This window comes from Leucopleurus acutus (assembly GCF_964270905.1).
Source record: "Leucopleurus acutus genome assembly, chromosome: 14".
NCBI classification, from domain to species: Eukaryota; Metazoa; Chordata; class Mammalia; order Artiodactyla; family Delphinidae; genus Leucopleurus; species Leucopleurus acutus.
This window is the reverse complement of record NC_139156.1, coordinates 27,724,424-27,868,602: the sequence shown is the minus strand read 5'-3', so window position 1 is coordinate 27,868,602 and position 144,179 is coordinate 27,724,424. Positions and strand designations below refer to the sequence as shown.

The window sequence follows — 144,179 nt, the reverse complement described above, 5'->3', positions numbered from 1 at the left end:
TTAGTCTCCATAGTTTCGCCTTTTCCAGAATGTCATATAGTTGGAAGCATACAGCATGTAACCTTTTCAGATTGGCTTCTTTTACTTAGTAATATGCATTTAAGGTTCCTCCATGCCTTTTTATGGCTTGATTGTGCATTTCTTTTTAAAGCTGAATAATATTCCATTGTCTGGATGTAACACAGTTATTTATCCATTCACCTATTGAAGAACATCTTGGTTGCTTCCAAGTTTTGGCAGTTATGAATAAAGCTGCTATAAACATTTGTATGCAGGTTTTTGTGTGGACATAGTTTTCAGTTCCTTTGGGTTGCTGGATCATATGGTAAGAGTATGTTTAGTTTTGTAAGAAACTGCCAATTTGTCTTTCAACGTAACTGTACCATTTTGCATCCCTACTAGTAATGAATGAGAGTTCCTGCTGCTCTACACCTTCACCAGCATTTGGTGTTGTCAGTGTCCCCAGGTAGCTGGAAGAAATGTAAAATGGTCACTGCTGGTAGAAATGTAAGATGATATAACCACTTCGGAAAAGTTTGTCAGTTTCTTAAAATGTTAAGCTGCACCTACCATGTGAACCAGTCATTCCATTTCTAAGTATTTACCCCAAATAAATGAAAGTACATGTGCACACAAAGACTTGTATTAAATGTTAACAGCAGCTTTCTTTGTAAAAACTAAGAACTGGAAACAATCCTTATGACCATCTACAGGTAAATGGGTAAACAAAATGTGGTATATTCATACAATGGAATACTACTCAGCAAAAAAAAGAGAAATGAACTGTTGATTAATGAACAACTTGGAAGAACCTCAAAAACATTATACTGAATAAAATAACACAGAGAGAAAGAGTACATCCTGTATATGATTCCATCTATTTAAAATTCTAGAAAATGAAAACTAATCTATAGTGATAGAAAGATCAGCGGTTGCTTATAAAATGTGATAGGAAGCTGGGGAGGGGTAGAAGTTGATAACACTGCCTTGTATAATTGAAATTTGCTAAGAGTAGAACTTAAGTGTACTCCCACACACAAAAAAGATGACTATGTGAGGTGATGGATGTGTTAATTAACGAATTCGAGGAAGCCTTTCATATGTATGTCAAATCATCAAGATGTACATTTTAAATATCTTACAATTTTATTTGTCAATTATACCTCAATATGGCTGAATTACAAAAAAAAGAAAAGAGAGAGAGACTAGGGAATGACAGATAAGGAAGGGATAACCATGACTAGTGGGAAACACACCAAAAAAATACCCTCACAGGGAGCCATCCAGGCTGGTGCTCAAAAAACCTGGGTAGCTAAACAATACAGGCAGTGGCTAGGCAAGAAGCCATTTAAAGCCATAGGTGAGGTGTCATTTCATCACTCTTCCTCTAGCACATTGGCAGAGGTATGATCACTTGAGTAAGGACAGCTTTGTGTATTGCTTGGTGCTTATTTTTTTAAAAATATGAAACATATTTCTTCAGAAGTCCAGAGCAAAATAAAACCCCAGAGGGTTTCTTGGAGGGCTGGCTTTTGGACAGGCTGATATGGTCATTAGATACCATGTTTCACTCTTGCAGGACTTAAGCTGAATAATCCCCATCGGTCACCTGGACTTGCCCTATAATTCACCAAACTAAGGCATTCTTCTCTGTCTCTCCAGACTGTCCTTTGGCAGATTGCTGTTGCTGACACAGAATAGCTTGCCTTTATTACTCCTTCCTTTATTTTGTTTCCTCTTTTTTCATAAAAATTGTGGTAAAAAGATACATAACATAAAATTTATCATCTTAACCATTTTAAGCGTACAGTTCAGAAATGTTAAGTAAATTCTCATCATTGTGAATTATTATTTCTTCTTGCCCCAAACCATCTCCTTTTCTGTACTCCACTTTCTCTTAACAGCATCCTAGTCATCCGATTCAAAATCTCAGAAACAACCTTTGCCTACTTTTCTTCCACTTACTAATTCCAATCAGTTCCATTTGTAACTTGTGTTGAAGGCTGTAAGTCAGCCTCCAAAATGTTTCTCATCAGTTCCTTCCTTTCCCACCTCTATCTCTATCTTAGTCTAAAGTAAAGCTTTATTCTTTTTTTTTTAACTTATTTATTTATGGCTGCGTCGGGTTTTGGTTGCTGCACGCGGGCTTTCTCTAGTTGCGGTGAGCAGGGGCTACTCTTCATTGCAGTGTGCGGGCTTCTCGTTGCGGTGGCTTCTCTTGTTGCGGAGCACGGGCTCTAGGCACGTGGGCTTCAGTAGTTGCGGCACACGGGCTCAGTAGCTGTGGCTCGTGAGCTCAGTAGTTGTGGCTCACAGGCTCTAGAGCGCAGGCTCAGTAGCTGTGGCGCTCGGGCTTAGTTGCTCCGCAGCATGTGGGATCTTCCCGGACCAGGGCTCGAACTGTGTCCCCTTCATTGGCAGGCAGATTCTTAACCACCGCGCCACCAGGGAAGCCCAAGCCTTATTACTTCTTTCCTGGGTAATTGCAAGAGTTTTATAAGTGATTCTCTTATCTCCAGGATCTCTCTGCTTTGATCCATTATTTACCAAATTTTTTTTTTTTTTTTTTTTTGCGGTACGCGGGCCTCTCCCTGTTGTGGCCTCTCCCGTTGCGGAGCACAGGCTCCGGACGCGCAGGCTCAGCGGCCATGGCTCATGGGCCTAGCCACTCCACGGCATGTGGGATCTTCCCGAACTGCGGCACGAACCTGTGTCCCCTGCATCAGCAGGCAGACTCTCAACCACTGCGCTACCAGAGAAGCCTACCAAATTAACATTTTTAATAAAAGTTTTTAATCATACGTATTCCTCTGTTCAGAAGAATCTTCCATGACTCCCCCTACAAAATAAAATATGGTGTCCTTAGCCTATTATACAAGGTTCTGCATGATGTGCCATAAATTATCTTTCCAGCATTATCACTAATAAGCTATGACTGCAGAGGACTGAGAAGAAGAAAAGGGTCTTTGTCAATGCACAAAGCAGAGAATGCATCTCCATCGAGGCCATTCCATAACACCAGTATGACACTGATTTCATCAGTGCTCTCGTTTTAAAGAATGTCTTTCCCATCTGCAAACAATGTTAAGTGTACAAGCCATTGTGAAATCATAGGCACTAAAAGTTAAACTTTTGTGTTTCTTGCATGCCTACATTATTTTTTTTTTGAAATAAAAAATTAATTTCCTCTGAAAATCATAGAACCAATGTATTGGAAAAAATCTTTGGATCTGTCTACTTTTCTTTACATCTGCTGCTAACATCATTGGCCAAGCCACCATCGTCTTCCACCTGGACCTCCACAGCAGTCTCCTAAATGGTTTTCCCTGCTTCTATTCTATCATTCTTCTAATGCATTCTTCACACAACAGCCAGAATACATTTTTCAATAATATAAACCATATCACAATACTCCCCTGCTTAAAACCTTCCTACGGCTTCCCATTTCTCTTAGAATCAAATCCAAATATCTTGAAGGCTCTTCCTGATTTAGTTTATTCTACCTGTTTGACCTTATCTCCAACTATTCTCCCCATCTTTGCTTACTATGCTTCAGCCTTACAGGTCTTCTTTTCGTTCCATAAACCTGCCCAACTTGTTCCTACCTCTGGACCTTTGCATCTACTGTTCCATTCACTGGACTGCTCCTCCGTGGATCCATGCGAGATGCCTCTTTCCTGTCTTTCATGTCTCATTTCATACATCCCCTCTGCAGAAAAGCCTTCCATCACCACCTGATCTAAAGTAGGTCTCTAGTCATTTCTTATTAATTATCTTGCTTTATAGCACGTATCATCTGAAATTGCTTTGTCATTTATTCATTATCCATCTCCCCCACCATCACCACCTCTGTAATGTAAGTCCTATGACAAGGAGTTCATTCCTACTTTTTGAGAGCTGTATCCCTTGTGCATAGAAGAGCATCTAGAACAACACAGCCACTCATTATATATGTGTTGAATGAATGAATGAACCACCTTCAAGCAGTTTGAAAAGAGAGCAGATTGTACTCTCTTTAAATATCTCCAGAGAAGATCTCACCATTTTTCTGAAAATGAATTCCAGCATCAATATCTTTTAGTTGTCAAAACAGTCTTCCTAATATCCAGACTAAATCCTTTCTAAAGCAATTGCTGTCTTTTCCCATTTGGTCCTCAATAGAATCATTAAATTGTCTTTTTATAGTCAGGAATAAATTTGTTATTAGGCCCTCTTAACACCAGTTTTACTCTTCACATTTTCTAACATTGTTCTTCTCTTTTGTCCTTGTCAAATTCTCTGTCTCAGGCTTCATCTGTGAGCCCAATATTGGACACAAACACTACTGCTTGAAATAATGCCTACATAAGAAAAACTCAACTTATAAGCACCTGCCTTAAAAAGAGCAGTCCTCATGTCACCCCCACCTCTTTCTTAATCTCTTTTCTGATAGGTTCTACATGTGTTTTTATAAGAGACTTTTGTGAAAATCCTTGGAGTTTTCAAGAATCTGTAAGTTCAAATGAGAAGTGAAATAGCTAAAGGACACAGATCCTAGAAAAGCTCCTAAACTTGACTGGCTCATCTGTGGTTTAGCTTAAACTCCACACAAAGCATGTTACAGGCACAAGGTCTAGGATTCCAACAACCCAGAAGAAGGTTGAATGGATAACAGTGAACGCACAGTTTAGTGAGAAGTTATTAAGACTAAAAGTGAGCTTTGGGGGTAAAGCTCTTCAAAGTTGAGATGGGGAAAAAGTAAACAGAACCGAGGAACCTTTAAACTAGATGATATTCAAGAATGTGGCATAGTTATTTACAGTAGCCAAGACATGGAAGCAAGCTAAATGTCCATCGACAGATAAATGGATAAAGAAGATGTAGTGTATATATATATATGTGTGTGTATACACACACACACACACACACACACACACACACAATAGAGTACTACTCAGCCATAAAAAAGAATGAAATAATGCCATTTGCAACAACATAAATGGACCTAGAGATTATCATACTGAGTGAAGTAAGTCAGAAAGAGAAAGATAAATATCACTTATTTGTGGAATCTAAAATATGACACAAATGAACTTATCTGCAAAACAGAAACAGACTCACAGACATAGAGAACAGACGTGTGGTTGCCAAGGGAGGGGGAGGGGAGTGATGGATTGAGAGTCTGGGATTAGCAGATGCAAACTATCATATAGAGAATGGATAAACAACAAGGTCCTATTCTATAGCACAGGGAACTATATTCAATATCCTGTGATAAACCATAATATAAAAGCATATGAAAAAGAATGCATAAATATGTATAACTAAATCACTTTGCTGTATATGTCAATAAAATAAATTTTTTAAAAAAGAAACCCACCTTTAGGAATTCCCTGGTGGTCCAGTGGTTAGGACACTGCACCTTCACTGCTGATCTCTGGTCATGGACCTAAGATTCTGCAAGTAGTGTGGCCAAAAAAAAAAGAGAAAAGAAACCCACCTTTAGAAACAGCACAGCGTAGCTGCAGAACACCCAAGACAAAAAGACTGTCTTAAAAGCAGACAGAAAGTCACTACTTTCAAAAGAAAGATTATTAGATTTACAGCTGACATTTCAGAAGGAACAATGGAAGCCAGAAAACAATAATATATTTATATGCTCAAATAAAATAATTATAAAGCTAGAATATATATTTAGTAAAGCTATCTTTCAAAAACAAGAATGAAACAAAAATATTTCAAACAAAAACTGAGTTTGCCAACACACTACAGGAATTCTAAAGGTTGTAATGCAGGTAGAAGGAAAATGATGTTTTTTGAGACCACAGATAAAATAATTAGCAAAGAAAGTGGTAAATACGTGGGTGACTCTAAAAAAACAATAACTAGATTAAATAATAATGACAATGTCTTATGGGGTTTAAATAAAACAAGACGGAATTAAAGTGCATGAAAATAATAGCATATAAATTGGAAGGAAGATAATTGGAGTCAAAGCTTTCTACAGTCTTTTTTTTTTTTTTTTTGCAGTACACGGGCCTCTCACTGTTGTGGCCTCTCCCGTTGCGGAGCACAGGCTCCGGACACACAGGCTCAGCGGCATGGCTCACGGGCCCAGCTGCTCCGCGGCATGTGGGATCTTCCCAGACCGGGGCACAAACCCATGTACCCTGCATCGGCAGGTGGACTCTCAACCACTGCACCACCACGGAAGCCCTTCTACAGTCTTTTATTGGCAGGTGTGGTTTACACTGATTACCTTGGGACTTTGAAAAGTTGAATATGGATAATAAAATTTCAAGGGTAAACACTAAAAGAACAGAGAAAGTGTATGATTTCTAAGTTACTACAGGGAAATAAGGAATGAAAAAATATTCAATCCCTTTAAAAGAGGCAAGAAAAGATAGAAAAAGATACATGTGGGGAAGGTGGAACAGATAAAAATCACATAGAAGGAAATTCAAATATGTCGGTAATCATAGTAAATGGATTAAACAATCCCAGTTAAAGCAAAGATAGATTGATTAAAAGTAAATTTATCTATATGAGTTTTTACAAGAGAGACATAAATCATAAGGACACAGAAAGTTTTGAAGTAAAAAGATGGAAAAAAATACCAGGCCAACAGTAACAACAACTATATTAATATCTGACAAATAAACTTTAAAGCAAAAAAGCATTACTTAAGATAAAGAAGATCAATTCATCAAGAAGTTTTAACAATTCTGAAGAACGTAATTCACAATTTAATCTAATGGACATACCTAGAAGATACCCAACATTACAAAGTATATATTCTCTAGAATTCAAAAATATGTAGAACTGAGTGACATAAATACACCACACATGTGACACAGCTAAAGCAGTACCTGAAAGGTAATTTATAACATTAAATGATTTTGAAAAGAAGATGATCACAATAGGGCTGCTGTGTGCCCCCAGCAGGGCAGTTGGCTTCCCCCAGAGCAAGTGATCCAAGAATGAGAACAAAATGTCATACAACTTAAGAAGTTACAGACCTTCAAGATGGCAGAGGAGTAAGACGTGGAGATCACCTTCCTCCCCACAAAGGCATCAGAAATACATCTACATGTGGAACAGCTCCTACAGAACACCTACTGAACGCTGGCAGAAGACCTCAGACCTCCCAAAAGGCAAGAAACTCCCCATGTACCTGGGTAGGGCAAAAGAAAAAAGGAAAAACAGAGACAAAAGATTAGGGACGGGACCTGCACCTCTGGGAGGGAGCTGTGAAGGAAGAAAAGTTTCCACACACTAGGAAGCCCCTTCACTGGCGGAGACGGTGGCTGGGCGGGGAGGGGGGAGGGAAGCTTCAGAGCCACGGAGGAGAGCGAAACAACAGGGGTGCAGAGGGCAAGTGGAGAGATTCCCTCACAGAGGATCGGTGCCGAGCACTCACCAGCCCGAGAGGCTTGTCTGCCCAGCCGCCGGGACGGGCAGGGGCTGGGAGCTGAGGCTCGGGCTTCGGAGGTCAGACCCCAGGGAGAGGACTGGGGTTTGCTGCGTGAACACAGCGTGAAGGGGGCTAGTGCGCCACAGCTAGCCGAGAGGGAGTCCGGGAAAAAGTCTGGAGCTGCCAAAGAGGCAAGAGACCACTGTTTCCGGGTGCGTGAGGAGAGGGAATTCAGAGCACCGCTTAAACGAGCTCCAGATATAGGCGCGAGCCATGGCTATCAGCGCAGACACCAGAGACGGGCATGAGACGCTAAGGCTGCTGCTGGAGCCACCAAGAAGCCTGTGTGCAAGCACAGGTCACTGCCCTCACCTCCCCTCCTGGGAGCCTGTGCAGCCCTCCACTGCCAGGGTCCCATGATCCAGGGACAACTTCCGCGGAAGAACACACGGCGCCTTAGGCTGGTGCAACGTCACGCCGGCGTCTGCCGCTGCAGACCCGCCGCGCACTCCGTGCCCCTCCCTCCCCCCCGGCCTGAGTGAGCCAGAGCCCCCGAATCAGCGGCTCCTTTAACCCTGTCCTGTCTGAGCGAAGAACAGACACCCCCAGGTGACCTACACGCAGAGGCAGGGCCAAATCCAAAGCTTTCTTGTGAACCCCAGGAGCTGTGCGAACAAAGACGAGAAAGGGAAATTTCTCCCAGCAGCCTCAGGGGCAGCGGATTAAAGCTCCACAATCAACTTGATGTACCCTGCATCTGTGGAATACCTGAATAGACAACGAATCATCCCAAAATTGAGATGGTGGACTCTGGGAGCAGCTGTAGACTTGGGGTTTGCTTCCTGCATCTAATTTGTTCCTGGCTTTAGGTTTATCTTCGTTTAGTATTTAGAGTTTATTATCGTTGGTAGATTGGTTTATTGATTTAGTTGCTCTCTTCCTCCTTTCTTTATATATATATATATATTTTTTTCCTTTTTCTCTTTTTGTGAGTGTGTATGTGTATGCTTCTTTGTGTGATTTTGTCTGTATAGCTTTGCTTTTACCATTTGTCCTAGGGTTCTGTCTATTAGGTTTTTTTTTAGTATAGTTTTTAGCGCTTGTTATCAGTGGTGGATTTGTTTTTTGGTTTTGTTGCTCTCTTCTTTCTTCTTTTGTCTTTTTTATTACTTTAAAATTTTTCTATTTTTAATAATTATTTTTTATTTTAGTATCTTTCTTTCTTTCTTCTCTCTCTCTCTCTCCTTCCTCCCTTCCTTCCTTCCTTCTTCCTTCCTTCCTTCCTTCCTTTCTTTCTTTCTTTCTTTCTTTTCTTTCTTTCTCCCTTTTCTTCTGAGCCATGTGGCTGACAGGGTCTTGGTGCTCCAGCCAGGTGTCAGGCCTGTGCCTCTGAGGTGGGAGAGCCGAGTTCAGGACATTGGTCCACCAGAGACCTCCTGGCTCCACATAATATCAAACGGCAAAAGCTCTCCCAAAGATCTTCATCTCAACGCTAAGACCCAGCTCCACTCAAAGACCAGCAAGCTACAGTGCTGGACACCCCATGCCAAACAACTAGCAAGACAAGAACACAACCCCACCCATTAGCAGAGAGGCTGCCTAAAATCATAATAAGGTCACAGACACCCCAAAACACACCACTAGACGTGGTCCTGCCCACCAGAAAGACAAGATCCAGCCTCATCCACCAGAACACAGGCACCAGTCCCCTCCACCAGGAAGCCTACACACCCACTGAAACAACCTTAGCCACTGGGGGCAGACACCATAAACAATGGGAACTACAAACCTGCAGCCTGCAAAAAGGAGACCCCAAACACAGTAAGTGAAGCAAAATGAGAAGACAGAGAAACACACAGCAGATGAAGGAGCAAGGTAAAAACCCACCAGACCAAACAAATGAAGAGGAAATAGGCAGTCTACCTGAAAACGAATTTAGAATAATGATAGTAAAGATGATCCAAAATCTTGGAAATAGAATGGAGAAAATACAAGAAACATTTAACAAGGACCTAGAAGAACTAAAAAGCAAACAAACAATGATGAACAACACAATAAATGAAATTTAAAATTCTCTAGAAGGAATCAATAGCAGAATAACTGAGGCAGAAGAACGGATAAGTGACCAGGAAGATAAAATAGTGGAAATAACTACTGCAGAGCAGAATAAAGAAAAAAGAATGAAAAGAATTGAGGACAGTCTTACAGACCTATGGGACAACATTAAATGCACCAACATTCAAATTATAGGGGTCCAAGAAGAAGAAGAGAAAAAGAAAGGGGGGCTTCCCTGGTGGCGCAGTAGTTGAGAGTCCACCTGCTGATGCAGGGCACGTGGGTTTGTGCCCCGGTCCAGGAGGATACCACATGCCGCGGAGCAGCTGGGCCCGTGAGCCATGGCCGCTGAGCCTGTGCGTCCAGAGCCTGTGCTCCACAATGGGAGAGGCCCGCGTACTGCAAAAAAAAAAAAAATGGACTGAGAAAATATTTGAAGAGATTATAGTTGAAAACTTCCCTAATATGGGAAAAGAAGTAGTCAGTCAAGTCCAGGTAGCGCAGAGAGTCCCATACAGGATAAATTCAAGGAGAAACACGGCAAGACACATATTAATCAAACTATCAAAAATTAAATACAAAGAAAAAATATTAAAAGCAGCAAGGGAAAAACAACAAATAACATAAAAGGGAATCCCGATAAGTAACAGCTGATCTTTCAGCAGAAGCTCTGCAAGCCAGAAGGGAGTGCCAGGACATATTTAAAGTGATGAAAGGGAAAAACCTACAACCAAGATTACTCTACCCAGAAAGGATCTCATTCAGACTCGACAGAGAAGTTAAAACCTTTGCAGACAAGCAAAAGCTAAGAGAATTCAGCACCACCAAACCAGCTTTACAACAAATACTAAAGGAACTTCACTACACAGGAAACACAAGAGAAGGAAAAGACCTACAATAACAAACCCAAAACAATCAAGAAAATGGTAACAGGAACATACATATCAATAACTACCTTAAATGTAAATGGATTAAATGCTCCAACCAAAAGACAGACTGGTTGGATGGATACAAAAACAAGACCCATACATATGCTGTCTACAAGAGACCCACTTCAGACCTAGGGACACATACAGACTGAAAGTGAGGGGATGGAAAAAGATATTCCATGCAAATGGAAATCAAAAGAAAGCTGGAGTAGCAATTCTCATATCAGACAAAATAGACTTAAAAATAAAGACTATTACAAGAGACAAAGAAGGACACTCACTACATAATGATCAAGGGATCAATCCAAGAAGAAGACATAACAATTGTAAATATTTATGCACCCAACATAGGAGCACCTCAATACATAAGGCAAATGCAAACAGCCATAAAAGGAGAAATCGACAGTAACACATTCATAGTAGGGGACTTTAACACCCCACTTTCACCAATGGACAGATCATCCAAAATGAAAATAAATAAGGAAACACAAGCTTTAAATGATACATTAAACAAGATGGACTTAATTGACATTTATAGGACATTCCATCCTATAAGACAAACGCACAGCCAACATCATTCTCAATGGTGAAAAACTGAAACCATTTCCTCTAAGATCAGGAACAACACAAGGTTTTCCACTCTCACCACTATTATTCAACATAGTTTTGGAAGTTTTAGCCACAGCAATCAGAGAAGAAAAAGAAATAAAAGGAATCCAATTCGGAAAAGAAGAAGTAAAGCTGTCACTGTTTACAGATGACATGATACTATACATAGAGAACCCTAAAGATGCTACCAGAAAACTACTAGAGCTAATCAATGAATTTGGTAAAGTAGCAGGATGCAAAATTAATGCACAGAAAGCTCTTGCATTCCTATACACTAATGATGAAAAATCTGAAAGAGAAATTAAGGAAACACTCCCATTTACCATTGTAACAAAAAGAATAAAATACCTAGGAATAAACCTACCTAAGGAGACAAAAGACCTGTATGCAGAAAACTGTAAGACACTGATGAAAGAAATTAAAGATGATACAGACAGAGAGATATACCATGTCTTGGATTGGAAGAATCAACATTGTGAAAATGACTATACTACCCAAAGCAAACTACAGATTCAATGCAATCCCTATCAAAATACCAATGACATTTTTCACAGAACTAGAACAAAATATTTCACAATTTGTATGGAAACACAAAAGACCCCAAATAGCCAAAGCCATCTTGAGAAAGAAATACAGAGCTGGAGGAATCAGACTCCTGGACTTCACACTATACTACAAAGCTACAGTAATCAAGGCAGTATGGTACTGGCACAAAAACAGAAATATAGATCAATGGAACAGGATAGAAGGCCCAGAGATAACCCCATGCATATATGGTCACTTTATTTTTGATAAAGGAGGCAAGAATATACAATGGAGAAATGACAGCCTCTTCAATAAATGGTGCTGGGAAAACTGGACAGCTACATGTAAAAGAATGAAATTAGAACACTCCCTAACACCATACACAAAAATAAACTGAAAATGGATTAAAGACCTAAATGTAAGGCCAGACACTATAAAACTCTTAAAGGAAAACATAGGCAGAACACTCTATGACATAAATCACAGCAAGATCCTTTTTGACCCACCTCCTAGAGAAATGGAAATAAAAACAAAAATAAACAAATGGGACCTAATGAAACTTAAAAGCTTTTGCACAGCAAAGGAAACCATAAACAAGACGAAAAGACAACCCTCAGAATGGGAGAAAATATTTGCAAATGAAGCAACTGACAAAGGATTAATTTCCAAAATTTACAAGCAGCTCATCCAGTTCAATATCAAAAAAAAAAACAAACAAACAAACAACCCAATCCAAAAGTGGGCAAACGATCTAAGTGGACATTTCTCCAAAGAAGATATACAGATTGCCAACAAACACATAAAAGAATGCTCAACATCACTAATCATTAGAGAAATGCAAATCAAAACTACAATGAGGTATCACCTCACACCAGTCAGAATGGCCATCATCAAAAAATCTACAAACAATAAATGCTGGAGAGGGTGTGGAGAAAAGGGAACCCTCTTGCACTGTTGGTGGGAATGTAAATTGATACAGTCCCTATGGAGAACAGTATAGAGGTTCCTTAAAAAACTAAAAATAGAACTACCATACGACCCAGCAATCTCACTACTGGGCATATACCCCAAGAAAACCATAATTCAAAAAGAGTCATGTACCACAATGTTCATTGCGGCTCTATTTACAATAGCCAGTACATGGGAGCAACCTAAGTGTCCATCAAGAGATGAATGGATGGAGAAGATGTGGCACATATATACAGTGGAATATTACTCAGCCATAAAAAGAAACGAAAGTGAGTTATTTGTAGTGAGGTGGATGGACCTAGAGTCTGTCATACAGAGTGAAGTAAGTCAGAAAGAGAAAAACAAATACCATGTGCTAACACATATATATGGAATCTAAAAAAAAAAAAAAAGGTTATGAAGAACCTAGGGGCAGGACAGGAATAAAGACTCAGACGTAGAGAATGGACTTGAGGACATGGGGAGGGGGAAGGGTAACCTGGGACGAAGTGAGAGTGGCATGGACTTATAAATACTACCAAATGTAAAACAGATAGCTAGTGGGAAGCAGCCCCATAGCACAGGGAGATCAGCTCGGTGCTTTGTGACCACCTAGAGGGGTGGGATAGGGAGGGTGGGAGGGAGGGAGACACAAGAGGGAAGAGATATGGGGATATATGTATATGTATAGCTGATTCACTTTGTTATAAAGCAGAAACTAACACACCATTGTAAAGCAATTATACTCCAATAAAGATGTTTAAAAGGCCCCACAAAACTTAAGAAGCAATGAAGACCCAACGCAGCCAAAAATAAATAATTAATTTTAAAAAATCTTATTTTATGGTAAAGCATTCAAAGTATTCCCTCCAATTTTATGAACAAGACTAAGGTTGCCACTATCATCACTTCTATTCGATATGGAACTAGAGGTCTTAGCTGACACAGAAAAACAAGAAACAGAAGGAAGAAACAGTCACTATTTTCAGATCATATGATGTGTTAACATAGAAAAGGCAAAAGAATATACCACAAAATATTAGAATTAAGGTGAATAATATTATGTTTCTGAATACAAAGCCAATGTAGAAAAATCAGTTGAATTTTTACATGTCAGCAACAATGTTAAAAAATGCAATTTAAAAAATGATCTCACAGTAGCATGAAAAATATGAAGTATTTAGGAATAAATTTAGCAAAATACATCTAAGACCTTGGAGGAGAATATTATTAAACTTCACTGAGTAACATTATAGAATAACTGAATAAATGGAGGGCTGTATCACAGTCATGGACTCAGTGCTGTGAAGATGCCAGTTCTCCCCAAATGAATCTGTAGATCTGATAAATTCCAATCAAAATCCTAAAAGTGTTTTGGGAAGAGGGGAAAATTGACAAGGTGATTCTGAAGAACTAGATGGGAGGACTTGCCATACAAAATATAAATAATTACTATAAATCCCTAATAATTAAAATGTATCTTACTAACGTAGAGATAAAAAATGTAGCCAATAAAATAAAATAGCCCAGAAACAGACCCATGAATAAATGAAAACTTGACCTACAAAAGAGCTGGTAAAAAGGAGCAGTGAAGAAAGGATAGCTTTTTCTGATAAATGGTACTTTGTTATCCATATGAAAAGTAACTAAATTGGACCCCTACCTTACAAAAATCAATTCTTAGTGAATTCAGAATCTAAATATAAAGGGCAAACTATAATATTTTTAGAACACAATATCAGAGATTATCTTTTTTTAATGATTAAAAGTTTTTATTTTATTGTTTTTTGGCTGTGTTGGGTCTTCGTTGTGGTGCGCAGGCTTTCTCTAGTTGTGGCGAACAGGGGCTAACCTTTGTTGTGGTGCGTGGGCTTCTCACTGTGGTGGCTTCTCTTGTTGCGGAGCATGGGCTCTAGAGCATGTGGGCTTCAGTAGATGCGGCACGTGGGCTCAGTAGTTGTGGCTCACAGGCTTAGTTGCTCCACGGCATGTGGGATCTTCCCGGATCAGGGACTGAACCCGTGTCCCCTGCATTGGCAGGCGGATTCTTAACCACTGTGCCACCAGGGAAGTCCCAGAGACTATCTTTATAACCTATGGGTAGGAAAGAATTCCTTAAACAAGACATAAAAGGTACAAGTTATTAATAATAACAACAACAACAACACTAAATTTCAGAGAATCTCAGATGCCAACAATTCTATGATGCACCACTACCTTAAGACAGGAAAAACATGCTAATTAAACTATAGGACAATGTTTTCTTACTAATTAGCATTTTTAATCTTATACTATTATAAACTTACTTAAACACAGATTTCATGTTCATGCATAAGGAAGAAAATTTGAGAGAAATAAGCTGATTAAAATATTCCTAAAATGTTTTCATACTCAGAGCCTGAATCTTACAAAGAGTTTTTGGCTTCATCCTTGACCTCCAACCCTATTGTCCGCACACTGCCATCAGGAACAAAGGTGATCAAAGCATTTCTTAAAGAGTATTCCATGTTATCAGTATATCTCCTATGGCTGCTGTAACAAATTACCACAAACATGGTGCTTAAAACAACATGCATTTATCCTCTTATATTTCTGGAGGCTAGAAGTCTGAAATCAGTTTCAACGGGCCAAAACCAAAGTGTGGTCAGGGCCATGTTCCCTCCAGAGGTTCTAGGGGAGAACACATTTCCTTGCCTTTTCCATCTTCTAGAGCTGTATTCCTTAGCTCGTGGCCTTTTCCTTCATCTTCAAAGCCAACAGCATAGCATTTTCAAATTTCTCTCTACTTCCATTGTCACATTGCCTTCTCCCTTCTGTCACTGCAGTCAAACCTCCCTCTGCCTCTCTCTTATAAAGACACTTGCTAATTTAGGGCCCACCCAGATAACCCAGGGTAATCTCACCATCTCAAAATCCTTAATTTAATCACATTTGCAAAGTAACCTTAGTTCCAGGTTAGGACCTGTATATCTTTGCTGGGGAGTGGGGGGAGCACTATTCAGCCTACCACAGATGCAAAAATGTGAAAAATGTGCATCTAAGAATTGACAAAATAAGATAAAATTGATAATATTAATATAGCTAATTTATGGAACACTTTAATATGACAGGTACTGTTCTATGAGCTTCACATATATTTACTTATTTGTTAAATTCAACACATATAAAAGACTATCTTTACCACCTAGGGTTAGGGAAGAAGTTCTTAAATAAGATATAAAAGGCACAAGCCATTAGTGATGATGATAATAGTAATATGAATAAATTACTATCAGTAATAATACTAAGTTTTATTAATTATAATTAAGAATTTCTATTAATCAAAAGCTACTATAAAGAAAGAGAAGTAAACATACCACAAAATTGGAGAAGGTATTGCTATGCATATAATTGAAAAAAGTTTAAAGTCCAATATATATAAAGAATTTATATATTTCATTAAAAGAGGAAAGACAAATAATCCAATAGAAAAAATAGGTGAAGACTTGAAAGTACACATCATAAAGAGCCCAGTAGAGTATAAAATGTTAGTTGGAATGTAAATTATTATAATTGTTTTAGAAAACAATTTAACATCATCTTGGAAAGTGAAAGATGCACTAACCCTATGATCATGGAATTCCACTTTAGGTATATATTCTAAAGAAACCGCTGTGCACGTGTACCAAAAGACATGTATAAGAACATTCACAGCACCACTGTTATGGACTAGCAAAAGATCTGACACAATCCAAATACTATCAACAGTAACATGGATAAATTATAAACTATTTATACAATTAAATACTCTATCACAGTGAAAATAAATTCATTACAGCTATGCATAGCTGCATGGATAATCTCAGGAATGTAATGTTAAGTGAAAAGAAAGCAAACTGCAGAAGAATATATACAGTATGATTTCACTAGTGTAAGTCCAAAAACACAAAACCAACATTGTTTAGGAATAAAACATGTGAATGGCAAAGGCATGCTAAAGAAAAAAATTCAAGATATTATTTATTTCTGAAGGGGGAGTAAAGGAGATGAGATTGGGATGAGGTATAAAGTATATTTCAAACATAATAGAATTATTCTATTACTTGTATTAAGCTACATAGGTGTGCAGTGTATCTTGTTTCTTTATTTTTAATGTATATTTATAAAATTTATTTTCAAATTAATTAATATCTAAAAGCAATTTTAAAAAGCTGATATAATAGTACATGTAAGACTTATACCTACTTTTCAAACACAAATGAAATAGTCATATATATTGAAAGAAAATCCCAAGGAGTTTCAAAAAGTAATGATTTATCCTAATCACAATGCAATAAAATTAAAGACTAACAATTTTTTTTTAATAAATTTATTTATTTATTTTTGGCTGCGTTGGGTGGCACAGTGGTTAAGAATCCGCCTGCCAATGCAGGGCACATGGGTTCGAGCCCTGGTCCAGGAAGATCCTACATGCTGTGGAGCAGCTAAGCCCGTGCACCACAACTACTGAGCCTGCGCTCTAGAGCCCGCGAGCCACAACTACTGAGCCCGTGTGCCACAACTACTGAAGCCCGTGCACCTAGAGCCCGTGCTCCGCAACAAGAGAAGCCACTGCAATGAGAAGCCCGCGCACCGCACTGAAGAGCAGCCCCCACTCGCCGCAACTGAAGAAAGCCCATGCGCAGCAACAAAGACCCAACACAGCCAAAAATAAATAATTAATTAATTAAAAAACAAATAAATAAATTTATTAAATAAATCCAATTAAAGTAGATGAAATTAGTAAAGATAAAAGCCAAAATGAAATAGAAAATAAATGATGGGAAGAAGCAACTCATAGAATAACAATCTGAATAACTGGTGATCAATAAAATGCAAATTAAAATGTGATACCATTTCACATTCACTAGATTGAAAAAATTAAAAATGTGAAAATAACCTTTATAGACTCTAAAGAATCTTCTATTCAATAAAAAAAAGAAAAAAATGTGAAAATACCAAATGTGGATAAAGATGTGAAGAAACAAGAAACCTCATATTGCTTAAGGGAATATAAATTTGTATAAATACTGTGGAAGAATTTTTGGCAGAATCTGGCAAAGTTGAAGAGCACTTTTTTGGGGTACCAACAATTACATTTATAGTTACATATTTTATAGAAACTCTGATACAGGAGTTCCAGGAGACATGAATATCTGTGACAGGAGTTCCAGGAGACATGAATATCTGTGTAAAAAATTCCTAAATATTCACCAGGAAAGAATGGATAAAAAAAATTTGGTACATTCATGAAAGAAATGTTACACGGTGGTTTAAATGAAGAAACTAGGTTAAAACTAAAGACGAGGAAAACAAGGAAGATACAGAACAATACATGGCATATAATTGTATTTGTATAAATTTTGAAAACATTCAAAACAATGCTATATGTTATTTAAGAATACATATGTATGTAAAGTATAAAACATGCATGGGAATTATAAGCACCAAATTCAGAATAATGATATGTGTGGGGAGAGAATGAAAGGAATAGAATTGGGAGGAAGAACGTTAGGGATTTCAAATACATCTCTAATCCTTTATTTCTTTTTAAAAAATTAAGCAAGTAAAAAAAGGTTTGGATTTGATGGAGGTAGGATGGATACATATATTTGTTATGTTTTAGTTCTGAATGATATATTTTATAATATTTTAAATACTTTTAAATGACTCAAGAATATGTAGAAAACCTGAAGAGACTGATATTTACAAAAGAAATGGAAAAGTTCTACTCCTCAAAACAACAGCATCTGATTCAGATAATTTTGTCTGAGTCCTAACAAATCTCAAAGAAATGATCATTTTTATGCTATATAATTTGTATCAGCACTTAGAAAAGGACGAAACTCCTCCAGTTTGTTCCAAAAATCTAGCATAATCCTGCTACCAACACCAAACTAGGATGGCATTTGGTATCTAAAAAAAAGGGGGGAGGGTAGGCCAAATTTACTTATGCTCACAGATGAAATATCTGAAATGACATGTTAGCAAATCAATCCAGCAATATATCTTGAGCAAGAAACGTTCATCCCAGGAATCCATGAATGATTCTGAATTAGGAACTATGTTAATATAATTCACTACATTAACATATTAAAGGAGGAAGCTCCATCAGCTCAACAGATACCAAGAAAACTGAATAAGGTCAAAACCCACCACAGATTTTTAAAAACTCAGCAGAAATATTAAGAAAATTTCTCAGTCTTACAAAGGATACTAATCTACAACAAAAATCATATTTAATGATGAAATACTAGCAGCATTTCCACGTAAATAGGATAAGCTAAGGATGACCACTGACAACCTTATATTCAAGTTTCAATGCAAGAACTAAGAAAAAGAATTGAGAAATATAAAAGGAAAACTAATTTGGTAATATCTATCAAAGAACTAAGTACGTATATACACATTTTTAGATGGCTATGAACACACAGTTTTCCCCATTCCCTATTGGAACCACCTCCCGTTAAAATGATGACAGAAAAGAAAAAAAATGATGACAGAGAAATAACATCCACATAAATAAAACTTAAGATGGTGAAAATAATGAGGGAGCCCATAAGCAAATGAAAGATTTCAACCAATATTTGGAAGTTAGAGAATGGATAAAGGAAGGGTAATGAATGAAGCCAGTAAGAGGAAGCTACTGCCCAGAGAACATGGTGAGTGATACAGCCGAGGGCACTAATCAGTTCCTCAGAATACCGGAGAAGCTTTTAGCTGGGAAATGCCAGGTACAACAGAGGGAATAAGTGGGATGTGATGCTTATTAATTAAAAGTCTATTTACACAACAGACAAGTCATCAACTCCACTCTCCCTCCATCAGCCAAGCATCTATCCCTCTGGCAAATAAATAAAAGAGTTCTCAAAGTAAAAATAATGGCACAATGAGAAAGGGCTCATTATGAAAAATGCAGGCTCTAGAATCACAGAACTTTCCAACATCTGATGTGTGGGATTTGACCACCTAAGTGAAAGGGTCCAAAGAGTTAAATATGAGATTATACAGCATCTGAATAAGAGTTCAAGGTTTGTTGGAGTCATGTGTAATAGGCTCAACTGTGATCCCTAAAAGATATTTTGAAGTCATAACCCCCAGTACCTCAGAATGTGACCCTATTTGGAAATAAGGTCATTGCCGATGTAGTTAGTTAAGATGAGGTCATACTGGGGTAGAGTGGGCTCTTAATCTAATGGCTGGTGTCCTTGTAAGAAGAGGAAAAGAGACACAGACACATAGGGAGAGCACCATAGGAGGACAGAGGCAGAGATTGGAGTGATGCGTCTACAAGCTATTACTGTATAGATTCCCTAAGTCATCTACTTTAGAAAGCATTTTGCTATCCCATGCTTCTCCTTTCTGCTCTCAGCATTCTTCTCCTTTTGAAAAAAGAATACACGGACTATTCAGGAGACACTGAGAAGTGCAATTTGACAGAGGTACTATTTCCTCTCTGTCATTCTCTCTGTCGTCTAAATTCCCAGGGAAGGAAACCTGACTGGCTCAGCTGGGGTGAGTACCAGCTTAGTTGTGATCACTGTGGTGGAGGTGGAGGAAGGCTGCCACGTGGTACAAAATCACTGCTGGAGGCCCTTCCGTTGGAAGTAAGGCAATCCATAAAATCAGTCACTATGACCTAGGTAGACAGTCCAAAAGGTTTCTACTAAAACTATTATTTATAATAATTCAATAAATATCCTTGTAGATATATCCTGATAAACATCATCTGATTACTTCCTTATGATAAATTCCTAAAGGGGGAATTATTGGGTCAAGTGTATTAATATGATTAAAGTTTTAAATTCATATTATCAAATTGCTTTCCAAAGCATTGGATTAATTCACACTCCTACCAGCAGTATATAAATGACCATTTGATAAAACACAATCCCTTTGTCAATACTAGGTCTCATTTTTTTTAACCTTTGACAATGTGATAAATGAAGGTGATGTCTCGTTTTTATCTGTATTTTCTCTTATAATCAAGAAAGCTCAATATTTTAATCTGCTTTTTGGATATTTTTACTTCTGTGTTTTTGAAGAATCTAATCATATGAATTAGCCAATTTTAAATAGGGCTTTTTTGTTTCATCCCAATGGCTCATTATAGCTCTTTACATATGTATGAAACTTACTTTTTAAGATCTATGTTGAAAATATTTCTATTTCTATTAGTATTTTTATTTTGCTTATAGAGTGGGTTTTTTTTTTTTTTGGATGCCTGGTTAAGTCTAAAAAGATGCTTTTACCTAAATATGAATTGTCTGCAGATCAACTTTAATAGTAGATTTTTTAAAAATACTATGGAGAAGAATAGATTAAATATTAACAAATGAATCTTGAATACTTAATGCGTATGAACATTTATGCAACATGAACATTTATGCAACAATTATGCAATCATAGCAGCCTCTGTTATATTAATAGCGATATAATTCCATCCTCTTTTATTCACTACAATAGTTCAGCCCTTGTCTCTTCTCACCTGGATTTCTGTAACTGGCCCTAAATTGTCTCTGCCTCTAGTCTCATCAAAGCCATCTTTCATCACTGCCCCCAAATAATCCCTCTGATATACACATTTTATATCACACATCCGCTTAACCCCCTTTGATTGGTTCCAGTTGCCTTCATGATAAAATCCAAACTCTTAGCACAAGGTCCTTCTTCATCTGCGTCCTACCGAATTTCTCTGGCCTTCCTTCTATCTTCATGTCACATTCAATCCAGCCACAATGGACTAATTACAGTTCTCCAAATGTACCCTCTTGCTTCACAGATCTGTAATACCTTCTGTTATTCCATCTACATGGAACCCTCAGTCACTATTGATTAACTCTTATTCACTGTTTTAAGACTCAACCAAGTCTTTGTACGCTCTAGGAAGCCTTTCAGCCTCTCTCCCCTGTTCCTTTAGGTAGACGGCCTCTATGCTTCCACAGCATTCCATGCCTCTCTCTCCCTTAAGCACTTTTGAGCATTTGCTAGTCTGTTTCTCCCGGAAGACTATAAATGTAGTAACAGCCTCCTCTCTCACCATAATGCAGGGTCTTACCCAAAGCAAATATGCCACTGTCAAAGTCTTAAACAGGGATTAAACAATATAGCAGAATGTCAGGACATTAATAGCAATCATTTTTAAAGGTGGTATCATTTAGAATATTCAGTACATTGCTTTTCTGCCCTGTGCCTTAATTTCTACATTTTTAGGTCTAAAAGAATACTATCAAGCAAACATCTTCAGAAGATAAACTAGGATAGAAGAAGATTAAGAAATCTGGCTATAAAATGCTTTGATATATTAGATGCTGGTATAAAATTCCAGGAAACGTAAGAGCATCTTATTTTCAAATATCTATAAATTGAAAGTTATTCAATAATGTAATACAGTTCATTTTTAGAGGAATAATGTAAATGTAGCTCATTTTTACATGGGACCCTTGATTTGAGGAAACTAACAGGAAACTCCCGACCTAGGATTTGGAGAAGATGGGAGGAGATTAAGAAGGTTATATAAACTTCAAAGTTGCTAAGAGACCAAGATCTGTTCTCACAATAAAAAAGAAATAATAATTATGTGACATGATAAAAGTGTTAACTAACACTACAATGGCAACCATATTGCAATGTATCAAATCAACACATTGTATACATTAAACTTACACAATGTTGTATGGCAATAATATTTCAATTGGAAAAAGATTATCAATAATTTAAGAACAAACACAAAAGTACTGTGGAAATCATAACTTTATGTATAATCCTTTGTACCTCAGACATTGAGATAAATCTATTCTCCAGTATCAAAGTGATTAAAACAGCAATACTTAACTCCAAATTGAAATAAATTTAAAAGTTTCCAATTCCTTTGCTAGACTGAAAACAACCCAAATATTCAGCAAAGTGCTGACAATTTATACACCTGATAATTTATACTATCACACTCTTAAAAGAAGAGAGAGATCTTTAGGCCCTAACATAGAAAGCAGTACAACATATTATTAAATGAGAAAAGCAACTTGCAAAATATAATCTATATAATCTCATTTTTGTGAAAAATGTTAATATACATATTTATATTCATATAGTTAAAAACCCAAAAGACTATCCAAAACTTAGTTGTTCTCCTGGAGTGGGGAGAAGAAGGTGGGTCATCAAGGGGACGTGAGCTCTCTACTTCATATATTTCTGTCATGTTTAAGTTTTCACAATGAGAAGACATTAACCTTATACAAAACAATGAGGGTATTAAATCTTTCCTTGGTGGGAAAAAATTCTGAGGGCATGGGAAAGTGCATCAAGAAACTTGTTTTAAACTGGCTCTCCCTTTTCACAGAAAAATCACCCAAGTCTGTTCTACCTCCTACAAGTTTTCCATCCCCTCAGAATTCCCTAGGCAAGTAAATGGAGAGAACCCTGTCCTCATCTCAGGGAAGAAGTCAAGATTGAAATTCATGAGTCATCATGCCTTGGTTTCCTAGGACTTGACTCTGGGTCTTAAATAGACTCTGCAGCTCCCTTTCTGAATGACAAAAGAGAGAAGGACCTGCAAAGGGTACAAAGTTTCAGTTATAAGATGAACAAATTCTAATGTACAGCATGTTGACTCTAATTAACAATACTGTATTGGACACTTGAAATTTGCTAAGAGAGTAGATCTTAAGTGTTCTCACCATACACACACACACACACACACACACACACACACACACACACACACACACACCCCGTTACCATGTGAGGTGATGAATGTATGAATTAACTTAATTGTGGTAATCATTTCACAATAGAGACATATATCAAACCGTCACACTGGACACCTTAAATATATACAATTTTCATTTGTTAATTACACCTCAAAGCTGAGGAGAAACAAAGAGTGAGTAAAGGACCTAAAGTTGTTTGTATGGGGGTCAAAACTGACTGAGTTCATCTCACACTTAGGAATCTCAAATAAAGATCTGGAAGATTCAAAATGGACAATAAGGTTAACGGTCAAAATATTCAAGTCAAGAGCCCTAAATCTTCTGGCCTGAATAATCCAGTAATGAATTAATCTAATAATTTTTTGTTTTCCAGTTCCCTTTGCCAGTGTAGATCTGGCCAGAGAGGGTTCTGAAGCAAGAGAAATAAAGATAAAAGGAAGGAAATGAAGACAGACCATTGTCTCTGGGGAGCCCTGAGGAAAGGTGATGCAGATGCTAAAGCAGATGTGACCATGTGGAAGTACGTTGGGGGCCCTTTGGGTTCCTGCACTGTGACTCAGGTGACCCTTCCTTCTTAGTAGAACAGAAGGGACAGCAGCTCCTAGATGTGAGAGCAAGAAACTTGGGCACCCTCCTGGCTTCACCATAGGGAGGTGGCTGCCTATTGAAATTTCATCCCTTCTTCGAAGCTGAAATTCTACCTTCTTCAGAAAACCTTCCCCAAATAAGCCTATATGATTTATAGTCAGTTTGTAGCAATTTAATATCTTACTAAATTACATTCTTGTATTATCACCTTACTAGGTTGTAAATGTCTCTAGGGCAGAAATCCTGTTTTGGTTTTAAAAAATGTCCACAATGTCTAGTGTAGGGTTGAGAATGTAATAGGTGTTCAACAAGTAAGCGTTCAATGGAAAAGTGGAAAGGAAGAAACCATCAGGCTCCCTAAAGTTTCCTAAGTTTCTTTCTAACTTAAAGAATACTGGAGATGGTTGGGCCATATCCCTGCATTCTCAGATTAGAGGGCTGAGGTTCACCCAGTACACGGTATGTTTTTCTCTGAAGAAAGCTACCCTGAATGCAAATTAAGCCTCAAAGCCCTACAAAGGACAACCGGGAAAGCACAGTCCCTTCTAAATCCCCTTGGGGACCAGGCTTTCCTCTCGGTGTGTCTGTGTCTGTGGTGAGTGTGCATGGGTGAGGGAGGCTGGGGGTGGGGGTGAGGGCAGAGGCGGGAGGGAGGAGAGAGACTCCATGCAGTGATTATGTGGAGGGGATTTGCTATGTCCCTTTCTTCCTCCCCCCACCTTCTTTCTTTGTCCTCTTTCTCCGTGTTCCTCTCTTTGTCCCCTTTTCCTCGTCCCCTTCTTCTGCATTTGTCTGGGAGGATCCTGGAGTGTTCTTTTGATCGACTCAATCTTTCTCTGGCACTTGAGTTCTGATTGGCTGAAGGACTTAGAGGGGGGAAAAAAACTTTAATTAAGTAGATAATCTCTTCTTTGGAAGTTTGGCAGCTCCATTTCACCTCCCCTTAACTCTGTTTGGGATCGCTTACACACCAAGGAAGTTGGGGCTTGAGGAGAATTCCACCCCACTACCACTGAGGAGAATACTTTCCCATCTTACCTCTCTGTCTCCCAAGTTTTTAGAATTTTCTATCCTTGTCACTCCAGAGGATTATGTTGCTTCCGAAGCCTTCTGTGTGCATCTTTCTTTTCACCTGTGTCCTCCAACTCAGCCACACCTGGTAAGTAACCTGGACTCTTACCTGGAACTGGGAATAGGTAAATGTATGTAATCTATTGGAGAGAGCTTATTTTCATTTCCAGAACTGTTGGAAGCCTTGGGATCTCTCCTAGGAAAAAAATTGTTCCGTGGAGTAGGGCTCTTCCTAAATTTATGGCCGGTTTTAGTAAATCTTTAGGACCCCAGGTAATAAAGGAATGGATGATCAGATGAGAGGAGGGGTTCTTACTTTTATAAGTTGCTGGACCACAAATATTCGAAGTCTTTTTTGGGGAAATGGACAGTACTCCTTTTTACCAAATCCTGATGTCCGCATTGTGGAGAAGAAGGTGGTGGTTCAAAGCAAGTTCTACCGTCTGCTGAATCTGATCTTTGAGGTGAAGGCTGGAGACAAAATTCAATTGGATCTTATTTTGCACTTTCTGACTTTAATTTTTTTCAGAATATTCTAAGTAACTGCCCATATTGACACTTCCTAGAGACTAAAAATTTGCTCGAGCTACCGAGTTGCTAGTGGGTTAATAAACGTGTTTGAAATAAACTGTTTTAGAAATCTAAACTTCTCTACAAATGTATTTAATTTATTCCATTTACACAAATTTCTAAATTGCTGAGAAAATGTGTGTGAAAGTGCTTTGTAAGCTATAAACCATTGTACAAATGATAGATGATATTATCATCATTTTCATTTAGCTCTTGGAAACCGTATAAGGGTCTATGTATGGAAATGTTAATAAGTAAGTATGCAATAACATACAGAAGTAAGACCTGGGAGATGCATGTTGCTAAGGTGTTTGGAATCTCTCTCCAATTAAGATATAAACTCAGTTTCTCTATCAGTTCTAATTTTGCCCATCTGTGTAACCAAGCTATAAATCCAATTGCTACATTAACTATTGAGAAAACAAGAATAGGAATTTCTTTGCTGAAATCAGCTTCCTATGCTAGTTAAGAATGTATTCTTATCTTTAGTGAGTATAGCCATCTTTATTAGAGAGTCGAACAGAAGTATGCCAAATTAATACAGTTTGCAAGTTAACGCCATGATTTGCAACATCGCCGATTATAAACTGAACCACCGAATAACTGGTCGGTTTTTAATTGGCATTTTAATTAAATATTTCATGTTAAAAAAAAATCTGTCTTCTCTCTCCTTCATGAGAACAAAAAGACAAAAGGGAGAGCAGGCTATTTCAGAGCATTTCTACTGACGTTCATGGTGTTCTTCAGCTGATTCAGTATCAGCAAAAGAGAAACACGAGACTCCTTTCCCCAGTCACCAGGGCAGTGTGAAGAATTGTTCTATAAAAAATACCTTTACTGTGTGTTCCTTCCCTGCTGGAGGGGGTCATGTTCATTTCATTCCGATACTGACACAGCCACACTGAAAGGTGGCTGGGTTGCTTGTCTGTCCAAATTCAAGTGTCTGGATTCAAAAGGAGACAAGAAAAAAAGAGATGTGAAAGAAAGTTCTAATTTAAAAACAGGGTTTAGGAACCCCTTCTCTCCTTGCCTGACTTTGAGGAGAAAATGTACAAATCTCCTGTATAATGCAATTAGATTTTAATTGCTTTTTCCCTATAAGCCCCAATTTGAATGAAACATTTATACTTTGCCAAGAGTCTGGTTTGGGTAGCATTTGAAAGTGATTTTTAAACTTCACATTAAATCTTGGTTATTCTTATAATGGAACTATCAGGGTTTTGCATAAGGTCATCCTCCCCTTTGTGCCATGCAGAGAAATTTGACCAACCGCAGCCTTTCAGAGTTTCTCTTAATACTTCATTATCAACCTTTTATGTGACGACCTCAAAAGCATTTAACAAATATAGAACCACAATTTCTGCTTGGCTGTTCAATTGTAGGCTTTCCTGAAATTACTGTCTAAAAGAGTCCATCAGCAGAAATTCCTGGGCTTGAAAAGGAGAGAATAAAGATGACATTCACCTACAACATGCAGTTTTACTAGGTATCTCAGTACAAGATAATTGGGTGGGAGTTGGTGGGGGGGAAGCATTCTCCACAGTTTCTTCTTGTTGGGATACTTCTGAGGATAATTTCCTTTAGTAACTTGAGAAAAATCTTTCCTTTGAATTTGTTTTTCTTAATCCTAATGGCTCCAACAAACAAAACAAACAACAACAACAACAACAAACGAGAGAGAGAATGGGAACGCATGAATGCATGATACAGTCAAGGAGATGGAGACAGTTGTAATGGTGGCCAGAGATAAACCAATTTGACTTTTCACTTCCAATATACTTTCTTATCTGGCATGAACAGGCCTAGAACATGTTTTTCCTTAACTCTTACCTTTATTTTACTCCCAATGATGTCTCACAATGATACTGGGTCTTGCTCAGTTCTATCCATTTCTCTCTCTCTCTGCTCCACTCAATCACCAAATCAGAAAGATGCACTGGGACATAGAGGTTAACGCTGGCTCTGTCCTCATTCTTTAACAGAGATCACTGCCTCTCCTTCTTTCCAAAGGAGTTAAATAGGGTCATTCTCTTTTCTGCAGTAGAGCAAGAATTTATCTGAAATCTCTGGGTTGTAAGGCAGCTTTTGATATACATAATTCCTTGGTTCTCTCCAGGTACATTTTTAGGGTAACCTTTCTATGGCTCTTGAAATTTCATCTGATAATCACACGCAGAACCCCTGATTAGCAAGCACTTCAATTACCATGTGTGTGTGGTTGGGGGGGGCGTTGAGTCCATGTTCTCACCAAGCATCATCTATAGTTTATTATTGTCTGCATATATGTGAAACTATTTTTCACATATATTATGAACAATAAAATACACACTCATTTAAAAATTATTGAATTCATGGTAATTTGTTTTTATATTAAGTTTTTGTTGAGTTCTTCCCACTGACAGATAAAAGAAGAACAGGTGAGAATCCACTAAACTTTGTCAGATTAAAAAGGGATTCTCATCCTCATAGAGGTTGGGAATCTGCAAAGTTGGGGAAATAAAAAGTAAGGTGTGTGAAATTGCTTTGAAATTAGGAAAATAATATGCCAGTATAAAAGATTCACATACCTAATCGCTTCCCTTCTCAATAAAAAAAAGTTTATAGTCCGTAAAAAAAGGCTTGGTATTCGTGGAGTAACTCGGAGGTGGATTAGGTTGGCAGCTGCACTGTAGGAAGTCCCTCTAAGGGCTTGAGACATGATCACTGAAATTTAATTCCCATTTTGTCATTGATTTCTCAATAGTGGAGCCCTGCATTTTTCCTTTCAGTGTCTCTATATCTCTTGCCATAGATAATAATATTAATACAATAATTATTATTATCATTTACAAAGGCTGTGAGGTCTGGGAGGAGACACTTCATTACAGCTTTTCTTACAAAACCAGTTTGTATAAACGATGAGGAGGACGCTCCGTGGTGCATCTTCATTTCTGTGTGCGTAGATGATAATATGACACAAAGAAAGATCTCCTTTTTGTGATATTATATAGAGAAAAATGGGAGTATTTTTTAAAAGGCTAGAAGAAAAGGAGTTTCATTCCAAATCCTCTCTCTTCCATGGAAAGGATTTACTTTTTTGTTTTTTCTTTTTCCCAGCTGGGACAATTGGTTTAATGCTGCTCTATACTGGGTAATGCTAATTCTCTCTGGACTATTAATAAAATCCCTTTTTCCTGGGCTCCATTTATTCTTTTCTTTTTTTTATCCAATTGATATGATCAAATTCTCTTAATCTGCTGGCTGATTTTATTATTATTATAAATCAGGACATTTGCAAAGGATTTTATTTGCTCACATTTGGGTGAAATGGTTTTTTGGCTAAAAGAGTCCAAAGATTCCACCAGAACTTTGCCATCTGCTCATCCTTAAAGACTTAGTTCAGGTAATCCCTCCTCCAGGAAGTCTTCCCAGGTTAAATTAGCTACCTCTGTTCTCTGCTCTCCTTTTTCACATTTTGTAGCTTAAAAGTAGAAAGTTGCCTGGTTTACTGAAGTTCTTACTGCTATATAGCTATAGACTCCTGAGAAAGGGTAAGTTATGATTAGCTTTGGCTCTGCCCCATATCCTGGGACACAATCTATACTCAGGAATAATAATATTGTGAACCAACATTTAGTGAGCGTTCACTGTGTAACTTGGCCAAAGACACACAGCTTGTCAGTAGTGAGACAGGAATTTGACTCTACACCACTTGCTACACTGAGCCACTGAACTATCCTGTGGCAGACAAGACTCTGGTTTGTTTCCTCTGCCCATGATTTGTAGCTCAGTAGCCAGAATACTGGACCATGCTCCTTCATTCTGTGGCCGGACTCCTTTCTCTGTCTGGAACTCCAATTCTTCTGGGAGTTTTTAATGATACTAACAGTTTTGTCTGACAAAGATGCAGAAGTCTGGCATTGAGAAACAAAAGCTTGTACCTGGCTAGTATTTTTATTTTTTAAGGTATTTCTTTTGTTAGCTTATTTAAATTGTCTCTTACATTTATTTACCCATAGAATTTATTTTTATTTCACTCCTTTCATCCCACCAAAAACTATCTGCAGTCTCTTTGATTTGGATTAGATGTGTGAAGTACTGGCTTTTGCCCTAAACCTCAAATTACTTGTTCTTTTCAACATAGTGGGTTTGTGTTTGTTTGGAGATCAGTTCAAAAACTTCTGTACTATCTGTACTGCCTCTGATGTTAAAAGTTTATGTATAGCATAAGGAAGCTAGCTCTGACTATATTTTCCTAAGAATAAAGACCTATATTTACAGCATCTGTTAGGATTTCCAGGAGTTCAAGAATTATTGTGGGTGTCCTTCATTTCATCATTTTTAATTTCATTTCATTTCCTAACAGCTTTTAAATAAACACTTGGAATCTTTAGAGCTCTTTCGCCTTTTGATTATCAAAGTAACTAGCCAATGGTAAAAACAAATTTCCCAATATCCCTAATTCAAGCACATGATGGGGAGATGTGTAGAATAAATGTATAGTGTTGATCTTCAAAAAAAAAAAAAACCCCAAACAGAAAGAAAACCTCTTCCCTATTTTCATCAGAAAGGCAGAAGAGAATTCATAGGGCTTAGAGAGAGAGGTCAGTACAATTTTTCTTAGGATAAACCCTCATTTTTCAGAAAGCAGATTTTTCTTCCTAGGTAAAAGATCATGCTGGGTTATCAGTTGGGGGAACTCTGAGCTTGGTTCACATAAATAACGTTTCCCACTGCCTCCCATTTGAAATATACCTACACTCGGAGGGCCTCTTGAAAGAAACTACCATCCACTTTGGACAGACTCTCTAGCCTTATTATAAGCCAAACTTTTATGGTTTGTTTTTCTCAATCTTTATTGTCGGCTCTTGTTATTGATCATATCATTTCACTGTATGCTTCTAAGGTCAGAGTTTTCTCCAGGCCAAGAGAAATCAGACCATAGGGGTATCATTTAAACTTACCTTTATCTGACCAGTTCAAACTCACTCTTCTTAATAGGATGTTTTTCCAACTTCAGCATCCTGCAGTACCAGCACAGTACGAGGCTATGTGCCAGTAGTTTCAATAAGACCCTGTAAGTGAGCCAATAGTTGAATCTTTCTATGCAACTCCATAGATGAAATTCTTATGTTTACTAGGTCAAGCTTAAAACATCCTGCATGAGGAAAAATTCCCCTTCATTCAAGACTGTAATTCTCTCTTGCTACCATAAATCACAGTCCTTTTGCTTTACTCAGGCTCTCCATATCAGACTTTGAAGGTTCCTTTCCATACTACCCAAGATAATAAATAGTGATAGTGCACCATTTTATCATGTCTGGCATTTCTTCATGTGAATCCAAGGCATCTGGTAGAGCCTAGACTGCATAGATGATTGGTTCTGTTTGGATTATTCACTCTGTTGTTTAACTTTATATTATGAACATTTTCATTTTCTTACAAAGCCGGGAACAGCATATATAATGAACCCCCATAGCTCAGCTTCAACAGTTATCAACTGCAAGCTCCTCTTGCTTCATCTATACTTTCTTGTAACATTGTCAACTGCATATATTTCTCTTTGTTTAAATCTTCCAAATACTACCATGGTTCAAAATAGGAAAAAGAATGATAGGAAAAGAAATCTTGTGTCTGAGAGATCTTGAGCCAGTAATTAGAGTGAATCTTGGGGAACATCATACAGATATGACTGCCCTTGGGGGAAAAATCAAGAAAACAAATGAGTAAAAAGAGAAAATTTATTCAAAAAATATTTGAATTTATTTCTATTTGAGCTGTGGCTGGTTAGCAAAGGCAACAGAAATTGATAAATGGGTCAGATTGAGGAAAGAAAATTTTACCATCCATTTGGATTTTGTTCCATTAAGTAATGAAAATGGTACCAAAGTGCCAACGCCTGTCAATTTTCCTGCCTTGAACTGGTCACCTAGTTGTGTTGTAGGATAATTTTTATAGTTACCATGCATACCTCCCTTCTTGATCCTGATATAAACTGATTGACTGATCCACCAATGCAACTGAGAACATGAATATTTTCTAAAGGCTGCACTACAGGGACCAACGTTACAAGATCATAAAACAAAACAAAATTCTTTGCCTTCATAACAATCCTGGAAGAGGTTCCTGCAATCCCAGGCTTTCTGGGAACAGTGGTTTGAGCTGTACCTTAGCAGCTTTCGCTTAGAGACCACAGAATGGAGAATGAGTACAGCTTATTCCCAGCTACAGTCCTCATTTACATGCTGAATGCTGAAGTGCTTTTTTGTATCTCAGTGTTTCTCAGCAGAGTTTGCTACAATACATAAAGAAGGAAGGAAATGAGGACAAGGAAAGAGAGCCTATCACTCTATAAAATATCCTGAAATACAAATGACTTTTCAGTTTCAAGGGAAAAGATTATCCCTTGAAAATCTGTGATTTGCTTGGGAAGAAACCTGAGATTGTTTTGCAGAGACCCATGATACACAGTTGTCTTTGGGCTATTATATTATCTTTGCCACTACTTAGTTGGCAAGGGCTAGATCTGAGATACTGTGGGATTTTAATATAAATATTAAGGACAACTGCTAAAACTGAGGCATCTGTTTAACTTTTCTTTCTTCCTTACTTTTTCTTTCTTCCTTCCTTCCTTCCTTCCTTCCTTTTCTCCTTGCCAAGTGGTTTACAAGACTTTTTTTTCCCTAATATTTTAGGGCATTGCATTATAATATAGAAAATTCACATTTATATAAAACAGTTTGAGAATTATTTATAGGGCTGAATTCCCCTTGAAAAAAGAGAGGGAGTTTAAATCCATGAAATAGATATGGGGATATGGCCAAAACTACACATTTGTTAATTTTTCCTTTTATACATATCTTGAAAAAAACCTTCACTTGGCCCCAATCTTCACTGCAACATTTCTTTCTCTCTTTCCTTTCATATCCGTACTCCTTCAATGAATCTATACTAGCTACTTTCATTTCATAACTGTTTACTCACTGTAATCTGGCCTCTGTTCTATTCAATCTACTGAAATACAAATTTTTAAGTAGGAGGAAACTTGCCTTTGAAATTCTGAATCCTTCTCTTCCCTTCAAGACTTCAGCTATCTTGTGCCTTCTACTTCCTAATCCCTCCCCATAACTAAAACAATTATTTCTACTTTACAGTGGATAAGAATTAGTCATGCTGGTCACTCTTAGAAAAAGCTGCATTTTAAACTTAACTCTAATTGTACAGTGAATTATTTCTAGCTTAAATATCCTCAGGTATTGTCAGCAAAGGTAGTGAAAGTGTTTGGACCAATGAGATATTATGTCACAGTCACTAGTAAAGCTCACCTTCTATATATGTAATTGTGTATGTACGTACGTTTCTGTGTGTGGGCTGGTGCGTGTGTGCTCTGTGGGACTGATGTTGTAGAGGCTAGAGTCACGATGAAGTTTGCTCAGAAAGAGCTGTCTCTGGGCTTTCCCTGGCCCAGTGCACCTCATGAGCTCTATGAGGTGAAAAACCTGGCCTTCAGACATTCATTCTAAGAGAAAGTTGTTTCACTGGGGCATCTTCTAGCAGCTCCCCTACTCTGGACCCTCCCCTTAACCTTTCCCCTGTACTCTCTCTGTGCCAAATCACCAGACGGAAATCTGTATCTACGTTCATTTACAACCACTTCTTCTTTTCCCTGGGCCATCACCCAAAGTTATTATAAACCGATGGTCTCTCCTGAAGTAGGCCAACTAGAGCTTCATGACCCAAACACTTTCTATGGACCTCAAAGGGCAGGGAGAAACCAAACCTGTTATTCAAAAACCTGTGGGGAAAGTGAAAGGAGGCAGAAGAAAGGAGGGGATGAGAGGGCATTGAGATGAAAGTCCTTGGCATTGAGAGGAAAACACCAAATTCTGGAGAATTATAATTATATTTAGAAGCTTTGCTTTTTAAAAACATGTGTGCAGAAGGGAAAAAGGGAAAGCCATATCAAAGCCATATCAACCACTGGGATTCAAATTTATCTGGGCACACTTGGGAAACTAGTGAGGCTGGCCTGCAAGGCTTTCTGCGTGAGACTGAGTTCTTTCCTGGGAGGGAACTCTCATACTGAGGGGAGAGGGAATCATGCGCACAAACTTAGCCCAGTAACAACGTCCTGGTCATGCAAAAGGAGAAGCAAGCCTGCAGATAGCATAGTGCTGGGTGCTCCCGGTCCTGTGCCATGGAACTATACAGAACCAGGCATGTGTCCTCACCAGGGCGGCTGCACCACTCACGGTACAAAGTGATGTGCTACAGACTGCCTCATGGGCTACCCTAGTTTGGAGAAAGCCCGCAAATAGGGAGAAATGGGTACAACTAATTGGATAATGGCTGCAACCGCTTGTCCACAATGAGACATAGCTAACAGAGAATGGGAACTTGTAATTTTCTAGAACTTCCTAAGGGGGTAAAATAAAGTAATTTCTTCAAATGGTATCAGGTGAAGAGAGCTTTAAAAATTTGAGTGTATGGATCTATGGATAACAAATGTTAGGTAAGAAAAGACAAACAAACAAAAGAAACTTGGAGACTTTCCAAGAGCTAAAAGAGAAGCTGTGGCATTCGTATTTGGGTTGATCTAAAGTCCCTCCCCTCCTGTCCCAGATCCCTGGGAAAATTTTTTGCTGGTGATCAGGTTGAGTATGGAATAGGCAATTCAGGAGGCCATATAGGCCACAAGAAAAGATATGTAATGTTGAAAGGTGTGGGTGTTTGTGCCCTAGATCAAAGAATTTTGAATTGTGGTTAGATTATGGCCAGATTACAGCCACTGAGGTGCTGCAAGTTTAGAAGGTCCCTAGAGCAGAGAAGCAATGGGGAAATGACAGAAAGTCCACAGGGCTCTCTCTGCTTTAGCGGTTACCCACAACCTCAAAACTACTAATGCATCTGTATGCGTGGATGGCTGCTTAACAAGTGTTGAAAAGATACTTAGTAATGAAGAGAATAGCAAGGACTTAAAAGGAAGGGGAAGGAACTTGTTAATGTTGATATTAGAGAAGTCGTGGCAAAAGGTAGTAAAGACAAGCAAAAGGACACAATTTGGCTAACCAGCCCAGATGGGAGCCAGTATCAGCAGAGGTTACTTTGAGTGAAACATTACTGTGAGAGGTCAGGATGACTGATGGAAAAAGAGAAAGAGAGAGAGAGATCTGATTGTTCTCTCAAATTCTTACTGTTGGTAAATTAACTTGGGAGAAGAATGAAATAGCATTAGAAGCTTGTAGGAAAAAGCATAGGCCAAAAAATGAGTAAAGACTCACTTTAAGGTTGAAGGCAAGAGTGTGGAGGTCGTCTGAGAATATAAAATCATAGTCATGGCTTAAAGACTTCCATGAGTGAAAGTAGTTAGCTTGTTTCTTAGAGGACAGAGGGCCCCTAGATAAAGATTCAGAATCCTTGTGAGCATATTCCATCCCCCCCAGATATTTTAGCCTTGGAATGCGGAAGGTGGGCATAAACAAGGCAGCTGTAATCACCAGGAAAACACCAATACCAAGAAAAAACGGCAGGGAAGGAATGAGATCCACGGTTTTAACACTCAGTGCAATCAGAGACTCAGCACCTCAAGGCAATGACCAGTGAGAGCTCTGGGAACTACCGAAACCAGAAGGTGCTCCATCCAGACACAACAGAAGAGAATGTCCACCTATTTGTTACTGTTGCAGTTGGAGCAGCCATTTTCCAGAAGATTGAGGCAATAATTTGAGTCTCCCAGGCCCTCAAATTATACCCAGGTATCAGATGCTTGTAGGCACCTCCCTGTTCTCCCACTGACCAGTGCTTCTCAAAGCGGACTCTCAGGATCATCTGCAATATAGCCGTCTCGGGAACGTGTACATGCAGATTCTGACCCACTCCCCCATCACCACCACCCAACAAGAGTCTCTGGAGCTGAGGGCCTTTCATGTTTAATAAACCCCAGAAGATTCTCACACGCTCTACAAATAATACATCTGGATTGTTTTTCAAATGCCTGTAATGAAGTCCCTTCTCCAAATCTCCGGCACTCCACATTATGTATACACGTATGTATGTTACATTCTCATTTTTACATAATTATAGATTTGCAGAAGCTTGCAAGAAATGTGCAGGGAAGTCCTATGCACCCTTTCCCCAGCCTCCCCCAGTGTTAACATCTTACAACTGTAGTACAATATCCATAAAGCTCATTCAGACTTCACCAGTTTTACATACTCCAAGGCTGCACTTCACTGTCCCAGACTAATGGAACACCTCTAAAAGAATGCTAAAGCAAGACAGATGGTAGGAGACAGGAGGTAGGGAAAGAATCCAGTCCTGTCCAGGCCAGGCACTATGGCCACCTGACAGTTAAAGGGGATTGGTGGAGTGTGGTTGTTGCTTACACCCTCCTCCACTGGGGAGATGCTGACACCAAAGTAACCCTCTTCAGGCATCTGGGGACAGGGGCAGGACTAGAGCTTCAGTCAGAGTCTTACTGAGAAATTATCCTGCTTATCTGGTCAGACCCTAGTCTCCATGTGTTTGCTTTTGAGCCACTGGAACTGTCAGCTTCCAAGGTAATAAAGAGTCTTCCCTAAAATCAGAAAGTTCACTGGTGCTTATTCTTCAGAGTCATTATAGGAGTGGAAGAGGTCCAGGGTAGGTGAATCAATAATGGCCAGGGTGTCAAGACTAAGCACACTGCTCTTGGGTGGGCAAAGGCACTTTTTGCATGAGGTCCCTGAAAGCCGATCCCAAGAAGGGTATGAACAGAACACTACAGAGTCTCTAGTTAATACTTTTTAAAATTGCTCATTTCCTCGCAAGGACGGCACCCTTTGAAAGGGCCACCTTTTGAAGGGGCTCCAGGCTGGGTCCACCACTTGGATCCAGTATATATAGGCAGATCAGGAAAATTGGTAAGGCTCAGGCCCCAGAGGTTTATCTAAATGAGTGACTATGGAGTCTTCTCAGGAGAGGATTCTCTCTAAAAGAAGGGAATTGAGGAGATCCAACTATAAAGCTTGTCACTGGAATTTGTTAGCAAGCCCCTCAGTTTCAGTTCAATGAAGGAGGTTGGAGGGTGACTAGGAGTCTCTTTCCCAGGGGTTGTTATAAGCAAAAACAAAAGAACTATTTTGCTAAAACCCTGTAAGAACTTATACACAAATGGCAGTTTTGATACTCAAGTGGAAAAGTAAAACTCTAAAAGGGGTTAAAAGACATTTGCCCCTACATTAAAAAAAATAGACTTTTTAAAGGAGAAGTTTTATGTTTATAGAAAACTAGAGCAGAAAGTACAGAGTTTCCATATATCCCCTCCCCTTCTCCCCTGCACAGATTCCCCCCATTATTAACATCTTGCATTAGTGTGGTACATTTGTTTGTCCCTACTTTTTTATGCGTTGAACCCAACGTGAGCAGCAACAGTACCCCCAAAATGTGCCCAGGGGATGTGGTGGTAGATAAAGCCGAGCCTGGCAGATATGGGTGCCTGGTAGGCATGAAGCAGAAGGAAGAGCTGGAGCAATGGAATAATAGAAAAGCAGCAGAGACAATGTGATAGTTAACTGAGATTTTTCTGACTGTGTGCAAAACATCCCTGAGACCTCCAGGAAATACTTATCAAGAACTTTTTGGGATCAGGAGTCCTGGATTAATATGTGGGAATATGAGCAAGAGATATATGGGTTACAGAAAAGCACAGCAGTAAGGGAGTACATGCTCCAGAACCAGACTGACTAGGTTCCAACCCTGTCTTTACCATTTAACTAGCTGTGTGACGCTGGCTAACCACTCTGTGTTTCAGTTTCTGTGTCTGTAAAATGGAATACATACTAGTTTCTACCTCATATAATTGTTGTAATAATTATGTGAGTTTAAAACATGTAAAGCAGTAAAAATAGTATTTTGTGTTCACAGAATAAACACTCAATAAGTAGTCCAGTACCTACCTCATGGGGTTGTTATAAAAATTGAAAACGATGTTACAGGTAAAGCACTCAGAGAGTTCCTTACATACTCGATAAACGTTAACTATTATTTTTGTGATAGAAATTAAATTTTATATGTTACCAGTATATACACTGGAAAACTAACCAAAGGAGAGGAAACAATTATAAAATTTTTATTTGGCAGTGTAAAAGCAAAACTAACTACAGTTATTTATGTAAATTGCTTACTACTTATGCCTAATTACTATGAAGCACAATAACAATTACATATAGCATTAAGCGTGTCAGATTGACTTTGCTAAAAGTTTTGATTATAACATCAACCTCTGTATACATCTGCTCAGTGTTCATTGTCTGTTGCTCTTGTGGAATAATCTTCTGTGAATGTAGCAGGCTCATCTGCTCACAATGCTAGAAAATTAGTGGGAACACAGGCTTGCCACAAACTTCGTTCTCATAGTCCCCCAAATCCTTTTTCAGTCCCTTTAATCCTAGAATTTTCTGTTGATTCTGATGACCCTCCGATTATTTTTTCAAAACCCTTTAATTTGCTTTTATAGAGTACTTGCTATGTTCAAGGAACTATATTAGGAGCTGGAAGGGATACAATGATAATCAAGGCAGGCTCCATTTATAGTTGATTATAAGGGAATAAAGGAAAACCTTTATGTGAGGCAGAAAAATGATGCTGTGAGTCTTGAAAAATTCTGACTGTGGCTTTTGAGCTAGATACTAATTTAAGAATAAGTAAGGTGTTTAACATATTTATAGAGATATAATTCATATATTATAAAATTTACCCTCTTAAAGTGTACAAATCAATGGGTTTTAGTATATTCACAAAATTGTGCAACCCTCACCACAATCAATTTTAGAATATTTTCATCACCCTAAAAAGAAACCCCTTATCCATTAGCAGTCATGTCCCATTCTTCCATCCCTCAGTCCCTGGCAACTGCTAATCTTCTTGCAGTTTCTATGGAATTGCTTGTTCTGGACACTTTGTATAAATGGAATCATATAATTTACGGCCTTTTGTGTCTGGCTTCTTTCACTTAGAATGATATTTTCAAGATTCTTCCATGTTGTAGCATTTGTCAGTACTTCATTACTTTTTACAGCTGAATAATATTCCATTGTATGAATAGACCACAATTTATTCATCTATTCATCATTTGATAGACATTTGGGTTGTTTTTACTTTTTGGCTATCATGAATAATGCTGCTATGAACACTCATGTACAAGTTTTTGTTGGACACATGTTTTTAATTCTCTTGAGTAAATACCTAGGAGTGGAATTGCTGGGTCATATGGTAACTCCTTGTTTAACCTTTTGAGGAACTGCCAGACTATTCTCCAAGTAGCCGCACCATTTTTTAATCCCACCAGCAATGTATGAAGGTTCTGATTTCTCCACATCCTTGACAACACTTGTTATAGTCTTTTTAATTTTAGTTTAGTGGGTGAGAATTCTTGTTGTGTTTTTTATTTGTATTTCCATGATGACTAACAATGTTGAGCATCTTATCATGTACTTAGTGGCCATTTGTATATCTTCTTTGGAGAAATGTCTATCCAGATCCTTTGTCTGTTTTCAAATTGGGTTATTTGCCTTTTTACTCTTTAGTTGTAAGTGCTCTTTATATGTTCTGGATACAAGTGTCTAACCAGATATATGACTTGTAAACATTTTCTCCTGTTCTGTGGGTTGTCGTTTTACTTTCCTGACTGTGTCTTTTGAAGCATAAAAGATTTTAATTTTGATTCAGTCCAATTTATCTGTTTTCTTTGGTTATGTGTACTTTTGGTATGTCTAAAAAAATATTGCCTGACTCCAGGTCATGAAAAATTACACCTGTATTTTCTTCTAAGAGTTTTATAGTTTTAGCTCTTACATTTAGGTCTATGATCCATTTTTAGTTAATTTTTATACGGTATGAGGTAGAGATCCAACCTCATTCTTTTGTATGTGGATATCCAGTTGTCTCAGCACTATTGGTTGAAAATACTAAGAATAGGTAAGATTTAACAGAACAGCATGAGCAAAGGTATAGAGGCATGAATGCATGGACTTCCACAAATAGCAACTGGTTCAGCTTGACTAGAGGACTGGACAAGTAGGGATATTTAATGGGAAATGAGGTTGGAAAGGTATGTAGGGTCAGATTATGGAGGGCCTTGAGTGTCCAGAGTTGGAAAACTACAGATTCTTGAGTAGGATGACATCGGAATCAGGCTTTCAGAAGATTGATCTAGCTACAGACTCTACACTGAATTAAATGGGATAAAAAATGTTATGTAGAGAAATCTTATTAGTGGAGCTTCTACAGTGGTCTAGGTCGGAGGCCACAACTAAGGCTGCGACAATGAGAGTCACCGAGGTAGCGAGAAAGAAAAGAGGGAACTGGTATGTGAAAAATATTATAAAGGTAGAATAGGGCTTCCCAGGTGGCACAGTGGTTGAGAGTCCGCCTGCCGATGCAGGGGACACGGGTTCATGCCCTGGTCCGGGAAGATCCCACATGCCGCGGAGCGGCTGGGTCCGTGAGCTATGGCCACTGAGCCTGCGCGTCCGGAGCCTGTGCTCCGCAACGGGAGAGGCCGCAGCAGTGAGAGGCCCACGTACCACAAAATAAAACAGGTAAAATACACACAGGTTGTAATAACTGATTGGATGTTGAGAATGGATTGAGAGAGACTGGGGAAAAAAAACTAGTAAAGTCAGGAGAAGTGGCTAGTTTGGCATGGAAGATGAGTTAACTTTTAAACATACTCTCCTCCATTGTTTACTGGCCATTTTTATTTCTTTTGGGATTTGTGTTGTTTGTGTCCTTTATTTTTTTTCAAGTTCTGTGTTTGTTTTGTTCTTCTTAATATGTAAGAGCTCTTCATGTGTCATATATTGTAAGCATTTCCCCCAGTTTGTCATTTGTCCTATACAAGTATTATCTCATCTGACCCTCTCAACAACTCTCTGAGGTTACCACACCATCCCCACATTAGTTATGGTTGAGGTGACTAAGCACAGACTAGTCTCTTCCCAGGGTCACATAGCTAGTAGTGGCAGAGCTGGGACACCGACCCTCTGAGGTTACCACACCATCCCCACATTAGTTATGGTTGAGGTGACTAAGCACAGACTAGTCTCTTCCCAGGGTCACATAGCTAGTAGTGGCAGAGCTGGGACACTGACCCTCTGGCTCTAGAACTTCCTCTCTCAGGTTTTCTGCCTCATAATAAGGCAAATTTAGTAATAGTTTCCTAGAAAATCATCTGTAGTTTTAAAAATTTTTAAAGAAAATAGGATATATTGAAATCTATTTGCTTCTTAATATATTTATTTATTTATTTTTGGCTGCATTGGGTCTTCATTGCTGTGCGCGGGCTTTCTCTAGTTGCGGCGAGCGGGAGCTACTCTTGGTTGCAGTGCACGGGCTTCTCATTGCGGGGGCTTCTCTTGTTGTGGAGCATGGGCTCTAGGCACGCAGGCTTCAGTAGTTGTGGCATGCAGGCTCAGTAGTTGTGGCTTGCGGGCTCTAGAGCGCAGGCTCAGTAGTTGTGACGCACGGGCTTAGTTGCTCCGTGGCATGTGGGATCTTCCCAGACCAGGGCTCGAACCTGTGTCCCCTGCACTGGCAGGCAGATTCTTAACCTCTGCACCACCAGGGAAGTCCCTTGAAACCTTTTATAGTATTTTCTTTGCATGAATCAACTTAATTGTATGTATTTGTGTTTCTCTTTTTCTTGGTGACTCTAGCTAGAGATTTGCTGTTTTATTATCTTTCAAAGACAGCTCTATAAAACTACTGTTTTTCTGTTTTCTAATTCTTTAACTTTTGCTTTTATCTTTTTGATTACGTTACCTATTTTTCTTAGGTTCACTGTGCTGATTTCAAAATTACACACAGTAAATTTTTTTTTAATTCTTAAAAATAAGGAGAGTTTTTCTCTCAATATAACAGTGATTTTCAACCAGCATGAGAGTGGGGAGGGAGGCTAATTATAATCTCCAGGAAGACTTTTTCACAGATAATCTACTATTTTCTTGTCTCTTGCACCAATTGCCCACCCCACCCCAACCTTTGAGGATTATACTGTTATTGAGAGTGCTTTCTAATAGCTGTGTGCTTCCCTTGTAAGAAAAAACACAAGTTTTAACCATATCCCATAAGTGTTCATATCATATTATCATTGTTAATATTTTGGAATAGGCATTGGAGTTATTTGAAAAGTGTGTGTTTTAATATTAAATAGTTAAAATTAAAAAAAAAAATAAACATACTGACCTCACAATTTGATACATTCCCAGGAGAGAAGTCTAGCATTCATTTGGAAATGTAGCTCTGGATCTCAAGATGGAAGTCAGGGTTGGAGGTAAAGATTTGGGAGATATTGCATAATCATGGTGGTAAGACCTTGGGCACGAATGAAGGATTCTCTCCTTTCCCCCATCTCTCTAGATTGCTGTTCCTTCTGAGTTTCCTCAGATGATACTTCTTCCTGCTCCCACCCCTAAATGTGAGTTCCTTTGTTCTTTCATTCAACAAATACTTATTAAATGCTTACTATCCTCAGGCACTGATAATAACTGGTGAACAAAACAGACCAAAAAAAAAAAACCTGCCTAATGAAGCTTTACAGTCTAGTGGAAGGAGAATATACAAATAAAGATGTAAAACCTAGTGTTCAGATGATGAAAAGTGCTGTGGAGAAAAATGAAGCAGAGAAAAGGGTGGGGGAAGTTTCAATTTTTAAATAGATGATCCAGGAAAACCTCAGGGAGAATGACACATTTGATTAAAAGGCCAGTGCAGGTGAAGCAACAAGCTGTGTGGCTATCTGAGTAAAATGCATTCCAGGCAGAAAAGACAGCAAGTGTAATGGCCCAGAGGCTGGAGAGTGCCTGGTGTGTTGGAGGAACAACAAGGGGACCAGCGTGGCTGGAGCAGAGTAAGTGAGGGGAGAGTAGTAGGAGATTAGGCCAGAGGCCTAACTGGGTGTCAGATTGTATAGGATCTTATAAACCACAATAAGAATTTGGCTATCACTCTACGTGAGATAAAAAACCACTAGAGGATTTTGAGCAGACAGTGGCAAAATTTGATTTATAGTTTAAGTGGATCACTTTTTAAAGGGACCAATCATTTTTGAGCATAGATTATGGGAGAATAAGGGTGGAAGCAAGGGGATCAGTTTGCAGGCCTTAATGATAATCTAGGCATGAGATAATGACAGCTTGGACCAGGGTGACAGCAGTGAAGGTATTGGGAACCTGTTAGAGTCTGGATATAATTTGAGCTGGAGCTGGCAGGAGTTGATGACAGACTGAATACAGGATGTGAGAGAAAGAAAGGTCAAAGATGACTCCAAGATTTTTGTCCGGCCAATGGAAGAAAGAACTGTCCATTCCTTAGATAGGGAAGACAGTGGGAGGAGCAGGTTTGAAATGGTGGCAGCGAAGATCAAGAGTTCAGTTTTGGATGTGTTAAGTTTGAGCTGCCTATTAAAGATTGAAGTGGAGATGTCAAGAATACAGTTGGAGGAATTCCCTGGTGGTCCAGTGGTTAGGACTCTGTGCTTCCACTGCAGGGAACCCTGGTTCAGTCCCTGCTCAGGGAACTGAGATCCTGCAAGCCGTGAGGTGCAGCATGGCCAAAAAAAAAAAATTAGGACTCAAACCCTAGTTCTTTAAAAAAAAGGAATATAGTTGGATATGCAAGTCTGGAGTTTAACAAAAGGTCTAAGAGTTGGGAGGGTCCAGAAAGACATAAACCCTTTGACTGACACCCAACCTGTGTAGTGTCATCAGCAATTGTACATATAGGAAATGGGAAGCTTGCACCTTCGTCTAGTAGTATGCTGCTTGGACCATGTTCTGTAGAGCTGTCTCTATCTTCCACTGTTTGTTAGCATCTTTCCTTTAATCATATTACTGTCCCTAGGTGGCACCCATACAAACGCTTAAATTCTTTCCTCTTTTGCTCTCCTCACATTACACATTCACTATGCTTTCTGTAATCCATATTCTATTTTACTCCTCAAAAGGACACCTTGCCATCATCTCATTAATCAAGAACAAGACCCTCCTCCTTTGGTGCGGAGTGCAAGGACATACTGGAGTCTTTTCTTCATACTGGATACAAGTAACCCCTGCCATGTGGTTCAAATATATCTGCAAATACCTCGGGGGTTAACAACCCAAGTCAACTTACGGGGAATATTATCCAAATAAGGCCTACAGTTGTGTCATATGGCAAGTGCTCAATTACATCTCATTCATTAATCAACTAGGCTATACCAGCATATCATACAAATCTCTACATACTGTAGGATCTTCGAGGAAAGAAGAATCTTCTAGCATCTCTGCTCATCACTCTCTGTGACTTCAACTCAGTGTCCTCTCAAAGGAAGTCTCTTGACCCAGGCTCACCGTTAAGCTTTCTCCTTTGGCTGCCACCCAGTCTTCATTTTGTTGCTTTGTTTTCTTTCCTGATACTGTCTGTCTGTCTTGTGGAATGGGAACTAGCCTCTGTCTGGCCTGGTAACGTATGAAAGTCTTCAAAAGTTATCCCTCACATAAAGACTGCCGTTCTGAGACACAGCAAGCTCAGGCTTCTTTATCTGAGGCACAGGAACTGGCTGACTTGTCTGACACTAGTCTTTAAGGATCAGAAATTTATCTCCAAACCCATAATGGCTTTGGCAATTATGAGTTCATTCACATCATTTTGAATTTATTTTTATGCTTTGCTGGTACTACTGTCCCCAAGAGAGTACTGCTTCTTTTTATTTACTGCTGCTTTAATTTTGCTTGCCAAGCATCAAAAAGTAGGCCTTGGTTTTGCTAGACTCTGTAGTCTTTTATGATTTTCTAAAAGTCTGTTACATTTCTTTCTGAACCTTTTCCATCTTCTCTCATATGGCAGCATCTCAGTTTATTGATACTGTTTGTCAAAAACTACCCGTATTTTAGGTGTTGTGTGTGTTCTGTATGATGCCAGTCAAGCTATTTTGGCCTCTGATGAGAAACTGAACTTTCTTAGCCTTTTTCATTTCCAACCCACTTTCTGTGATGGCTAGCATCTTACTGGCCTTTGGAAATGCAGGTTACACCAATTTTCATGGAATAATACATAACGATTCCCATGTTACTTTCTCCCATTATAATGGAAAAAGAAAGATAATAGGTAATATATTTGGATTAATTTTCAAATGCCTATACTGAAGTCCAATTGCCAAATCTCCGGCACTCTAGATTATGTATGTATGTATGTATGTATGTGTATATATATATATTTTTTTTTTTTTCTTTTTTTTTCGGTACGCGGGCCTCTCACTTTTGTGGCCTCTCCCGTTGCGGAGCACAGGCTCCGGACGCGCAGGCTCAGCAGCCATGGCTCACGGGCCTAGCCGCTCCGCGGCATGTGGGACCCTCCCAGACCGGGGCACGAACCCATGTCCCCTGCATCGGCAGGCAGACTCTCAACCGCTGCGCCACCAGGGAAGCCCCTGTATGTATATTTTTAATTTTTGTATAATTATAGATTTGCAGAAGGTTGCAAAGAAACATGCAGGGAAGTCCCACACACCCTTTCCCCAGCCTCCCCCAGTGTTAACATCTTACAGCTATAGTACAATATCCATGAAGCTTATTTAGACTTCAGTTTCACATACACTTATTTGTGTGTGTGTATGTATATATGTATGTATGTGTATAGCTCGATGCAATTTTGCCACATGTATAGCTTTGCAAAACCATACCACAGTCAAGACACTTTACCATAACCGCAAGACTGTCTGGTGTTATCACTTTATAGTGGTATCCATCCCCTATCCCTAACCCCTGGTAACCATTAATCTAGTCTTTAGCTCCATAATTACATATTTAACCATTGCTACATAAATGAAATCATGCAGTATGTATCCTTTTGAGATTGGCTTTGATCACTCAGTTTAATTTCCTTGAGGTTCATCCAAGTGTTTGTGTGTATCAACAGTTCATACCTTTTTGTTGCTGAGTAGCACTCCATGGTATGGATGTACCACAGTTTTTTTAACCAGTCACCCTTTGAAGGACATCTGGGTAGTTTCCAATTTTTGGTTATTCTGAATAAAGTTGCTATGAGCATCTGAATACAAGTTCCTGAGTAAAAATAAGTCTTCATTTCTCTGGGATAAATGCCCAACAGTGGAACTGCTAAGTAGTGTGGCAAGTCCATTTTTAGTTTTGAAAGGAACAGCCAAAATATTTTCCAGAGTCAGATTATTTATTTTTCAAATTTAATTATGACTCAATCCCTAGAAAGTTATTCCACTGTTTACCTCTTTCTGATTAGAGAACTATCCTTCTCAGAGTCCTGTGGAGTCAGATGGACCTGGATTCAGATCTTGCTTCAATCACTAATTAACTGGGTGAGCTTGAACAATATATTTAACTTTTTTGAGTCTCAGATTCCCTATTTGAAAACTAGGGATAACAATGCCCAAGATAGTAAGGATTTAACAACATCAACATGTAAAATACTGAGAGTAGAGTGTCTGGTAGACAGTAGCAAGTTAATGCTAGCTCTCTTCCCACTCCTTGGCAAAATAACGATCAAACATTACTCCCAACATTTTTGGTATTTGAAATTTTAAAAATCCAAGCAAACCATAATACTAGCTCCTTTTGTACATGTTCTTTTTTTTTAAAAAACTAAATTAAGTAGATTCCTTATGCAAAATTTTTCCTTGGAAAAACCACTTTCCCTTTCTTCCTCTCAATTACAGACTTGCTTTATTGTGCTTCACAGATCTTGTATTTTTTACAAATTGAAGGTTTATGACAACCCTGGACTGAGCAAATCTATTGGTGCCATTTTTCCAACTGCAGTTGCTCACTTAGTGTTTCTGTGTCACATTTTGGTAATTCTTGCAATATTTCAAACTTTTTCATTACTTTTATATTTGTCATGGTGATCTTTGATGTGGGAATTCCCTAGCAGTCCAGTGACTAGGACTCATTGCTTTCAATGCCATGGGTCTGGGTTCAATCCCTGGTCGGGGACCTAAGATCCTGCAAGCTGTGCAGCGTGGCCAAAAAAAAAAAATTTATGTTACTATTGTAATTATTTGGGGGCACCACAAACGATGCCCATATAAGATGGCAAACTTAATAAATGTGTGGGTTCTGACTGCTCCACCCACCAGCCATTCCCATCTCTCTCCCTCTCCTTGGGCCTCCCTATTCTCTGAGACACAACAATATTGGAATTAGGCCAATTAATAACCCCACCATGATCTCTAAGTGTTCAAATGAAAACAAGAGTCACTTACTTTCAATCAAAAGTGAGAAATTATTAAGCTTAGTGAGGAAAGCATGTCAAAAGCCAAGACAGGCCGGAAGCTAGCCCTCTTCCCCAAACAGTTAGCTGCATTGTGAATGCAAAGGAAAAGTTCTTGAAGGAAATTTAAAGTGCTACTCCAGCGAACACAAGAATGATAAGTGAAACAGCCTTATTGCTGATACGGAGAAAGTTTTAGTGGTCTGGATAGAAAATCAAACCAACCACAACGTTCCCTTAAGCCAAAGCCTAACCCAGAGCAAGGCCTTAACTCTCTTCAATTCTATGAAGCCTGAGAGAGGTGAGAAAACTGCAGAAAAGTTGGAAGCTAGCAGAGGTTGGTTCATGAGGCTTAAGGAAAGAAGCCATCTCCATAACATAAAAATGCAAGGGGAAACAGCAAATGCTGATATAAAAGCTGCAGCAAGTTATCCAGATTCCAGATCTAGCCAAGATAATTAATGAAGGAGGTGAAACATATTTTCAATGTAGATGAAACAGCCTTCTACTGGAAGAAGATGCCATCTTAGACTTTCATACCTAGAGAGGAGAAGTCAATGCCTGGCTTCAAAGCTTCAAAGGACAGGCTGACTCTCTTTTAGGGACTAAGTCAGCTAGTGACTTTAGATTGGAGCAAATGTTCATTTACCATTTTGAAAATCCTAGGGCCCTTAAGAATTATGCTAAATCTCCTCTGCCTGTGCTCTATAAATGGAATAACAAAGCCCGTATGACAGCACATCTGTTTACAACGTGGTTTACTGAATATTTTAAGCCCACTGTTGAGACCTACTGCTCAGGGAAAAAAAAAGATTCCTTTCAAAATATGACTGCTCATTGACAATGCACCTGGTTACCTGAGAGCTCTGATGGAGATGTTCAGCGAGATTAATGTTGTTTTCATGTCTGCTAACACAACATCCATTCTGCAGCCCATAAATCAAGGAGTAATTTTCACTTTCAAGTCTTATTATTTAAGAAATACATCTTATAAGGCTATAGTTGCCATAGATAGATTCCTCTGATGGATCTGTGCAAAGTTAATTGAGAACCTTCCGAAAAGGACTCACCATTCTACATTATTAAGAACATTCATGATTCATGGGAAGAGGTCAAAAGATCAACATTAACAGTGGTTTGGAAGAACTTGATTCCAATCTTCATGGCTGACTGTAGAGTTCAAGACTTCAGCAGAGGAAGTAACTGCAGATGTGGTGGAAAGAGCAAAAGAACTAGCATTAGAAGTGGAGGCTGAAGATGTGACTGAATTGCTGCAATCTCATGATAAAACTTGAATGGATGAGAAGTTGCTTCTTATGGATGAGCAAAGAAAGTGGTTTCTTGAGATGAAATCTACCCATAGTAAAGAGGCTGTAAGTATTGTTGATATGACAACAAAGGACTTAGACTATTACATAAATTAGTTGATAAAGCAGTGGCACTGTTTGAGAGGATCGGCTCCAGTTTTGAAGGAAGTTCTACTGCGGGCAAAATGCTATCAAACAGCATTGCCTACTACAGAGGAATCATTCATGAAAGGAAGAGCCAATCAATTCGGCAAAATTTACTCTTAGTTTAAGAAATCGCCACAGCCACCCCAACCTTCAGCAACCACCTCCCTGGTCAGTCAGCAGCATAACATCGATGCAAAACCCTCTGTCAGCAAAGAGATTACGACTCGCTGAAGGCTCAGGTGACGATTAACACTTTTAATAATAAAGTATTTTTAAATTAAGGCACTTACATTGTATTTTTTTAGACATGATGCTATTGCATACTTAACAGACTACAGTATAGTGTAAACATAACTTTTATATGCACTGGGAAACCAAAACATTCACGTGACTGGCTTTATTGTGATATTCACTTTACTGCAGTGGTCTGAAACCAAACCAGTAATATCTCTGAGGTGTGCCTGCATATTTGCTGAAGTAATTCTCACAACTCTTGGCAGCAGCAATGAATTGGTGTATCTCTATTATGTTCTGTGGTTTTTCTCTCTTCCAGGTCAGTGAACAATTTCCTGATGACTGGTCCAAAGGTAAGAAAAAAAATTCCTTCGATTTATTTGGATTTCACTCAGCTTCTTGACTGAAGACTACACATATCAATATCTTTTATTATATCTTTTATTATGCTGTATATATTATAGGCAGAAAAACTGTAGCACAGAAATGGTTACGGACACACCCCAAACCGCACAGCAAACTAGTGTCAGAGCCAGGACAAGAACTCAGGAATACTGACTCTGAATTTATGGCCAGAATTTCCAGAGCCAGAGAAGTTTTCTTTCGCAGTGTCAGGATACAGTCACCCATCCTCCTCAGCGCAGGGTGGGAGGCTGTCTTCCATCTTTCAAGTGCTGGCATTATACTACATGATGTCTAAGGACATTTCCAGCTTACAAAATGTTCTCTTCTAAGCTAGTAGTAGGGTGAAAATGGCTGAAAATCCATGAATTATGTAATTGAGGCTCATTTTGGAGTGACAGAATAGTATAATGAATAAAGGCAGTGAGGTCTAGAGTCTAATGAAACTGATTTTCATTCCTACTTCAGATATTTGCTGGTGGTGGGACCTTGGGCACACTGTTTTACATCACCTCTCTGAGGCTTAGGTTTCTACCTAAGTTTATTTGTGATGTTATTTGTGATGTTAAAAGCATATTTAAAGTGCTTACTCTGTCATGATTTTGGAGGGATGGGAGTGCACAGGAAAAGAGGTGCTTGGCCACTTTAGGGCAAATGCCTCCCAAGTTCAGTTGCTGTGAGTCTGAAGTTTGACCCCTGTGTCCCTGCAGGCTTACTTGATCTACTCCAGCAGCGTGGCAGCTGGTGCCCAGAGTGGTATTGAAGAATGCAAATACCAGTTTGCCTGGGACCGCTGGAACTGCCCTGAGAGAGCCCTGCAGCTGTCCAGCCATGGCGGCCTTCGCAGTGGTAAGGAAAGCCTCGGCCACAGCTCCCTGGACCCCCTGGCCACAGGTTAGAGCCCCACTCTCCAGGGATGGCCCCCTGCCTCCTCTACACCCTTGTTCCTCAGCTGGTCTCTGCTCTCAGGTCATCTCCCTCTCTAGCATCTTCTCTGTTCCTTCTCCAGCTCCTCTTTCCTACCTATAGAGCTTTTTTCCTTCTTCCCCAACACCCTCACTGCTCAACAAATGGACCTTGCCTCACCCCCAATCCTATACCACCCTCAGTCTCCCGGCTGGTTAAAGGCTTCCTCAAAATATAAATAAGGTAGGTAGGGGTCGTAAATCTTCATGCCTCTTAGCCCCTTCCTTCAGCAGGCTTAGCAGAGAGGTACAGGGCAAGTGGGAACTGACTTGGAGCCCAGATTCCCATGGAGAAGATAAAAAGCGGCCATGCAAGGAAGTGAAAGAGCTGCCAATCAGTGGTTCTTTCCAGAACTAGCACCTGCCTCTCAGACTTCAGTGTTCCAGGAGGAAGTGGGGATGGGTTCTTTACAACCTGACATTCAGATTCTCCCCCATTTCTTTCTTGGGCTCTTTCCCACCTAAATCTCACCCATATCAAATAATCTAGCCACTCAGTCATAAAATGTGTGACCTGAAAAGATGGGAAGGAAGAAGAGCAGGGCTGAGACCAGGGCTAGAGCAGACCCTGGAAGAGAGTAAGGTACATTATAAAGGTGAGGAAATAGAACGGAACAGGGAGAGGCGGGTATAACGATGGTATTAAAGGTATGTCTTTGGGCTGTAACTCCTCCCTCTAACTCACTCAATTTTTGGTTCCTGTCAGCTAATCGGGAGACAGCATTTGTACATGCTATCAGTTCTGCCGGGGTTATGTACACTCTGACTAGAAACTGCAGCCTTGGGGATTTTGACAACTGTGGCTGTGATGACTCCCGCAATGGGCAACTGGGTGAGTAGTGATCCTGAGGGTGGGTAGGGCAGCCCAATGAAGTTCACTTAAGTAGTGAAAAGCTTGGTGGGTACTTGGTGGGGTGAACAAGAGTTGTATTCTTCTAAATCTGAGGAAAATCAGGGCAAACCAGTTTGAGCCCAAACCCTACAGTGACAAACTAGGCTAAACGTAGCTGGGGACCCTTCTCTGGGTGGTTTCCTTAATTTAAACACAGTAATGATAAAGGAAGAACCCTGCCTTCAGAATCATTCCTATTACTGTCTCAAACATAGGGGGAATGCCCTTCCATGCTGCTTATCCCTGTCTCCTTTCCACTGTTTACCTCCACTATCCTTTCCAACCCTCTGCCCTGCAGCTCAACTGCCAACTGCTGTTCCGTATTATCTCAATTGCCCTTCTCTCTCCCCCTCAATGCTGTGCTTTCCTCACCTTTTTTGCACCATCATGTCCCTTCCAGACGTCAGTTGCTGGCGGAGGTCTGCATACTCTGCCCAAAGGCCAGGAACATAGTAACGGGGTGAGCAGGCACCTGCCTCACTTGGCAGCTACTTACGTCCTGGGACACGGGATTGGCTGAAGCTGGAAGTAGGAGCACAAAGGTGGCAAAAACAAATCTAGGGTGAAACTAATTTGGAGACAGGGCACTCGCCCCACCTGAACCCTTCCCCACCTCAGATCCCCCAAACCCACTTAGAACCAGCAGCCCAGGAGGCTCCAGGCCGTCCTTTCTTCCCACTGCCTTTTTTCCAGGGGGCCAAGGCTGGCTGTGGGGAGGCTGCAGCGACAACGTGGGCTTCGGAGAGGCAATATCCAAGCAGTTCGTCGATGCCCTGGAGACAGGACAGGATGCTCGGGCAGCCATGAACCTGCACAACAACGAGGCTGGCCGCAAGGTGAGTCCTGCAGCTCCGGGGGTCAGGCAGCTGGCTCCATCCACTACCAGCCCTAGGTGCGGACGGCTCTTCAATTCATCCATCAGATTGGGAAAATGCGGCATCGAGGCAGCTGGCACGTAGACTAGCTAGAATCCTCGCAATCGCCAGAGGGTGACACTCCCCAGGTGCTTAATCCCTGGCCCGCTCACTCCTAGCTCTCTTCCCAGGCGGTGAAGGGCACCATGAAACGCACGTGTAAGTGCCACGGCGTGTCTGGCAGCTGCACCACGCAGACCTGCTGGCTGCAGCTGCCTGAGTTCCGAGAGGTGGGCGCGCACCTGAAAGAGAAGTACCACGCAGCTCTCAAGGTGGACCTGCTGCAGGGTGCTGGCAACAGCGCGGCGGGCCGCGGCGCCATCGCAGACACCTTTCGCTCCATCTCCACGAGGGAGCTGGTGCACCTGGAGGACTCCCCAGACTACTGCCTGGAGAACAAAACGCTAGGACTGCTGGGCACCGAAGGCAGAGAGTGCCTGCGGCGCGGCCGGGCCCTGGGCCGCTGGGAGCGCCGAAGCTGCCGTCGGCTCTGCGGGGACTGTGGGCTAGCGGTGGAGGAGCGCCGCGCCGAGACCGTGTCCAGCTGCAACTGCAAGTTCCACTGGTGCTGCGCGGTCCGCTGCGAGCAGTGCCGCCGCCGGGTCACCAAGTACTTCTGCAGTCGCGCGGACCGGCCGCGGGGGGGCGCGGCGCACAAACCCGGGAGAAAACCCTAAGGGTCCCCTTCCCCACTCTCCTTTCCCAATTTGTCCTTGGCTTCTTTTAGAGACCCCAGCAGTAGAGGAATCTAGGGAATAGGGACCCCACACTACCAAGGCCAGGGATCCCGAGAGGGAGAGAGACGCTGCAATCTCTCCTGTGCTTGCCACTTCCCAACCTGTTTCCACAATTCCTCTGCTCTCTCCACGCGCTGTCTGCATCGTCTGCTCACCACTTAGGTCTGAGAAACCTCTGTTCTGAGATTCTGAGCTATTGATCTTCCTTGGAGTAGGAAGAGAATAGGCGTTCCTCCTCCCGGTCCCAGCTGCCCTAATGCCTGGCCTAGTCTGTGGAGAGCTTAGGAACTGGAAGAGCCCTTCCGAGATAGGCAGGGCCCAGGGAAAACACGGCTTTTTTCTTTCACCCGTCTTCCCCCCTCCCCCTATCCCCACCCCCTCCCCCTCAATTTTCTGCTGCCAGCTCTCTGCCATAGCCACATCTTCCTTCTGCAGAGGCCCTCCTGTGCTTCTGATTCCCTAACTGCTGGCATAGACTCCCCAGGAATCTCTTTCTCTCCCCCTTTTCCTTCCTTCCTTCCCTGAAGGGATACTGAGGAAACTGACCCAGGAAAAAGCATGTCTTTGGAGGTTGGTTCCTAGAGGCAGGGGTTGAAGATGGAGGAAATGGGAACCCTAGAATGCTGACTTGCTGAAAACCAAGGGTGCCACTCATCCTTGTGATACCATGTCTCTAATGGACTTTGCCAGTGGGGCAATGACCTTCCTAGACAATCACCCAAGGTGCTCCAGACACATACCCACGACATCTAGGAATGATGTAAGGGCAGACTGCCAGTCATTTCCTACCCTTTAAAGTAACCTCCTCCCTGCTCCTAACCTATAGCCTCCTAGCAACCAACTTTACCTCTTCTCTTTCCCCAAAGGATCTTATTCCCCTGAGCCAAGACTGAGATAAATAAAGCTAATTTCCCATTCAGACCCTGGTTTGCACCTCTGAAGACAGGTCATGAGGAAGGAGAAGCTGGGACTCTTCCTTTTCACTAACCTGGTTCTCAAACAGGCAGGATTCAGGCATTGGATACTTTCCTTCAATACATAAACTTCCTGTAATGAAACTGTTAATAGGAAGTTCAGCACCTTGAACCTTAATTTATTGCAGTCACTGTGACATGTGCCTTTTTTTCAGGTATTGAACTTATTCTTGGGGATATGGGGAAGAGCGTGTATAAGATATAACCTCTAGGTCCTCTCCTCCCTCCCACCTTGCCAGGATACTATCCTCCTGTGAGCCTCACTTCCCTGATGGCCTAAGTAGTTATCCTGGCCTGACAGAGGTTAATCTGCCAAGGATTAGTAAATCAGCCCCATAAATCTTCCACTAATACATTCTCTCAGTAGCTAAGACCTTGCTGCTGGTTGTGCTTGAGTCTTCTGGTTCTCTTCTCAGAAAGCAGTAGTACAAGAGGGACTTGGTGAAACAGGGCTCTGGGAAGGGAAGAACTAATCCCTGACAGACCCTCTGCAGCCCAAGGAGCTTGCCAGTCATCCCCCTTCCCCTAGGCTGGTCCTGGGTCATAGGCAGCAGGTAGCCCTGCAGCCCTTCCGGAGCAGAACTGGTCAAATGCTAGACACCTTCATCTCACCTCTTGTAGAGTAGGAGAAAGCACAGAGGAGGCGTGGCTCCAAGTGGGTAAAATGGGTGGAGGCTCTAAAGGCTGACCAGTGACAGTGGAAAGGCTCCCATATTCCAAATTGACACAATGGCCAGGTCAGACCTCAAATCCCTGGCCTCATCCCTACACATCTTCTGGTCCCACTAACACTTACTGAGGAGAGAGGTTCCCCTTCCCTCCTTACAGGGGACATGCTTCCCTTCAGGGTCTCCTAGTGCTTCATTTCCAGTTCCATCAGCAAAAGGCCTTTTGCTCCTTCCCTCAGCTTTGATCTGGGCCTCTTGAATCTCCCAACTCACCCTTCGTCCCTAATGAAGCAGCAGCATGTACTAACTTGGCTGTCTCACTTGGCAGAATTACTTGATAGTGTACAGTAAGAAAATCTGGCAAGGCAGCTAGAAAATATAAAAGTACAATGTTGTAAAGGAAAGCGACATTCTCCAGGAGGTCTCTCAGCATACAAGTAGGAGAACTATTGTGCTCCACATTTGATAACTCCAGGTCAGTACTTGAAACATGTCATGCTGCCAGAAAGTTCCTTCATACGTTGTTTTGTATTCCCAAATGGATATGATTGATACCACATTCATTTGCATCTATAAAGAAAACAATACTGAGCTACCTTAGATCTGGATTGCTTTTTTCCCCCCTCTTGTGTTATCTATTCATTTATTCATTCAATGAACACCAGACTGGAAATACAGTGGTGAACAACACACTGACCTTCTGCATTCATGGACTGTAGGTTCTCTCTTACAACCAATCACCAGTGCTGTGTTCCCCTTTATAAATGTGGACAACCAGACCGGTTGCTTGGGAAGACACCTTCGAGGTCAGCTAGTGAAACCTTCTGTTCTACAGATTTAAACTGATGCTGAGAAAGATGTGTGGCTTGTTCCACCAACTGGTAAGGTACCGTGGGGTGAGTCCTGGAACCCAGGCCCCTTCCCTCCTCTTGTGCGCTCTTTAGGAGTCCATCTGTCTCAGCCAGGGGACAGAAGCAGAGGGAGGTCCTGAGAAGTGACAAGAACGCTGGGTGGAGGGGACAAAACACTGTCTCCTTCCTGTCCCTAGCCTGTGAGCCTACACACAGGCAGGGCTTTCTTTTCTTGAAAAGAATCGCAGCCTCAACTGGCCTTAGCAGCAGGTTAGGGCAAAGACAGAGACAGGGTCGTGCTCAGCGCTGGCGTTGCTGGTGGTGGTGGGAGGGAAGGGCAGGCCAGGGCACTCGCCTATTGTGGGTCTGGATTGGATGCTTCCACTCATTCATTTCCTTTTAATTAACCCGCATTCCTGGAGGAGAAATATTTATGTTGGCTCCCATAGAGGCAATCCGCAGACTGGAAAGAAGGGGGAAGAAAGCCTGCCTTAGCAAAACAATATCTCTAAAGAGCTCAAGAAGAGAAAATAAGAGAACAAAATGCCATTAAAATAGCCTTCTACCCCCACGGAGTCAATGAAAACTTCATTTCACATGCTAATCCCCCACTCCGCCCCCTTCTCTTCTCATAACACCTTTCCCGAAAAGTGTTTGGGAAAAGTCTTCGCAGTCAGTACACAGCTCCCCGCAGCTCAGACTTCTCCTTGTGTTAGTTCAGGGCCCCAAGTGAGGCTCTCGCTCCAGCAGCGGCTTTTTTCTCCCCACCTTTAATTTAAACAAAGACTTCAGAGTTCATCAACCTCCCACTGAAATTCACAGCTGCTGAACAAACTAATCCCCTCTCCCGGCCTTTCTTCCCTTCAATGGGCTCTTGGCTTCAAAGACACTTTGGGAAAGGACTTTGCTGGGGCTCACACTGCTTCATCAATAGAAGTTAGTGCAAGTATTATCTGAAGAGCAAGTGGCTTTACAAACAAATACTGCCTAACAATCCTTTCCTCCCAAACACACACATCTAGCCCGCAGACATGATGCGATCTACAACAGGATTAGAGATCGTACCCCTGGCTTCACACCCAGCCCCTTTTGTGTAGCTGAGCTCAGCCCTGAAGTGGTGTGGGGAAAACCCTGGAGCTGAATGTCAGGCACGGATGGAGACACACACACACACACACACACAGCAGAGTGACCATAAATGCTGCAAGGAGAGCCTAATTCAGTGCCACCTCCTTTCTTCAACTCTCCTGACTTCCTATCTGTCCCCAAGCCTCTCCCCTGCCTTATTAGGGTATAGGGAACAAGAACAAAAAGGACAGATAAGAGCAAAATAGGACCTAGAGGAGATAATAATTGGGAGATGACAGAGGAAACCAAACTAAAGCAGCTTTATTGCACATAAAGTACATCAGTGCTTCAAATGCAGAGTCCAACGATGAAAGCGCAGCCAGAGAAGGCAGCCCTGAGAAGTGTGGGGCTGGGGGAAGAGGGCCTCCAAGCCTTGAAGAACAGTGCTAGAAGACTCTTTCATTAATATGGCTTCTAATCACAGAATGAGTGGTCTAGGCCTTGGGCCAGGGATCAGGCAGGCTGAGTCAGGGGCCACTCCACACAGGTAGTGGTCCCTCTGCTCCTATCCCATAGCCTAAGACAGCTCTCAGCAAAAGGTATCCCATCTACCCTCCACCTCACCTAGCCCACCCTTAACAATGCTGGCAGTTGAGACGTCCCTTCTTAAAAGGGTCTGAGTTCCTTCTCTTCGTTGTGCTCAGCACCCATCCCTCATGTGTATGACTTGTTCAAAGGGTGAACAGCAGTCAACTCTACCCCAGCCTCTGTGGCTCAGAGAAGTATGAACCTGGAAATATGAAGTCAGAGGCAAGGAAAAGGTAAAGTCAGGTTCATAACCCACAGAAGGGGAAAGACAAAAGACCCACAAGATGGGTACAGTCGAGGTAGACTTGGAAGTAACGATCCTGCTCACCCTCTCAGAAGCCACTTAGAATATCCCTGGGGGAGAAGACACACTGCACCAGGCCCTGTTGGAGTACAGTTTTAGGGAAAGTGAAGAACAGTCTGAGAGAGCCCTGAGCAGATCCCAGAGGGCCACGCATAAAGGGGTGGAGAGCAGGCACTCTGCCTGTTTGGAGCCAAGCCTACAGCATCATATACGTGGCAGCAAGGGAAGAGGGCTAGGAAAAACAAACGGAATCTGTTCCGAAATTCCCCTTTCCTGCAGGAAGGAGTTAAGTAAAGTAGAAGTGGCCTCCTGGCAAGAGGAGCTGCCTGGTCTAGATGTGTAGCTTATAAGCGATGGTGAGGACGGACTTCAGGACAGGCATGAAGCTGGAGACCTCGCTGAAGCTGCTGCAGATCACCACCTGAGCATGCACAGAGAGGCCCCGCTCAAAGCGTCCTGCGTCCACACATTGGGCAACCTCGTGGAGCCCAGCCAGGACAGGAGGCGAGAGCTGTGGAAGGATTAGCACGCAGTCAGTAAGCCCAACCCCGCCCCCACCCTGGAGGCATGGAAGGGAGAAGAGAGGACTTAAGTTCTAGAGCCCAGTCCAGGCAAGATGTCTATACTCTGTAAGGAACCCAGGGTCGTGAGGCCCATAGGAAGGGACACTGGACACCCTTTGGCCATGGGTGAAGGTGGAAGAGTGGGAGGCAGAGGAGCACCACTGCCTGTACTTACTGTCTCTTCGCAGAGCTTCTCATATAGACATTCTAGACGCTGGGCTGCTTCATCCAGCTTCCGTTTTGTCTTCTGCAGGGAGGGAAATGGATTCTGATTCCAGCTACTATGCCTAACACTACACAGAACCATAAAGAATCACGGTACCTTAGAGCTAGAATGGCTTAATGCTCTTTCATTTCACGGAGGACAAAAAGGAGACCTGAAGAGGCCAAGTGACTCGCTCAAGCTGACGCAGCCAGGAATGAATGGCAGGTCTCCTCACTCCTGGTCTCACCCTCCTTGCAGTACTCCCTGCGGCCTTTCCAAGCGCTAAGTCTCAGTGCTGTTTGGTCTTGCTGCCAAGGAGATAACCTCCATACCAGACAAGTCCTCCCCAACTCCACATGGACATCAAACAAGTATAAGACACAGGCAGCATGTCCAGGGACAGTAAGAAGAGTCACACAAGGAACTGGTCTACAGCTAAGGGGTCCTGGGACCAGCTAGGGTAGGAGGGGAGCATCATGGGGAAGGTTCAGACTCACTATGTCAGTGGCAGACAGGGAGCAGCGCTGCAGAAGCGCCTCAAAGCTGATATTCAAGGACTGATGTTCAGGGGGCAGCTCCTTCCTGTCCATCTTCGCAGGTGGCCGCTAAAGTTGCTGAGGAGGGAGCAGGGACACAGGAGAGAGAGGCAAGCTGTCCTGCTCATGGCTCCCCTCAGGACTAGTCCTCAGTGACTTGGGGGTCACACTGCTCCCACTAGAGCAGAGCAGAGCTGAGGAGGGGCATCCTCCCTTGTCTGCAGTAGAGACACTTGTTATCTGCCCCCCACCCCATCTCCTTCAGCTCACAGTCTGCCTCCAACTTGAGGAATGAAGCCATCTACCATGCTCCCTGCTTTTCTATACCCAAGAAAAGAAGGTTTCCAAGAGGAGGGAAACACATCATTCCTGTCACCTACAGGCTAAGTTCTCCTGGGGCTCCAGGGGGAGCATGACTCACACTGGGGACAGCAGGCTGTGAGGAAAGGACCCCTCGTGGCTCAGGGGTGAGGCACATAACTGGAGCAGTAATTGGTGCTGGGGGCATGAATGTCTCTGGCAACTAAAGAGAGAGAAAAGAAAGGCACATGAGTCTAAGCTGAAAGACTCCTTCGGCCCTACTTTGAGGGAGTGGCAGAAATTATGAATGAACGAGGGCACAGAATAGTGCGTGGGGAACCTGGAAGTGAGAAGATGGTGAATGTGTATAAGAAGGAAAGAGGAGGGAGCTGAGGGGAGAAGAGTGAGTGGGGAAAGCAGAACGGGAAGGACCAGGCTGCTTTCTGTACGGAACTAGAGTGTGGGACGTCGGTGAATGTATAAGGGGTTGAGTGGGGGGGAGATGTGTTGACCTCTTTCCTCTGGAGGTTTCCCCCGGGCACTGGAGCATTTTCCAAGGAATCTTGAGGTCCTGACTAGTATAAATATAGAGGTATTTTAGGGGCATGATCAAAAACACTGTAATTTTTGGTCTGAAGACCAGGAAAATTATTTTAGTTGGAGTCTGCCACACCTCCCTCCACAGACCAGCCACACTCTGAGTTGACATTCTCCAACCCCAGTTCATTGGCTTGAGGAAAGAGACTCCCAAGGTGGTAGTGGGGAGGGGAGGAGAGGGAGGCCATGGGAGAAGACTGACCTGGCTGAGGAGTCAAGATGCCAGTGGTTGGGAAGGTATCGGCGCATGGAGCACCTGGCCCTCCTGGAGGGTGTGCTGCAGAGAAGGTGACAGGAGGGGCTGGCAGCTGGGAGCTCATAGGGTTGAAGCCTGGTGCTCTCACAGGAAGCAGAGGGAGCCATCGAGGAGTCTCAGGCAGGGAGGCAGAACCAGCCTGCATAATGTCTGGGGGTGCCGTGGGTGGACCAGGAAGAGGCCATGTTCCAGGGAATCCCACGGGGTTAGGAGCTTGCACCCTTTGCCCTCCTGACAGCCGCGGCTGAGATAAAGCTGAAATGGGATAGAAACAGGTCATTTGCCACCAAATTTCAATTTGGGAGAGACTCAGAGCACATCAGAGAGGAATAAAGCAGCAATTAAAAAAAGATAATAATAATAAATAACTAATACATGTGTGTGGAGATCTACCATTCACAAAGTACTTTTAACTATATTCCTTATTTGACCCTCAGAACAATCCTGTGGGGTTGAAATGACCAACATAACAACCACTCTCAATTTTCAAAAGAAACAAAGTGGCTAGGTATATTGCCCCCAGGTACAAAGCCAGTAACTGACAGTACTGAGAATTCAGACTTCAAACTCTAAGCTCCTCTCACTAGATAGACATACTGCCTCCCAAATCCATTCTGGCCATGCCAGATGTTTTCCTCTGTGCTCTGCCTAGACAGGTCTCCACTCAGTCACTCACCAGGCCTTACCCCAGGGACCACAGGCAAAGACTGGGCTTCCTGGAACCCAGACGGCCTGTAGTCACTTGTATTCTGCATTCTGGAGCCCTGATAAGGGCTAGGACTGGAAGGTGTCAAGGGCATCACAAGTGATGACGGAGGTGTAAAAATCCTTGGCCTTGGAGATGGAGATGGAGATGGAACCTGATGGAAGAGAAAAAAGGGTCAGCACTTGGAAAGGAAAAGAAAGGTAAGTAACTGAAAACAGAAAAACAACAAAGAAAATGAAACAAAATACTAATTCTTAAAAAAAACCAACAAGGGCTTCCCTGGTGGCGCAGTGGTTGAGAGTCCACCTGCCGATGCAGGGGACACGGGTTCGTGCCCCAGTCTGGGAAGATCCCACATGCCGCGGAGCGGCTAGGCCCGTGAGCCATGGCCGCTGAGCCTGTGCATCCGGAGCCTGTGCTCCGCAACGGGAGAGGCCACAACAGTGGGAGGCCGGCGTACCACAAAAAATAAAAAAAATAAAAAAAAATCAACAAAACTGATAAACCTTTATAAAGACTGACAAAGATAAAGAGAGAAGACACAATTCATCAAGATCAAGGATGAAGCAGGGAACATTACAACAGACCCTGAAGCCATTAAAGAGATAATAAGGAATACTACAAATAACTTTACATTCATAAACTTGACAACTTAGAAAAAACGGACAAATTCCTCAAGAACCAAAACTCAGCCAAAATTAAATAGAAAACCTGAATATTTCTATAACTAATACAGGAATTAAATTTGTAATTAAAAAGCTCCCCCCCCCCCCCACCAAAAAAAGTCTCGAGGCCTAGATAGCTTCACTGGAGAATTTTACCAAACATTCAGAGAATTAACACAAAGTTTACATAACCTCTTCCAGAATATAGAAGAAGGAACATTTCCTAACTCACTTTATGAGGTCAGTACTACCCTGATACCAACACTACAAAATAAAACTACAGACCAATATTTCTCATAAACTTAGACACAAAAATCCTCAGCAAAATTTTAGCAAATCAAATCCAACAATGTATATAAAAATAATATACCACAACCAAATGAGATTTACCCCAGGTCATGCAATGTATATCATGATATATTTAAAAATCAATCAATGTAATCCACCATATCAACAGGTTAAAGAAGGAAAATCATTTGATCATATAAAATGATGCAGAAAAAACATCTGACAAAGTTCAACACTGATTCATGATTCAGTACCCCAGGAATAGACGGAAAAACTTCCTTAGCCTCATAAAGAGCATCTACAAAAAACCTAGAGCTACCGTCATATTTAGTGGTGAAAGACTGAATGTTTTCCCTCTAAGACTGGAAACAAGGTTAGGGTGTTCACACTCACCATTCTTATTTTAGTACTACAATAACGCAAGAGAAATTACAGGCATACAATTTGGAAAAAAAGAAATAAAACTGTCTCTATTCACAGATGACATAACTATCTACATAGAAATTCCCAAGGAATCCACAACACACTCCTAAAGCAAATAAATGAGTTCAGGAATCTCATTTATGAGCATTGAAAAGTCACGTGATACAAGATTAACACATAAAAACCAATTACATTTCTATACACTGACAATAAACAAGTGGAAACCAAAATTAAAAATGCAATACCATTTGATTTCAAATTGTTCAAGAGAAAATTAAATACTTATGTTTGAAATGAACAAAACATGTCAGGAGCTGTATGATGAAAATTATAAAGTGCTGATGGAGACAGTATTGGAGAGACATACCATGTTCATGTACGGGAAGACTCAATTATAGTAAAGATGTCAACTATCCCTACATTAATCTATAGTTTTAATGCAATTCCTGTCCATTTCTGCAAGTTTCTTTTTAGATATAGGCAAACTTACTCTAAAATTTATTTGAAAAGAACACGGTCCTAGAATATCCAAAGCAATTTTGAAACAGAAAAATAAAGTAGGAGGAATTACTATTCCCCATGTCAAGACTTACTGATATAGAGGTAGTAATCAAGACAGAGTGGTACTGGCAGAAGGACAGACACACAGATCAGTGGAACAGAACAGGGAACTGAGAAATAAGTCCATACGAATATGTCTGACTAATTTTTGACAAAGGAGCAAAATCAATTCAATGGAAGAGGAACAGCCTTTTCAATAAATGATTCTGGACATCCATTGGCAAAAAAAAAAGAAACCTGACCCAAACTTCACACTTGCACAAAAATTAACTCAAAGTGGAACATGGACTTAAATGTAAAACATAAAACTATGAAACTTCTAGAAAAAACACAGTAGTAAATTTGGGGGACCTTGGACTAGGCTAAGAGCTCTTAGACTTGACATGAAAAGCATGATCCAAAGAAGGAAAATTTCATAAACTGGCCCTTATAAAATTAAATTTTTTTGCTCTGTGAAGGACTCTGTTAAAAAGATGAAAAGTAAAATTCTTACATGGTTACCCACACCACACACACAAATGAATACATGTAAAACCAGTGAAATCTGAATCTGTGGATTATACTAATGTCAATATCTCAGTCTTGATATTGTATTGTGGTTGTGTGGGACACTGGCATGGGATGTGGTGGGCTTGGGATGTATGAGACTTCCCAATACATTTCATTGTATCTTCCTGTGAATCTGTAATTATAGAAAAGAGAGAGTGAGAGGAAAGGGAGAGGGGAGGGAGGGAGAGAGAGCCAGCAAGTAGGAAAGGAGGAGGAGGAGGAGGGAGGGGGAAGGTGAGGGAGGAAAGAAAATTAGGGTGGGAATTAAAGGTGGGACAGGATGAATCATCAGAACTTTTCTACCTGATACCTTTATCTACAATCTCCCTGGATTTTATTCCCCTCTAGTAGGCTCCTGGTCTCATAAATTAACAGCATCCTATCCATCTGGGCACTGTGGTCAGTCCCCCCATTTAGCACACTCCTCTTAACCATCACCAGTTTCTGTCAATTCTACCTACTAAATATCTCAAATCCAACCTCACTCTCTAGTTTCAGGTCTTTCATTCCCTCACTATCTCTTGCTATAGCTTCCTAACCACCTCTAGCCTTGCCCTTCCTAGACACATAGCTAGTCCTTCCCCTGCATAAGACCATTCAATAGCTCCTGCCTGCCTTCAGGGTCAAGTCTAAACTCTTTCTTTAATTAACTAATTAATGGCTGTGTCAGGTCTTCGTTGCTGCGCTGCCGGCTTTCTCTAGTTGCGGAGAGCCCGGGGGCTACTCTTCATTGCAGTGCATGGGCTTCTCACTGCAGTGGCTTCTCTTGTTGCAGAGCACGCGCTCTAGGTGCGTGGGCTTCAGCAGTTGTGGCACGTGGGCTCAGTAGTTGTGGCGCACGGGCTTAGTTGCTCTGTGGCATGTAGGATCTTCCCGGACCAGGGCTTGAACCCGTGTCACCTGCATTGGCAGGAGGATTCTTAACCACTGCGCCACCAGGGAAGTCCCTCAAGTCTAAACTCTTGAACACAGAATGCCAGGTCTCTCCTGATCTAACTACCACTTGTTACCCCAGCTTCATCTAACTCAGTCCACTGCCACAAACACCTGTTTTGTAGCCCCATTAAAATGTTAGTCATTCCTCAAATGGGCTCTGCTTACTTTCCCTTCACTGCCTTTGTAGATGCCATTCCCTCTGCCTGAAATAGCCTTCCTTACCTCTTCTTTTGCCTAAATAACTTTTAACCTTCAAGACTCAGATCAAACATCATACTCGTTCTGAAACATTCCCTGAACTTCCCCCATCCCCCAGTAAATTGCTTTCTTCTGTGTGATCTCATGGCTCTTTAATCTTTAATCATATCCCAATCATGGTATTTATGAATTTTACTGTAGTTAATTTTTACCTATCTTTCCTAGACTAGACTATGAGCTAATTAAGGGCGAGGATCATGGTTTGTGTACCTTTCTGTTCTACGTGCCTAGTAGTTGTTCAATAAATAGTTGTTAGAAAAAATAACTGAATCTACACTTTATGAAGACAGGAATTTTCATCATTTTTTTCACTAATATATTATAAATATATTATATTATATTATAAATATATTATAAAATCATGCCTGGCACTTGGTAGACACTTAACAGGTATTTTTGAATGAATGAACAAGCAAGATCTTACCTGGTGAGAAGACTGGAATCCCAGTCTGGGAGATGATGTCTCTTGAGAGTGGGGAGCAGCTCCCACAATAACCCGGGGAAAGGGGAAAGGGGGAGACTGCTGGCCCAAGACACCAGAACCCTGGGCATGAAAAAGCCAATCTCTCAGCTGCTGAATTGGTGGCTATAAAAGTTATAATCATGAAGAACTGTGTTAAGTGAAGTTAAAACAAGCAAACAACCCCTCTTACAAGCCTGACCTCATAGCATTCAAACTTCAGCCGACCCTCTACATTTCAGCCACCTTAGAGGACTCAAAAGGTCTCTAATTCCTGCCAAGCCTTCCTTCTCGCTGTTCTTTCTGTCTAGAATGCCTGACATCTTCTGGTAAGCTATTTCTCTTTGAAGGTCCAGCTCAAATGTTTTAACCACTGGGAAGCCTTCTTTGACTTCTCCAGACAAAGCCAGCCCCTTGCCTGTGAAGTCCCACAGTGCTTAGTATAAGCTTCTGTTATAGCAGGATAAATTATTGACATCTGACTTTCCCCCAAGAGACTGTGAACCTCCTGAGGGACTAGATCTTATTTATCCTGGGAGCCTCAGCATTTAGCATAGCGCCTGGAACATCGAAGTGCTCAGCCAGTGTTAGATGACTGAATGAAACGGTATGCTCTCTCCACATGCCCCCACTCACCTGAGCACTGTCACTGGGTAGGTAGCTCATGGCAGCGACCAGGCTGCCCTGGGCTGCCAGGAGGTTGGCATACTGAGCGATTCTGTAGGTTGTGGCAGGGCCTGGGCTCACCCCATCAGCACCCCGCAGTAGCTTCAAGCTCCTGTTAGGGACCATCACCTTCTCCATCAGGTCCTATAGGGACAAGGATAAGGGCAGTCAGCCCTCTTCAAAGCACATCCTGCTCTCCAAGCCCAGGCAGCTCAACCAAGGACTTCCCTGCTATGGGTATGAGGGCACCTGGCCATAGCCAGGTGCAGGTAGCAGGTGATGATATATGATATATAAGAGATATGACAGTCAGAGAAGGGCCACTTGGCTTCACTTCCCAAGCCGTTTGAGACTTACACTCTTATACATTTCTGCCACTTCTTTTTGGATTTTTTATCTTTTATGCTAATACATCATCAACTTCAGATTCTGTTATACTCTTATTTCATGTGTGACTTTGTCTCCGCATAAGTCTGTGACCCCCACCTTCTCTGGGTACCCACAGAGTATCTGGTACAATTTAGATACAGGACTTTTCACAGAAGCTAATAGAAGGCCCAAGCTCACAATTACTCAAATATCATGTAAACTTATACACCCAAACCTGAAGTGGGAAAAAATTATGACGGTTAATATCTAAGCAGCTGCTGCTCAGTCCCCCTTGACTGAGAAAGAAGGAAGATGATAGCTTACCCATGGAAAAGGTCCCAGACTTTAGGGGCCCTAATCTCTTCCCTAATACCCTGATTCCAGCCTGGTTAGTCAAAAGACTCACCTCTGATGTCCCTGCAATCTCCACTGCTCAGCCCCTCCTAAAGGCCTGATGTGGGGGACCAGGGCCCTGCAGAGAAGGGGTACCTGTAGAGCCATGGGGGATGAAGCCCGGGGGCATTTTGCCCAGCACTCCACCAGCCGCTCCACACTTCCTGAGCACACGTAACAGAGTCTGGCTTCAGAAGTTAGTGCCCTGCCACCCTCCTGCTCCATGTGAGTTCCCAGCATGTCTGTAGAGAGACAGAAACTTCTTAAATGGCACAGATTCCCTGTGCTCCTCCTCCTCCTGTTTGAAAACAGGTGGGGGACCATGAGCTATGGAACAAGTAGCCTCAGTGGCTTTAAGACAACAGTGAGGTTAATCCTGCTCTGCAGTGAAGGGCAAAGCTCTTGCACTGAGATGTGACAAGAAAAAGCAAAAGAGGACCATAAATGCCCTCTACGAAACGTAGAGGGATGCACTCTAGTCCCTGACAACATGGCTTGACCTCCCAGAGTTCAGGCCGCTCCTCTGTCTCCTCCCTCAGTATGGGAGTAGTCCCCGCTCGCTGCAACTAGAGAAAGCCCGTGCGCCGCAACAAAGACCCAACACAGCCACAAATAAATAAATAAAATAAATAAATTTATTTTAAGAAAAAGTCTACAAATAACAAATGCTGGAGAGGGTGTGGAGAAAAGGGAACCCTCCTACACTGTTGGTGGGAATGTAAGCTGGTGCAGCCACTGTGGAAAACAGTATGGAGGTTCCTCAAAAAACTAAAAATAGAGTTGCCATATGATCCAGCAATTGCACTCCTGGGCATATATCCAGACAAAACTATAATTCAAAAAGATGCATGCACCCCAACGTTCCTAGCAGCACTACTCACAATAGCCAAGACGTGGAAACAACCTAAATGTCCACCCACAGATGAATGGATAAAGAAGATGTGGTACATGGGCTTCCCTGGTGGCGCAGTGGTTGAGAGTCCGCCTGCCAATGCAGGGGACGCGGGTTCGTGCCCTGGTCCGGGAAGATCCCACATGCCGTGGAGCGGCTGGGCCCGTGAGCCATGGCCGCTGAGCCTGCGCGTCCAGAGCCTGTGCTCCGCAATGGGAGGGGCCACAACAGTGAGAGGCCCACGTACCGCAAAAAAAAAAAAAGAAGATGTGGTACAGATATACAGTGGAATACTACTCAGCCATAAAAAATGAAATAATGCCATTTGCAGTAACATGGATGGACCTAGAAATGATCATACTAAGTGAAGTCAGAAAGAGAAAGACAAATACCATATGATATCACTTATATGTGGAATCTAAAATATGACACAAATGAACTTATCTATCAATACAAAACAGAAACAGACTCACAGACATAGAGAACAGACTTGTGGTTGCCAAGGAGGAGGGGGTGGGGGAGGGATGGGGTGGGAGTTTGGGATTAGCTGATGCAAACTAGTACATATAGAATGGATAAACAACAAGGTCCTACTGTATAGCACGGGGAACTATATTCAGTATCCTGTAATAAACCATACTGGGGAAGAATATAAAAAAGAATGTATGTATATATGAATCACTTTGCTATACAGCAGAAATTAACACAACATTGTAAATCAACTATATTTCAATTAAAAAAAAAAGTTGGCCCTTAATGGGTAAAGCTAAAAGAATAACCAGGTATGGTTTGGGAAGTGCTCTACTTCATGGTTAAAACACAACTCTACCCCTAGCCTAAAAGCTTAGGTCTCTGTGTCTCACTCTGGTTTTAAATGAATGAGGAGTTTGAAGACTTCCACAGAAGCTGAGCACTTACTGAGAGCAAAGCTTAGGGCTAGGAAGGGGAAGATACCCTAAAGGCAGATCTTCTATGCTACCCTAGGTTAGGCTGGCTGTGCTCCTACCGCACCTGGATGCAAAAGGCCTGTTGTCTGTTACTGTTGAGGTCAACTCCCTTGGGCTGAGGGCTCTCACCCAGCCCCAAATCACTCTTCAACCATGTGGCCACCTGGAGGGAGAGACTTATGAGTACCACTCTTCCCAGCATGAGGTCAAATAAGCATTATGCTTTCTTCCCACCTCCCTACCCCACCAACTGGACTCGCTAAGATCCTTGAGGTATTTTCCTGGGAAAGAGACTACCTTCAGGAGGTAAAATGCTCGTATATGTATTAATGGAAGAGGTATTCTGAGACGGTTTCCACTGGCAGGATTCTCTTTTCTGCATCAAGCACGTTTCTGATGTGAAAGCAGCTTACCTTCTTCTGAAGTTCATCTTTATTGTGTCCTAATAGTTTTAGGAATTTCATTCTGGAGTCCTTCTCTAAGGTCACCTAAGGAGCCACAGAACATAGAAGTCTCCATTAAATGAATATGAAAGACGCTCTCCTGCACCAGCTGGACATCTGTGCCAGTGTACCCTCAAATGTAGTTCTTTGTACTACCACAAGTGCTCACTGAGGCCAACACCATCTCTCCCTATTTCTCCCCAGACTTGATTCCTGTTGGGGTGTGGGCAGATGTGTTAACAAACCCTTTCCCCCTTCTGCAATGAGAACTGGACCTTCAGTTGACTTCCTAGATCTATTGCCCTGGTAACCTGATAAGAGTAAAATGTCAGCTATGTTTCTAGGCAACACAGCTTATGACTGGTAAATTGCATCTGGACCAGAACTATGTAAACTATAAATAATTGATGTGGACACCATGCTACGGGCTTCCCTGATAGCAAGGACTCCTGTACTAAACAGATCCCTTGCAGGGACCCTAGAAGCTATGCTTTTGGAGTTTGTACAAGAGATATTAGCTCTTGTGGGCCTGGAGCTTCCAAGCCAGGGCAGCTAGCGCACCAGCCTGATGTATATCTCATCTTCTTGCACCTGGGGAGCTGAAGGAGCGAACTCTAAGCTGCCTCATGGACTGTAACAAGGACTCCCACAGAAGAGAACCACCTGATGCTCCCTGATGCTGCCCTGCTGACAAGCTGTGGTTCCTGTCCCCTATCCTTCTGAGGAGACTGATGCCAAGTGAGCCTTCAGGAGTCTTATGAGTCTAAACGGCTAGGTGAGAAGACTCCTAAGTGGAAGTTGCATGGATATAGTAAACGAAGTCAGCTTACCCACTCAGTGTTCCAGATACTAAGGGCCAAGGCTTCCTGAAGCCCTACCCTAATGGGTTAGCTGGCCTGGGCCCTTCATTTATCCCACACTGAACCATGAATTCTTACTATGATCTTTCTCATAGTCTCTCAGGGCCCCCTTCTTCTTCTATCTTCTTCTCCTGGAAATGTTCATCCATACTCAGCTTCAGGACCATCATCATGAACAGCTCTTGCATAGCTTTTAAATCAGACTCCCCTCTGTCCTATGGGCACCAATGCCTCCTTTGTTCAGCAGAGTAAATGCTGAACTCCCAATTATTCCCTCTACTCTTTCCCACCCCACCATTCCTGGAGCTACTACCTGTATCCTGCTTATAACAATAGCATTATTTCTTACTATTTTCTTCCCACATCTCTTTCTAGCTTCATTCTACGGTTGATGATCTTCCTCAGATACTTTTCTCCTCAGATTCCTGGTATCGACCTTCATAAAGTTCTAGTATAGGGCTTCCCTGGTGGCGCAGTGGTTGAGAGTCCGCCTGCCGATGCAGGGGACGCGGGTTCGTGCCCCGGTCCGGGAAGATCCCACATGCCGCGGAGTGGCTGGGCCCGTGAGCCATGGCCGCTGAGCCTGTGCGTCCGGAACCTGTGCTCCGCAACGGGAGAGGCCACAACAGTGAGAGGCCCGCGTACCGCAAAAACAAAACAAAGCAAAACGTTCTAGTATATCTGAAGCACAGACTCCAAGTTCTTCTCAGACCCCCCAGGACAGGCCCTGTCCTTCTTTTTGCATTCTACTCTATAATCCCAAAGATATGACTAATCCTCTCACTGCCTGTCCAGTTATTTCTTTCTTTCTTCAGCTCTCTCCTCTCACATGCTCACTTCCTTTGACACATAAAGCACTCATCATGGTGTCATAAGCAACCTGAAATTAAACTGACGCTGCAACTGAAACCATGCCTCCAGAGTAGAGTGGGACTTGAGCCCTGAGTCCCACCACAATGACTTGCCTTGGGTTACCTGAAACAACTCAAAGCCTTCCAGCTGATCCTCTTCCCTTCCTTTCCCTTTCTTTCTTCTCCATTCCCATCACCTTAACTGCCCTGTGGCATGGCACTGTGAAAGCCTTCATCTTGGCTCTGGTAAAGTAGCCAGGACATCAGCAACAGTAGGAAAAAGGCAAATGCTGCTTGTACTCCTCAATTCCTCTATAGCCATGAATGGTCTCTGAGCCTCGGGGAAAGGGTGAAGACTTTGTGCCCGGGGTGGGTGCCATGTAGGAAAAATCCCAGCGGTTAGGGCCTCTGTAATCTGGGCCACGTGGTGGTTGTTGACAGAGGCTGGGGTGCCCGGCTTTGGAGAAACACTTCTGAGCAGCCAGCCTTCAGGCTTCCTACTTTCAGGAACTGCCAGAGCATCTTTTCGCTTTGCAGTGATGCTTGCTGGATCTTGTTCTGACAGTAATTCAGGAGATTTCCTGATCCCAGGCCCTTCTGCAGCTCAGCTGACCGCATGAGGAATTCAGGCTCTGTGGTGACCTGACTGATGAAGACTAGGCGGAGGCAAGGCTGTGGCACCTGATGGGCAGGGGTGCTGGGGAGGCCAAAGGTAACCAGCTTCCCCCCAAACTGTTGGGGAAAAACAAGAAGGGTGAAGGCAAAAATTAACACCAAGTCAGGATCACAGGGAAGGCTATCTATTGGTCGACCCTAGGATAGGAAAGCAATAATAAGAGAACTCCCGGGGGTAGAATAGGATCAGGAATTCAGTAGTGAATGTGCCCCCACCCCAAAACCACTCCTGCACTTTCAGCACCATCAACTTAAAACTTCAGTACATGGTACTCATCTTTTCCTCACCTGTCCTGGTACCACCTTTCTCCCAGTCACCTGGACTAAACTCCTTGGAATTATCACAGTCTTTTTACCCACAATAGCTGAGCAACAACAAAGTCTTCCTTCCCTCTTCTTGTTCAATGTCTCCCACGCCCAGTGCTAGCACTGGTCTTTTCCTCCTCCATTCCAAGCCTTAGACTACAACCCTATCCCTGCTGCCATTCAGGAGCCTGTACTGGTTTCACAAGGCCCCAGAGAGAGCTTAAGCTCCTCTGCCTAGAGTGCACAAAATCTTTCAAAATCAGGGCCAGACCTGAGTCTCCGGCACCTCTCTCTCTGTTCATTCATGTGATCACTCCGCATCTCCAAAGTGCCCAGTTCATTCCTGCTTCTGTGCCTTCAACCACCACAACAACCCCACCTGAGAATCCTTCTCACCAAAGGAGGTACTTTATATAAAGCACCTGGAACAAAAGCAGAGCCCAGGAAAGTTCCTTTACTCCAGCAGTTCTTCACCTTGGCTGCACATTAAAACCACCTGGGGAGCTATCCAAAGTCACCAGGCTGTACCCCAGACAAAAAAATCAGAAGCTCTGGGGGTGGTACTGGGCATCAGTATTTTTTTTAAGTTCTTCAGGTTATTCCAACTGCAGCCATGCTTGACAACTACTGCTCTAGTCCCCAACCATTCACTACTACCCCCTCCTTAATGAATGTTCCCAGCCAGAATTCTTCTCCACTCTTACAGCACAAAATCTACATTACAGATTGTGCTAAACAGAACCATCTTAACTTTTGATTTGTATAATACTCGACAGTTTTACAAAGTGCTTACATATATTCTTATTTGAGTTTCATGTCAATTCACAAATAGAAGCTCAGCAGGTCCTACTATCCCTGTTTTACAGATAAGAACACTGAAGTCCTGAGTTAAGTGACTTGCCCAAGGTTACCCAGCTGGTAAGAGACAGAGCTATGATAAGAATTCAGGCCCCTTGACCTCAGAGTTCTTCACCTCTGATGGGGCTAAAGACGGGCACCATGGAGGAGGGTGGTATTTAAGCAAGCGACCTTGAAAGGCTGCAGTAGGATTCAGTGTTCAGGAGAGAAGCTGAAGGGTAAGGTACAGGTGGAGGCAGCAGAGTTGAGTTATTCATTGAACAGAAAGTAGACATATATAACTGGAGTAGAGCGAACACATGAGAATAAGGTGGGAATAAAAACTGGAACAGGACTTGGCCATTTTGGGGGAAGTGGAAGTTGGACAACATCGCCTGTTTTAGTGCCTTTTTTTTTTAGTTCAGCAGAGAATTCTCCAGGGCAGGTAACTTTGCGCTGGATCGAGATGAGCTGGTGCAGGCCCAAACGCTCACATAAGACGTGGTGCTCTGCCTCGGCCTCAACAGGTGGGTGCGTTTCAACTGGACAGACGAGGGGCTGAAGTGCGTGTTTTGCCAGATCTACTGGCACCTACATCCTAGGGGCATCCTGGTCCTGGAGCCCCAGCCTTGGTCATCCTACAGCATGAGAAAGGCTCTCATGGAAACAATCTACAAGAACTATCATCAAATTCAGCTGAAGCCAGAGCAGTTCACTTCCTACCTGACATCCCCAGAGGTGGGGTCCTCCAGCTAGGAGCTTGTGGCCACACCCCACAACACCTTCAAAGACTTCCAGTGTCCTGTCCTGTAACTGTTCCACAAGGCCCATCCCCCCAGCCACTAAGTGGCCTCCTGAACAGACAGTGTGAAGAAGCTGCCCGCTGCTACAAAGGACCTGGGGGAAGAGGAAAGTATCCCAAGGTCTTTTCTCTCTGGCTCCAAAGATAGTTTCCTCTCTTGGATCTGCAGAGAAAGCCTTTCCTGTGTTGCTGCCCCAGCCTCTTCCCTACACCTCTGGCACCTAAGCAGCAAGTCCGGCTGTGCTGGAGTCACCATCATCTTCCTCTCCCCCACTCCCCTGGGCTGGATGGCATGGAAGGTTTGCTGACCTCTGTTCTCCTGGGGCATGGGAGGTGGTGGGTATCAAGTTCTCTAGCCTCTTGCTCCTGTTGTCCCAAGGAGAGATTCCCATTTCTCCTCGGCCCTTGTCCTAGCTGTGTCTCAGTGGACCACAGATAGATGGACTGAGGGTTAAGAGGGGAATGTTGATGGGGAGGTCTGCAGGTACTGTGAAAAGCCTTCCCTCTGCTGTCCCCCACTGGGAGAGGTGGGGTTTGGGTTTGGAATGTGAGAACGGCACAATAAACTTGATGTTTAGGGCAGTGCTCCCACCCCCCCCCCCAAAAAAACTGGAGGTAAATGGGGCTGTGTACATTTGGCCTTGAGTCTATAAGGCAATGGCAGGGGGGTCAAAGGTTTTGAGCAGAGGAGGGAGAGGATGAAATCTACATTTTTTTTTTCTTTCCTGCTTTGTATTCATCCTGTTCTTTTTGTATTCTAACTATGCCTGGACTTACTACCAGTCCAGGTATGTAGATGTGGAGAAAAATCAGATGGAATCTCAAGCAGTTCTCCATAAATGAGAGTTCTAAAGCAATCAATTCCTTTTAGACAGGACTGGCACAGCAAGCAGGGTAAAGGGGTAGAGAGGGAAGCTACAGCAACTCTCTGCTTGAGCAGTAAAGTGGGACCTGATCTCAGACACAGGCAGTGAGAATAAACCTCTTACAGAACCCAGCTCCATGCTGGGCACACAGTAGGCTTCACACACACACACTACACTTACAGCAAATGAGACACCTGCTGGCCTTCTCATCCATTTGGGGTTTTTTTTCAGGGGAGATATCAATGATGCTTGGGCCACTTGCTCTGGCACCTGCAATGGTGGGAGATGCTGGACTTTGCTAAAGGAAGAAGAGATCTGAGGGCAAAAGGACACCTGCATCACCAGTGTGGAGTGGTGGCTTAGCCAGGAACTCTACCTACAAACTCCATTTTGGGAGGGATCCTTGAGACACCCAATTTGGCCCACAAAGGCAGGACTCTCATATTGCAGGGGACTGGTAGTGAGGATGGGACTCCCATGCAATAAGGCTCTTGGAAAGCCTACTGCATCCAATGTCTACAGTGGAGTGTGGCACAAAACGGATCTATAGGAGGCAGGGAGGAAAGACAGTTCATACTTCCAAAACAGTGAAGGGTCCTAGCATGGAGGTCCAATTTCCTCGAAATACCGCTGGGAACATCCAAGAGCAAGAGTCAAGGTAAAGGCCTCCTATATATTGGGCGGGAATTGACGTCCTTCCAGGAAGATGGGCACTGGAGCAAAGGTTCAGCCTTCCCAAACCCAGGGCTCTGGCCTCCCAAGTCTCCAATAGTCCCCACTTCTTCCCAGGCTTATGTCCTTCCCTCTCCCGCCAAACAGAGACAGTCCCTTCCCTCCAGCATTCTCCACCAAGCCCTTCAAACCTTGTCAGCCTGTCTCATCTGCTGGACCTCCCAGCTCCTACCCATCACAGAGTATAAACTGATCCAGCCGTCGAAGGAGGCAGCAGAGAACACTGGAGCGTCCCAAGGGCACCACTGCGCATCAGCGTGGGTAGCTTATACACCACCTAATATGAGGGAACACAAGCATTAAGGAAACCTTGACTTAGGTAAGGAAACCCAGAACACATAGGTGCGGCCGGGACTCCCCTACCATCCCAGCATGCCCACAGAAGGGCCAGCCTACCTCGCTGCTCTCCAGGTTCCAGCACAAGACCTGGTTGTCCTTGGCACTACTGAGCAGTAGCTCAGCGTCAGCCTGACTCCATGACACTGACAGGATCCCCCTAAAAAGGAAAGGAAAGAGGAACTAACGTTTGCTGAATGCCTACTGTGAGCAGGGTGCCTTATGTATCCTGGATAAATCTCATCCCCCCAAAATGAGCAGTCTGACTTCATTTTACAAATGAGGAAAATGAGGCTTTGGAGGAAATTAAGGAACTTTCAGCAGTCAAGCAGCCAGAACCCAAGTCAAATCCCAGAGCCTGTGCACTATGCACTATACCACTCTGCCTCCTGCAGGTCACTGAAGGATGGCCTGCTTCTCTTCCCTGATTGTAGGGTAGGAATTATGAATCAACATGAATCAGGCAAGCACCCATCCCTATGGATGCTTTTAGCCCAGAAGGGTAGTGAGGACCTAATGCTCAAAAGTCCCCAAGGGGCATGGCCCTTGAGTTAGAAAGAACAGACTATGGGGCTGTTTTCTCTGCTGTAGGCCGAAGAGCTACAGCTTCAGAGGCAGGCCTGTTCACAGAAAAGACAGGAGCCAAGGTTCCCTTATTAAGAACTCTTGAAGGAGGCAACCTAATCACCTAAAGAAATGAGTACTGTCCTCAGATCAGAGCTTGGGGACTCTCCCAGGGGGACTAAACATTGGCTCCAGTATTTCTCATGACCCTATCCCCACTCCCATCTCTGGAAGTTAGATGGAAACTCAGGCTCTTTTCCATAACCTCTGGGTCTAAAGGAACTCCTCTTGATTGGACCTGGAACTAGAACTGGGTAACTATGTGTTCACTGGGATAGCTTTGAAGCCAGGGAGAATGTCTGGTAGCCAAAGTGAAGCATGCATTGCCTTCTACCCAGGTCATTTATGCCCCCCCCCTCCAACAAGGATGTGGATAGGGTTTGAGATGCTGCCTGCTGTGACTCTCCAGCACCTTCAGGGGTGAGGAGGCAAAGCACAAGTCCCACAGATGAATTACTGGAAGACGATCATCTTCTGAACATAGCACCAACTGGGTGGCCATGTCTGGGTGCCAGGCCAGGCCTGAGCAGTGCATCTGTGAACAAAGCAGACCCCAATGGGCCATGTAACCTGACTCTTCTGGTTATGAACCTTTTTTGTCCAGCTGAAATGGGACCTCTCTGAGGGTAGGCTTTGTGTCTCTCCTATGTGACTGGGAACACCACAGCCATCGGGGAATGAGTGATGACCATAGCAAGGAGCACCAGAAGCCTCCAGATCAGCTCAGTTTAGCTTCCCTAAGCTTTCACTCTCAAATGGAAACCTGCTGAGGCTGAATTCACAGGTGTAACAGCCGAAAGCAGAACCCTCGCCTGGGGGAGAGCAGCTCCAACACTAGGCCTGAGAGAGACAGCAGAGCCCGAGCCTATATTCTGCCTGTATTCAACTCACCCTGTTGCTGTGATCACTGACTTTGATGATAGGCTCATTCTTCCTGAGATCCCACACGACTGCCTTGCCGCTGGGGTGAGCAGAAGGCAGAATGTGTTGAACCTGACGGTTCCAAGAGAGTGCCTTGATGTCTTCTGGGGGCTGCTGAGGCAGGATGTGTGGGGGGCAGGTTGAGGACAACCTGTCACCCCTGGACCAAGAGACAGCTGCTCTTCCACTGCTCCCAACCACCCAGAGAAAGGCCAAGAGTAGACATGGGGCTATCCAAACCAAGCCAGTCTCGGGAAGCTGGGAGGGGAGTTTTCCAGAGAGGATGCTTTAGGAAACTGGTGTAGAAGCTGAGAGGACAGATGCACTTGGGTTTTACTCCTATCCCAACGTGCTCCTGAGAGGATAGAGTCAAGATTTTAAAACAGCCCTCTCGTCTCTGACAAGAGAGGGAGAGGAAAAAGGTGAGGGAGGGAGGGAGGGAAATATAGACACCCAAGACCCCCAGAGAGAATGAGGCAGAGAGAAAAGCCATTGATACTTTTAGGACACAAGGTGCTATCAAATTCATACGGAACTTACCTCACGATACTGTAAGCATAAGAAACAAAAGCGAGGAAGAAAAAGATGGGCCCAGTTACAGACTGACAAGATAGGTACACTCAGAGACAGAGACACACGAGTCCCCCAGCCACATGGGAGAACCAGATACAAAGACAACGCTGATCCTCCCACAAAAAGGACAAGGGTGTATCTGGGTGTCCTACTCTTGCCCCTGGTCAGCTAAGCTCAGGGCCCAAGCTTGCCTAAGCTATACTACGATAAACAGTACGTTCACGCCTTCTCTCAATGTCTTTTACTCCCCTCACCCTTCTTCATTTGCCTTCCAGAAACCCCTGGGTCAGTTAATGACCACAAGCCACCCCCAACCCGTCCCCACCCGATTCCAACTCTCTATTATCTGGCTGGTAGGCAGCACGTTAGTCTGTGGAGCTTTAGTGCCCTCCAGTGGTGAAGACGGAAATCTCCTGTGGGCTGGCTGCTTCCATAATTCAACGCTCCCTGGGAAAATCAGGTGCACACTCTTAAGCAGCAGCACCAGAAGGCTCCTCACCTGTGACTTGGATCCTGGGGTCATTGGCACACTCAGGTTATTCAAATCCCAAATGAAGATTTCTGAATCATTGGCCCCTGAGGCCAGGAGGTTGCCCTGTATGAAGGAACAGGCCTTTGGAGACACGCCTTCCCAGGAAGAGATGAGAGCAGAAAAGGGGGAAGGAGACCCACATGCGGGGCTTCCAAAGCCACCCCCACAACAACCTGGGAAGGGCTCAGAGTTAGAGACCACAGGTCACAAGCAAACACTTCCCTTCAGATCTGTCAGCCGTGTCTGATTAACTGAAATGTGGTACCTGGAACGGATTAAAGTCAAGGGCTCTGACAGCCCCCGTGTGCTTCTGTATCTGGGTAATCACAGGCTCCTTTCCCGAAGACAGGATGTGGGTCACATTGTATAGAGTAAGCATGCCATCATCCCTGCCGCCTGCAATAACCCCGGAGCCTTCCAGAAGCCCGTTGCCAAAGCTCCCCCAGATCAGCTTGTGAAACCTACAAAGAGGAGGAACTGGCATCAGCACCAACTCAAGGTCCACGTCAGTAAGTAGAGAATGGGCATCTTTGCCAGCCTCTGACATTACGCAGGCATCCCCACCCTTGGTCAGGGCCTGCCTGTCTCCCTCATTTCCCAGACACAGAACAGAGGTCTCCTCTGCCTGGTCCTCCTGCCCTTTGGCTGAAAAAATATTCCATCTATGTTACACTAGAAGCCAGGAGGCCACTGCCACGGAGCTGGGGGAGGGGTGCTTTTTATGTTTTTGTTAACATTATTGGGTTTAATATAAACCCAGTGATAAACACTTCAAATAAATTACTTCTTAATCCTCCCAACTCAAATAACAACTAACACTTATTTTGATAACTTCCTACGTACTAGGCACTAGTACGTCTTAAGTGCTTTACATGTTTTAGCTGATCAACAACCCCGTGAGGTATTAACTCCATTTTCAATTGAGGCACAGAGAAGTTGTGAAACTTCTGGATATACAGTTAGTAATTTTACTCCCATTTGACATCTAGGAAGTGACAGAGTCAAGGTTCAAAGTTAGGCCCATCTTATGCCAAAGCCTGAGCTCTTAACCATCATAAAATATTGTCTTCTATTTAGAGCAAGATCCTTAGGCCAACAGTTGCTGTCCCCTCTTCCCTCTTAAACTGGAAGTGAGAAAAGATCTAAGGACTTTCCCATCCCATGCCTCTCCCATGTGTCTAGTCCACTGGAACTACCATGTGGATTCAGTGGGCCAGCCCTAGAGACACAGAGGCACAAAGAATAAATGCACCGTTTGGGGGACACTTTTCTGGCTTTCTGAGCATCTTTCAACAAGAAAGAGATGGACCCTGGGCTCCCTGCACACAAGTATGGGTCCCCTGCAAAGCCCCTAGGGAAGGCATGTGAAATCCCCAAAGGCTCACAGGTGGTCTGTCCTCCATTTCACTTGGCTATCCTACTAGACAAGGATATTTCTGCAGCCTTCCGAGAAGCCAGATTTCACATTGAATGATGTCGTAAGATCTCTAACTGAAATTAAATGTTCCCACACCCTGGGAACAATCAGCAAAGAAATTGAATGGGGTGACCAGGCAGGAACCTGTTTGGCCAGTCATTAGAGCAGAGCCAACCTGTCAAAAGTGAAGAGCTGAGCACTAGTTCAGACCAGGTCAGCATCTGAACAAAAACAGCAGAGCTGAACAAACGGTGGGTCTAAAGCTACTGTCAGAAAGGCTATATTTTCTAAGGTTGCACTGACCTTAAAAGGACAGAAGAATGTGTTCCATGCTGGCTCCAGAGGCTGCCATGTCATCCAGGGGCTAGAGCTCAGCATGGGCAGAGGGCAAGTCAATAGGTTAGCCAGAGAAGCCTCTAATAGGTCACACAGGAAGCAGAGGTAGGTATGGTCATGGAAACTCACATGGGAATGCAGTGACCGTGGTATGGTCAGAGCACATGACATATAAAATCAGAGTAAAAGGTAACTGAGACCACATGGGAGTCACCAAAGGGTCGGAGAAGAGGGCCCAGTTACTTTAGAGTGGCTGAAATGCAGAATACAGGGTGTGACAAAATGATTTTTCTTTGTGTAAGCATGCAGAAAGTACATTCCTATTGTTAACACTTCACTAGTAAGGGTGAAACTGGAGCCCGAATAGCTGTGATAGACAACACCTGGGAGAGGGGGAACACCTGGGACGAGTCAGGCAAGGAAGGAGACTTGATCAATCATCTCTGCTCTGCAAATGGACAGTCATATATGTGTGTGTGTGTGTGTGTGTGTGTGCGCGCGCGCGCGCGTGTGTGTGCGCGCGCGTGTGTGTAAACAAAGAGAGAGCACACAAGCATGTGAGCAAATGTGACAAAACATTAACAACTGATGAGTCTAAATGAAGGTATATGATTGTTCATTGTACTATTGTGCAACTTTTCTGTGTTTGAATATTTTAAAAATAAAAAGTTATAAAACAAAAAAGATGGCCTTTGGCCTGTAAATAGGAACTAAGAGATTTAAGTAGAAGGTATAGGGAGATGAGTTTGTATAGTAAGGTGGGAACTTTGAAAACATGAGAATACACATGGAATTCTCTGCTAAAGAGCTTCTCAGGATAATGATGGCAATGATGGAGACCATATGGTATCACAGAATGAGGGATGGCACCTAAAGAAAATACAGGTTCCCGATTCCCACCCAGACCTTGTGAAGCAGAATTTCCAGAGACAGGCCCTCAGAATCTACATTTCTAATAAGAGCCCCCCAGGTGATTCTAACAAGCTGCCAAGGTTAGGAACCTCTGTACTAGATACATCAGACTGCACACCAGGATAGAACAATGGGAAGAAGCTGAATGCATAAAGATGGAACCAGCCCCAACAATCAACTCATGGCTATGCTCCTGGCAAAAAGAGAAAAACAAGGCTGGAGAGAATAAACTGAGACCTGTGAGATCAGAACGTCGCACCAGCTAAGCTCATCTGAGGCCAAGCTTCAGCTACCTTATGATTAGGAATATGTGCTGTATAAATTCTTGCTCCCATGATTTCTGTACTTCTTTGTTTGGGATTTTGATTTTATTTGCTTAGTGAAGTTCCTTATGAAAAATCCCAACCTCATGTTAGTGGATTAAAGTGAATATGAGTTTGTCCACATCCTGGCCAAAATAACTGAGGAAATCCAAGTTTCCTTAAAAGTCAGAGAGATGAGGGCAGTGCTCCAAGCTGGAGAATAAAGACACTGGGGTGGAGCGATGGCTGTCTGAGAGGAGAACTACTTTTCTGAATGCCTAGTATGTACCAGGCTACTATATGCCAACTATGTTACTCAAATTTACAGTAGTGAAAACAGGGTCAGAGAAGTTAAATAATGTGTCTGATAGGACAGTAGATGGCAAAGCTGGGATTTGAACCAAAGTCTGTCCAACAACAAAGCCCATGCTCTCTCCTCTGTGATCTTAATGTCTCTAGAGAGAAGGCAAGTCTTAGAAACAAGAAAATTAGGAGTAGTACCAAAACGATCTTTTACTGCTTAGTGTTGTCCCTCACAAAGGCACCTAAAGAGGGGTCACAGTGCTCCCCAAATAGCTAGAACTGAGATAAAGGTATTGGAAGATAGATCACCTACTTTCTCCATGTTACTAGAGGATGGGTCAGACATAGGTTACAGTGGCCACTCAGAGATCTAGAACCTCAGTGTAGACAGAGGTAGAGTACAGCAAATCACCCACTGACCCCTGAACTCACTCAGCCACAGCAGCTACGTCCTCAACTCAAAAGTCAATACATAAACAATGTATTATTCTCCCAGATAGCTTTCTTCTTGAGTGAGATTCATCTAACAAACCAAACATCACTTGCTTCAGTGCACATGCTAATCCATATTGATTCTGATTGCATCCAGGGGCATTAATTCGCACACTCTCTTCACTCTATTTATAGCTTAAGGCTGTCCCTTATCCACACCCATACCAGTGTTTCAGAACATTTCTCTTTCAGTCAGGTATTTCTAAATAGATAATATTTCTCTGATACATCACGGGTTGAGGATAAGGGGATCTTCAGGATTCAAATGTGGTTGAGGCATGGGTCTGGTAAAAAGGGCAGGCAATGGAAGGGGGAAGACTTTGAAGAGTATGTTTAGTTAATAATAAAGAGATACAGAGAGGCATTTGTTTAAAAAAAAAGGAAAAAAGGAAGGAGACTAAACTAGAAAAAGGGAAGGAGAGATTGAAGATAAGACTTAAATTTGGAGTTCAGTAGATTCTTAGAAGTCATCTTGTACAACCTCTTCTTTACATATAAGTGAGGAAACCTAAGAGCACTGATGGAATTCAATTTGCCCAAAGTCACATAGTTTTAGCCAAGGTAGCAACCCAACACAACTGTGCTTTGCATTAAACCAAGCAGAAGATGATACAGAAAAGAGGAAAGCATAAAGCAAAGGATGGGTTGCCCTTCGTCTACCCTGATCATCTTGGTCAACTGTCTGTGATGCTGACTTTTGAGTAAGTGACCTAACCCAGGCTGGAACGGAAAGAAGTGGGTGTCTTAAACCCTGGAGGGTCCAAGATGATTTCTTCAGAAAGGCCCCAACCGAACTGTGTCAAAAGTAATCCCTTAGGTCTTTGAGAATAAGACTCAATCTTTAGACACAATTATAGAGGTGGAAAAAGGAAGCTAACTTCCTTTTTCCAAACAGGAAGCTAACTTCCTTTTTCCAAATAGGAACAAATAGGAAGCTATTTGTTTTGGTTATAGTCCCCAAATTCCTGCAGGGTAGAGCAGGGTGTGAGGTGATGCTTCATGATTCCTGAATACAGTACCAACATTTCAAAAAGTGTCCCTTCAACCAACTTGGCTGCCAAACAAACAGATTGTTACCCTTGAAAAGCTCTTAAGGCACTAAGACTAACTGAAGACTAACTATAACTAACTGAACTGGTGGACATGAATGCTCCGTTTGGTAATCCAGAAGGTTCTAATATCACTCATTTATTCCATAGATATTTTTTAACCACCTAATGACAGGCACTGTTCTAGAAGCTAAAGATACAGCAGTGAATAAAACAGACAAAAATCTCTGCATACATGGATCTCAGGATTCAGTTTCAAGGTTTCTTAAGCAATGACATTGCCTCTTTCTTAGGAACTCCTAGCCCTAAGGAGCCACTACTATGCTGAAGCTGCTGCTTGGCTGGTCAAAGAAAAGAGTCCTTGCGCTCACTGCCCCTTTTCTTATCTTCAGGAGTATAAACATTATTAAATTAGCTCACCCCTTTCAGCAGCCCTTTCTGAAATGCTTGCTTAGAGGCTAAGAATATCTCATCATTACTGGTAAACCCGCCAAGGCCTGCTCTTCAAAAGGTAAAGGTACTGGAAATACAAAGAAATGTTAAAAACTGCAAAATAAGGGATACTGTAACAAAGTGATATAGGAGCTCAAGAAAAGGAGAACAAAAACTAACTTTCATTATTAGGTTAAACCATGAAAAGAAAGAAGAGGGTACTTCTGTCTAAATATCTTAATCTAATCACTCAGATGGACCAAAAAATGCACAAGAAGATGGAGAGTTGCATTCTAGACCAGCAATCTCTAAAGTGGATGGGCAAGATAATCCTCTGGGCTGTAAGAAAAAGATTTATATTTTTAATATTAAAAAGTAGTACAGTAATGCATGTATATTATTTATACTAAATATATACTTGAGTACAGTGAATATTCACATTTTTCCTGATTGTACAAAAGTTTAGAGATCATTGATTCAGACTGTAAGCCTCATCTTTACACAACCTGTAAAAGAACAGTTGAATAATAGAAAGAAGGTAGGTTTTGGAGTAAGACAGGCCTAGACTTAAATCCTAGCTTCTCAGAGTTTTGGTTCTCTCCTATGTAAAATGGGAATAATGGTATTTTTTGGTTAGGCTCATTTTGAGGAATGAATAAGATACTATACAGAGCCCCTAGCATAGTGCCTGGAATGTATACATGTGCTTGGTGAATGCTAGTACCCAACCCTGTAAGCCTGCCAGAGCCATGAAATCCATGAGTGCCCAGTCGGTGCCTGACAGCAATGAGGAGAGGATCATTCTTTTGCCTCCCACTGGCAGACAAGGAAATACTGTGTAAGGCTGTTATGTTCACAAGAGCCAAGGGAGGAAGGAGCCAATTCCTCTGCGTTCAGAGACAGATCAGGTACTTTTGGGTCCAGGCTTCTGTGAGGCGTCTCTATCACATGATTCTGCATGATGCTGCTGCTGCTGACCACAAAGGTTGGAGTGGGTGTTTTCAAAATCCTCTTGCAAAATAAACCCAGAGTTAACTTCTCTCCTACTAAAAGACCATTCTCCCCTCACTTGTCTCCTCATGAGCCCTGAGAAGCACATACTACTCCCGGGATTCCCCATCAGGGTCTACATCAGGATCTGCCCTGCATACCCATCAAAAGTTCAGACATAGTACCTGCTGGAGGGAGAAAGGACTCCCTTGCATTTCAAGTCCAGAGAGGGGTCCCTGAAATCAACCTCAAAGATTTCCAATGTGCCATCTGTACTAAAGGAGGCATCTAGCTGCTGGGCAGATGTTCCTAGGCACAAGAAGTCAGGAAGAGGCAGCATATGAGCAACAATATATGCACGGATTTGGGGTATAAATGGTTAAGCAGTAGAGAAGAGGAGGAACAGGAGAGGACTGGATATACCCTTTTTCAAATGGTAGTTCCAAAGAAAACAAGAAAGTATGAGGTGCTTAGCCTTAAGCCAGAGTCCAAGGTTGCCCCCAGGTACCAGAAACTCCTAATATCCCTTTGCATATGCTGCTAGCCAACCCCAGATTTCCATGACTCTAAAGCTTTCTCTGAAGCACAATAAAGAGCCCTGGATACTACGTTTCCCTTCAACCTATGTACTCAGTGGATCCTTAGCCACAGTAGTGGCTAGCTGGGCTCCACACCAGGACAGCTGGCCGCTCAAGTTCCTTCAGCTTCATGGTCTGTCCTGTAGGTGGCAGAAAAGTGACCCTTTTCCTCAGCCTACTGAAAATAGAAACCAGCAAGCTTAAGGGCCAGATCAAGGGGAACACCTGTGGACATGAGAGCTTGTTTCTCTCTCACCACCAAAGAATGGGGCATTTTGGGGCAACACAGGGTAACAAATACATGACCGTCTGCAGATCTGTAATGACAGTTCATTTTCCCAGTTACTGAAATCTAATGCTTTAAACCCTAAAAGATATTCAAATACACTAGTTGCCACAGGCCCGAGGGTGATGATAACCATCAAACCAAATAATCTCTCAGTGACCCTATCCAATCCCTTGGTTTTAAACATCATCCATATGTCGATGACTCCCAAATTTATATCGGCAATACAAATCTCTCCTCTGAGCTACAAGTTCTTATATACAACTGCTAATCAAATATTTCTACTTGGATATAGTAAAGATACCTAAAAGTTAGTCTGTTTAAATTGGAATTCTCTATTCCACCATCTCTGTTCTTCCTTCAGTTTTCTTCATCTCAGCAAATGGTACCACCACCCAGACAACTGCTTAACCCCCAAACCTGAAAATCACCGTAGATCCCTCCTTCGCCCTTATTCCCTTCTAATCCATCATTAAGTCTTCCAAATTTTCCCTCCAAGATATACCTTAATCTGTCTATTTTTCTCCATCTTCACCACTGCTCTATTTGAAGATACTATCATCTATCACCTAGATTACTGGTTTTCTCCCTGCTACTCATCCCTGTCACCCAATTCATTCTCTGCATAGCAGCAGGAGTAAACTTTTTAATCAAAAATTGGATTTTGGCATTCCACACTTAAAATTTTTCAGTGGCTTCTATCACACTCAGAATAAAATGCGAACCCCTCTGATCCCTGCTCAAAGGCTCTAGCCTACCACTTCAACTTCATCTCTTCCTACTCTCCCCCTTACTTATTGTGCTACAGCTGCATTAGCCTTTTTTCATTTCCTGGCGTTTCCCCACTTTAGAGCTTTGTAAATTCTGTTTGCTATACTTCGATGGCTTTTTGTTTCGTTCTCTGCATGACTGGTTCCTTATCACATCTTTCAGGGCTCAGCTTCTTACCTCAATGAGGTCATCCACCCAATCAAAAACAGACTCCTTTTTTCCTTCTTAGCAATCTATAATTACATATTTATTTACATCTACATTGTCCACTAATAAGTAAACTCCATGAGAGCTAGCACTGTGTCTGCTTTGTTCTCCATGTCATAACTAGCGTCAGAACAATGTCTGGCACATAGTAAGTGCTCGATAATACTTTATGAATGAATGCAGACATCTATTTTAACTCGGTAGTTTCCAAACCAATTCTAACACATACTCAAGGTGCCATCCCAACAGGCTAAAGCTGCAGGGAAGTTAAAAAAAAAAAAAAGTTAACACTGAACTTGATGGAGTAAACTTGGGACCCACTGTGACCTGCTTGAGCAAGCCACAGCCAGGTTAATCTTGACCTACCAAAACAAAAGTTTTATTACTTAATAATATCAAATGCACTCTCCAGCTTGAAGAAAGTTTAAGGCTGCCAACTCAGCCGAGATTTCCCGGGGACCTCTAAACACTTGAGGAATATTCGGACAAGATTGTACATCATATACACGGTCACCAGTGCCACCTGCTGGTCAATACCATTTTCACGTTTCTGGAGAAAGGTCTCTTAAGCGGGAGCTGCAATTAGCCGTGTGCACTTGACATGCATATCTCATTTAATTCTCACAATGGTTCTGGGCGGTCAGTACTGATACTATCCGCATTTTACAGAGAAGAAAACTGGCTAGACCAAGCTGTGCACCCCAACAGCCTCCAGAGCCCAGTGCTTTTAACCATTATACCAGTCTAAACTAAACTCCATGAAGTGTTTAAACCCCAGCCTACAAATTGGGAAGATGGGCTTTTAATCCACTTTGTTCAAAGACATCTGTTCACAAAAAAGGTCCCCGCTGCGGTCAGAATGCCGGGGGCCGGGGGCGTTAAAAGTGGGAGAGCTATGACCACTCAACCAAGAGCTGGACACGCTCGTGCAGTGAAAGAGGACGCCAGCTACCCTTGGCCGTCCAGTCCCTCCGGAGGATGGTCGGCCTCCCCCGCGGCGCGCCGGCGTCAGCACTGACAGGCCTTCCCGCCCAGGCCAGACGCGGAGACCCGTTGCCGACACTGGGCCCAGGCCAGGTCAGGGCCCAGGGCTGATGGGGGAGGCGCCAAGGCAGCGCCGGAGAGAGGCCGTCTTCGGGCTGAGGCACCCAGGCGCGGCAGGGAGAACGAGCCGAGTGCGGCCGAGAGCAGGGCAGGCGTCGTAGGGTCCCCTGAGAGGCACACCGGCAGGAGCCCCGGGAGCGGGGCGGGCCGGAGTGCCAGCGGAGGGCGAGCGCGCCCCGGCACCCTCCCGAGAGAGGGGCGGCGCTCGGGGTCCCCGGCACGGCCTCCCCTCTCAGCGGCCCCGTACAGGCGGGGAAAACCAACCTGCGCGGAGAGCCCAGGCCAGGGGTCTGGCGCGGCGTAGCAGGAGCCGGAGCCGGAGCCGGAGCCGGAGCCGGTCTTCTCTCAGGGCTTCGGAGCTCAGCGGGGCGCTGCGGAAGGCGGCTGCGGAGGGCCAAAAGTAGTCCTGGCCGCAGGCCCCACCTCCCACACGCGCCGCCAGGCGCGGGGCCCAGCACCCCGCTGACCCACGGAGAACGTTCCCTAATAGGATTATAGCTTTTAATCGGGCCTCCCTCACCTGTCCTGTGATTGCGCAGTGGGTCAGATCCCGCGACCAGTAAGTTCTGGTCTATTCAATTTGAGTCAGGCTCCGCGGGCAGCCTCTGAAAAGGGAAAATAACTCATTATTTACTTATTGAAGCGGAGAAGACCCGGACCTAGCTCCAGGGGCTCTCAGTGGAATCCACTTAGTTGAAAAGGTAAAAAGCAATCTAGGCCATAAAGAGCGGTGAGTGACTTTCTGCAGCCCAGCAACAACTGGTGCCCCCAGCCGGTGGTTGAACTAATTAAAAGCTATAGATGGGCGGGGGGCAAGGTACCAGGGGCTTTCTGGAAGGTTTCAGGGACGAGACAGGTGTCATACGTTGGGGCTTCAAGAAGATAGGTGGACTCCCAGCGAGGAGGAAGGGGCCCAACCGGCTAATAGCGCCCTGGTGTTTCCCATACCATGAATGAAAGGGACTACAGCTGGGGGAGTGGGCTGGATTCAGATTGTGGAATACCAATTCAACTCTGCAGGTAATTGGGGGTTACTGAAAATTATGGGCAGATACGCAATAAGATTACATCAGACTAGCAATATGGATCACCATGCAGAGAGAACAGAGCTGGAGGCAGGGAATCAAATTAGACTAAGAGAACAATCCAGGTACCAGGTGATGAAAGCCTGGATTAACATAGTGGCAATGATTGTAAAAGAAAGCTGGACAGGCTCTTGTGACTGATAAAAAGTTGGAGGGGGAGTGATCATATATATTTTTTATATTGATTGAGGGAATTATGGCATTTCCAAATAAAATGTTCTGTAGGCAGCTGAAGATCTTAGACCTAAGTTATTTGATTTAAATTTTTAATTTAATGCATGAATTCTACCACCATATTCCAGCCTGATATACCCCCAAAGATGGTGAGCTGGTTATCTTATGACTTATGACGTGGCCCCAAGTCATTGTGACACAGCTCTAGATTTCCTTTTCACGTGGACATGGGAGTTTTGAACTCAGACCAGAAAAGAACTTAGGGCATTGGTGGTGCCTGCCCACTCTATGTACTAAGTATTTCTTGAACTTCTTAGCACAACAGTGGATGAGAAACAGGGTTGAAAACTGAACTTCAGGCAACACCTCGAAGTAGGGAATGAGGCCGAGGTGTCACTGGAGTGCTCTGAAAGAAATCTGAACCAAAGGCATAAGGTCACAGTTTCAAGTAGGACATGATTAAATCAAACAAAAAAAAAAGTAAAGTAAAAAAGTGCACCCTTCTCTCAACTCAGACACTTTGAAATTCTTTTCACCTCCTTTTACAAATGCCAGTCTTCTCTTCTAGGTAACTTTTTGAAGGCAATTATTTTCTTGTTCAACTTTATATCCCCAGGACCTATCAGTGTCTGATATATATTAGGCAGACAGACGTTTGTTAAATGATTATCAAATGCTCTAAAGGACAGAGAATGTAAACATAAAAAGCAGTGGAGGGGCTTCCCTGGTGGCGCAGTGGTTGGGAATCCGCCTGTCGATGCAGGGGACGCGGGTTTGTGCCCCGGTCCAGGGGGATCCCAGGTGCCGTGGAGCGGCTGGGCCCGTGAGCCATGGCCACTGGGCCTGCGCGTCCGGAGCCTGTGCTCCGCAACAGGAGAGGCCGCAGCAGTGAGAGGAACGCGTACCGCAAAAAAAAAAAAAAAAAAAAAAATCAGTGGAGACCTTCAAAGAGAGGCATTTCAGTAGAAGTACTCACTCCCTGATATCATAAAGGTCTTTCACTGCCTGAATACCACTAAAGGACCCCTTATCTAGCATGAATGGACTTGCTTCTACAGATCACGTTGAATGTATGCTTTTTTATGAGACAGGTTTTCAGGCAATATCATTGTAATTTAAGAAAATGTCCCTAAAGGGAAGAAAAGAACATAAATTGGTTCTCTTTTAAACAGATACATTGAAATAGACCCTCAGGGCCTCCCTGGTGGCCCAGTGGTTAAGAATCAGCCTGCCAATGCAAGGGACACAGGTTTCAGCCCTGGTCCAGGAAGATCTCACATGCTGCAGAGCAACTAAGCCTGTGTGCCATAACTACTGAGCCTGCGCTCTAGAGCCCACAAGCCACAACTACTGAGCCCACGTGCCACAACTACCGAAGGCTGCGTGCCTAGAGCCCATGCTCAGCAACAGAAGCCACCACAATGAGAAGCCCACGCACCGCAACAAAGAGCAGCCCCCACTCACCAGAACTAGAGAAAGCCCGCACAGCAACAAAGACCCAACAAGCCAAAAATAAATTAATTAATTAAAAAAAAACACTTCATGTAAAAAAAAAAGAAACAGACCCTCAGAAACATGGTTTTTCTCTTTCTAAGGCTATTATAGGAGCTTGGATGAATCATTAAGGTAGTGAAAGCCATGTATAGGTTCAGTAATAAGTCAATGGCTATCCTCTAATTAATAAACATAAGTAATGTCAATTTATCAATTTATAAGAGTCTAGGATTCAGAAGTTGCTTTGGAATAAATACATATTCTTTCTTTTTTTTAATTGAAGTATAGTTGATTTACAATGTTGTGTTTTTAATAAATACATACTTTTTTTTTTTTTTTTTTTTTTTTTGCGGTACGCGGGCCTCTCACTGCTGTGGCCTCTCCTGTTGCGGAGCACAGGCTCCGGACGCGCAGGCTCAGCGGCCCAGCCACTCCGCGGCATGTGGGATCCTCCCGGACCGGGGCACGAACCCGCGTCCCCAGCATTGGCAGGCGGACTCTCAACCACTGCGCCACCAGGGAAGCCCTAAATACATACTTTTTAAAAAATTAATTATTTTTGGCTGCGCTGGGTCTTCGTTGCTGCACGCGGGCTTTCTCTAGTTGCAGCGAGCGGGGGCTACTCTTCGTTGTGGTGTGCAGGCTTCTCATCACGGTGGCTTCTCTTGTTGCAGAGCACGGACTCTAGGTGCATGGGCTTCCGTAGTTGTGACACACAGTCTCAGTAGTTGTGGCTCACAGGCTCTAGAGTGCAGGCTCAGTAGTTGTGGCGCACAGGCTTAGTTGCTCCGTGGTATGTGGGATCTTCCCGGACAAGGGCTCAAACCCGTGTCCCGTGCATGCATTGGCAGGCAGATTCTTAACCACTGCGCCACCAAGGAAGTCCCCAATACATATTCTTATAAGAGATATAAGATTAGAGGCAATCATAGCCCTAGGCCAGTCCCAAAACACCTATTTATCCTATAATATACTTGAAACATGTTAGAGTATTGTTTTTTAGCTAACCACTTATTATTAAAAAGGTTTTTTATGGGAAATAAATCTTGTTCCAACTTGTGAAGTCAGGAACATATCTTCCTTCTTCCACAACCCTGTAGATGGGGAAAGGAGCTACCCTTACCACCTGCTGTACAAGTGGAACCCTCAACTACTTTTCCCAGTGAAATTAGCAAATCAACATTTTCTTGTGCTTAAGCAATGGCTATTCCTGGGGAAATGAGGCACAGATACCACAGTACTAAGTTTTATTAGCGATTTCATTAAGGTAAAATCTCTAGGATTGAGGGAGTCAGTTAGGGGGCACAAAGCCCACGAAGCCTCCTCAGATCTCATAGTGAACCACCGGCTCAGGTTCTTTGTTGGGATCGCCACCTCGTTCCAGGTACAGATTATTGTAAGGATACTGCTTTGGTCCCTAAGAAAAAAACACAGGTCAGCAAGAACAACATGTATCTATGTATCCAATACCTGGCTACACCCCACTCTGAGTGAAGAATCACACACAGTAAATGGGTACACGGTAGCCTTTTGGTCAGACCCAGCTGGGCTAGAACAGCAGGAACAGCCCTCCTCTTCCCCGCTCAGCCCAAGGCAGAGAGAAAGCCTAGATTGTAAGAGAAGTGGTGCCTACACTGTTTGTGTGTGTGTGAGTGAGAGAGAGAGAGAGAGGGAGGGAGAGGGAGAAAGGAGAAAGAGAGGGAGAAAGGGAGAGTGTGAGGGAGAGCTTTCTAAATGAGACGACGCATCCATCCATCCCACTCTCTCTCGGGGTCGAGACAGACTCAATCTCCTTTAAGTCACTCAGCCTCTAATGGTTCCACCACTAAAGTGGCCTAGCAAATGAGGCGTGCAGGAGCAACAGTGGGGGAAAGCACAGAGGAGACACGGCTCGGACGTGCTTTAGGGGCTGCTGGCTTTACCAACAAACAGCTGTCAGAGAGCACAGCTCAAGGGGAGGAGAAAAGGGTGATGTGCTTACAGAACTGAAAAATGGAAGAGCCACACTGTGTTTCTTGCTCTCCTGAAGTGAAGTTAGCGCTCACACCAGCCCTATGTGCACTCTCCAGCCTGGGGCCCCTGGGGGCTTGGTAGGAAGGCTTGTGTCAGTGCACACAGACACACACGCTACCGTTAGGACATTGATTATCTCAGCACAGGTAGCACTGTGCAGCCAACTGCAAACACGGCAGCCTCCTGCTTTCAGTTCCTTTCCTCACAATCTATCCTGTAGACTACTCCCAAATTAATCTTCCTAAAAACCTAGGCTTCATTATGGCATTCTTCTGTTCAGAAACCCAACATGGCTCCCTGCTGCCTAGAGGCAGACCAAATCATCCCTGTACCCGCAACCCTTAGCACCTTCTGTACCTGGTGCATGATAGGGGCTTCATAAATATTTACTGAATTAGTGCATTACTATACCATCAAGTCCAAATCCCTCAGCCATGCAACCTAACTGATCAAACTCACTTCACCATATTTTTTTTTAACACAGCTTCGACAACTGATTTCCCAGGACATCAGGATTACCTGGGACCTTGTTAAATATTGATTCTAGAACCCCATTCTGGAATTACTGAATTAGGCTCTCCAGGCAGTAGAGTTCAGGAATCTGAATTTTTAGTAGCTCTCCAGGTAACCAATGCAGCTGGTTATCTAGGAACTATTTATAAGCCTATTCCACTCCAGCTAACTCACTGTCCTCTTCCTTTATTCTATTTTCTCTTGCCCCAAATGTTCTCTTCAACTTCTCCCCACCATCTAAAATATATATATTTTAGCATCTAGCATAATCCTTCTCCTTAACAGCACCTGATACCCCCAGCATACACATTCACTACACACATATATATACAAAAACTGTGCCAAATTCCTATATATATGTTCCAATGTTGCTCATGTCATGTATCTAAATTTTCTTCTTATGCAAATTATATGTCCTTAAAGCTAGACAGTATATTTTCTTTCTTTTTTTAAATTTATTTACATAGAGTTGATTTACATTGTTTGTTAATTTCTGCTGTACAGCAAAGTGATTCAGTTATACATATATATACATTCTTGTTCATATTCTTTTCAATTATGGTTTATCACAGGATACTGAATATAGTTCCCTGTGCTGTACAGTAGGACCTTGTTGTTTATCCATTCTATTTATACTAGTTTGCATCTGCTAATCCCAAACTCCCAATCCATACCTCCCCTACCCCCCTTAGCAACCACAAGTCTGTTCTCTACAGACAGTATATTTTCTATATCCTTTACATTCTCTAAAATCTAACTGTCCATGCTTGCAGTAAACATTTAATTGCTTCCAGTACCCTACAGGAAGTGCCCTTCACACCGACAAAGGATAAGCTTTCAACTCGAGATTCCTTGACTCCACCTTAAAAGATCACTTGCTGAAATATTATTGTTAAGTACAGTTCCCAAAATGGCAACTCTAAAGACTAGCTGGCTTCTCCATTCTCATTCCTCACCTAGTCCTACAGTTTCTTCTCACTCAGACCGATCCAAGATGCAGGCAGGAGCAATGCTCTGGTACTTGTACCAGGCCAGTGGGTAAGACCCTCTATAGGCCTTACCAGGAAGTCAAGCTTGGTATTGGCTGGATCCCTACTCCAGAGACTTCATTCCCTCAGGAAACAAGGCTAAGTAAGTATGGCTGAGGGAGCACTTCTCAGATACTCACCACAGGCTGGTAGGTGGGGTAAGTCTCCCCCACCCAAAACATGAACAGCATGAAGGCCACGAAGCCGAAGAGGTGCTTACACATGAGATTCCAAGAAACAGGAGTGGGGGACGTGTCCACACGGTTCCTGATATACATGTCTAGGTCCCAGTGCATCTGAGACAAAAAGGCAGATCACTGTCACATACTGCTCTTCCTGCAAAAGGCATGCAGTCCAGAGTGATTAGAACCTCATAGAAGGCTTGAAAGGCATTCTACTGCAAAGGCATTCTACTGCCCTGGGCAATATTCTGAGAGCCACATCTGAGATACTGTGGCCCACAGGACTGGATGCTGGCTTATGTCTAGGTTCTGCTGACCAGAGACAGCTCAATCATAGAAGTTCACAACTCTTACAATACAGAGCTTTGACTCTTACAATACAGAGCTTTGATTACTCCCAGACATCCCATTCCACACATCACACAGGGAACATCAGATCTCAGATTGCTGGACCGCGCTTCCTTGGGCAGAAAAACTTTAGTGTTGCTTGGGCAGAAAAGTGCCATTTGAGCTACAGAAGACATAGGGAAAAGGAAGGAAGGTGAAATGGGATATGGTTCTCTCACCGGTTCACCCCAGTTCAATCGCAGCTCTGGGTGGTCCCAGTCATACCATGGATCCCTCTCCTGCTGTGAGCGGTCAGGGAGCTTTGGATAGTCGCCATACCTGAGAGACAGCAAGAACTTCTGGACAGGGCTCTGAGCAGCCTCACTCAGACAATTCACAGTCTCCTCATCTCAGAGATGAAAAACCAAGTGACAGAGATAACTGCCTTCCCTAAGGACAGGGGAACTGACCTTCAAATCAAGATCTCAATTTTTTTCCCTGAGGTGTACATATTGAGAAATGCTGAGTTAAAGGGCCACTGGTAAATATCCCAAATTTCCCCCCCAAAAGACTGTGCCAGTTTACATTCCTACAAATGGTATAAAAGAGATCCATTTTCCTGAATGCCTTCCAATACCAAATTTATCATTAATAAAATAAAATGTTATTTGATAAATGAAAAAAAAATCTCAATTTTTACTCACTAAGCACAGAATAACCGAGGAAGTCCACAAACTTTCATTAAAAATTTATGTCAAACTCTGAAACATTTTAACATATGTAAGCTTTTCTTATCTTCTTTCAACAGAAAGAAGAAAAGTCATGCAACGTTATAATGTTAGTGCTGGAAGGGAATTTAACAATCAATCGCTGTTTCCTCCATTAGACAGAAAAAGAAACTGAAGTTTAGAGTCTGAACCTAAGATCGCCCAGTTAATTGGAATAAAAACAAAAGGGTACAGATTAGAAAAGCACTTTTCATAGCAACTGTGTTTCTCAACCACAGAGTTGACATACAACTCCAAGTCTCAAACACCTCATGGGTCTTCATGATAAGCTGGATTTTTCCCCAGCAAAACCAGGTTCAACTTATACAGACTGCTACCGAGGCTGCTCTTGTCCACAACACAATAAAAGACATAGGAAATGATGACAACTAGACATGTGTCTCAGAAAGTGATTGGAAAACAACAAGACGAATAGGAGCTGCTGAAACCACGGCTGAAAGAGTGATGCTAGGACAGAAAATGAGGGTGATGGTAATCAACTCAGAGAATTAACCACAGGGATGTTACGGGGGTGCGGGGGCAAAACCATCAACTGGAGTTAAGGGAGCTGGCTATTTAATCTGCTTTAAAGTTACTACGACTTCCACAGTGCTAACAGCAAAACATTTCTTAAAAGAGAGATATACATGATATAGAGTACTCCATCTACAAATACGGTTCTCATGACAGGAATCCAGCTCCAGCCTGGTCACGTGCCTGGATGACAGCACCTGAGCCCAGCAGATGCTCAATCTAAATGAAACCTTGCGCTCTGGATGGAGCCAAAGAAGGTTTCTGCTATTCAGGGGTCCTCAAGGGAGCTATTAAAACCTCAGCTTCTTCATTTGAGGAAACAGCCTGAGCCAAGGAAAAAATTGAAGTCCTCTCGGCTGCAGCTGCTCACCCATCCCCTCCCACCTCCCTCCACGGAGAAAAGCGCCCACACCGTTGACTCTGAGGGGTCACGAAAAGGTTCGGGGAAAAGGGTCAGAGTTGAGCTACCCAACCCAGCCGAACTTCTCCCATCACTACCCAGGCGCGAGCAGACCCTATCTCACCCCATGCCATCATCTGGGTACGGCTCGTAGTCTTCCACCCGCATATTATACTTCTTGGCTGCGGCAGCCCGTTCTTCTGGGGTCCTGGGATAGGGTCCCGGGAGCATGTCCTTGGTAATGTGGGAGGCTGGAGAGCAGATGAGGGCACGTCAGAAGCGACCCCATTCCTCCTTCCACTCTGAAGGCTTCAAGCTGCGGTGGCTGCAGACACCGGAGCCCGAGGCTTCGAGGGACGAACAGACCCTCCACCTGTTTTTCTGAATACACAAACTCCACCTGTGCCCTTGCCCGGACTCGCCCGCCGCGGTATCCACAATACCCACCCTCCGTCCGACATACCAAACCTCAGGCACCCCTCTCCCACACTGAGGCCTCGCCCGTTCTCGCGGACCTGTCCGTGCACCCATCGGCACCATGTTTCGGGATGCCCTTTGCAGCCATCGGACTCCCAGGACCCCCACCCTGGCTGCCGCCATCTTCACCTTCTTCTCGTTTCACCCCGCACATGCGCAAAGACCTTGTCACGGCGGCCGAGCCGGGCCAAACGTGACAAGGGAGAAAAGTCTCAAAGGTTCAATAAGGGCGGGGCTTAAACGGTGCTAGGAAGCCAGAGGGAAGATGAGCGGTTGGATAGAGGCAGAGAGGGAAAGCGGGAAGGAGAGAAAAACAAGCAGGTCACTGCTTTGACATTTCAGATCGTTATGTCCCTTTTCTACCTCAGCTGACTTAGACGCATCAAGGGATAACGGGCACTCAGAACCTGAGCATCTCAGGTGGACAGCTGACCCACCTACCCCAGGACCGGTACAAGTAAAAGGAGCCTGTCAATCTCTTTTCTGACTGCTTGCCTTTTTCCTCTCCTTCACTGGCAGTTCCTCCTTCCATCCCCAAACGTGATCATTCTTCAAATTCAGCCCTTGGTCTTGTTTGTTCTTGTTTTGTTTTCCAAATTAGTTATCTTCTTCAGTTAGATGCACGGTGCAACACACAAATTGGCCCCGAACTGGTTCTTTTTTTGTTGTTTTATTTTGGCCGCGCGACTTGCGGAATCCCAGTTCCTCGACCAGGGATTGAATCCGCGCCCTTGGCGGTGAAAGCGCTGAGTCTCAAGCACTGGACCACCAGGGAATTCCCCCAAACTGGTTCTTCAGTTTCAGTCTCGTGTTTACATCCGAATGTCCCAGTCACCTCAACCCAACAAATGTAAAACCAATCCTGAACCCACCTCAGATTTGCTAGAATTCGCTCAGATTTACTAGGACTTGGATAAATACATTTCAAGCCGAACCACAGTTAGCGAACACTAGCCTAACAAAAGAATTGGGGGGGGGCATTATTGTTCGCATATGAATATGTGTTCATTTTATCTACACAAGTATGATTTGAATAATTTACAGTACAAATATACACATATTTCCAGGAAGTTTTAGGGTGATTACTGTTTTGGAGTAGAATCCATTATTATAGACATTACCAAATATATATCAGAGCAATAAAAACTGATATATACTGTTCAGTATATGAATTTGGGGAGAACTACCTTACAGCAACTTGCCTTCTTGTAAATGAAAATCGAATGGATGTTCAGAATGGTTGGACGACATCTGCATTCAATCAATAGCAAACACTGAGCTAATTCGGTCAAGATAGACAAAAATGCCTTTAAGAAGGTAAGATGGTGACACAGGCAGAAAAATCAAATGGTGCCAAGCAAAAGAAAACCGTCTTTGATTTCGAAAGAATTCAAGTTGCCATATATCTTTTGCCGAGGCTTTCGGAGCAATCTTTACCCAACGTCTATCTATCGGACAGTTGCTTTTCCTTCTGACTTCCTTAGGTGGGTCAAGTTTGCGTCTCTCCCCATCCATCAGTGTAAAATTTAATGCCCCACTAAACTTACCTCCTTCTTTGCCTGTTGTGTAGGCCTGGGCACACTGAGGCAGCAATAATTTGTGAATTGGTTAACCCGATGATCACCCCTATTCAGTGGGACTAAAGTCTAGTCCCGGGTCTTCGGGGGCGGAGCGTAGGGTGTAGAGCTATAGGTTACCATTAGGAGGCGCTCGCCCAGGGCTCGGCCCCGCGTTCTTAGTGTCTGGAACGCTCTCTCTCGCAGCCTAGCTCTATGGTTTCCGTTGTGTTTTCCCCGGAATAGGCAGGGCTTCCGCTTCCGGTGGGGCCGTCCCTAGCGGCGGAGATGGCGGCGACTGCGGCTGAGGCTGCGGCCTCGGGCTCTGGAGAACCCCGGGAAGAGGCTGAAGCCCCCGGCCCCGCCTGGGATGAGTCCCAACTGCGCAGTTATACCTTCCCGACCCGGCCCATCCCGCGTCTGAGTCAGAGCGACCCCCGGGCGGAGGAGCTCATCGAGAATGAGGTAGGGGGCGGGGCCGCGTCGAAGAGGGGGTGGGGGGTGGGGGATGGGGGAAGGGACCAGATTGGGAGGAGAGGTCAAAGGCGAGTGGTGATGGAAGGGAGGGGTTGTGGACTAGGCCGTGGTGTGGACTAGGGCCTAAGGGGAGATGGAGAGGGAAGCGAGGAAAAATGGGACTTGCGAGGTTCGTGCGGGTTAACAGGAGAAGTAATTTTGAAGTTGGGAAGTATTGGAATCTTGGGACAAGAACCCATTAGTTCCTTGGGACGACTTCATTTGTTTTTTCCACTTAGGAGCCTGTGGTGCTGACCGACACAAATCTTGTGTATCCTGCCCTAAAATGGGACCTTGAATACCTGCAAGAAAATATTGGCAATGGAGACTTCTCTGTGTATAGTGCCAGCACCCACAAGTTTTTGTACTATGATGAGAAGAAGATGGCTAATTTCCAGAACTTTAAGCCGAGGTCCAGTAGGGAAGAAATGAAATTCCATGAGTTTGTTGAGAAACTGCAGGATATACAGGAGCGAGGAGGTGAAGAGAGGTAAATTCCCAGGTCGTGGTTTTCCATTGGATCTAGGGCATCTATTTTTCTTTCCTTATCTGAGGATGAGTTTTCTAGCTTGAGGGATGATGGAATGACTAGACTTGAACTGTGATTCTCAAGTTTGTTGTCTTCATAAAGTGAGAGTCACACTTGCCTAGCAGAGTCAGGTAGGTGAATGAAGTGAGTGAAGTTGTTTGGGTGAAAGCTGTGATGAAGCTGAAGGCATATGCCTTATTCAGAGTGCGAAGTCATTACTTGACTCTTGTTTCCATTTTGGAGTGCAGCCCCAGGGTTGCCAGATAGTCTGATTTTTTTCAAGAGAAACCAGAAATCAGCATTTTTATTTAAAATCTTTTTGAGTTTTAAATGTGGGCAGCTAATTCATATTTTTTAAAATTCTGCAAGAGCCCAATTTAAAATATGTGTTAGTAGATTTCCTAAGATTATGGGTTTGCAGCCTTTGTCCTAAAATATTTGAATGGGGGCAGTGCAGGCTAAAAAGTTGTATAGGTGAGGGGGGGAGAATATTGATGTGTTGCATTGAATTGATGATAGCAAACACAAGATATACACACACACGGGAGTGACTCTTTCTCTCTACCTTAGGTAGAGAGCCTCTTAGGTAGGTTCCAGACAACATTCAGTCCCACAGAATAACGTTGCCTCTGGGGAATTGCTGTCATTGAGTACTTGATGGTGAATGACTATCTCTGTCTCACATTTGGTGCCCAACCCTGGGCTTTTCTTCACTCTCCAGCCTCAGTTCTCTTCTTGACTCTGTTAGTAGTATGTGGCAGAGTGAAAGGATTTGAAACATACTTTAAAATTTTTTTTTTGGCTTTTGACTCTTAGCTATTGTCATAATGATGGAACTTTGACCGGAAGAGTTTCCAGAATCTGAACTATGGTTGATTTGTTCTTTATGTCTTATAGAGACTGGTTCAGTTGAATCATCTCATGCATGATGTCCTCAGATTTACCACAGTACATGCGCGCGTGCGCACACACATACACCCAGTGTTGAGAAGAGAGATTGATTTAAATGATGCTTGTGGAGTGTAAAGCTATTGATTGAACATATGCATGGAACGAGCGTGAGATAAGACACATGAGTCCTCTGGTTCCTCAGTCACTTTAAGTTTCTTGCTTCCTGTAGTGAGAGCATTTTGCCTAAGTCTGAACTATGGGTGTAGTCTGTACTTTATGGGTGATTGAAGGAAAATTTTTTACTATTTGCAAGATTTGCCCTATCAGCTGACTTTAGCACCAACCAACTCTATTGTATAATTGTACAGCTTGTTATGATTCTAGGGTGAAGGGTGTTAGGATCGTCTTTGAGCTCTTTTGAGGATTTACTGTTAAGGTTTCACAGGAATTGCTTAGATTACTGTTTGGGGAGTGTTCCTGACTCTTTCAGAGTTACTTGAGAAATATTTGTATGAACATATGTACATCATAATCTCTGGGGAACATTCCAAGGTTGCATTGGAGTCTTGAGGTTTCCATGTCCCCAAACAGGTAGCTGTTTCCAACTTATCAAGATTTTTAATTAATGTTGCCTTAAACATTGTGATTCCAGGCACTGGGATACCTTTGAGCTTTTGAAGTAATGCTCTCAGGACCATTACTTCTTTTTCTTCACGTTTGCCCCCTAAATAATGTTTCTTTCGGGACTTGATCGAGTGTGTTTGGCTTTTCATATCTATTAAGTAACTTCTTACCTTCCTCAGGCATGTTAGGGGCCCTCGGTCTGTGGAAAGCTTAGTGAGGTATTTTTCTTCAGCTATAGATGGCTGCTACAGATAGGTGGCTGAATCAGTTAAAATAAACTAGGCTTCAGTCCAGGCTTTTAACTGAATCAGTTAAAATAAACTAGGCTTCTTCAGCGACTTGAAGCAACAAAGGTTTATTTTTCACTCATGCTACATGTCCATCTCAGGTCACCTGGATACTCTACTTACATCATCTTTTGCACTTTGGGACACAGATTGCTCCATCAGTTGCCATTGGAAACTTTGCAATTGCTGTGGCAGAGGGAAAGTGATGTGGTAGTGTGTACTGGTTCTTAAAATTACAGTTTGGAAGTAGTACCAGTCACTTCTGTGGACATCTCATTGGCCAAAGCAAGTTATAGAAGCAAGCCTTGCTTCAAGGAGGTGAGGAAGAATCTCTCTCACAGGGAGGGACCTAGTTCTTCGTGAACAATAATACGAGCTGCTGAAATGGCCATCAAGGGCCAAAGGGGATGTCTCGCGCCCCGAGAGTTTCTGGAACAAGGCTGAGTCATCATTCTAGGGTCTGTGGGTAGGCTTCGAGGAAATCTATGAAATTATATTAAAGTTCAATGTGTGCATTTTTATGGGGATCCTTGCCTGGATTCTTTTTTTTTTCTTGGATTCTTAAAGGAGTCATACTGTGACCCAGAAAAAGTTAAGAATCACTTCTCTAAAATATAAAATTTGGTGTTGAACAGAGCTCAGAGAAGGATAGGTAAGGATTCAGTTCTGTGAGAGTCCCATGACTGCAGCTGTTCTTTGTGGGAGATGTTGGTATGGGCTTGGGTTTGGATTTCCAGGTATGAGAGGCCATGCCAGGGACAGTGTGTACATGCACTAATGGGATTTTCTTCTTGGGGAACATAGGTTGTATCTGCAGCAAACACTCAATGACACTGTGGGCAGGAAGATTGTCATGGACTTCTTGGGTTTTAACTGGAACTGGATTAATAAGCAACAGGGAAAGCGTGGCTGGGGGCAGCTGACCTCTAACCTGCTGCTTATTGGCATGGAAGGTAAGAAATCTTTCAGAAAGCAGCATGGCTTGGGGTCTTATGAAGTGATTTCTAAACCTTTCCCCACCACTTGTTCGCTCCATGACTTTCAACAAGTCACGTAACTTTCTTAAGTCTCAGTCTCCTCATTTGTAAAATGAACACAGTAATATCTTATAATTAACTATGAAGATTAAATGAGATAATGTATGTTATGTCAGGTACTCTAAAAAGAAAGTTCCCTATTCCCTTCCTCAGTTGCTGTGTGAGTATATATATTTAGATATTAGGGATCTCTAAAATTCTGCTGTTTTCTATTGGATCTGTCTATATTCAGAAGACTTTTATCCCAGTAGAAGAGGGAAACGTTTTTCCAATTTAAATTGAACCTTATCTTTGGAACAGATAATACATTAATGGGGTTAAATTCAAAAGGTGTAAATAGGTATGTAGTGATAAATCTCTCTTCCATTTCTATTTCTCAGCCTCTCAGTATCCTTCCCTCCCTGGAGGCACCATATGTTATTAGTTGCTTGTGTATCCTGCTAGTGGATTTTACATGTACATAAGCAAATACATTAATACTTTTTTTTTTTAAATAAAAAGAGGAACCTTTAAACTCCAATCAGGAGAAAGAGAGCTACTTACCAGCCAGGGTCATTGTCTTATTCGTTTTTTTTTTTAATTTTTTTTCTTTTTTATTCTTATTTTTATTTCTGTCACTTGCTCAGTGCCAGACCCATAGTAGGTACTTAGTAAATGATGAATAAATTGGGTTGAACAAGGAAGCAGAGTAATTACTCATTGTCATTCACCACTAGGCTCTGAAGTCTCTTCTTCCCCTTTGATTGTCCTTTCTTCAGATTTGGGTCCTTTGCTGCCAGTGTTAATAAAAGTTTCCAGCAGTGCAACTTATGAATTGACCCTTAACCTGACCCTTTGAAACCAACTCTTGGTTGACCTGCCAGGAGCAAGTTCTTGTTTACTTGACTGAAGTTTTATGTTGCCTTCCTATCCTGTGGTGTAGAGAGCAGGGAAACAGATCCCTCAGGTAGAGATGAAAGAGCAAGTCTCCTCTGAGGATGCATATGGATCTCTGCACTTAGGAAAGCAGCTGTCTTGGCTCACCCAGGCAGACCTGGGGAATGTTTTCTAAACTCCATTCCCTACAGAGGTCCCTTGATCTCTCAAGGATTGTGCAAAGGATAAACATCAGATGTAGCCCCACTTACAAAGAGTAGATGGAGCGTACATACGCTAGGGCAGAACTAATTCAGGATGGTATTTTAAATAATTTGCCTTATTCAAAGTATACAGCTCTCTTCAGGAATCTGATATGCTTCCCTCAATGAGAATCAGCAGCTCCAGTGTTGATCTAAAGAAGTTTTGCAGTCCCACAGGTGTGATGAAGTGGGAGCAGAGGTTGAGAATCTTTGAGCTCCAAAAGAGCTACCCAAAGCAAGTACATATTCGTACAACTTAAAATGACTGATTAACTCCATCAAAGAAGATCATGCATGCATTGCTGATACCAGTCAGTTCAGTTGTTCTGACTCTCGTTTTTTTGCTGCCCTCGAATTCGTGCCATAGTCAAGAAGAGTACAAGTACAGGTTCCCCGGAGCTGTCTAAAAGCAGAGCATTCCTGTGAAACCTTGTATAAGCCGAGATGATGTAAAACAAAGAAGCAATTACTTTAGGACACATCTTGCTAATGGATGCACAAAGTAAATCGAGATAAAGCACAGATGCTCACAGACACAGTTCAGAGCTATGGTGGCTTGATACTGAGATGCTGGCTTGATGCTGAGATGCTGAGTGTAGTTTCCAGGGGAGGAGATTGGCAGTGCCACTCTCACTGCTTGTGCTTGCTGCCTCTGTGATGACTCGCTGCAGAACAAACACTGAATGATATTTTTGCTTTTTTTTTTTCATAAAAGTGAAGATCCTCTTTGGATTTCTTTCGGTTAGCAAAAACAGATACAAATGTAGGTCTTTTGTAAAAGCAAAATGACGTAAAGCTAACTTTTGAAAAGCGGGGTGTACCTGTGCAGAGTATATTATTTTGCCGTACTTGTATCACTTTGATGTGCAGTTGCTTCCAATAAGGGCAGCAGTCATCATTTAAGAAAGTCTACTTTGTTAATTGATGGTGAACTCTTAGCCAGTGATGTTTGCTACTAGACTTATCACCCATTAAAAGTGTAGCACATAATTGGCTGAGAGTTGTAATTACAGTCTCCCTGATCTTGCCTGAAATTTTGATTTGGAACCCTTTGCTGAGAGGGCAGGCTGGGTTTCTCTCCAGCACTGGGGCCTGTGTTCCATCCTGTGCAGTAGAGTTACTCCTCTGAATAAGAAAATGTCTGTCTTCCTACAGGAAATGTGACACCTGCTCACTATGATGAGCAACAGAACTTCTTTGCTCAGATAAAAGGCTACAAGCGATGCATTTTGTTCCCTCCGGATCAGTTTGAGTGCCTCTACCCATATCCTGTTCATCATCCATGTGACAGACAGAGCCAGGTGAGCTCGTGTGGTCTGAGGAGGGTGTAGAACTCCTTTGAGATCCAAGGCTGGCATGTCTTTCCCCTTCTCTGTGGAGGTATGCCAGGTTTGGACAAACTCAGAGGACAATTTCACAATGTAGTTTATATATTCCAGGTCCCTGTGGTGGTCCCCAGATATTTAGGGCAGACCCCATCACTGATGCTGGTGGACTCTGGTTATTCTGTTTGAATTATAAGTTCATGGAACAAAATGTGTATGTCTCCGTTGGATTTAATAATTGTTTACTTTTGTCACGTATGCTACTTCTTTTTGATAAAAAAAAAGGGTGAATAGAATTGAGATATGTCACTTAATGTCTTTTCTGGATCTCATTGAGGTGTGTGGTTGACTTTGTGGCCAACCAGAGAGCGCCTCTCCTTTCTTGAGAAAACCGCTTAGTTACCTCGTGTAGAAATCTTTGCTGGTTAGAATATGTATTTGGGGAAAAATTTCTGAAGGTTTGGGTGAAGGATGAGTCCTAATTCCTCAGATCTGCAGGCCATGAGTAGGTTTTCTGACCTTTAAACTGTGATGATTGGCTTCTGACCTCAGGAGCACTGAGGCCTAGTATTCTTTATCATTTAACATTCAACAGTGCCCATCTTCTTAGGTCATTCTCTGAGAGAGTTTGTGTATGTTTAATGTGTGTTGTGTCTTCTGCTGGATATAAATTCTAAAGACTTTTTTAAGGCATCTTTCTTGACTACCAAAGTTACTGATAAAAATTTGGTGATTGACTGATTTTTTTTTTTCTCTTGAACCTCTCAGGTGGACTTTGACAATCCTGACTACGAGAGGTTCCCCAATTTCCAGAACGTGGTTGGTTACGAAACAGTGGTTGGCCCTGGTGATGTTCTTTACATCCCAATGTACTGGTGAGGATGGGGCTAGGACTGGGGGCTTTTAGGGAGCGTTCTTTGCCATTCCCTGGAAAGCCTTATCCATGTCTCTTCTTTTGAGTTGTGGCAGGATTGGACTTACGTGATATACAGGAAGGTTGGCATATCCAGATGATGAGCATACTGAACATGGGGGAAATGGCAATACTGTTTCTAGACAAGATGACAGTTCCTCAAGTCCAAAGAGATCCCAGAGGCTTGAGGCTAGAGAAACTGTTCTTGACTCTTGGGTATTTGAAGGGTGAACACCACTGCCTCTAGCCTCAGGGTGTGTTTGATAGGATGAGTGTGAAGATACTGTCTTCATTATATCCCTTAGCAGGACTCTACGTAGTTTCAGAGGATCCCTCCTTCTGAGAAGTATTGGTGGCAAACAGGAGCCTGTTTATTTTCTTGCAGGTGGCATCACATAGAGTCATTACTAAATGGGGGGATTACCATCACTGTGAACTTCTGGTATAAGGTGAATATGGTTTTTTTTCCTAGATGGGAGTGGGGTGAGGTAGGTGTAATAAATTATTTAGGGGTAGGGTGGGGAGGTTGGCTATCTCTGGAAGTGATTCCTAGATCTTTGGGGGAGCTGGAGAGGGTGGGGTTGAACTGGGTTTCTTAAGGGAGGATGGTGCGAAGAACAGTGGATGACACTGAAGCCTGCTAAAGACATTTCCTGAGCTGCTGCTTCCTTTGCAGGGGGCCCCCACCCCTAAGAGAATTGAATATCCTCTCAAAGCCCATCAGAAAGTGGCCATAATGAGAAACATTGAGAAGATGCTTGGAGAGGCCTTGGGGAACCCACAAGAGGTATGTGGCTGCCCCAAGGTGGCACTCCTGTGACTCAGTGGGCAGAGTGACCAGGGAAAGTCAGGATTGGTGTCACAGTCTCTGTAGCTCTTCTGTTTCAGTATCTGTTGTCCTGTTTCTTCATAGAGGTTATGGGTATGTTCAGAAAATCCTTGTTTTCTGATGAGAGCTGGGCTTGACTGGCGGATCAATTATAATCTGTTCCATGCTAGTAGTAATGTTCCGCATGGGGCTTGTGTGCCAGCTGGGGACCCCCGAGGGGATTCTTTTGGAATGGGAAGCGAGCGGTAAAGCATCTACTCACACGCTCCCAGCCGTGCCAAGACTGCTCTAGGTAATGTTGAGACCTGCTTCCCATGCAGGTGTGCCAGTGGCCCGTTGGGTATATGGGGGAGGTTTGTATTTGTAATGCTCTTACCTCCGTCCTGTGGATAGCCTCAGCATTCAGAGCACCTGTGGGCTTGGGAGATCGCACCAGCCCCAATTACAAATGATCTTTTCAGGATATAGAATCACTTAAGATTCTTAAGTCACATTTACAAAACATGCACGTAAACACTCGGGGTGTCTGGGATTATTAGCTCCTCTGACCTTCTGTCTGTCAGTTTGGTTCTGCTTACAAATGTAGGGTATTGTGAGAGGGAAGGTAATACAAGATGGACCCAGAGGAGAGGGCCATGCTCCAGGATACTGGGTTGACCGCTAGGAAGAGAGTTGGTTAGAGGGTTTACAAGATTGAATGGAAGCCTTGTCCTTGCCCTTGGCTGGACATCGATGTCTCCAGACACACCTCATCTGGCTCTGGGGCTAGGGGACAGGCAGTTCTGACTGGCTCCTCATGTCTTTTCACAGGTGGGGCCCTTGTTGAACACAATGATCAAGGGCCGATACAACTAGCCTGCCAGGAGTCGAGGCCTCCTGCCAGGTGACTGCTAGCCCGTCCACACCGCTTCATTGATGAGGACAGGAGACTCCAAACGCTAGTATTGCACGCTGCACTTAATGGACTGGACTCTTGCCATGGCCCTGGAGGCAGGTGTTTGGGGCAAGGCAGGGTGGTTGGCGCTCCACTCCCATTCGGAGGGACTTCTTACCCTTGCCTCTGTGCCCCAGCACCTTCCCTCTCTGCCCCCTAAAGTCCTGCATTCAGTGTGTGGAGTCCCCAGCTTCTGGTTGTCATCATGTCGTGTGTTAGTCTGTCAACCTTGGGATGTGTGTGCGTGTGTATGCCTGCACACGCGTGTATGTACTTGTTCCTTGCTCCCTCCTTCTGGGTCAGGATGCCACCTCTGGCTCTCCGCTCTGTCTCCTGCAATCTCAGTGCCTCAGCCTGAGAGAGAGGAGATGTTCTTGGACGCCCATTGCATCTGGGCAACAGGGCCACAGCTATCCTAACTGTGAGGTCAGTCTGCCCCCTCCCAGTTTTCACAGAGAGGCTCTAGGCTGTTGGGAATGGCTACTGAGACTCTAATGGGGAGAGGGAGAGTGGGGAGGGTTGCCTTTGAGAGCCTAAATAGCTTCCTAGGAGAGTAAATTAGACAGGGTTCCAACTTGAACCTTCAAGCTCAAGCCATACACAGAAAAGAGCCTTGGGACACAGGAACCAAGGATTGTGCATAACTTACAAATTACAGACACATACAGCTTCTTTCTTTCAGCACCAGCTCTTGTTCTCTGTCCTGGGTGCCAGAGGAGTCATCCTAGCAATGGCTTCTCTAGGTTCTAGGGGTGCAAGCCTCTGTGTGGATGTGTGTGTGGATGTTTGTGCCTGTGTGCGTGCATGTGTGTCCACACTGGCCTGCCTCTCTGCTTACCAAGTTTCTACCGCTTAACCTTGTCCAGTGGGACATACAGTGGGAGCCCCAAGGCAGTGCTGCCTGACCTGGTCTAAAGCTTTTAAACTCATTTTTAGCCATTGGATGTTGGTCAGGCCTCGCTGCAACCTGCCTGAGGCCGACTGGCTAGAGCCTCCAGGTCCTGTGACCGACCCTCCCTGCCCAGGCCCCGTCCTCTGTGTCTGCGGAGCTTTTTGGCTCGGGAGACAAAATGGGGTCAAGCCTAGGCAGCTAACTCACCACATGTCATCCACCTCATGGCAAGGGCAAAAATGGAGCCTTGCCTCTTAAAGCCAGCGCCTCTGCCAGACCCCCACTGTAATGTTCCACAAACACCCTCAGAAGTCAGGGCAACTGGTGGAGCATGGAGAGGAATTTCCTTTTCTGTTCATAGCTTTTCATGGGAACCCCTCTCAGGGCTGCAGCTTACAGCTGGGCAGCTGTGCACTGCACAACTCGAAGGGCCATCATTCACACCTGTATAATGGAAGTGGGGCCCCTGGGATTGGGCAGTGTGATGGCCCTGCGTCTGCTCACCTCCACTCCCATCTCCACGCCCCTTCTCTCTGGAAGGAAAAAGGAGTTGGAAGTCTCTGGGTTCATTTTTTCTTTTTTTCTTTTTTTTTTTTTTTGCCAAAGGTTTACTTCCAGTGTCCGAGCTATGGCTCTCACCCCCAGAGCTCAGTTTACAGTTACAGTGCACTGATGGACTGAGAGGATGCATATGTGTGTGTGTGCATGAGCGCACTTGTGTGTATTTTGGGGAGGGGTGTTTATTTTTAGTACCCCATTCTGGGGTTCTCTGATGCAGTGTGGGTGTTCAAACATGGTACCTTCTCAAGTGTAGTTCTTTCAAATATAGCCAATGCTGGAAAATGTGATTGCAGTGATCTCCATCCCTCCATCTCTTTTGGGAAAGAGGAACGCAGCAAAGAAAACAAGGCAGACAGAAGATAAATTGACCACAAAGACACTTTGAAATATAGCACATTATTTTCCTTCTCAGCAGCTCTGCTGCATCCCTGGCTCATTCCTTAAAGGTGTGGGTGATGTGCAGCAGGGAGGCGTGGTCTCTCAGCTGCTCCTCTCTGGGTGCTGTGCTGACCCAGGTCTGCACGATGGGGAGGGACCTTCACAGGTTGGGTCCTGATCCTTGGGTAATGTCTCTGGGTTCATGACCAATAGTGATCCCTGATTATTAGACACCTAATGTGTGCCTGGTGCTTTTAGTGCAAGGTAGGTATTCTCATTTTACAGTTCAAGAATAAGCAGTTAGTGGCAATCAGGATTCAAACCTAGTACTGTTTGGCTGCAAACCCCCTGCTGTTCTTTTCCACCAAACTACATTGATTCTCCTACTGTATCTCCTTTGGACTACAGGCAGCAGGCAGTGTCTAGTACAGACAGGCTTAGCCTAAAAGGATACAGAAGATACAGCTCAGGGTGAAAGCTCTTCTGGGCTCCAGCTAAAGACTTCTTGGGAAAACTGCCAGGAAGCCATATTATGAGTTAAGAGTTCTGGAAGAAGTTACAGGGAAACTGAGTTCTAGATCCCCTTGGTTACTTGTGTGTCCTTGAATAGGTCCCATAACTTTTCCCAGCATGCTTCTGCATCTGTAGAATTGAAGATCTAGATATTCACTAAGAACTTTGATTCATGTTCTGCTGCCTCCGTTTCCCCCAGTGAAGAGATTGAGGCTCTTCCCTTCACATACCTAGGTTAGGGCTGTTCAGGCTCAAATTCTACTCGTAGCAGAGTAGAACGTTTCTGCTCTGTTGCTTACTCCTATCCTAGCTGGCAGTGTGAAGGCAGACACATGAGGGGAAGATGGGGGTTTGGGCCTGTATGAGGGTCAGCCATGTTGCAAGATCCTATTTTTACACCAGCAGGTACAGAGGAAACTACTCTTTTGTAAAGTCAAATATTTGTTGGGGGGTTGAAGTTTGGGGGGTGGAGGAGGGGCTGTTCTGGGTATCAGTTGAGCAGATGCCCAGGATGCCTGGGGGAGACCAGCTTCCCCTACAAATCAGAGCTCTAAATTACAAGGTTTTTACCAATGCGAACAGTTGGGGGAAGTCGTCTACTCTCATTTGCGTAATGGTTTCTGTCACTGGTGATTAGACACAGGATGAAGGAAAAGAAATTTGACAATTAGGAATGAGCGATCATTAATCTGAATCTGTTAGGAGATGGGAAGGATCCTTAGTGGGCCAACCCAAAATGAGGAGACCCTCCCTCTGCCCCCCCAGAGACTCTTGGGCCACATACCCTTTCATTGTTCCCACCATAAGCTGAGCTGTTATTTTCTTAGCAAAGTCTAGGTGGGCCCAGTCCCCAGGCTGAGGTGGATACAGGAACAGACATCTAGAGGCATGAGCCAACAAAGGGTGTCAAATGCAAGTGATAAGGCAAAGAATAGCAAATAGAATGGTTTTGACATGTGTATGCTGTTTGTGGAAAATGTTTTTGTAATCGACACTCTAGATACCCCACCTGTGACATGCATTTGTTACATTACGGCACTGCAGGGTGTGGAGAAAACCTGCTCTTTTATCCTCCAGGAGCCTCTGCTTAGTTGGAGAGGAAACTGCATGAAACACCCAGAGGTTATGAAGCCATGTGTGGTACACCCTATGAGGACAAGGTTAGAGACTGTTGAGAGAGGAGGAAGATCAGTAGAGAGCAAACCTCAACCTCCAGGCTCCTCCCAGCCCCTGGGCTCCCCAGGGAGGACTCTTCATCCTAGGCTCCCAGCAAGGTTGATTCTGTCCCTCCCCGCTCGCACATCATTGCAGCTGTAGTTATGTGGAAGGCACTGAGATCCCTGCCCAGATGTGTGAGCAGGTGATGAGATGAACTAACAGGCTGAGTGTTAAGGTGTGGAGAGTCCCAACTTGGATCTTCTCAGGTCTCCGTGTCACCTCATCTCTCTCTTGTCTCTTTAAACACCACGGACAGGATTTGCACCAGTTATTTGTTTCTCAGTTTTGTGGCTTATATGTTGGTGGGTTCCTTAGATCAGTGGCTTCATCAAGGATTGGAGGCAGGGGTGATGGTGGTGGTTGGTTGTCTTGTCAGAATGTGAACTTCCCATGGGTAGGGCTGTGTCTCTCTCCTTGGTAACTTTCCTACCTCTGGTTTGTCTACCCTTCAAACTCGGATGCAGGGTTTAGTAGGGCTGCAGAGAGTGGCCCTCAGGGACCAGTTTTACCCAAACAGGGTGGATACTGGGATGCTCCTAAGAACTCATGGGCTTCCAGAGGCCCTGGCCTTTCTGCCCATGTCATCTTCCCTTTTTCCAGAACCTCCAGTTCTTGCCCCCCCAGTCCCTGCCTACTTCTCTGGTATCCTCTCAAATTGCCTGCTCTAAAGAGCTGTTCCAGCTTCCTTTTCCATTGTCCCCCCAGTTTCTCCTACTTATACTCTCCCTGCCTAGGCTCTTCAGCAGCCCCTCACCAAGGTCCTTTTTCCAAAACAGTTGCTTTCTCAGAAGCTCCCTGGCTGCAGGTGTTTGGATTGACTTTCTCTAGGATCTTCCATTTCTGATCTGCAATAATTCTGTTCACACACAGTTAGTCCATTTGTTCTGTGTCTGCTCTGTTCTCTTGCCATTCCTTTGTCACTTCTGTACGTCCTGGTTTAGCTTTTCTCACTCTGGGAGCCCTTTCTGCTAGTCTTCAGCCAGTTCTGTTTAATCTTCATACAACTTGGAATCTTCAGCGGAGCCCTGCTGAGCACTTCTGGTGCATTTCTGGGGGACAAAGCCTCGGACACTGGCAACCTTGAGGACCAGGGGTCTGTGGTTAGTGAGGCCTCCGGAGATGGGTGAGAGGAGGGAACCTAGAGAATCATGGACAGTGGAGAACCAGTGAGGGGAGATTGAGCAGGAGACTCCCCAGGAGTGGAGCTGGGCCTGGCAAGCCTGGAGGGAAGAACTGAAGTTTGTGTTTCCACATACATGCATCTCTGTGCCTTAGGGTCCAGCAGTTCAGGGATGGTGGGTGTTTTGGGAATGTCTGCTAATTTCTCTCAGGTGTCTTTGGTGATGCTCTGAGTCACCAAATTTGGCTGACTTCTTAGTTTCAGTGTTTGCTGGAAGGGAAACAGCATATTGAGTAGTCACGTGTCAGGAGTGGAGGTCTTCGATGAGAAACGCCCTGGAAGCTGGGGTAGCAGGAGACGGGGACCCAGTGGTCAGCTTATATACCCAGACTGTCACTTCACTTCTCCAGGTGTTTAGTACAATAGCTGATTAAAGAAGTTTAAAAACAACTGGGCCTTGCCTTCTTCCCCACCTGAAATCTAGTCTTTAGGTGATATTTTGGGAAGGAGCATGTGTCCTTTAACTTCCAATGAGAAACAACCTAACAATCTAGTATAGTGTATAAAAACATGGGTTTGGGAGTTAGATGTATTTTGTTCAGATTTCTAGCTTTGCTACTTAATCAGCTGGGCTTGACCTTGTTGATTGACTTGACCTCTCTGAGCCTCAAGTTTCCTCAACTATAATGGTATGTGTGTAGGGGAAGGTGGGTGTTGAAAATATCTACCTCAGGGCTGATGGACTGATCGAAACAATGTTTGTAAAGCTTTACCACAGTGCCTGGCAAGCACTTAATAAATGGCTGTGGTAGTGGTTGTTATATTTATTTTGTGACTTATTCAGAAACTTGATTTCAGTGATTCCTTCCCTCTCAAGAAGAGCATAAGGAAAAATAAGGAAATTATGCTGGAGAAACTCATATTGAGATGGGGACAGACAGAAGAGCCTTGGTATCTAAATCCACCCTAGAGGGAGCGAAACAGGGAAGAGCCTGATGCCTTCTACTTGGTCAGCCAGACTTTACCGCTCTCATCGGCCCAGGGCCGGCATGAGAAGCTGTCAGGTGTGCGGTCTCCTTACGCTCTGTGAGGGGTGAGGGCAGCTGGGTGAGTTCCCATTACACCTGGAGAAGCTGTTGCCAACCTCATACCATGAAACACCACAGCAGTCAAATCAGGCCCGCTTGTTTCAATTTTATTGCATGCTCTTCCATGTATTTAAGTTACATATGTGTTAAGGTTATTTTAGCACAGAGGGGCATTCCGAAGAGAATTCAGAAAAATATAAGACTGGAGTCTTAATAGCTACCATCTGTGGAGCCCCTGGAGCATTTGTTTCAGGCCCAGTTCTAGTCTCTACCCATGTCCTCTCAGTTCATCGGGGGGCGTCAAGCAGGCAGTTACAGGTCTGCAGAGGAGAAGCACCTGACAAGCTCCTTTGTTCACAGTAGGCTTCTTGCAAGAAGTCACATAGTCTAAGGTGATACCTGGAAGATAACCAGGGATTGGGGAGGAGTAAAAGGCATGTTTCTTCTCTGGCTTCTCCCAGTCCCAAAGCAAACACTCTGTTCCTCCATGTTTAAGGGTTTTAAGAATCACTTGTAGGAATGAGCCAGACAGTGGACCCCCCAAAAAAGAAAACCCTTTGGTTAGCTACAGAAACATTTGAAAATCATTTTGATTGTCAGCCCAGGTTTGTCCTGGAGTGCAGATGGATTGGACTTGCTCAGTTGTAACCCTTTCCCTGACTGCTTTGCAAAAGACTTCATTCTGGCCTCTGGAGTTTCACCCTGCCGCCCTACTTGGAAGCGATGCTGGATCCAGTTACTTAGACATCAGCCCAAGATGTACTCTGGCTGCCTGGAATTCTCAGCCTCTTCCACACTGATATCCGGCTGATCTCTTAGGTTCTTCCCCCACTCTCAGCCACTCCCCTCCTCCCCACTATGAGCCACGCCTCTCTGCAGTGCCCCTCTAGCCACTCATATCCTCTTGGGTCTGACCCTGGTCTCCAGCCCCATGGATGTAGAAGATCTCTAGCTGGTGCCAAGCCGTCTCTGGGCTTCAGGCCATTCTGTAGTCACTTTACAGTCACCTCTCCACTTCTAGGTTTCTTTTGCTCTGGGCCTTGGAAGCCTTCCCTCTGGCCCCAGAAAATGTTGCTGTGTTTTATTCAGTTTGCTTAAGACTTACTTGGTCATTGAGGTCAATCCTGCCCTTCAGGGAAGCTCTGCTTCTTATCTCCATATCCAAGCTCTTGAATGTATAGTGTATGGTGCAATATAGGGTAGTGGTTGAAAATGAGGACTTTGCATATTTGGCTTTGAATCCTAGATCTGTCATCCTGTGTGACCTTGGGCAAATGACAAACTACCTGAAATTCAACTTCATATGTATGAGGATAACATTATCTACCTTGTCAGGCTTATGTGGAATAAGGTATGTAAAGAAAGGCACAGCAGGGTGACTGTTCCATAGCAGAAGCTTGATTGTCATTGGCTTCTAATGGCCCCAGCCTTGTCTCTTTTAAAGCCTTTACTTCTCGTCCATGTAGCTTTCTGACAAAGGTCCTGTGTCTGCTCCCAGAGCAAGTCTAGTTGTCAGGTCATGAGCAGAGATAGGAGCATAAATTTCTTGCTCATGTTACCATACCCTACCCCTACCCCTTCTCGGTGACCTCCAACTCACAAGGACTCTAATCTACTATGCTGCCATCGCTGAGGAATGATCTAAAATTTCTTTTTTATAATATTAAAAATACCTGAAACACTGTCAGTGAAAATAGAAGACATCAGACCTGCTGTCGCCACAGGAATAAGAAGCACTGGAAGTGTATGTGAGCTGGTGGCACAACAGGTGTGAAGGAGGCACAGCAGGCAGGGACACAGGAGACAAGGAGATGGGCACAGAGGCCACACAATAGTCTAGAGGCAGCAGGGCCCCAGGCTTGTGAAGTTTCCCTCCAAGTTTTTGAATTGTGAGCTTTTGACTGTGAACAAAGCCCCACCCATTTTACAGTCAGTATAGTCATTGTTCTTACAAGGGTTTATGTGATGTTTTGACAAGAATGGAGACATCGGATGTGACTCCTAGGTTTGAATCCATATTGGCCACTTCCTAACTATAACCTCTTAAGCTAAGTCTGTGCCTCCGCCACTTCAGCTGTGAGGGGTGGAAAATAGCGCATGGCTTGCAATATTGTTATGAGCATTTGTGATGATGTTTTAAAAACACTCAATTCAGTATGGGCACTCAGGAAACGGTTTATTATGAAGACCCAGGGTCTAGTTAGTGCTTGAAGAGCTGGGCTTTTTTTTTTTTTTTTTGAGCTGGGCTTTTTTGATCCTACTCTGACTCAAGATAATGACACTTGAAGTGGAATCACAGAAGAGATGACTTGGGGTGGGGAAGCAAAATGGAAGAGATCGCCAGGTTGTGGAAGAGACTGAAAGTCTGTGAAAGGCAAATATGGGGACAAAGGTGGTCTTGCTAGGATGGTGTCTTAAGGAGCAGAAGCAGAGACATAGGCTCTGGTTTACCATCAGATCCCCAGAATGAAGGAAATAAGGCAGGAGGGTGTCTGTGGGGGACATGGTGTGTCTAAGTGGAAAGGACACAAGGTTCAGGGGCCATGAACCCCTATGTGAATCTTAGATGTCCTTTTTTCAGGCTGGGTGACTTTGGGCACATTTGTCTCCATGCTTCAGTCCCCTCATCTTTAAAAGTGGTCAGTACTATCACCACCTCCCTTACAGGGCTGAAGGGACAACATACGTGAAAATGCTGTCTAAATTGAGTGCTATATAATACTTGTTGGGTGGTGGTTTAGGAGAGCTTTCCTGGAGTGGGTGGGTCATAGAATTGCAGGAGTTCACAGATAAGAGCCTCCCACATTTCCAGCAGGAAACAGTAAAGCAGCATTTCTCACCAAACACTGTCTTTCACTGTGCCATTATTTGGTCAGGTTTTTGTTTTGGTTTAAGAAGGAAAAGCAGTGTGCTGAGAAAGGGCATAAGTTTTGGAGTCCCATGGATTAGGTTTGAATCTTGTTTTCACCATTGCCAACGTTGAGATGGTCAGATTACTTATCATCTCTGAACTTTGCTTTCTTAACAGGCCCCTTCGAGTGGCTATTGGGAATGAATGAGACAGCTCAAGTGAAACATCTCAGTGCCTAGTGCCTCCCTAGTAAGTGCCCAATAAATATTAGTCCCCTTTCTTTCATTTCTTTTCCCTTTAGGAAGCAGCTAGTTTACTCAGTTTAAAAGGGACTCAGTTGTCCACGCCTTAGTGTGAACAAGTAATATCAGAATTCCCTTCTTGTCTAGGGTGAGATTGGTTGTCCTAAGGAGTGTGAATGTGAGTGAGGAAGAATCATGGGAGAAGGCGGCAGGACTCTACTATGTTGGAGCTGGAGTAGGGGTCCTTTGGTCATCTAGTTGGTGTGGGGGTGAGTGAAGAACACGTGATGTTGAGAGGTGAGTTTGAAGAAAGAAGGTGGGTGCCGAGTGCTAGAGGGAAAAGCCAGTCTAGGGGTTGTGTGGAGTGGAGGACAGGACAATGAGCTATGGATGAGATCAGAGTCCCGCCAGGGGAACCTTAGGAATTGTGACTACAAATCAAAGTTGTGAGAGAAGTCCTGCATTCAGCCAGCTGTCATCTTAACACCTCTGAGAGTTGTGGTCCTCCCAGAAAGGAAGAATATAAAAAGAAAGCAGAAATCTTCAAGATGGAAAGACTTTTTAAGTGTTTTCAGAGCCAAGGAAATGCACAACCTAATCAAGGTATCTGACAGCCTAGGTGGGATTCAAGGTGTCTGAGAAAATGCAGTTGGGTATTGAAGCACATCAAACTCAGGGATATGAGCTGGGTGACCACCTTCTTAGGTCTTAGGTAATGGAGGCCCCATGATAGGGCTTTCAGAGACAACAAATAGGAATTTATGGGTCCCTTCTTAGAATCCAGTCAGTAGCCCAATCAGTGTTTCTGGTGGTTTTACCAGCTCAACCATCTGAGAAGGCAACCTCCAAAATATATGTGCAGCATCAATTGTTTCCTTGATAGGTAAGCATCTTTTAACTCTGGAGAACTTAGAATGAAAGATAGGCATGTTTAAGAACATGGAACCTGCAGCACTACTATATTTGCTATAAGGAATCTATGCAGTTTGTTTTTAAATCCTTAACATACGGAGGAGAATTTGCCTTTTAGTTTGATAGGTTTACCTTGTAATACCAACTAAAGAGTGTTGAATAATTTATTTAGACTTGAATTTTAAGTCAAAATCTCGCCAAGTCTCTATATTGTTTTGGAACATTTAAAATGATTTGAGATTTGCTGTATTTATGAACATAATCTATTGGCGATATAATAATTAAGTACTTGGGAAAGTTTGTTTTAGGTAAATGAAGTACTTAAGAAATAAAATATATTAACCTCACATTACTCCTTTGTTTTATAAACAAAATAATAAGGTTTGTAAGCTGAACTTAACAGCTTAGACAAGAACTAGGATTTTGAATATGTAACTTCGAAAACTGAATATAATTCTTAAAGCCAAAGTAATTTCTGGATAGTTATTTCTACACACAAAAGTGTCCCTCATGGATATCAAACACCTCCCGGGGAAACTCTGCATATAGTATTACCACAGACCCAGTCACTCATCCTCTCTAGGTAGCAGTCGCTCTCCAGGCACTGGCAGCAGTTAAGATGGCCACCATGGGGCTTCCCTGGTGGCGCAGTGGTTGAGAGTCCGCCTGCCGATGCAGGGGACACGGGTTCGTGCCCCAGTCTGGGATGATCCCACATGCTGCAGAGCGGCTGGGCCCATGAGCCATGGCTGCTGAGCCTGTGCATCCGGAGCCTGTGCTCCGCAACGGGAGAGGCCACAACAGTGAGAGGCCCGCGTACCGCAAAAAAAAAAAGATGGCCACCATGGGTCAAATCATAGGTACAGGCATGGTTTTTGAAACTTTTTAAAATTGGTTGGCAACATATATGATAAACTTTAAAAACAAAAGCTTGGGGCTTCCCTGGTGGTGCAGTGGTTAAGAATCGGCCTGCCAGTGCAGGGGACACAGGTTCAAGCCCTGGCCCGGGAAGATCCCACATGTTGCAGAGCAACTAAGCCCATGCGCCACAACTACTGAGCCTGTGCTCTAGAGCCTGCGAGCCACAACTCCTAGGCCCGCGTGCCACAGCTCCTGAGCCCGCGTGCCTAGAGCCCGTGCTCCGTAACGAGAAGTCACCGCAATGAGAAGCCCGCGCACTGAAACGAAGAGTAGCCCCTGCTTGCCGCAACTAGAGAAAGCCTGCACGCAGCAACGAAGACCCAACGCAGCCAAAAAAATAAAAACTAAATAAAAACAAAAGCTTTTGGCTTCTCTGGAAAATTAGAAGATCTGGCAACAGTAAGATCCCATTTCTCATAGGACAGCAGTTGGCCAGAGCTGAGTAGCTGCCACCCCTTTGGGCATGTCCTTCCCATTTGCCACAGTCACCACTCTTCATTTTGGTACCTAATACCTGGTTTATCTCACCTCTGTGACCTGTCTGGCCCACATATTTGCACATGACCCCTGAACTAGAGGTTTTCTGAGGTTCCTAACAGCAGATTGATAGCTGGGGGAAGGGCTCAGGAAAAGTGCAGTCCCTGCCCTCCTCTCTATTCTCATCATCCCCTCTGTCCAGGCTGTCTTTTCCCAGCCACCTGGCCCCAGGGCTGGTTTCAGCCACTAGAGGAAATATGCAAGACATTCCCAGGCTCAGACTTCTGTGTTTGCTGCTCTTGTCTATAACCACACTGGTTCCAGAGATTTTCTTGCCCAGACAGTTTGCCTGGGCTCTGACCTCATGTCTCAGTTCCTGTGAACTTCCTGCTTCCCTTCGTAATTTGACCACAGCCTCACTCTGGTGTGTGAGGGCTCCCAGGCTCTGCTTTATGAAGCTCCTGTACCTGATTATACCTGGTCTGTCAGGCTTGGTTTTGAATCTTCTGACTCAGACTCCCAAATCCCAACCCCATCTCCACCATCACTGCTCACTCTCTGGGCCGTGTGGTTACTCAGCTGAGGGATGGAAGATTGTTGAAGATTCAGGAGACATGGGAGGTGAGGTTGGAAGTGTTTGCATTTTCAAGAGAAGCATGGAGGCAGAAGCCAATCACAGTTTAAGGAGGCAACCAGTAGAAGGCTTTTTAGGTGAGGGAGGCAACTGAGCATAGTTGTAGGCAGAGGAGAAGGCAGCCGGAGAGAGAATTCAAGTGTGAGAATAAGGCCTCAGAGGAGGCATAGGGTGATAGGATAGGAAATAGCAATAGTTGGTGACTCCCAGGGAGATTCTGAAGCTCAGAAACATCTTAACACCTCAAGAGATGTAGGAGTGGGCACTGTTGGAAGTCTGTAATCCCCTAGAGTGAGGGTTAAGTAAATGATGCTCGAGGTTTGGAGAGTAGAAAGGGGCATGGCCATGGTGTTGGGGCCACAGCCTGGGGCAGGAGAAATTTCCAGCAGTGCAGCCAACAGCCTCTCACAGTATCTGTAGACACAGTAGAAACATCTGAACCAAATGGTCATGAAGCTTGGTGAAAACCAGACCCAGTGAGAGTTGATTAATGGATCCATGTCAGCCTATACTAGAGGAAAGTCTCCAGTAGTATGTTTTAGGGCTCAGTCTGGGCCTGTGTCTTGTCTGACATTTTTATTGACAACTGACTGAGGCAGCAGGCTCATCAAGTTTGCAGGTGATCGAGGTGGGAGGGGCAGCTAATACTTTGCATGAAAGAGTCAGGATTCAGAACGATTTCAACAGGCTGGAACACTGGGCTGGAACCAACAAGATTAAATTTAACAGGGATAAATGTAGAGTCCTGCACTTAGGTTAAAACAAAATCAATGACATAAATACCCGGTGGTGGGGTGGGCCAAGCTTGACAGCGGTTCATGAAGAAAAGACCTGGGGGTTTAGTTGACTGCAAGCTCAATATGAGTCACCTGTGTGATGCGACTGCTAAAACCTCTAATACAATCACAAACTGCATTAACCGAAAAGGAGCAGCCAAATCAAGGGAGGTACTTACCCCGCTGCTTTCTGAGATGGTCAGGCCACCTCTGGAATACTGGGTCCATTCTGAGGTCCGTTTTTTTTAAGGAGGTCAGTGACAAATGAGAAAATATTTTGGACAAGCAGCCAGCATGGCATTAGGCCGGAATACTGCCAGAAACTTTCCAGAAATTCTATGGTGCTGAGGTTCTGGGATGAAGGGCAGGAGTGACCCCAGGCAAAGACAGTTGTATCTGGAGCACTCTTCTGGTACTTGGGAGAATATAGGGGGACCTACTTCTCACTTCCTGTGGGTACCCAGAGGCATTGACCTGTGAATTTCATCCCAGGATTTCCTGAAGTCGGGCGATTAGGGGTTACTGAGAAGGGGTCTAGGATGGAGATCAGTGTGGGAGTGGGTAGAAAAATGGGGCAGTGTGGTAGGAAGGAATCTGCAAATTTGGACCTCAAGCACCACCTCCCCAGCGCCCTCCCCCAGGACACGTAGTCCCCACTTCGGTCAGAGCGTGGCGCCCTCACTCCATGTGGGGATCCTGAGTCAACAGCAGGAGCCCAGTGGCCGGCCAGGCTGCGGCTGCACTTCTCACACTCCCCACTGCAGGGAGCCCACGGGGCCACTCGGCTTAGGTGCGGCTGCCCTGGGACTCCTGGGTGGCAAGGAGACTCACAGCACAAACACACATGGAATTCAGGTGTGTCTCCTATTACAGCCAAGCATTCCTGCCTGAGCTACTGTGCACGTGGCCTCTTGTCTGCCCTGGCACGGAGCCCAGGGTGCAGAGGGCTGCTCCTATGGCAGGAGGGTTCCCTGGCACCGAGAGCTCCATTTCTGTGGGGTCATGGACCAACCCGAATCCCCTGCCCCTGGCTGGCTGAATGACTGTCACCAGTTTACCTAAACTAAGTTCTGTTTGTCTTGGGTTCCTTAACTGTTTGAAGTAGAATAACACTGCCAAGTTCATAGAGTTGTTAGGATTGAAAGAGTCATCTAGGGCAATGATTCTGAACTGATACAGGAATCACCAGAGGAGCTTGTAGAAAGTGCAGATTTGTGGCTCCACCACCAGTCATTTAGTAGTTCTGGATGGAGCTCAGGAATCTTTTTTAACCAGCTCCCCAGGTGATTCTGATGTCCATGGCCCTCTGACCACATTTTGAGAAACTGACCTAGGACATACAAGACTACCTAGTATGCATCAGTTCTGTTTCTCAGAGCACACATGAAGGACAGTGTGGGGATCAAGAGTACACAGGCTTGTTCTCCAGATAACTGTAGCCAAGATGTTTGGAGGAGGACGATGGGTCTGGAGATGGGGACACAATATTTAAGCCCAAGATGGATGTTCTGAGACTTGGGGAGGTTGGATGTACTGAGGGCCATAAAGGAATTGGGATGCTGGCACCAGGGATGGGGATACTGGTGGGGAGATGGGGGTATGTTGGTGCATTGGAGTGCTGAGTGTAATGTGTTGTTGAAGGAAATAGGGGCAGAGTGTATTGGGAGGGGAAGGAGCTGAGAGGATGGGTTGGAGTACACTGGCGTCTTCTTGAGGGGCTGGAGATGAAGGTTTGTTATATCATGATGGGGCCATGAAGATGAAGTGGTGGAGACTGCGATGCTCAGTGAAGCCCCACGGGGGCAGCCATGCTTTGTGTTTTGTGGTGAGACATTGAGCCCATGCTTCTGACTATTCTATTTTTTGGTGTAAGAGGGGAGGGGGATGCTCCTTAAGCTTCTGGGGGAACTTTCCTGGTCCCAGAGGGTATAGGTGAAGAGTGTGTGTGTGTGTGTGTGTGTGTGTGTGTGTGTGTGTGTGTGTGTGTGTGTGTGTGTGTGTGTGTGTGTGTGTGAGAGAGAGAGAGAGAGAGAGAGTGTGTGTGAATGGGGAGGGGAAGGCAAGCTTATGCACTGAGATTTTAAAAAGTCCTTTTCTGGATTTCCTCACTGACTTGAGGAGAGGGAGTCAGTTTCCAGGATTCCTCTCCCCTACCTTCACATACTAAATAACGTTTGACCTGCCTGGTTTCTCTTGGGGCTCAACTCTCCAAAAGCTGGCACTCTTGTCAGCTCATGAGCATGAGCATGTGGATGTCTGCTAACTGAAAACACCTTCCAGAAACTCTGAAGATCTTCCCGGAGGAACATTCTAGAAAGAATCCTCAAATTTCAAATCCTTGAAAACTGGAATTGGAAGAGAATTTAGGTGCCATCTGATGCAGTCTCCCTCAGTTTGGTTCTGGGGAGGACCTTGTGAGGACACCCTGCTTTCTAAGCCTTTGGGGATCCCAGAGCCTGGTGTGGATGACAAGACTCATACATTACCTAGGGAAAAGGGAGACTCAGTAGAGTCAGGTAGGGGTTTGTGGGTTCTGCCAGTAAACACCTAGGAGGTCAGAGCTAGGTGAGCACCTACGGAAGGCTCCCTAGAGCAGGGCAGCTGGAGCTGCACCTTAAAATGGGTAGAATTATTTTTAGTTACTTTTGTTCTGACTATGATTTTATGAAAATGAAGGAAACAAAAAACACTGGAACGAGAGGGTGAGGCGTCTTCATCTGTCTGCAGGGGAGCAAAGCTATAGAGACCTGAATCCATCTGAGGTTTGGAGGACCGTAGAGAGACCAGCTTCGTTAGAGGGCTGGGGCCACTGTCAGGGCAGAGTAAGTGAGAAGGAGACAGGGGTGTGGCTGTGGTGGGAGGGGTGAGGTGGAAGACAGAGGAAAGAAGCTCAGGGTTGGGCTCACAGTAGGGACGGTGAGGGTTGAGGCTTGAGCAAATGAGAGCACCCAGGAGACAGAAGAGAAGAGGGTTCCAGGGACAAGTGTGAACATACATCCAGAGAAGCACTTCCCAAGTAAGCAGGAGTGGAACCCAGAGAGTGGAGGTCATTGAGATGGAGAGAACACAGGAGGGGCAGTCACCAGCTCGAACTCTGAAGAGTTGTTTGGTATAGGAGGCGGGGGTGAGGACCCAGTGAAGGTCATTAGAGTTGGTGATTAAGAGGTCAGCAGAATGGTAGGGGTTAAAGAGTGAGTTGGTGGAGAAGAGATGAGGCAGCAGGTGTAGACCATTGTAGGTTATCCTTTGAGAAATACACAGAGGGCTGGAGATGGGTTATAGTTTGAAAAAGAAGCCACAGCAAAGCTTTGTTAGCCTGGAGGAGAGGAGCAAATCTGTGGACAGAGGACAGGGGAGAAGGAGCTGTTGGAGAGGAAGAGATTGAGCAGACACTGGGAAGAGCCAAGTTATAGACAGGAAAGTAAGGGAAGGGAGCCAGGGCCTAGAAGAGGTCAAAGCCGCAGATGAGAAGAAAGGGGTGAAGTCGTAGAGCTCTGGTTGGACCCAGACTTTGACCTCCTAAAGTAGGCTCCTTCAGGTAAGGGTGGCCAGGGTGGGACTGGGCTGGAGAGATACAGAGGAAGGGATGGAATCAAAGGAGTGGTCTGGACATCTGACATATTGCCCAGCAGACCTGGGAAGCAGAAGATCCGGGCTTGGGTTTCTCTTGGGTCAGGTCTGACGCTCTGCTTCTGGGAGCAGGATGGGGCAAGCAAGCCATGGTGCGACCAGATTACAACAGTTTCAGGAGCCTAGAGGCCGGAACACTACGAAGGCAGCGAGGGGCCTTGCTGGGGAAGAGAGGAACAGCTGCCAGAGCAGGCCTGGGAAGGCTTGATTGAACAGTGCAGGGCCATGCAGTGTAGGGGGGCCAAGAGCCTGAGTTTAACTGTGAAGGATTATCATTGTTACTCTTTTTAAGTATCTGAGGTAGGATTTGAGTGGAGAAAAGAACATAAGGAGATGCAGAAAGGGAGCATTGCTTTGTGCCAAACACTGTTCTAGATTAACTGATTTGATCCTCACAGGACCGTCCGTGAATTAGGTAGCTGCTATTATTATTATTTTACATATGAGATCAGCGTTCAGAGAGGGGAAGTAACTTAGCTGAGGTCACACAGCCAGTTGGTGTCAGAGTTAAGTATTTGAATGTTTTTTCTGTTTCCAAAGCGTATGCTTTCTGCTATGCCTTTTTATCTCTACTTACTAGGTAAGTGACCTTGAAAAAATTACTTAATTTCTTCCTCACTTTTCTCATCTGAACAGTGTGGATAATAGTAATGCTAGCTCATAGATTTTTGTGAGGATTAAGTAAATATATGTAAAGGACCTAAAACAGTGTCTAGTACATAGAAAGTTTTACTTAGGGGATGCTGCCCTTATTATTATTATTATTTCTCATAGCCTCTAGCCAGAAGCTAAGGACTTTGAGGAAGTTGAAAGAAGGTCTTGGAACATACTGGTAATTTAGAAACGATCAAGTAGTTGGGAGGAAGGTGAGAGAACAGTATACAACCAGTGGTTCTCAACCAGGGATATTTTTGTTGATGTGGCCGGCAGGAGCTACTGGTTTTTGGTGGGCAGGAGCCAGGAGTGGTAACAGTGGTCAGTCATGTCCCAGTTGATAATGTGCAGGAGAAACTCAGCTAGAAAGGATGCTTGGGATTTAACTCCTCAGAAGAGTAGCAATCCCAGAGATTGGAGCAGCTTGAGCAAATGTCGGGAGGAGCTTGAAGACCTGTCTGGCTGGGAAGAATTAGACTCTGTTGGAGGCAAGTGTTCCTGGAGGGAAGAGCAGGCTTAGGGCTGCAGAGGAGGCTGGGAGCACATCCCAGAAGGTCAAACTGAGAGCTCTGGACACTGAGCAGAGAAATGGAGACCTGTGGGGTTCTGGATGAGGGCATGGCATATTTAGGAAGACCACTCATGCAGTCAGGGAAGACACTGGGTGAGGGGGACAATCTGGACCAAACCCTGGAGGAAAGGCACATGAGTTAGACTGGGTTTGGGGTTAAAATGTGCAGATAAGCGGCAATACTAAGGGACATTTGAAGGGAAACTCCCAGTGTGAAGATTCATGAATTGAGAGTGGGCTGGGCCTGATCTAGCAGGCACATGACCTGAGAGGAAATTCTGGGAGATGTGGGCTGGTTTGGGACTCAAGGTGATCACAGTGAATTTAATGTAGTGATGGGGAATCTGGGAGGAGATATCTGGTGAGGAATTGGGGATGCCAGTTGGAAGTTGGACTGAAGTACCGATTTGGGAGTCATTAATCCAAATCTATTGAGTACACTCAATACACATATAAAAGAGGGCCCCTTTGAGGGTCTTTCCTATGGGGTTGCTAGTTGAATTTGAAGTCTTGCTTGTAGATAAGTTGGTCATGGGAGAGAGTGTGGAGGGGAAAGCACTGAAAACCTTCAGACTGAGCCTGGGCCCCTTCTGTAGATAAGAAGAGTTGCTGGGAGAGAATCAGAGAGGTTGGAGAACTAGGAGAGGGCAGAGAGCTTCCAGAAGAGCATCACCAGCGCCAGGTACCCCAGAGAATAGGCCTAGGGGTTGGCTGCTTCCAGAACAAGTGACTTCAGGACAGCAGCAGGGTGGAGGCCAGAGACAGGCAGGGGAGCCACTGCAGGAAGGAGGCAGTGGGTGAAGATGGCTTGTGGGTTGGAGAAACTTGGGAGTTCAAGGAAAGAGGGAGACAATTGAGGTTCCCAAGGCAGGTTGAAAAGGGTGTATATGAGAGAGAGGAAACATTGAGGCTGATGGAAGGGATGGAGTAGGAGAAGAAGTTCTTCACTTAGGTAAGGGGTTCCCAAGGAACCATCCCCACCTTAGGTACAAAGTAGTAGATTTCTCCAGGCTTCATTCTCTGGCCTTTCTCTGCCCCACCTGCCTTCTTAACCCCCAGTTTAGGCTGTTGTTTCCTCTGCCTCCCTCAAGGAACACAGAGAAAAACAGATAGCTCGTGTCCTGTAACTATCCTGATTTATCTGGCTTTCCTACCCTGCCCTCCATACTCAGTGATTCTCAACTCCTGTGCCCTCAGCCTTCCCTTTCCCAGGATAAAGTTCAGTTCCTGTAAAGTGACTTGACTGTAGAGTTTTTTCCTGTTTGCCATCCTCAGTGCATGTGGGCTTTTCAGAAAGCTTGTGGACCACCCTGTGCCCTTCTCCCCCACTACCCCACCCACCCATTGTCTTCTCCTACTCATATTCAGGCAGGACTTACCTTTTTTAGTCTGTTGCTTTGATCACAGTCCCTTCTGGGAAGCGGTTCCCTGATCCCTCCCCCACCAGCTCCCTGGTCTCTTTGAGTCTGTCACCAGAGTTAGGAATCAGCAGAGGATGTTGAAAACTCCTCTCCTCGAGGAATCCTCCTCCAATTGGGCTCATTCAATTCTTATTGCTCCTTTCCTCTGTCGATTTTAAGGGCCCACTTAGATAACTTTGCAGATAAAAAGTAGCACGTGTTCTGGCATCTTACTGTTTTGGAACTATTCTGCTTCTGTTGCATTGTAATATTCCAGAAGACAACTAGAGATCACCTAGTTCAGGGATTTCAAAGAATATTTTAAACTTTAGAACCTTCAATTCTGAACACACACACACACACACACACACACACACACACACACACACAGATAAAAGCAGAAGTGCTGTGGCTGAAGCTTGCTCTCCTTTGCTCCCATCCTTGCCCACAGCAGCTTGGATGCTCCTGAGCCCCTAGAGCTCCACAGAATACATTCTGATGCCTTCATTTACAGGTGAGGAAAATGAGGCCCAGAGAAATGAAGAGACTTGCCCAGAGTCACACAGCAAGGGCAAAAACTCAGGGTTTCCCGATATCCCTCCCAGTTCTGGCATTCTAGGACTTGTTAACTTCTAGCCAAGCTGTCCCTCTAGTGTTCTTTTGTGTACCTCGTCATTGTCATTCATTCATTTAGATGTTTATTGAGCACCTACTATGCGATGTGTACAGAGTAGGCCCTCAGGACTGTTAGGTAGCAGTCCTGTGAGTTGGTGGAAGCAAAAGCAGACACTGTCTGCCCTCATATGGCCTTCAGTCTAGTGGTGGGGACAGAAAAACTGCATCTGTGAAAAGTGCCATAAAGGAGAGATCAACGGTTTGATAAGGTGGGCTTATAAGTGGGATGTCAGTCCTTTTGGGCTGTTAGAACAAAACACATAGACTGAGTAGCTTATAAACAACAGAAATTTATTTCTCATAGTTTCAGAGGCTGGCGAGTCCAAGATCAAGGCACCAGCAGATTTAGTATCTGGTGAGGGCCTGCTTCCTTGTTCATAGATCACCATCTTCTCACTGGGTCCTCACACGGCAGAAGAGACAAGGGAGCTCACTGGAGTCCCTCTCATAAGGGCACTAATCGCCTCCCAAAGGCCCCACCTCCAAATACTATCACATTGGGGATTAGGTTTCAACACATGAATGGGGGCAGGCACAAACATTCGGTCTATAGCATGAGGGATTTAACCTAGTTAGGAAGTGACCTGGAGCCAAGAGCTAAAGGTAAACGGAGAACAGAGGAGAGAAAAGTGTTGCAGGTGGAGGGAGCAGCATATGCAAAGCCCTGCGGCAGGAGGGAGCAGAGTGGGATGAGGAATGAGAGGAGGCCAGTATTGCTGGAGCATAGGGAGTAGGACCATGGCTGGGCAGGCACGCAGCAGGTGTGTACAAGACGGGGCTGTGCAGACTGTTGAGGAGTGCTGGGACTTTATTCTGGAATTAGATTTGTGTTTCAGAAAGATGTCTCCGGTTCCAAAAGGTAACTGAATGCCTTGTCCCCAACCCTGTCCCAGCTGGGTTGCTTTCATTCCATCACCTTCTGTCTGCTTTTCTGACATCAATCACATGCTGCTTGGGGTGTTCTTAGCAGGGCTTGTTTCCACTCTTTATGGCATCTGCATTTTGGCTCTAAGGTATATGTGTGCAGTGTAGTGTGTGAATATACTGCGACTGTATCATTTATTCATTCAATAAATGTTAAGTTATTGAGTGCCACTAAGAGCCAGGTACCATTTGATTATCATTATGGGCAACAACAAGCTGGGTGAGAGCGTGTCCTAGTGTGTGATGTTGTGTCATGTGTGGGTGCTTGTGTGTGATTGTGTTGACCGTGTGCTCTAAATGATGGTTACTACGGGTGGCTGTGTTATCATATGGCTGTTGTTGTATGTCTCCCCTTGGGGTCCTTGTGTGTGACTGTCATTGTGGGTGTTGTGTGTAACTCAGTGTAACAACAGTGGGTGTGCCTGAGGTTGTGGGTGTGGGTGTGTTGTTGTGCAGTGTGAATATAGGACTGTCAGTGTGTGGCACGCATGTCCTGTGCAGGTGAGGCTCGGTGTGTGATGTGTCTGTGTGTCAGTGGGGGGCACGGGAGACCCCCATCTCCTGCTGTAAATCTGGAGGAGAATGAGCTTCCCCGGACTGTTGGAGGCACTCTCCGTGGCCCCTGGGATGATCGATGCAGGGAATAGAGCCTCCACCTGGCGCGGCCCTGGGATGTTGGGGAGCTGGAGCCGCCCCTGCTGGCGCTGGAGGGGAAAGGGGTGATGGGGGCGACTAGGCGGGTCTGGGCTGGCCAGACGGGCCAGATTAATAAAGAGGGACCCGGGGGAGGGAAGGCCAGGGCGGCAGCGGCTGCAGCAGGAGGCAGCTGAGATGAAAGTGGCCCGACTGGCGAGCAGGCAGGTGGCCTCTCCCCTGCCCTGTCAGCACTTTTTAATGTCCCCTTGGTTAGAGTGTGTGGGAGGAGTAGGGCGAGGGAAGCTGGAGCTCACCTTTCCCAGGCCCTGGGGGAGGGGGCTGGGGCAGCCACGAGGTGGGGTTGCTTTTGGTGGGGTGGGAGGAATGCAGTCATAGGTGTAGCTGAGAGGAAGAGCCTGGCTCATGCCCCATCCCTGTCCCCTGAAAACTTACCTTAGCTCAGGCTATCCAGGGGTGGCAGGATTAGGAAGCAGCTGGAGAAACAGAAAACGAGAAAGGGAGGTAGAAGGCGGTGACTGTGTGTGAGAATGTGGGCACAGCACATGCAGGTTACTGTCAGGCCAGGCAAGGGTGGGGTGTGTGTGTGAAATTGAACCTGCCTATGTAAATGAGCGTGAGGCTGTGTTCATGAGAACGTGTGAAAGACCAAGACCCTATGTGTTTGTGTTTGTTCAGCTCTCTGCAGTTGGCAATTTAAATTTTTAAACAGGGGGCTCTCGTCCTGGCTTGGCCTGTTGCTGGTGTGTGGTGTTGGGCGGGTCATTTAACCTCCCTGAGCTCTGTTGCTTCATCTCTAAAGTAAGGATAAGGGTATCTGTTTCACAGGATGATTATGGGGCTTAAGTAGACCAAAATACATTTTCAACTGTAAATCTCCCTATAAATGTTTGGTATCGTTAATAACTACACATGGGGTGTGTTGGGTGACTGTGTGTGAAGGTGTGGGTGTGTCCAGAGGCCTGAGCGTCTTTGTGTATCAGCCATAGTGGGTTCATCGGTGAGAGAACAAGCATCATAGTAAGTGTGAACTTTATTTGCAATAAGTTTGTTGTGAGAGTGAGTATACAGGTGTTGGAAGTGAATTTGGTAGTTGTCGTAAAATATATGAAAATATCTGTGTGGATCCAAGTGTAGGGAGTGTGAGTGTCTGTGTGTGACTGTGAATGTGTGTTTTTGTCTTTGGGTGTCTGCGTCATTGCGTGTATCTGTTTGCAGTAGATGATTTTGTGTCTCAGGGTGCATCTGAGTTAGTTGCCCTGGCACCTGAGATGTACGCGTGCATCTTGGAGCGTATACTGGCCGTGTGGGGGATGTGTGGGGATGGGTTTGTGTGTCTGTGTTTCTCTGGGTGTGTGTCCCAGTGCCAGTGTGGCTGAATGTGCCTTTGTCTCGGTCGTGTGAGTGTGATGGCGGTATGTGGTGCCTTGGTGTGGCTGTGTATGACAGTGTGTGTGCATGTGTGCGTGCGTGTGTGTGTTTGGTGAGCGGCTCTGCTGCCTTAAGCACCTTTCGAATACATTGGCCACAGCTCATTGAATCCTTTAACAATCTGACTCTGCTCTTCCTTCCCCGTTTTTTCTAATTCAGTTCTTCTTATTACAAAAATAAAAAATAAAGCGCTGCCCCTTTCCAGTGGCTGGCCCCGCGGAGCCCCTGCCTCGGGACCAGCCTCGTTTCACTCCATTTCGGAGAAAACGGGAAGTCGGTGATTTTAAAAAATATTTTCTACTTTATTTGGGATTTAATGTTCTTACAGAATCCTGCTGCCTCCCTCTGTTCCCCCTCCCCATCCACCCCCAGCCCCACATACAAGCGGCGTAATGGCCCATTCAGCATATTAGGGGAGCCGAGCATGTGCTCGCACGCACGTGCCTGTGTGTGTGTATGCATACACACACTCTTGGATAAAAACACACAGAGACCCACGGTAGACACACATAGGAATACACAGCAGCTCAAACATAGACATGAATTCAAACACTCTGTCCTAATACTCAAACACCACACAAAGACAGAGACCCAGACACAGTCACACTCTGATGGGAAACACAAAAGCAGGAGCACTGTTGGGGGAGACCCTGCAGAGACATGGAGAGAAACAGAGAGGCAGAGAGGGGAGGAAAGAAAGAGACATGTTCCCAGTGACAGGTCAGAAGCAACTTTTATGCTATAAAGGAACATGAGTAGAGTAGTTCAAGGAAATGAGAGGGGGTTGATCATCCCTGGGCCAGGCATTGCCCCTTTTGTACAAGGGGATACTGTATGGTCAAGAAGTAATTACTCAAGGTCATGACGGGAGTCAAGCCTAGATGTGGGGACAGAAATAAGAATCCTGTGCCACTTCCCTGCACCCTACTATCAAGGTCCCAGGGCAGTAAAATATATAACTGTGTGTGTGTGTGTGTGTGTGTAAGATGTGCTTTTGTACAGGACTAACTTAAGTGCCACATACATATTAGGCTCAACAGATGTTTGCAGAGGCTGGCAGGGCCCGGATGTGGCTGTGTGGGTCTTTAAATGTATATTTGAGAACCTGTGTGTGCACACACATGGGAGCATCCATTGTGGTGTATAAGCCTGTGTAAGTGTGGCTATGTGTGGCTGTGTCTATGCATAGACTGTAAATCCCATAGGGGCAGGAACCATGTATCCTCTCTCTATCTCCATCACCTAAGAAAGGGCCTGGCACATAGTAGGTACTCAGTAAATATTCGTTCAAGAACAAATGAATGAACAAAGTCACTCTGGGAGCTCAGATAGCTTAGGGAGGGCCTGATCGTCACAGGTAGAGACCATGAGCAGCCCAGCCTCTGGGCAGGACCTGGGAAGAGGGGAGATGGTGCAGCATGAGATGGTGGGGTGGGAACTCTGGCGGTCTCTCCCTGCTGCTGTCTCTCTTGTTAGGAGATGTGGGCCCTCTGGTCAGTGCTTTGTCCAGAGTGATGAGTTTCAAGAGTTATTTCAGACTATCCTGTGGTAAAAAAAAAAAAAAAAGAAATGAGCTATCCATTAAAAAAATATGGGATAGGTGAGGAAGAGAGGGGCAGAAGTGGACAGAAGTTCAAGATGGATGATGGACAGACAGACATATTGAGTAAACACACAAACTCATTAATAGATTTATTTATAGACAGACCAAAAGACAAATAGAGACACAGATAAATTGGTGTACAGATAGACACACAGACTGACATGGATAGTCATGTAGGCAGACAGTCTCCAGGAGTGACTGACAGACCAACAGACAGGCAAACCAATCGATAGACAGCTAGATGGACAGCTGATTGCACAGAGAGGATGGATGTATAGCTCAGCATGTAGAATAGGCCTACCCAATAGCCATGCCCCACATTCTGTCCTCCCTTCTTGCTAGCGGAACCCATTCTTTTGTTTGGTGTTTGGAGACCAAGTGCTTTGGGGAAGGTTGAACCTCTCCCTTGCCCCAGAGGTGAATCTTAGTTGGTCCAGGAAAATCCTGGTAATTCCATTCCCCTCGCTGGAGATTGATTTACAAATGGATATGTGGTACAATTCTGACCACTGAAATGTGGGAGGAAGTCTCTTAAGGAGACTTTGGGGAAAGTTTACCTCAAACTTATAAAAGGACTGATGGAAGAGATGTGCCCTCTTCTCTCCTTCTGGATTTTGGACTTTCCTACGTGAAGATGTAATGTGCTGAGTTGCTGTAGCCTTTTTGAAACCCTGAGGTTCCTCTGAGTTAAAAGCTGACGTGCCAGGGATGGTAGAGGACAGCTGTGAAAATCTGGGTGCCAAATGATGCCCCTGGGCCACATTGACCAATTTAGGAATCTCTCTGTCCCCAAACTTCTTGTTACGTGAGATAATATTTTTCTTACCACCTAAGCCACTTTTTTTTTTCCAGTTTAAATACTTCAATGTGTATTTCCTAAAAAAAAATAAGGATGCTGTCTTACATAGTCATATGCAATCATGTAGATCAGAAAATTAACATAGATCTAATTCTACCACGTAATCCACAGATCCATTCAAACCTCGCCCATTGGTACTATAATATCCTTGATACCTTTTTTCCCCTTCTGGTTCAGAATCCCCTCCAGAGTCACAATTGCATTTAATTGTCATGTTTCTGTAGTTGCCTTCCATCTGGAACAGGTCTTCAGTCTTTCTTTGTCTTTCATGTCCTACATAATCTTCAAGAATACAGAATAGGGTTTTTTTTAGGAGTATCTCTCAATTGGGGTTTATCTGATGTTTCCTCATGTTATGCATTTTTTGGCAGGAATGATGCTGTGTTCCTCTCAGTGCATTATATCAAGAGGCACATGACCTTGATTTGTCCCAATATTCTTTTTTTTTAACATCTTTATTGGAGTATAATTGCTTTACAATGGTGTGTTAGTTTCTGCTATATAACAAAGTGAATCAGCTATACGTATAAATATATCCCCATATCTCCTCCCTCTTGCGTCTCCCTCCCACCTTTCCTATCCCACCCCTCTAGGTAGACACAAAGCACCGAGCTGATCTCCCTGTTATGCGGCTGCCTCCCACTAGCTATCTGTTTTACATTTGGTAGTGTATATATGTCCATGCCACTCTCTCAGTTCGTCCCAGCTTACCCTTCCCCCTCCCTGTGTCCTCAAGTCCATTCTCTACATCTGCGTCATTATTCCTGTCCTGCCCCTCTGTTCTTCAGAACCTTTTTTTTCTTAGATTCCATATATATGTGTTAGCATACGGTATTTGTTTTTCTCTTTCTGACTTCACTCTGTATGACAGTCTCTAGGTCCATCCACCTCACTACAAATAACTCAATTTCGTTTCTTTTTATGGCTGAGTAATATTCCATTGTGTATATGTGCCACATCTTTATCCATTCATCTGTTGATGGACACTTAGATTTCTTCCATGTCCTGGCTATTGTAAATAGAGCTGCAGTGAACATTGTACATGACTCTTTGAATTATGGTTTTCTCGGGGTATATGCCCAGTAGTGGGATTGCTGGGTCATATGGTAGTTCTATTTTTAGTTGTTTAAGGAACCTCCATACTGTTCTCCATGGTGGCTGTATCAATTTACATTCCCACCAACAGTGCAAGAGGGTTCCCTTTTCTCCACACCCTCTCCAGCATTTATTGTCTGTAGATTTTTTGATGATGGCCATTCTGACCGGTGTGAGGTGACACCTCACTGTAGTTTTGATTTGCATTTCTCTAATGATTAGTGATGTTGAGCATCCTTTCATGCGTTTGTTGGCAATCTGTATATCTTCTTTGGAGAAATGTCTATTTAGGTCTTCTGCCCATTTTTGGATTGGGTTGTTTGTTTTTTTGATATTGAGCTGCATGAGCTGCTTGTAAATTTTGGAGATTAAACCTTTGTCATTTGCTTCATCTGCAAATATTTTCTCCCATTCTGAAGGTTGTCTTTTCATCTTGTTTATGGTTTCCTTTGCTGTGCAAAAGCTTTGAAGTTTCATTAGGTCTCATTTGTTTATTTTTGTTTTTATTTCCATTTCTCTAGGAGGTGGATCCAAAAGGATCCTGCTGTGATTTATGTCATAGAGTATTCTGCCTATGTTTTCCTCTAACAGTTTGATAGTTTCTGGCCTTACATTTAGGTCTTTAATCCATTTTGAGCTTATTTTTGTGTATGGCGTTAGGGAGTGTTCTAATCTCATACTTTTACATGTACCTGTTCAGTTTCCCCAGCACCACTTATTGAAGAGGCTGTCTTTTCTCCACTCTATATTCTTGCCTCCTTTATCAAAGATAAGGTGACCATATGTGCATGGGTTTATCTCTGGGCTTTCTATCCTGTTCCGTTAATCTATATTTCTGTTTTTGTGCCAGTACCATACTGTCTTGATTACTGTAGCTTTGTAGTATAGTCTAAAGTCAAGGAGCTTGATTCCTCCAGCTCCATTTTTCGTTCTCAAGGTTGCTTTGGCTATTCGGGGTCTTTTGTGTTTCCATACAAATTGTGAAATTTTTTGTTCCATTTCTGTACCTAAGCCACTTTTGGTAGGATCATCTGTCACTTGCAGCCAAAAGCATCCTAATGCTACCCAAATCAACTGACAAATTGGCAGACAGACAGATCAAAAACAGGTAGAAAAACAAATAGGCAGATGGACAAAGACAGACAGGTAGCCAAACCTAGGACATGTAGATATCTGGCTAGTTAGACAAATTTAAAAGCAAAAAGAAATGGGTAACTGAATGGATGGATAGATAGAGATGGACAGAGAGATAAACAGACAAACTGGGCAGCAGACAGTTGGGAAGACAATCAGACTCTGACCCCAGTGTTTATGTTTATCACCTGTTAGATGACTACTTACTTCTATTAACTATGTAATGTTCATTTTGGGGAAAAATTCTCTCTGTCTCTCCGTCCCCTTCCTCCCTCCCTCTCCCCTGACCTTCTCTCCCATCTCTTCCCTCTCCCCTCTGTCTCTCTTTCTCTCCCTCTCTCCCTCTTTTCCTGTCTTCTCCTTCCCTTTTTCCCATGTCCTCCCCCTCTGCTTTCTTCCTGTGCCTTACTTGCTTCTGTCTTTAAGTGTCCCCATACTCACAGCTGACTCTCTGCCTCTCATGAGAAGGCATGTTACCTGTGTGACAGAGGCTGCCTCTGAGCAAGGCTTGGATTGGGGACAGTGAAGGAGCATGGGAACCATGGAAGGCAGAGAACCTCCTTTTACTCCCACCCTACCCTCGGCAGCCCCAGGCAGCAGCTAAGTCCTGGCCTAGGGTTCTTTTCCTGACCGCCACTCCCCTCTTCCTCCCTGCTCCCTGCCAGAGATTCCAAGAACCTGGGGTTAGGCCTTTGAAGTCTTCCTCTGAGATCTGTTCACTTTGAAGGCTTGAGGGAAGGGAGCAGACTCAGGACTTGCTTTTTTGTTAAGGGGCAAGGAAACGGTGGCAAATATAGACGCAACAAGGGAAGGGAGGTCCACCAAGCTCCTCAATCCAAACCTCAGTTCTCTCCACCTTTTGTGTCCATCTCAGTCATTGGCCACTTTCTGAATATCCTTTGAGTCTCTTATTTCAACAAATAATTCTTGAGCTCCTGTGGCGTACAAGGTGCTACCTGGTGCTGTGGGAGACAAATGGGAAAGAAGGTAAGTCCCTCTATTGGAGGCATCTTCTGTTTTTCTTCTTCCCCTTATGTGTATCTCTCTTTGGGTGTCTCTGTCTTTCTCTTAGTCAGTAGATCAAGAAATAATCATAAAGGAGCCACTATCTGCCATGCATTCCATCTCTCTCTCCTCTAACTCTGCCCTCTTTCCACACCACACCCACCTGCACTCTCGGGGTCCAGTGCCCACTTTGGCTACAGCAAGTGGAGCAGGCACTTTCCAAGAACAGAAGACACAGGGGATTGATGACTCTGTGGTGGCCTGCTTCTCCTTTCTCCCAGGATAACCAGTCTGTCAGTGGACCGGGGAGGGGGGAGATGACTTCACAGGGATGCAGGGGGTGGGTGGTCCCCAGGGTATTCCTTTTCCTCATCTTTGTCCTTCATCTCCTGCTGCCTAATTATTTTTTCTGAAGCATTACTCTGAGCAAGTACTCCATTGACCAAGACGATTCAGCATGGCATTCAGAGCTCTTCACAAGGGCCCCAACCTACCCCTTCCAACACCCTCACTCCCACCCCCCATAAGCCCTTCAGGACTGGCCACCTTCCTTGACAGGCCCACAGTTTCCTGCTTCTCCACCAACCACATTCCACATCTTTTAAAGCCACACTCAGATGTCACCTATTTGAGGAAACCTTCCCTGATCGCCCCCTGAAAGAGGCTCCAGCTCAGACCACAGGCACCAAATACACCCTTGTATACACGCACACTGACCTCCAACTACAAATGTTGACAACATCATCTAGACATTTCACCACCATGTCTTGTGCTTTCTACCCTGCTCTGGTCAAAGTCCAGGCTCCTCCAGGCTCATGGATGGCCCATCCCCAAGACCTTTCATATTCTTGGTCCCACTCTTGCCAGACAGGCCCTGATATGATTTTTGGGTTATGGCCCTTGACCTGTTCCCTCAGCCTTCCTCATTATCTGCCCAGACAGTGACCTTTCCTTCCTCTTCCCCTCCACTGCCCTTCCTCTTCCTCTTCCTTCTCAACGTCAACAAGCTTCCTTGAGAGCCTACTATGTGAGCTCATTCCACACCCCCAGGGTGTGTAGATCTGGAGCCAGACTGCCTGGGTTGTAATTCTGCCTCCACCTCTTCCTAGCTGTGTGACCTCAGACAAATTACTTAACTTCTCTGTGCCACATTTCCTCATCTGCAAGATGAGATTAATAATGGTACCTGCCTCACAGGATTGTTGAGAGGATTGATTTGGTATGAGTAGGGTGCTTAGAACAGTCCCTGACACATGGTACTATAACAGTGAGAGTTCTGCTTCTCATTTTATTCTGCTTCTGACTCTAGGGATTCAGAATTCTCAAGTATAGAGGAGGAGAACTGTAAACTACTGAGCAGCCCTTGTGTGCTGAGTGTCTTACATGCGGTGTCTCAATTAAAACAAACAAAAAAACCTTGTGAGATGGGATTGTCACCACATCTGTTTAACGAACAAGGAAATGAGGGTTTAGGTAGCTGAAGTGACTTGCGAGAGGCCTCACAACCAAGACACGGAAGATTCAGGAGTTGAACTCAGATTTAGTTGATTCCAAAGCTGTGCCTTTTCCAAGACACTGGGCTGTTTCTTTAATTTGAGGATCAAGAGTTTAGGATTTGGAATTAGCAATTCAAGGATATGAGGTCTCAGGGTGCTGGTACTTTGGGGGTCCACATTACCTTGACTGAGAGCAGTTGGAGTATGAGTAACTTGTTTTCAGAGTTGTTATAGTGTGTGACAGGGGAGTGCCACCTCACTGCTATACATCCCCACCCTCTGCCTTCTGAAATCCATGCTCTGGCCTCACACTGTGGTTTGGGGGTTTCCGGGGGGTGAAGGTCAGGTGAGTACTGGAGGACAGTAAGAGTCACCAAATTAATGACTTGCCTGGGGTCAGGAAGTCCAGGGCTACCTGGAGATGAGTTACCTGGTTAAGAAGCCATGACCACGTGGATCAATGGAGAGAGAGGGTTTTGTCACTTATTGCCCTGCGTTTAAAGAGCTGCACCCCTCAGGCTGGGGCTCATGAAGACTGTTGCTTTTTTTTTTTGCGGTACGCGGGCCTCTCACTGCTGTGGCCTCTCCCGTTGCGGAGCACAGGCTCCGGACGCGCAAGCTCAGTGGCCATGGCTCACGGGCCCAGCTGCTCCACGGCATGTGGGATCTTCCTGGACCGGGGCACGAATCCGTGTCCCCTGCATCGGCAGGCGGACCCTCAACCACTGCGCCACCAGGGAAGCCCAAGACTTGCTTTTCTCCAGTAGTTCCCTAGCCCTGGATCACTGAGTCCTCAGGGAGCCTAGCTGGGGAGACATAAGTACTGAGGGCTTCCCCAGGAAGCAGATTCTGAGATAGAGATTAATGCTCAGAGTGTCATCAGGAAGCTTTTGGGATCAAAACCTGTGGAAGGAGAGGAAGGAATCAGGATTGGGCAGAGCCCAGCCCTTTGGGTCACTCTGAGGCTAGAACGGCCCTTCAGTTTTTCCCCAAGTTGGGGCCAGAGGTTTCATACCCCTGTGTTGGTGGGTCATGGAATGCAAGTAGCCCCAGAAATGGGTGTGACCTTAGGCTGGGCAGCTCTCTTCAACTGAGGCCATTCCCCCACAGGAGCTGAAAGCTGAAGACTGTCTGCTAGCACTCCCAGCAACTGGGGTAAGTCCTTCATTGAAGGGAATCGGACAGCACATTATAGTGTCCACCAAGGCACCTACCTGAGCTGGGGAGGGCGGGGCACTCACAGTGAAGTAAGGCTTCTGTGTATGAGACAATGCCTGAGCTTTGAGAAGAATGAGTAGGGGTTACAAGGCAAAAAAAAAAAAAAAAAGTCGGGAAGGGGAACATGTAGGGAAAGGGGAGTTTCTGGTTGAAAGAACAGCATGGGGACTTCCCTGGAAGTCCAGTGGTTAAGACTTCACCTTTCAATGCAGGAGGTGTGGGTTTGATACCTGGTCGGGGAGCTAGGATCCCACATGCCTCACGGCCAAAAAAACAAAACATAAAACAGAAGCAATATTGTAAAAAATTCAATAAAGACTTTAGAAATGGTCCACATCAAAAAAATTTAAAAATAAATAAATTTAAAAAAAAAAGGAACAGCATGTACTAAAACCCAGAGGTAAAGTTGACACAGGAGAGTTAGGCAGGGCTCAGATCTGAAGGTCTGCACTACTGTGCTAAAGAATTTGAGTTTTTGTATTAAGAGGATGGGGAGCCTTTAAGGATTTTAGGACAGTGTGTAGCATAATTAAAATTTGCATTTTAGAATAATCTTGGCATGCCACTTATTAGCTGTGTTACTAAAAAAGTGACCTAACCTCTCTGTGCCTCAATTCCCTCATCTGTAGAATGGGGTTAATGATAGTGCCTGCCTCTTGGAGTTGTTGTAAGAATGCAGTGAGATAGTATGGGTAGAATTGTCATGTAGCAATCCTTGGTGAAGATTAACTGTTGTTACAGCTATTATAGGCTGGATTGGGATGGGCAGAGACCAGTAGAAAGAGCAGTGAGATGGCTACTGCAGGTATTCAAGAAAGATGTGGTAAGGGCACAACTAGGACAACGGCAGCAGAGATGGAAAAGGAGAAGCCAGTTTAAAAGCTTCTGAAAGGTAAAATTCACAGGACTTAGTGATTGCTTGGATGAAAAGAGGTGATAAAAAAGATGGCATTCACAATGACTCCCAGGTTTCTGGTTGGGTGACTGATTCTGGGAACACAAATGGATTCATGGGGAGGGTGGTAAGTTTGTTGTAGATGAGTTGAAATTGAGATTCTTAAGGAATCCAGCTGGAGATGCTGGTCAGTTGTTCAGAGCTAAGCTCTGAGAAAGGCTGGATGGGGATTGTCTGTGTGAATTTGGTCAGGGGAGCCATGGGCCTGGATGAGGTCATTGGGGTGAGTATGTGGAAAGGGAAGAGTTGTGGGCTGTGGATGGAACTGTGGCAAATACCATCGTTAACAGGAGCTTGGGAGTGAGAAAGAAGAGACCCCAGAGAAGCAGGAGAAAGAAGGAGATGTTGCTGTCAGGAAAGCCAAGGGAGGAAGGAGACCCCCAGAGTACCAGCCAACACAGCTCAGTGTCAGAGAGAGAGCATCAAAGATAAAAATGGCAGAGTCTGTAAAAGAGGGCAAGGGGTTCCTGGTGGTTTACCTGGAGGAAAGCATTTCATCAAAGTGGTGGGTGGAAGGCAAGTTGTGGTGGTTTGAAGAATAAAGATGAAGCTGAAGGTTGTACTTCTCTGAATGAACAGACATATGGATGGAGAAATTTCACCAAGGTCCACGCTGAGGCAGTCCAAATGTAGTCTTTCCAGATGACCTTTGCTTGTGCCCCTTCTCTCATGTTTCCCATCATAGACTGTATCTATCATAGTTATCTCTGCTCCTGCCTACTCCTTTACCTGACCATAAGCTCCTTCAAGCTGGGATCCTCTTCCATGTTTGGGTCCTTCCCTGTACCAGGTATATGGTGTGGACTGGACCTGCAGGTAATAAGCAGTTGCTTGTGGAGTGAATGAATGATCTGAGGTGAGACCATGAAGCAAGTTTCCTGGTTTTCAGACTGGTTAGTCAGCAGAGAAATAGTGAAACTATGTCCTGGAAGAAGGTGTGTGATGGGAAGACGGATGGCTAAGAATATGGGGAGGCATGAATCAAGGCACTTCAGGAAAAATAAGTACAACTGACCTTTGAGCAGAAGTTCTTAACCTTTTTAGATCCTGGATCCCTTGGAGATACCAATGTAAATAATGAACACTTGCTCCAGGAAAAACACACATCACACACTCATATCCAGTCTGCATATGATTTTAAGAGTTCCATACCCACTGAGGCCCATCTATGGACCTGTCCAGTGGTCCCATGGGTTTCAAGTCAAGAATGTGGAGTCCTATGACCTGGGGTACATCACTCACCCACTCTGGACTTCAATTTCTTTATCTGTAAGATGAGGAACCATGAGGTGTAGGTGGATACCATAAAGAAACTAACAACTTTGCAAGTCATTTGGTGCAGGTATTTTACAGAGCACAAATATTCTACCCTGTTAGTGGGTAGAATTATCTCCATTTTGAAAACAGGGCAATGGAGACTCAATTCAAGAAACTTGTCACATGAGTGAGTGAAGGAGCTAGATTCTACCGAGGTCTGTCCAATTCCAAATCCTGGGAAGAGCCCAGAGAAGAGCCCAGGATTTGGAGTTGGACAGACCTCGGTAGAATCTAAACTGTGCTGCCTACCGGGTATAATATTATTGATGTCTGTCTGCCCATCCCTGGCATGGTTAATGCACTAACATACATGAAAACGATTTGGAAACCGTATAGCACTTATGCAAATATAAGATACCACATTGGTATCCTCATTATTGATCATCCCTTATCTTAATATCGCTTCCTTGGCATCTGTTAGTTCTTCCCCCAACCTCAGGGGGCTTCTTCCTTGCTTCTGTCACCTGTTCCTCCCATTTCCTGAGGGTAGGTTTTCTTTAGTCCCCACCTCTTGCTTTCTGTTCTTTACATTCTAAATCCTGTCATCCTATAACTTCAGCTATGACCTCCAAGCAGGTGACTCTCAAATCTGTACTCCAGTCCAGAGCCTTATTTCAACCACCTGCTGGAAGTTTATCACCTAACTCATTGGTCTCAGGCTTTGCTGTGCATCTGAATCACCTGGAGTGTTTGTTAAAACACAGATTGCTGGGCTTAGTCCCACAGTTTCTGATTCAGTAGGCCTAGGGAGGGCCTGAAAATATTTTTTAGAGCATTATACAAGGTATACTTGACATGCAATAAACTGCACATATCTAAAGTGGACAATTGGATAAGTTTTGACATATGAATACACTCATGAAACCAGCACTGCAATCGAGATAATGAACATATCCGTATCCCCAAAAAGCTTCTAGTTTCTCGTTATAATCCCTCTTTTTTCTCTCCTCAACCTCCACTCCCATTCCCAGGTAACCATTAACCTATTTGTGTCACTATAGATGAGTTTGCATTTTCTAGAGTTTTGTGTAAATAGAATCATAAAATATGTACCTCTTTCTTGTTTCTGGCTTATTTCATTCAGCATAATTATTTTGCTGCATGTATCAAGAGCTCATTCCTTTTTATTTCTGAGTAGTAGTCCATTGTATGAATATATAGCAGTTTGTTTCTCCATTCACTAGTTTATGGACATTTGGTTTTCCAGTTTGGGGCAATTACAAATAAAACTGCTGAGAACATTTGTGTAAAAACTTTGTACTTCTATTTCTCTTGGAAGTGAAATGGCTAGGTCATGATGGTAAGAGTATGTTTAACTTTTTAAGGAACTGCCAGACTGTTTTTCAAGTTGGTTGCACCATATTACACAGACATCAGCAGGGTATGAGAATTCCGCTTGCTCCACATCTTTACCATTGTCTGGTGTGATCAGTCTTTTTAATCGTAATCATTCCAGTAGGTATGTAGTGGTATCTCATTGTGGTTTTAATGTTCATTTCCTTAATAACTAATGATGTTGAGCAGCTATTCAGGTGCTTATTTTCTATCCATTTATCTTCTTGGGTTAAATGTCTGTTCAAATCTTTTGCTTATTTAAAAAATTGAATTGTTGTCTTCTTACTATTGAGCCGTAAGTGTTCTTTATATATTCTAGAACACACGGGCTTTGTTAGATATGTATTTTGCAAATAATTTCTCTCAGTATATGTCTTACATTTTAATTCTTTAAACAATATCTTTTGAAGAGCAAACATTTTTAATTTGATGAAGTCTGATTTATTGATTTTTTAAATTATTTGCCCTTTTTTGGACATATTTAAGAAATCTTTGTGAAACCGTGAGTCACTAAGGTTTTCGCCTACATTTTCTTATAGAAGTTTATGGTTTTAGCTCTTTTATTAGGTCTATGATCCTTTTCAGGTTAATTTTTGTATGTGGTGTGAGGTAAGGGTCAAGGTTAATTTTTTTTTTTTTTTTTTTTGGCGTATGGCTATCCAATTATTCCAGCATCATTTGTTGAAAAGATTCTCCTTTCCCCATTGATTTGCCTTGGTACTTTTGTCAGAAATCAATTAGGCATTTATGTGTGGGTTTATTTCTGGACTCTTCAGCTCCATTGATCTGTTTGTCTGTCTTTATACTAGTACCACTCTGTATTGCTGTATCTTTATAAGTCTTGAAAGCAGGTAATGTAAGCCTTCCAACTTTGTTCTTTTTCATGTTGTTTTCGCTATTCTAGGACTGTTGTATTTCCATACACATTTCAGAATCCATTTGTCAATATCTGCAAATAAAAAACCTGCTGGGATTTTTGAGATTGCGTTGTGTCTATAGATCAGTTTAGTGAGTATTGACATCTTAACAATATTGAGTCTTCCAATTCATGGACATAATATTTCTCCATTTATTTGGGTTTTCTTTAATATCTCTCAGCAATGTTTTGTAGTTTTCAGTGTATAGGTCTTGCATATCTTTGGTCAGCTTAATCCCTAAGTAATACTTTTGATGCTATTGTAAATGGTATGTTTTAAAATTTTCTATTCCTATTGTTTTATTGCTAGTTTATAGAAATACAGTATGTGTTTGTTAAAACAGATTTTTAGGCCTCAACCCCACAGTTTCTGATTCACTAGGTCTGAATTTGCATTTCTAACAAGTTCCCAGATGATGCTGATGCTGTTTGTCTGGGGACCACACTTTGAGAACCATTGACATAAGTGTCCTGCCTGAACCTCTTTCTTGTTCCAAACCAAGCTCATCACCTGGCCCCAATTAAGTTCTTCTTCTGATTTCCCTCTTTCCAGAAATGGCCCCACATCCAATTCCATATCCATTGGTCAATTGTCTGAGCTTCCCATTGCAAAATCAATCTGTGGCTTATTTTAACCCTCACATCCAATCCACTGCCACCCTAATGATATACTCCTGAAATATGTCTCCCCTCTGTCCCCTTCACTTTCCATTTCATATCTTCATCACTTCCCTCCTTGACTGGTGAAATCACCTCCTAAATGATCTCTCTGCCTCTAGTCTCTTTCTACTACAGTCTTTTCTCCACACTCCCAGACTAATCTTTGTAGTCAGCAACTTGAACTGCGCCAGTCTCTGGCTAAATAATCCCCCACAGGACTCCCACTGCCAGATGAATTAAGTCTAACCCCCCACTTATTCTGATGTTGCAGAGACTTCCAGTTGCCTACTTGGTATTCATTCTCGTTTTACCTTTAGCAGTAGAAATCATATCTTATCCAGGAGAGTAATATGCCCAGAGTTTTAAAATTTATATTTAGCAATATGCCCAGAGTTTTAAAATTTATATTTCTTCATATCCTTGCAAATAAATGGTCATGTGACTAAGTTCTGACCAATAAGATGTGAATGCAAATTGTTGGGTGCCACTTCCTGGAAGGTTCCATAAAGAGGGCAGATAGCTGGACAGATTCCCTGTCTTCCCTTACTTTTTCCTCCATTTCTGGAATGCTGGAGCTCCAGCAGCCGTCTTGGACCATGAGGCAACTTTAAAGATGGAAGCACTTGCATAGGACATAAGGAGCCTGGGTCCCTGGTGGCAGTAGAGCTGCCATATCAATCTCAGATCACCAAACTCTGAGGTTATATTTAACTTAGAGAAAAATAAACCCTTCTGTGTTTAAACTACTGTAATTTGGCTGCTTGCAGTCAACCCTCACCCTGACTGATACACCTGATATTGAAATCTCTCCAAATATTAGCCCCAACATACTATCCAGTCACCTTTCATTCTACCCCCCTACAAATACACCATGTTCTAGTCAAACCATACTATTTTCTTTTTCCTAAGGATAATTTATACCTTACTTTCTCTGTTTCCTTGCTCATCTCATGCTCTTCCTTCATGTCTACCTATTGAAGTTTAGCTCAGATGTGCCCTTCTCCATGAATCCCTCCCTGATTCTTCTATCCAAATGTGATTTCTCTCTCTTCTGAACTCTCAAGAGTATTCTAACTGTATTCTTCTTGGCACTTAGAGTTTGCCCCATATTATCATTACTTAGATGCCTATCCTGCTAGATTATAAGCTCCCTGCATGGTGCCAAGCACAGGGTTATTGTTCAACAAAGATTTGCTGAAGGAATTCATGAATAAGTAAAGGAATGAGTGGGACTTCCCTGGTGGTCCAGTGGTTAAGACTCCACACTCCCAATGCAGGGGGCTCGGGTTCAATCCATGGTCAGGGAACTAGATCCCACATGCCGCAACTAAGAGCCCGCATGCCGCAGCTAAGAGCCCGCATGCCGCAACTAAGACCCGGTGCAGCCAAATAAATAAATAAATAAATATTTAAGAAACTGAGGCTGAGTCAAAATTTTAAAAAAAGAAACAAAGGAATGAGTGAGTGAAAACAGATACTAAACATTATGTTCCCTCCTCATCCTGTGCAACATCCATCTCAATCCCTTCACAAGGTTGAAAAGGTTCCCACAGTTGATCAAGGAGGAGAGAGAGGCAGTGGACACAAAGTAAGCCAAAAGACCTCCTCTGTCTGGAGAGGACAGACTGAGGGAGAATAATTACACTTGGCCCAGCCTGCCTTGTAACAATGAAAACAACACCAACTAATATTTACTAAGTACTTGCTATGTGCTGACACCATGCAACATGATTTACATGCACTATTTCATTTACTTTAAGCCACCAACAGCTTATGAGATTGGTCCTAATCTATCCCATATTTTACAAGTGAGGAGACTGAGGTTCAGAGAGGTTAACTCACCTATCCAGGGTCACAGAACTTGCAAGTGGCAGAGCTGGAATTGAGACCCAGTCCTATCTGAGTTCAAACCATGCTCCTAACTATGTGCCAGACTAAACAAGACATGGCTGTCTATTCCACTAAGTGGTGAGGTCCTGGTATATAGGAGCCATAATTTATATATCTTTACCACGCTGCAGTGACTACACCGTGCCTGATATGTCAGAGGCTCAGCCAACTGATGGGTATCAAAATGATCAAAAAGAGGTTCCTATCCTAGAAAGGTAGAGTAGACATACTTTTCCCAATTTCTTCCATTAATTACAACTAAAACTCCTGGACATAATACATAAAGCAAACATCGGAAAACTCTGAAAAGTGGAGAGAAGAAGGCAACTAGGGAACTTGAAACCCAAGGAACAACATAGTGGTGAGTTGCCTGTTTTCTTTTTGTCTCACCTCATGTATCTCAGACCTAGAGCTAAAGAGGCTAGCAACCCAGAAACACCAATAAGTACAGATCAAAAAAAAAGTTCCAGTGAAAGCCTGCTCTCTAGTCAAAGAACTGGGAAAGGGGCAGCCTAGCAAGACAGCTTTTAGACAACTGCTCAACTCTAGCCAAATGCCACAGAAAAACCTGTGACCCCACTCCCACCCATGCCAGCAAGGGCAAGTGCTAAGCCTAGATTTCTACTCTCACCAGTCCATAAGGAGGCATCCCAGCCCTCTGTAGGATGGTGTCAGAGAAGGCTAAGAAGGAAGCCTGGATGTTCATACCTGCCATGTGGTAACACATCCCCATTGCACAGTGTCAGTGAAGACCACATGAGGAGCCTGGACTTTTATCCACACCCAGCAGCAATGAAGCAACCCTTCC

The 144,179-nt window shown here is 43.8% G+C and overlaps 4 protein-coding genes and 1 long non-coding RNA gene across 5 annotated transcripts; 2 read left to right on the top strand and 3 right to left on the bottom strand.

Moving 5' to 3' along the window:
* Positions 1 to 24,865: 24,865 nt before the first annotated feature.
* On the top strand, positions 24,866 to 52,193 carry WNT8B (Wnt family member 8B; the record flags this gene model as incomplete). Its single annotated transcript, XM_082854993.1, has 6 exons — positions 24,866 to 24,933; positions 48,663 to 48,696; positions 49,456 to 49,594; positions 50,417 to 50,542; positions 51,296 to 51,438; positions 51,648 to 52,193. The coding sequence occupies 6 exons, from the start codon at positions 24,866 to 24,868 to the stop codon at positions 52,191 to 52,193; spliced, it is 1,056 nt and encodes a 351-aa protein (XP_082711119.1).
* LOC309971683 lies at positions 47,710 to 51,065 on the bottom strand. The gene is made up of 3 exons (XR_014326752.1): positions 50,975 to 51,065; positions 48,523 to 48,685; positions 47,710 to 47,858 (listed from the first exon to the last, which is right to left on the bottom strand). It is a non-coding gene; the product is annotated as an uncharacterized lncRNA (long non-coding RNA).
* Positions 52,194 to 57,037: 4,844 nt separating the features above from the next.
* On the bottom strand, positions 57,038 to 83,595 carry SEC31B (SEC31 homolog B, COPII coat complex component; the record flags this gene model as incomplete). The annotated part of the gene is given in 24 exon segments (XM_082855158.1): positions 57,038 to 57,217; positions 57,445 to 57,516; positions 57,972 to 58,079; positions 58,082 to 58,088; positions 58,391 to 58,533; positions 58,823 to 58,881; positions 59,110 to 59,418; positions 59,840 to 60,023; positions 63,974 to 64,135; positions 64,646 to 64,819; positions 65,534 to 65,735; positions 67,336 to 67,439; positions 67,690 to 67,764; positions 69,932 to 70,162; positions 73,097 to 73,231; positions 73,780 to 73,904; positions 73,907 to 73,925; positions 74,045 to 74,144; positions 75,001 to 75,143; positions 75,500 to 75,643; positions 76,602 to 76,697; positions 76,900 to 77,095; positions 83,053 to 83,174; positions 83,518 to 83,595. Coding segments are annotated over 24 exon segments (3,150 nt in total). The 5' UTR covers positions 83,578 to 83,595.
* Positions 83,596 to 89,792: 6,197 nt separating this feature from the next.
* On the bottom strand, positions 89,793 to 94,959 carry NDUFB8 (NADH:ubiquinone oxidoreductase subunit B8). Its single transcript, XM_082853924.1, has 5 exons — positions 94,846 to 94,959; positions 94,455 to 94,581; positions 92,869 to 92,968; positions 92,261 to 92,416; positions 89,793 to 89,983 (listed from the first exon to the last, which is right to left on the bottom strand). Exons 1-5 carry the CDS (start codon positions 94,928 to 94,930, stop codon positions 89,891 to 89,893), a joined length of 561 nt encoding a protein of 186 aa, XP_082710050.1. The 5' UTR covers positions 94,931 to 94,959; the 3' UTR covers positions 89,793 to 89,890.
* A 1,692-nt stretch (positions 94,960 to 96,651) lies between these two features.
* On the top strand, positions 96,652 to 107,101 carry HIF1AN (hypoxia inducible factor 1 subunit alpha inhibitor; the record flags this gene model as incomplete). The annotated part of the gene is made up of 8 exons (XM_082853998.1): positions 96,652 to 96,828; positions 97,119 to 97,369; positions 100,015 to 100,163; positions 102,521 to 102,666; positions 103,459 to 103,565; positions 103,989 to 104,052; positions 104,280 to 104,390; positions 105,243 to 107,101. The coding sequence occupies 8 exons, from the start codon at positions 96,652 to 96,654 to the stop codon at positions 105,285 to 105,287; spliced, it is 1,050 nt and encodes a 349-aa protein (XP_082710124.1). The 3' UTR covers positions 105,288 to 107,101.
* Between the last annotated feature and the right edge of the window lie 37,078 nt (positions 107,102 to 144,179).

Bases quoted from the DNA above. Each gene is read 5' to 3' on its own strand.
- NDUFB8 (XM_082853924.1), bottom strand. From the start codon at position 94,930: ATGGCGGCAGCCAGGGTGGGGGTCCTGGGAGTCCGATGGCTGCAAAGG. The intron at 92,417-92,868 runs GTGAGAGAACCA...TTTTTGTCTCAG, and splicing joins GATTGAACTGGGGTGAACCG to ATGCACTGGGACCTAGACAT. The intron at 89,984-92,260 runs GTGAGTATCTGA...TTTTTTTCTTAG, and splicing joins ACCCCACCTACCAGCCTGTG to GGACCAAAGCAGTATCCTTA.